Here is a 129,182-nt window from a genome sequence, read left to right on the forward strand (position 1 = left end):
AGCTCAACTGTGTGTAAGAGACTAAATGGGCACACTAGTCCAGGAGCAAAGACGAGAAGGCAGGAGGGGACAGGAAAGCTGGACAAATGAAAATGGGGAGCTCAAGGTCAAGTAGGAGAGAGTACTGACACATTGCGAGGTTGGCAACCAATATCACAAAACAATATGTGTGTTAACTGCTTAATGAGAAACTAATTTGCTCTGTAACCTTCACCTAAAAAGCACAATTAAAAAAAAAAGTGCATAATGCTCAAAGCCAACCTTTTTTACTGTTAAGCTAAACTATTGTTTGGTTTTAAGAAGACTTCAGGGGATATTTTTGGTTTAAGGTTTAAAGATTATCTCAGGGCAATAGTTTCAGGGGTTCCTCCACTCTCCAGGGATCCAGAAAGTCTGGAGTCCATGAAAATTTGAAATTCTGTTCTGCATTTTCCCCCTTTTCATCAGGATTCTTCTATGGAATCTTCGATTAAAATGTTCAGTAATAGTAGCCGGGCACCATCCAATTCTGCTCTCATGGCAAAAAAAAAAAAAAGGAGGCAGTTATTCGTGGAGATAATTAGCCTCACACTCCATATCCTCCTCCTAGTCCTGACTACCCCTCTTCCTCTGTTGTTATTCCAGGTGAATAGAGAGCAATTGTTATGCCTGGAACCGACGTTTGCAAGCTTTTAAGACCCCAGTCACTACACAACAAACTAGGAGATAGAACAGAAGCACTAAACATATTATTAGGCCAATTAACTGGGATATCCTATGAAACGATGACTCTAAACCTCCAAACCAAAGAACCAAATCCCATGAGGTGTTTGTTTGTATATAAACAGCCTCAGCAGTTACTCCTTTTTTTCATCATTGTTGTAAATATATCTATCACACAACTTTTGCCAATTCAACTTTTTACAGGTGTACAACTTATTGACAGCTATTACAATAATCGACTGTGCAATCCTACCCTTAATCAATGCAGTTTTCCATCGCTGTTAGCCCCCCTCCCCCCTAATCTTGGTATATTGTCTGTATCTCTTAATTTCTATAATTCTATTATATCCAAGGTAAAGGCGGGGGGGAGGTGGAGAGCGAATTGCTATTTGTGTATGATAGCACTTTGTAACTAAAAGCCCTTTACAGGTATTATCAAAATTCTATATTAAAATTGTGTTTAAGGTCGGTCATATTTAGGGTCTAGGGTCACTATGAGTCAGAACTGACTCTACGGTAACGGTTTTGGTTTTTTCTGTTTCTTTTTTTTTTAATAGTTATACCATAGCTTTCACGATTAAATTTGCATTTAAAGCATTTAATAAAGTGGTAATCAGCAATGTCTTTATTTTCAGCATCAGGAAATGCTCATTAAATTCCGGTTCATTTTCAAAATTTGAGACCATAATTAGGCAATTTTTTATTTCAAGCTTTAAGCTCTTAAAAACCCATCATGCTATAATAAACATTGACTTGCTATTTCCTAGAAATAATCCCGACTTTTTCTGATTATTATTTTGTGACAGCATGCAAGACGACAGCCTAGAAGCTTCTACTTCCATATCTCAGCTTCTAAGGGAGAGCTATTTAGCTGAAACCAGACATCAGGGAAACAATGAGAGGAGTCGAGCAGAACCTTCCTCCAACCCTTTTCATTTTGGCAGTCCTTCTGGAGCTGCTGAAGGAGGAGGCCAAGATGACCTTCCAGATCTTTCTGCCTTTCTGAGCAAAGAAGAATTAGACGAAAGTGTCAATCTGGCGAGACTGGCCATCAATCATGACCCTTTGGAGAAAGCAGATGAATCTCAAGCTCGAAAACGTCTTTCTTCTGATCAGATGAAACACTCACCTAAATCAAGTTTTGACCCTAACTTCTGCCAGGATAACTCTCAAAGTTCTACCAGCTCTAAAGAGAGCCCCCAGGAAACAAAAAGGCCACAATATAGTTCTGAAACTCAGTCCAAAAAGGTGTTCTTAAATAAGGCTGCTGATTTCATTGAAGAGCTGTCCTCCCTTTTCAAAGCCCATAGCTCCAAAAGGATTAGACCTCGTGCCTGCAAAAACCACAAGAGCAAATTGGAATCTCAAAACAAAGCAATGCAGGAAAGCAGCTCCAGTTTCTCAGATCTGTCAGACAGACGAGAAAGATCTTCTGTTCCCATCCCCATCCCTGCAGATACAAGGGATAATGAAGTGAATCATGCTCTTGAACAGCAAGAAGCCAAGAGACGCGAAGCTGAGCAGGCTGCCAATGAAGCAGCTGGTGGAGACATTACCCCAGGGTCTTCACCTTCATCTTTGTACTATGAAGAACCTCTGGGGCAACCTCCTCGGTTCACTCAAAAGTTACGGAGCAGAGAAGTTCCAGAAGGAACCCGAGTACAGTTGGATTGCATAGTGGTAGGAATTCCACCACCTCAAGTAAGGTAAAAATGTCCAGTTGGTAGTGCTTGGTAATTGCTTTCCATCTACCATGATCTTCCTAAGTATTGTCTTTTGAGTATGTGGTTTCCAAAATTACATACTTCCTATGAGAAAAGCAGTTGTTTTAATTTAAAGCAGTACAGTCCAGAAATAAAACACTAGCCATAAATATCTTTAAAATTTTCTAGTTATTATTAGTTGCTGTCGAGTCAATTTCAACTCATGGGTAACCCATGTGTTACAGAGTAAAACTGTTCGGCAGGGTTTTCAGACTGTGACCTTTTGGAAGCAGATTTCCAAGCCTTTCTTTGAAAGCATCTCTGGATGGATTTGAACCGCAGGACTTTCAGTTAATAGTGCAGCGCTAAACCATTTGTGCCCCCGAGGGACTAAGAGCAACATTAAAAAGTAAATAAAAAGAATTAGATGACATTAATTTTAAATATATTTTATTTAAACAATATAATGAAGTATCATCATTTCAACATGTAAACCAAGTAAAAATTAATAAGATAGTTTTCATTCTTTTTGTCATAGTACCTAAGTCTTCGAAATCCTACACTTACAACTCATTTCAATTTGGATGCTAAATTTTTATTCGAAATACTCAATCTGTATTTGGATTTCATAAAATTTGTGGTTGAAAAAGTAGATAATATACCCAAATTGCTCCAAACATACCAAAAAATTTTTGCAATAACTGAATTGAGTATCAGTGTCAAAATTTAAATTAATTAAAATTAAATATAATTAAAACTTTAGTTCCTCAGTTGCACTAGCCACATTTCAAGTACCCAAGAACCACATGTGGCTACCATCTTGGATAGCACAGGCCTACAGCCTATAGCTTAAAAAAAGAAAGCATTTATGATCTGTACTCAATGAATGGAAATCCTGCTGGAGTAGCGGTTAAGTGCTATGGCTGCTAACCAAGAGGTCGGCAGTTCAAGTCCGCCAGGTGCTCCTTGGAAACTTTATGGGGCAGTTCTACTCTGTCCTCTAGGGTCACTGTGAGTCAGAATCAACTCGAGAGCAGTGGGTTTGGTTTACTCAATGAATATTTGTGGCACTGTTTGGATTTGAAAGAAAGCCACATAATAGCATAAAATCTGATAGACTTAGACTGTGGATAAGGTCAATTTCAAGATTCATTTTTCATGTATTACATTTATTATGAACTTTTTAATATCTGTTTAATGAACACTATTCTTCCTAATGCCCAAGTCTTTCCCTAATTTAACTGAAAGATAGAAAAGATATTCATCTTTTGTGTCCCTGCTGTAACCAACTTTTCCAAGAAGCTAATGAAGATTAGGAAACCCTGGTGGCATAGCGGTTAAGAGATATGGCTGCTAACCAAAAGCTTCATGGTTTGGACCCACCAGGCGCTCCCTGGAAACTCCATGGGGGCAGTTCTGCTCTGTCCTATAGACTTGCTATGAGTTGGAGTTGACCTGCTGTCAGTGGGTTTGGTTTGGTTTTTTTTAATGAAGATTAAGCTTCAGCACTCTTCAATTGCATAGGCCACTTCCAAGGCCTTCATTTTATTTTCTTAAAAGGCCCTCCTACATTGTATGAGCTTCAGGCCCCACAAAACCTGGATCCAGCCTTAGCCTGCAGAGTGACATTCACTGCCTTTAATGTTGTAATGTCCCTGAGTGATGCAAATGATTAATGCGCTTGGCTGCTGACTGAAAGGTTGGAGGCTTGAGTCCATCTGGAGGCTCCTTGGAAGAAACTCCTGGCAACCTACTTCCAAAAAGCCAGCCATTGAGAATCTCTGTTAGGCACAGTTCTGCACTGACACACATGGGGCTGCCATGAGTGGGAGTCAGCTGGTTAACCTTGCAATACTATGTGAATAATGTGGTTGTATATCACTTTTATAGAGAATTACTGATATTTAGAATCCTGCAAGAGTTGCTTTGCCTCCCTATTTAACATTTATTCTAAGTATATAAGTAGGGTCTTATCTTCTTACATAACATTCATGTTATAGGACAGTGATAATATTTGTATTAATAATAGTATTTTTAAATTATTATATATCTGAATTAATTTAATATACATATATAAATTCATGGGATTCTGGTCTGAAGACATCTTCATGTATTGAATTTTGCTTTTCAAAAGCAACATAAGGCAATATTAATATTATCTCTACGTGGCATATACATTTTACTATCATTTTATCCAATCAACCTCTTGACAGCACTGATTCTGTTGTTTTTGCCTTTTTATCCTGAGCACCAAGCACAGCTTTTGGTCCATAATAGTCACTCAGAAATGTTGAATGAACTAATGAATAGGAAAGCAAGAAATTCAACTTAGATTTAAATCAGGAGTGAGACAGTTAGCCTAATATACAGCAAAAGGGTGGAGCTGAAGAATACAGGGCAGTGTCTGCCGTTCTACTCTAAACCTGCCTGATGACACTCCCTAAGACTCTAATGCATAACACTGGGAAGATGTTATCACAGCATCACAATGGCTACTACTCAGTCTAAAGTAAGCAGGTGAGCACTCAAGTTATGGTATACACACAACACACTTAAGGGGATTTTATTTGAACCTTAAAAAGTCAAAAAGGCTCAAGTAGAAATTCATTTATTCATTCAACAAATACCCGTTTGGTTATTAAAGTGACTCTACTAGGTACTAAGGCCCCTCCCCCCCCAAAAAAATAGGTCCCTGACCTCAAATACCTCACAATCCAGTAAAGCAACCAGACAGACATGTAAAACAAACACTGTAATGTCGTGTAGTAAGGGCTATAACAGAAGTATGTATAGTATGTAATGGTGGCCCAGAGGAAGATGTGAGCTACATTGCCTGGAGGGCAGGATAAAGCACAAGTTAACACAGGAAGTGATGCTTTAACATGAGCAGACCCAGGGTGGAAGGGGAAAGCGAGTGCAAATGCTCAGGGGCAAATGTGTTCAGGAAACCGTAAGTCTTGTTTATGTCAAGAATATGGAGTTCCAGGTGAGGGAAGATGAGAGATAAGATTAAAGAGGTAGGCGGAAGGGATGGATCCTTTCAGGCTAGGACCAACTCATCTTGTTTACATGAAGGCACATGAAACTTAACAGCACAATAAAGCTTTTACATGACAGGGAGGAGACCAAGCTAACTGGTAACGAGAATGGAGACATGATTTTGAGGTGCCTTTTTGAAAGCAAAGCAGAATAGTTTACACTCGGTTTCAGAACAAACTGGAAACCATTTAAAGATGATTATGGAAATGTAGGGGCCCTGATGGCACAGTGGTTAAGAGCTTAGGGTCAGCAGTTCAAATCCACCAGTCACTCCTTGGAAACCCTATGGGGCAATTCTACTTTGTGCTATCGGACCGCTACATGTCGGAATTGACTCTGTGACAACAGGTTTGGTTTGGGTTTATGGAAGTATAACAAGATGAAAGGGAACATTTAAGGACAATTAGTCTGCAAGATTGGATTAGACCAGAAAAGAATGGAGCCTTGAGGCCACTTAGGAAACTATGGAAGGTGTTCCTGGCATCAGGCACTCTGGTTGGACTAGAGTGGGGACAGTGGGGATTTGAGGAGATGTCAATGTGAGATATTTAGAAAAAAAGATATCAAGCTGACCTTGGTGGCTAACTAGATAGGAAGGATGGGTAAAAAAGGTACTCCATAAGTTTCGTGTTGGGTACCTGAGAGAAAGATGGAGTCACTGGTAAAGACGGAGAGATCAATGAGGATTTGGGATATATGCACTGAGTCTGAGGGAACAGAGGGATCATATCCAATAGGCAGTTGGAAGTGTAGGACTGAAGGTCAAATGAAAGGGGAACAGAACTGAAATCATTCCAAACAGTCACCTGGACGCTGAAAGCTCTGACACAATACTTCTCTAATTACAGAGGCACTGTATATATACAAGTAACACTTGGAACCAACTTCCTTTCTTTTTTTTTAAATTTGTGTGTGTGTGTGCGTTAGGTGAACGTTTACAGAGCAAATTAGTTTCTCATTAAACAATTAATACACAAATTGTTTTGTGACATTGGTTGCCAATCCCACAATGTATCAACACTCTCCCCTTCCCCACCCCAGCTTCCCTGTTTCCAGTGGTCCAGTTTTCCTGTCCTTTCCTGCCTTCTCGTCTTTGTGGAACCAACTTCTAACAGTGATAGACTGAAGTAGGGTTTTTCATTCTTTTTTTTAGCAATAACTTCCCTCTATTCCCCCTTGCAGAGCCCTGGTGGTACAATGGTTAAGAGGTTGGCTGCTAACCAAAAGGTTGGCAGCTGAAATCCACCAGCCACTTCTTAGAAACCCTATGGGGCAGGGGGCAGTTCTACTCTGTTTTATAGAGTTGCTATGAGTTGGAATCGACTCAACAGCAGGCGGTTTGGTTTGATTTTATTCCCACCTGCAAAAAAAGAAAAGAACAAAAACCCTTACATGTTGCCCAGTACATGCATACGTGTGTGGTGTGAGTATGTTTAAACATAAAGTTAATACTGGGATTGAAGAGGGATGGGATGGAGGGAGACAGGAGTAAATCCTATCTGCTTCTCACCATTGAACTCCTGAGGCCCCTCCACAGGACCCAGGACTCTTGTAAAGCACAAATACTAATCCAGAGGAGTCCTTTAAAAATGCATCAAAAAAATAATGAGAAGTTTTGGTTTGCTGTATGGTAACACAACAGCCAGTAAGAATAGTATCAATGTGATATTTAGGAAAAAAAGAATAGTATCTTTTTTAGCAAGAAAACATAGTAAATATACTGGGCAACTGAAGTCTTACATTGTACCTATGTGCTCCGATATTTTACCTGTGTTCTTGTAAACCTAGTTTAGCAAGTTGAAATATTTTTGTGTGCATATTGTTGACATCAAAGCTAATTGGGTAGAATTTGTTTTACAAGTAGGAGTGGGATCCTATATCACTGAAGCAAGCATTTTCGAAAGTTTGTTAGTATTGCACATAACTTCATTGGAGGAGTTGTTTTAGGAAATGAAATACATTCATGCATTACCCACGGATGAAAGAGTCTGAAGGAATTCACAGCAAATGGCCATAATCCCTTTTTATATCCTGACTCCAAATTCTTTTCCCAGGAATGTACAGCTGGATCACACTGGGTATGTTTGCTTATACACAACCTCCTGAAGTAGCACACATAATTTACTTCTTATAGATGTCAATGCCTGCTATGGCTGTAAAGTTTTACTATTGCTAATTCTAGACAGTTAAGCGCCTGACTACAAGCTGAAAGGTTGGTGGTTCAAACCCACCCAGAGGCCCCTCAGAAGACAGCCCTGGTGATCTACTTCCAGAAGGTCACAGCCTTGAAAACCCTAGGAAGCAGTTCGACTCTGCCCACATGGAATCACCACCAGTCAAAACCAACTTGAGGGCAACTAACAACAACAGTATCCTGGGAAAAATAATATAGTTATAAAGAAATCTAAAATGATAAAGGGGTTTTCATATTATATTATTTAGGGTTTCTTCTTCCACCTTTTGGAAAAATTTAGACACTTTCATTCATTCATTTATTTCATCCAACAAATATTAAGTGCTTGCCATGTACCATAAGGAAACGCTGGCGGCATACTGGTTAAGTGCTATGGCTGCTAACAAAAGGGTCGGCAGTTCAAATCCGCCAGGCGCTCCTTGGAAACTCTACGGGGCAGTTTTACCCTGTCCTATAGGGTCGCTATGAGTCGGAATCGACTCGACGGCACAGGGTTTTTTTTTGGTTTTATGTACCGTATAGGTTGCTACGAATCAAAACTCCATTCGACGGCACACAACGGCAACAAAAAAGGGAGTACCTGGGTGGACTGGGGTTCCACTCTGCACACATGGGCTCGCCACGAGTCAGAATGGACTCCACAGCTGCTGGTTTGGTGGTTTTTTGTTTTTTGTTTTTGTATATGCTACATACTGTATTATAAGCATTTAGATTATAGCAGTGAAGAAGATAGACAAATCGCCTGCCTTCATGGAGCTTAGAGACTAGTAAGAGAAACAGACAATGAACGAAAATTCCACAAATGATCACGTAATTACAATTGTGATCAATGCTATAAAGGAGGGTACATACAGTAAAGGTACCAAACTTTGTGAGTAAGCTGGGGGAGATCTTCCTGAAAAGTGATACTTAAGCTGAGACATAAAGAATGAGTAGGAGTTAGCCAGGCAAATTGGAGTGTAGGGAAAAGTGTTCTGTTGTGGTGTTGTTAGCTTTCAACTCATGGCAACCCCATCCACAATGGAACAAATGCTGCCTGGTCCTACACCATACCCATGATTGGTTGCAGATGGAATCATTGTGGTCTGTAGGATTTTCATTGACTGGCTTTCTAAAGTGGATCCCCAGACCTTTCTTCCCAGTTGATCTTAGTCTGGAAGCTCCGCTGAAACCTGTTCAGCACCATAACTACACACCAGCCTCCACTGATAGGTAGTGGCTGTGAGCGAGCTGCACTGGCTGAGAGAATTGCCAGTTTAAAGCCCCTTAGGCAGCAAGACAATTGTTGAGTTTAGAAATTGAGGGAACTGATGCCACCAGAACATAAAGAATGAGGAGGAAATGATTTGAAGTGAGTCCAGAGAGGGAGCAGAGGCTGGACTGGGAGAACAAGGTACTCAGAGTGGGTCCCTGGACCAGCAGTGTCAGCAAAACCTAGGATTTTGATGGATGTGCAAATATCCTGGCATTATCTTGGACTCACTGAATCAGGAGGTCTGGGGGTGAGGCCCAGCAATTTGTGTTTTCACAAACTGCTGTTTGTTTCTGTGCTAAATACTTTTTCAGTTTCTTCAGAGAACCCTCCTCCCACTCCCCAGGACCTCCCACTGCTCGCATTCCTTGGCCCGAGTGTTGCAATCTCCTGCTAACGTTTTAACACTTGCACTAGTTTTTTTTTTTTTTTTCCTCAGATCTTACTCCAACAGTATATTCTGGACGACTCTCTATTGGAGTCACCTCACCCTGGAAGGTATTCCTCTGAGGTGGTGTCTCTTTGGAGATGACAAGCCAGGCTAATTTCTCTGATTTGAAACAGAAAACCACAACCCCTTGGCCTATGGGAAAACCCCCAAGTTTACTTTTGCAAACTCTGGAGATGTGGGACTACTCACACTGAAGTTTTTTATCCTTGTTCTTTCCTTCTTGGGCAACACTAAACACCCTTTCACCTTTAAAGTTTTTGAGTCAAAAGTTAGGTATAAGCTTCCAAACCCCACAGAAACTCCAGAGGATAAAGGTCAAGCTCTTCAAAGGGTTCAAGAGAAGTCCCTCTCACTTGCCTACAAACCTTACTACCAACCTTGTCCGATCAATCTCTCAGGCTCTTCATACCCTCTCACAAAGTGGACCAAGGATCGCCAGACTGAATCTGAATTGTTTCTCCTTTTTTTTTCCTTCAAAACTCATACCTGTATTTTAACTTCAGAATATGAATAAGACCTTAGGATGCAGAGTAAATTAAAATCATGAGATACAACTGTTAAAAATAAAAACTAGTAGTGCATTCAGATATTTTATGCTGTGGATATAGAACTTCAGGATAACTGAGAAGTTTTGTTTTTTTTTTTAATATTTGTGATTGCCATGGAAAATGCAAGCTTAGTGAAAAGCCCTCAATAAAGTCATTTTTAATGCCGATACTGATGACTCTTCTAATGAATGGACATTTGCAAAATAGTTCTTTGATACATAGGAATTAAGACAAACTAACAATATTCTTCTTTGGAAGTATATTCATTTTCTTTATTACTAGTTTTTCTGATTATAACCTAGTGTTTATATTGTTTTGTGAAAATACCAAAAAAAAAAAAAAACAGAGGCAATTACAATCATCTGTTATTTGATCACATCCCTTATCTCAATTCCACCTTTTTGATGATTTCCTCTTATGATTTTATCCATGAATTAAAATTTTTTTTTATTGTGTTAAAATGTATATAACAAAAAGCTTGCCATTTTAACCATTTTTAAGTGTACCATTCAGTGAAATTAAGTACATTTACCATGTTTTCTGGAAACCGTGGTGGCGTAGTGGTTAAGAGCTATGGCCGCTAACCAAAAGGTCAGCCTTTCAGTCCACCAGGCACTCCTTAGAAACCCTGTGGGGCAGTTCTAGTCTGTCCTATAGACTCGCTATGAGTCAGAATCCACTCGACGGCAACAGGACCATGTTTTATAAAGTACATTTTGAATAGATACTAAAGAATATTTGGAAAATATGTATATGGTATGGCCACAACAATGGGCTCAAGCACAATGATTGTGAGAACAGCACAGGACCAGACAGTGTTTCATTCTGTTGTACAAGGGGTCAGTATGAGTCAGAACTGACTCAACGGCACCTAACAACAACAACACAGTAGCACAAATATCCATGTGCCCATTACATTTGAAGTCTGGTATCTTCCTGATCCTGTTTCTTCCTCTCCCCTCAGAGCTAATCACTATCCAAAATCTTGTGTTTTCTCTTTATATTTTTTTCTTTATAGCTTTAAAACTTGCTTATGTCCCTAAACAATATTGGTACAGAGAAGTATTTATAGGTAAAAAAAAAAAAAAAAAAAAGGTGAATGACATAAAATACTGAATTTGTATGAAAATAACCCAAAGTGGGGAGAAGTGAGGACTATAAAAGAAACGCATTTGCCATTTGTGGATAATTTGTTGAGGGTGAGTGATGTGTGCATGGGGATTCATTATACTGATCTTACTACTTTTTTATGTTTGAAAGTTTCCATAATAGACAAGTTTTTAGAAAATAATATTGGTAAGTTTTACATGTTTTAAGTTTTTCTATTAATGAAACCTTAACATATATATACTTCTGCTACGTGAATTTTTCCCTTAAAAATTATATCCATGTTGTTGCATGAAACTCTTAATTCACTCATTTTCATTGCTATATAGTATTTTACTGTATGACCAGACTGTTATATTATGGACGTACATTTGGGTTGTTTCCAAGTTTTTTTTTTTTCCTAATGTGAACAATGTAATGATAAACATTGTAATATATTCTCCTGGTGCACAAGTTTTTCTTGGTACATGAGTGTGTCTAGGCATGAAATTGCTGGCAGAGTATGTACAGCTTCAACTATATAATACCAAATTGTTTTCTGAAGGAATTGTTTCAGTTTACATTTCCACCAACATTGTATAAAAGTTCTGTTTGTTCTACATCATTGCCCTATGCTGATATTACCAGACTTTTTCATTTTTGCCAATCTGCTGGGTATGAGTGCTATCTCATTGTGGTTTTAGTCGTCATTTCCATAATTACTAATGAGGTTGAGGACTTTTTCATACGTTTATTGACCATTTTCTGTGGAGGACCTTTTCTATGAAGGGGCTGTTTTATATCTTTTGCTCATTTTTCTGCTGATTTGTTTGTTTTTTTCCTTATTGATTGGTAGGATTTTAAAAAATATCCTGGATGATAATCATATGCCAGATGTGTTATGAAAACATCCTCTCCCTTGATTGGTCTTTTTATTTTCTCCTTGGTGCCTTTTGATGATTAGATATCCTTAGTTTTAGTGTAAAATGTGTTAATTTTCTCTTTATTGTTTGTGTTTAAGAAATTCTTTCTGGCCTAAAAGTAATATAGTCTCACGTTGTCTTCTAAAAGTTTTATAATTTTTTTTTCTTTCATTTAAGTTTTAATCCACTTAAAGTTGACTTTTGTGTATGGCATGAGACTGGAAACCCATTTCAATTTATTTTAGCTTGGATAACCAATTGTTCCAGAATCATTTATTGAAAAGTACTTCTTTTCTCCACTGACCTGTAAGGTCACCTTCATCATAAATCAAAATTCCTTGTATGTATCTAGTTCTGAGTTTTCGATTCTTTTCCTGTGGTTTATTTATCTCATTACAACAGATTTTTCATAGTTCTCTATTTCCAAATTTTTCATTTTAAGGATTTTTTTTTTACTATTCTTGGCCTTTTTCCCTACAATATAAATTTTGGAATCATCTTGTCAAAGTCTATAAAAGCTTTAAAAATCTATTAAGATTTTTGGAATTGCATTAACCTGTATCAGTTTGGGAAGAATTTAACATCTTTAAAATATTGAGGCTTCATATTCAGGGGCCTGATATACTTCTCCATTTATTTAGGTATTCTTGTATGTATTTCAAAAAAGATTCATAATTTTTTTCTATGGGTCTCGCAAATTTTTTCTTAGATTTATTCATTAGTACCTCATTTTTGTACTATTATAAATGGTACCTTTTTAAAAAATTATATTCTCTGTTACACATATGGAGGTGTATTTGACTTCTGTATATTTGTTTTCAAACTAATAACCTTGCTAAATTCATGAGCATTTATCTATAGATTTTTGGGGCACTCTTCTATTCTAATCTTGGATCTTGTATTTCATTTTCTTGATTTGTTGAGCTAGCTAAGCCCTCCAGTACAATCTTGAATAGAAGCGGTGACAGTCAGCACTCTAGTCTTATTTCTGGTCTTAAAGGGAATGCTTTCCATTTTTGAGCCTTAAGAAGGATGTTTGTTGTCAGTTTCTTTACTACATACAGAAGGTTAAGATTTTTAAAAATCATGAACATATGCTGAATTTCATCAAACATTTTTTCTGCATCTACTGAGATAATCATATGATTTTTTTCCCCTATTACTCTGTTAATATGAAGAATTATATTGATTTTATATTGTTAAGACAACCTTTTATTCTTGGGATAAACACAACTTAGTCACAACCTATTATCTTTTTATTTCTTGCTGGGTTTGCCTTGCTAATATTTTGTTTAGAATTTTTGCATTTTTGTTCAAGTATGAAATTGGCCTGTAATTTTTTCATACTTTTACGAGAAGAGAATTGGGCACAAGAAGACCCAAGGGTGATATTTAGTTAGTACAACTGGTATAGTCCTGGATGCTGTTTGTGGTTTATATCTCTCTGATTGGTTGTAGTATCCATTCTGACTCAGTTGTTAATTATTTTGAGTATCATTCCTTTCCAGACCATGTTGCTAAGGAATTCCAACATTTTAAGTTTGGGTATATGAGGAAAACCCCCCAAAGAAGACTGGGAAGGTGCATCCAAATGGTAATAGGTGGAAAATGAGGACCATTGTAAAAAAGAAGAGTTGCTTCAAGAAAGAATAGTCAACTACATTGAATGCTAATTAGAGGTCAGCAGTACCATAGAAGAAAGGCCTGGAGATCTGCTTCCATAAAAATTACAGCCAAAAAGAACCTCCTAGAGATAGATCTCAGTTCTACTCTGTAAGACATGGGGTTGCCATGAGTCAGAGTTGGCTTGATGGCAACGGGTTTGGGTTTTTTGGAAGATGAAAAATGTCATTTGATTTAATAACATGGAGACCATTGGTGACCTCAGGAAGAGCAGTGTTGAGAGGGCGATGTGTGCAGAAACCAGACTAGAGGTGATTTAACAGTGAATAAGAACATCATATCAAGATGGTAGACTGAGCACCTGGGCCTACTACCTTCCCTCCCAACACTCTGAAATCTAACTGAAAAACAACATAGAATGTCATCTGTAGACCTGAAATTTTTAGAAGTTCCCCAAAGAGAGAAATCATATGTAGGAGATAGATCCAAGTTTTGTGGGTCCTGCGGCGTGTACAATTTGGGGCGGGGGGGGAGGCCATCTTTAAAATAAAGAATACAAAATTTTGAAAGGTACAGGGCTTTGGAAAGGGGCCATGCAAGGGAGGAAACCTGAAGCTTCATTAGCTTCATGGTTAATCTGCCTCTAAGCAGATGGAATCTGATTGGCAAGGAAATCCAAAACCCAAGCTTTATTCCAGAGAGGACTGCTATGCAGCTAGGAACCCTCTGGGCGTGCTCCAGGCTCAGAGGCAAAAGATGCAATAAGTAGGAGGGGGCCCAGGGACAATCAGGGTGATTATCTGGGGTAAATGTAATCTGGGAACTACATTCAGGGCGGCTGTGTAGGTCTATGCTTCCTCCTTCACCTGTTCGGGATGCACAACAAGCGCAGCTATTGACACAGAAGCCAGAGCAGCAAATGTGTGCTAGAGAGACAGGGCAATGTCCCAGAAAGCTAGCAATATCCAGGGGGAGTGGGGAGCTACTGGTACATAGTATACAGTCTAGCCTACAATCATATTTTCCCCTCCCTGACAATTGCCAGAAATAGCCTCCTGTAATCTGAGTCAACATCCATAAAAACAGTAAGATTTTCAAACCGTAAAGGAAAGTCAACGCCATGAAAAATGTTCCAAATTGAACAAATAGAAGAATTTATTCTGGAAAAAAGATTAGTATGGCAAACTGAAGGAAGAAAATAAATTATACCTTAAAATATGTAATGTTGGAAAGATTTACGTACATTGCATTGTCAACAACAACTAAAAAAAAAACTAAAAAATTCAATCATTCATTCATTCACTTACCCAATAACAACTCATCCTGCACCCACAATGCATGAGGCACTATTCCAGGGGGTTGGAACTCAGCAGTAAGGAAAGTTTTCTGCCATATTACATTGTAGATGAGGTGGGAGAAAACAGACAATGAACAATTAACTTAATGGACAAGTAATTTTGTAGTAATTTGGTAATACCAAAAACTAAACTAAACCCATTGCCATCGAGTCCAACTCATAATGACCCTATAGGACATGGTAGAACTGCCCCATAGGGTTCCCAAGGGGAAGCTGGTAGATTTGAACTGCCAAACTTTTGATTAAGCAGCCAAGTTCTTAAACACTGTGCCACCAGGGCTCCAGTTTGGTAATAAGTACTATAAGAAAAAGGAGCACTTGGCTGCTAACGGAAAGTTTGGCAGTTCAAACCCACCAAGCAACTGCATGGGAGAAAGACCTCTGTCTACTTCCATAAAGATTACAGCCTAGAAAACCCTATGGAACAGTTCTACTCTGTCACATTGGGTTGCTAGGAGTCAAAATTGACTTGAGGCACCTAACAACAACAACCATAAGAAAAAGAAAAAATGGAAGTTCTAGAAGAAGACAATAAAAACTCCTGGTCAGCCCTGACCAAAATTGTTTCATACTGTATTAGTCTTTTCAAAAATTATTTTACTAATTGTTTTCATCTTCACATTTATTCATCTTCTCTTTTGTTCTAAAACTGGCTATGTGGTAAAGGGGTGGTCTTGATATTAGCCAACTGTATTTATGCTTTTTTTAAATTATCAAGAAATTTACACCTGGAAGAATCCAATAAATTTTCTAAAGCTTAAAGTGTAAACATATTGTTCCCACTTATACCCCTACACTGCCATGAGTGGAATATAGCCATTGGACCTGAAAACTAAATTTTTTTTACTTAGCCAAAACCCACTGCCGTCAAGTCGATTCCGACTCACAGGGACCCTACTTAGGAGTCAGTCACAAATCCAGCATAACTATGAGTGCTGTTATAAAATATCTATTATCTTACTGCCCAATATACTCCGGAAACCCTGGTGGCATAGTGGTTGAGTGCTACGGCTGCAAACCAAAGGGTTGGCAGTTCAAATCCGCCAGGCGCTCCTTGGAAACTCTATGGGGCAGTTCTATTCTGTCCTATAGGGTCGCTATGAATCGGAATCGACTCGACGGCGCTGGGTTTGGTTTTGGTTTGGAATATACTCCAATATAACTCTGTTTCTGAAGAGTTACTCTCATGCATGGAGAAAGTTGACAATGTCATTAAGTAAATACATTATGTGTTTCAGGGTTTACACTCTTCAGTTAAGAAATCAAGACATTGTTTAACGAAGCTTGTTAAAGACAATTCAAGAAAGTTCTTTTCTAGCTCCTAAGCCTTCTTGCTTTTTCATTAACGTGTTGCCTTTCTGTACATGGACCCCTGGTGGCACAGTGGTTAGGAGCTTGGCTGCTAACCAAGAGGTTGGCAGTTTGACTCCACCAGCTACTCTTTTGAAACCCCATGGGGGCAGCTCTACCCTGTCCTATAGGGTTGCTATGAGCTGGAATCAACTCGGTGGCGAGAGTTTTTTTTTTTTTTTCTGTAAATGTGAAGAAAAATACTTGAGGCTACAATGATCCTAATTTGAATTCCTTCATTCAACAGATATTTTTTTGAGCAGCTATGATGTATGGTACACTGTGCTAGGTGCTAGATAAACAAGTAAACAAAACAAATGTGATAAGCCCTGCTGTCGTAGTGCTTATTGTCTGGTAAGAGAAAGACATTAAACAAATAAATATATAATTGTAAATGATATGTAGGTTACATGAAGGAAAATAATAGGGTATTGGAAGAGGAAGTAAGAGGAGGTAGGTTAAGAACATTGGAAGGGCTGGGGCAGGGTTAAAGAAAGACTCTGAGTAATCATTCTTTTAACGAGCATCATAATTGGTGAGTCAGAATAACACATCCAAATTACACCTAGAAGTTGCTAATGTGCTAAAACAATGAGTCATAATATTTACCCAAGCCATATTTCACATGAAATAGTAACCTAATAGCAGAATGGTGATATGCAGCCAAAGAGTCCAGTTAAATCTGAAAAATACGTCTCTTCTGTGTCTTCCTTCAGTGGGCTTTGTAGCTAACCAAATTAGCAGATCTGGTAAGCTCTCCCAGTGTGTAAAGGTGGGTCCTTCTTTATCATTTGAGGTGCCCTATTCCCCCAGATAGTTGACTCATTTCTGTTGGGCCATGAATCACATCTGGCATCCACTGCCATTCTGTAAGTGTCATGAGGATTTGGCATTCTAAAAGCACATAGCTGGTCAGGGCATTTCTATGAAAGCATTCCCTTACATGGGCAGACGTTTGAGGAAAGTCTTCGGGGTAGCTGGGTAAACGCTAATACCATTTCATAAGGCAGCCTGGGCCATGTGTTATTTCTGAGTGGGTCATGGTGCTAAAGCCAGAGCGGCGGTTACTGATTGTTCTTTGGGCCTGGCTGAAGCCAACCTGGCCATCTGAGTAAGGACAGAAATGCTCCTGACAGAGAGTTTGGGCATTTGAATCATTCCACTTATCTCCTTCTGGCTATCCAATTGCTCATAGATGTTTCCACTCTCATTTTGGTAATGGTAAGGATGAGAAACGTTATCGAAAGAATTGGGATAATACTTTTTTGTGTAAGGGAAGGTTTATTCACTTAAAAATAGCTATTTATATTTATTTTATCAAATGAATACAGCTCTTACTTTTAAAAAGTCAAGTATTAAAGAACAGACCACATTCAATTCTTTTATTTTCCTCAATTCTTTTTATTTCTAGAGACAAATTCTTACGTATTTCCTTCTAGATTTCTAACTAAATATGCCTACTATCCTAAAACTTTTTGTTTCCAGGACCCCTTTACCGTCTTAAAAATTATCGAGAACCCAAGAGTTTTTATATCTGAGTTATATCTATAAATATTTAGACATAAGAAACTTTATCAAGAATTAAATTAAATTAGAAATTTTAATCTGAGAATTTTAAAATAATCATTATTTATTTATAAATAATAATAAATATGTTAACATTAATAAATAATTTTATGAACAATGACAATATCTTCCAAAACAATTATTTCCGAAACTAATTTCCAAAATTAGTAAGACAAGTAGCATTGCTTTACATTTTTTCAAATCTCTTTAATAATATTTGGCTTAATAGAAGACAGATGGATTCTCATATCCCCTGCATTCAGTTTGTTGCAATATGTTGTTTGGGTTGAAGTAAATGAAAAAAAAATCCGGCCTCACACAAATATGTAGTTGGAAATAGGAGGCTGTTTTGTTTGATTAAATACCACATTAAAATTCAACTAGCAGTAGTTGCTTAAAGGTTAGTTGCAATATGAAATCTGAAACCGTATCAATGAATTTTAGTACTCTGTTATATTAAAATTCATTGGTCTGTCTTGAACTTTGAGTGGATAGCATCACACATTGGTCATTTTGAAAATGAGTAATGAAGAGCTTCCAAATAGTGACACATTTTATTACATAATGTCAAAAATCACATTTCTTAATGTCATCACTGATTTTGTCAAAAAGTCTTTAAGTCTTGGGAAGCCCTAAATCCACTGTGAGGAAAAGTAAGTTTTCCAAAATTCTAATTTTCCTTTGAAAGCTCAAACTTTTTCATCGGCAATAAATACCGTCAGTTATTTTTACTGGAAGTGACAGGCTTCGTTCCTTCATTTTTGACAAAATGCTGAATACCCAAGACTGAATAACCAGAGTTTCTTCAGCAGTCGTTCTTACGAGTTAAAACATCATGAACTAAGCTGCTAGTTTAACTCCCAACTGAAACAATCACACAAGTACATATGGATGCAGCTGAAATACTTTATGCTACTTCGCATTTCCCCACGCAGAATAATTCAAAGACGAGGACTCCAGGTTGAGACTTAATAAAATTAATGATTTTCACTGCTTCAATGAGGGCATTCTTAAGTGGAACTGGCATTTTTTGAACTGTGAGTGTGGTGGTGAAGAACACAATGGCCACTAGTCAGTTTTGTGTTGGTGTCTTGATTCGTGCTATTAAAACGCCAGTAATTTTACCCAGCATAACTTTTGCACCATCAGTGTAATTGTCAACACATTGAAAAGACAAATAATATCTTAGTATTATATGAAAATAGTTCTGTGTTCTTGGAAAGTGAACTGCATTTTGAAAACCTCTGTAACATGTTGATACTACTTTTTCTGGGTATGTTGATGTTAGCTATTTTCTATTAACTTCCTGTTCTGGAAGATAGGGCTTTAGCACCCACACTGTCTTAGTCATCTAGTGCTGCTATAACAGAAATACCACAAGTGGATGGCTTTAACAAACAGAAGTTTATTCTCTCACAGTCCAGGAGGCTGGAAGTCCAATTCAAGGCATGAGTTCTAGGGGAAGGCTTTCTCTGTTGGCTCTGGAGGAAGGTCCTTGTCATCAGTCTTCCTCTGAACTAGGAGCTTCTCAGCACAGGGACCCCAGTCCAAAGGATGCGCTCTTCTCCTGGCTCTTGTTTCTTGGTGGTATGAGGTCTGCCTGTCTCTCTGCTCACTTCTGTCTTTTATATCTCAAAAGAGAGATGCTCAAGACACAATCCAATCTTATAGATTGAGTCCTGCTTCATTAAAATAACTGCTGCCTATCCTACCTCATTAACATCGTATAGATAGAATTTACAAACATAGGAAAACTACGTCGGATGACAAAATGGTGGACAATCATACAATACTGGGAATCATGGCCTAGCCAAATTGATGCACATACTTTTGGGGGACACAATTCAATCCATGACACGACTAAACCAGGAGCCCTCGTGGCATAGTGGTTAAGACCTATGGCTGCTAACCGAAAAACCCTATGTGGCAGTTCTATTCTGTCCTATAGAGTTGCTGTGAGTTGGAATTGACTCGACAGCAACAGGGTATGCTAATTCAGCACCCCCATTTTCCCTTCCTTCAACCTCTCAATGTAATCATATCACACTTGTTGCCTAAAAGAATATTTAATGTTTACCTTATTACTAAGGAGATCTGGTGGCACAACGGTTAAGTGCTCGGCTGCTAACCCAAAGGTTGGTGGTTCAAATCCAGCCAACGGCTTCGTGAAAGACCTGGCGATCTGCTTCCGTAAAGATTATAGCCTAGAAAACCCCATGGGGCAGTTCTACTCTTGTCACCTGAGGTCACTATGAGTCAAAATCGACTCAACGGCACCTACCAACAACAACAAACTTATTACTACTACACAAATATTGTTCACTGCTGAGCCTATTGTTGTTGTTAGGTGCTGTTGACTTGATTCTGACTCATAGCGACCCTATAAAACAAAGTAGACCTACTCCAAAATGTTCCCAAGGAGAGGTTGAGTGGCTGACCTTTTGGTTAACAGCCGAGTTCTTAACCACTGTGCCACATATTGTTCATTGCCGAGCCTAGTAGGGTAAAATGAATATGTTTTCTCCTACAACTTTTTCCTCTCTGGTGTTAATCACTGTCTTGTTTTTTCATGTGCTTACTTTTGTGGTCCTAATACAAATTTGAAGTTTGTCTTAATTCTCCAATAAATTTGTTAAACTTCTCCTGGATATCCTGTTCCACACAGTTAGACACCTCAGGGAATCAACCAGGTCCACTCGTTTTCCCCTGGAGAAATCCCCTGTTAAACCATACTTCCTCCTGTTCTGAGGTGGAGCAGTTACTCGCTCCGCCTGCAACTCAGCCTTCATCCTGGGACATCCCCTGACTGCTCAGAAGAGGGGACACGACCTGACGTGAGAGGTCTAAAGTCTCATTTTCCAAACTTTTAACCATTTCCCCTGTTATAAGCTCAGAGTCTTCTCCCCTGTCATTAGCAACTGTGTGTCTCCAAAACCCGAACCTTCCTGGGGGTTCTGCGCAGACTGGCCACTCCTCTCACTGACATCCCCAAGTAAGCATTTGGTTCTCAGATTTCTCAGCTCTCCTTCCTCCTCAACCGGCCTTCCATTTTACAAAAAAATTTTGAGGTCTCACATATGCTGTTATCTCCTCTCCTATTCTTTTCATCTTTATAGTTTTATGCCTTGGAAAAATTCCTTTATTCTCATTTTAGGGATCATTTCAAGAAGTAAGTAAAGATAAACGTAGGTGCTCAATATGCCGTGTTTAACTGGAAGCCTAGTATTTGTATTTGGAACTACACAGCTTTGGGAGTTTGTTCATACAGGCCTATAGGTGTCTTGTTGAGATTTATGCTTTGGGAGCTTTCTGAACCCATCTGGCAGGTACACATATTTCTGCCATCAAACAGAAATTAATGACTGGCATAGAATTTGATGAAGCAAATAACAAATGGAAACCTGGTGGCATAGTGGTTGAGAACTTGGCTGCTAACCAAAAGATCGGCAGTTTGAATCCACCAGGCACTCCTTGGAGACCCTACGGGGCAGTTCTACTCTGTCCTGTAGGGTCGCTATGAGTCAGAGCTGACTTAATGGCAACGGGTTTGTTTGTTTAATAGCAAATACTTACAAAATATTAACTATTAGACTTTTCCATTATTCAGTCTTTCAATAAATCCATTAAACGTATTTGCTGAGTATCTACCATGTGCCATGGACACTAATTTAGGTTCTAGGATTATTGGGGTGAATAAGACTGACAAGGTCCTCTCATAGACTTTACAATCCAGTGTAGGAAACAAACAGTAGCAAAGTAAGCAAATACATAAGATGATCTCAGATAGTTATAAGAAAATGATAATAATAATAAGATAATAAAGCAGAGTATAGGATAGAGTAATTAAGGGGAAGGGGGCTACATTAGGAAGAGGGTCAGGGAAAGTGACATTTGAGCAAAGGCATGACTGATGAGAAAGATCTGTCTTGGTAAAGATCTGGACGTAAGATTTCAGGAAGTACAAAGACCCTAAGTTGGGGAAAAGCTTAATGTATCCACAGAATAGAAAGAAGACCAATGTGATTGGAACACAGTGAGTGAAGGAAGGAGTGATGGAAGATGGAGTCCAGAAGTCAGGGCTACAAGTGTAGATTTGAATGTTATCCCAAATAGAAGCGATAGTATAAAATCTGAGATAAGTTTGGGGTAAGATAAGATGGCTAAGGGAGAGAGTATACGGAGAGCTGTACCAGACACTGTGGATGCTACAAGAGTATTTTAGGAGCAGTCCCTACCTTCAAAGAATTTAGTCTAGTTGGTGAGACAAGGTAAATTTTCAAAATAGAGAATAATACAAAACTGTATAATCAAGTCCTGCATGATGTTGTACGAGTTTAAAAAAAAAAAGTGAAGTTAGAAAATATAACAATCCTTGAGAATTGGTGGTAAAAGGCAGCTTTTGGATGAGGTGAATCTGAGCCAAACTTTGATGGATGAGTTACACTTGCAGCGGCTGAAAGGCAGAGGGGGAGAATCTCAGATAGAGAGGAAAATATGAGCAGAGACTTGGATGTGGGCGTGAACATGACATATTTATGGAAGAGTAGAGAACAGCTTGACTGTTAGGAAGTAGTTGAATAGGTGAGTGGGTTTTCTTAAATGTGCTTTAGAATCTTGCTTTCTAAACGGTGGGGGTGGGTGGTTAAACCACTGAGCAATTAGATCTGAAATTATAGTAAAAATAGCATCTGCCAGGACTCCTCAATTTTTGAAATTGAATAGTGGTTATACCTCCCCATTTAATTACTTTTTCTCATGACATTAATAATAATTATTTCAAAAAATGAAAACAATATAAAAAGGGGTATGTGGAGATATCTCATTTCTATCCTGTCTTTATCCATCTTACTTTGCTCACCTCTAATAGATACAGTTGCATTAGTTTGTCATTTATTTTCTAGTTTTCTTCATGCAGATGCAAGCAACTTGAATATATTCTCTTATTTCTTGCCATGAAAGCTAGCACCCTATGCCATGGGTTGAATAATGTCCCCAAAAAATATGTGTCAACTTGGCTAGGCAGTGATTCCCAGTATTGTGTGGTCGTCCTCCCTTTTGTGATCTGATGTAATTTTCCTGTGTGTTGTAAATCCTAACTTCTATGATGTTAATGAGGCAGTTATGTTAACGAGGCAGGACACAATCTACAGGATTAGGTTGTATCTTGAGTCAATCTGTTTTGAGATATAAAAGAAATAAGTGAATAGACAGGAGAGGGACCTCATTACTACCACAAAAGAGCCAGGAGCAAAACACATCCTTTAGTCCCAGGGTCCCTGTGCTGAGAAGCTCCTAGACCAGGGGAAGATTGATGACAGGGACCTTTCCCTAGAGCTGACCCAGAAAAAGGCTTCTCCTGGAGCTGGAACCCTGAATTTGGACTTCTAGCCTCCTAAACTGTGAAAGAATAAATTTCTATTTGTTAAAGCCATCCACTTATGGCATTTCTGTTATAGCAGCACTGGATAACTAAGATAGCCTATATGCACTATTCTGTGCCTTGCTGTTTAAAATTTAGCTATGTTTCTTGGGGTTCTTCTCACATCAGTGCATGCAATCTTTCTCATTCTCTTTTTAGTTCTGCATAGTGTTTTATCGTGTGGCTGTATCATAGTTTATTTCATCAGTCCCTTCATGATGGGCACTTGGATTTTTTCTAATCTTTTATTATTTCAAACAATGAAACAATGAGTAATCTTGTGCGTTTGTCATTTTTTATGTATTCAGTTATATCTGTAGGATAGAGTCCCAGAAATGAGATTGCTAAATCAAAGGATAAATGCAACTGTAACTTTGGCAGATATTACCAGATTCCTTTCATAGGGGTTGTACTATTTTAAATTCCCACTAGCAGTGTATGAGTAGGGTCAAACTTTTAGACTTTTGCCAGTCTTTAAGGTGAGAAATGGCATTTCCATGTAGCTTTAATATGCATTTCTTTTATTATGGATTTCTGCATTTTAAACATTATTTTATGCATTGTTTAGTGTAATCTTTTGGCTAAAAAAAATCTATGTTGTAATAAAAATTTCTAGCTTCAAGTATATGGAATTAAAATAAAATACCATAACCTATAGGGACACATTTAACTTAGGTTATTTGCCAGAGTGGGGCCACTTCTGGAACAGTATGACCCGTCCTCCTTATTCCATGACTCAAGTAACAGAACAAATTAATTTTCACTTAACTAGGTCAGATGCAATTTAGTAGTAGGAAATAAATGTACTCTGCTTCACAACCCTTTAATATTGCTTAGATTCTCTCCAAATAAACTAAAGTAGTGCTTACTTAATACATATTGTAGAGACCTGTATGTCATTTGAGAAGCAAAGTTTCCCATGAAAGACCCTGTTCTTCCTGGTTAGTTGTATTTGCTTCCCCACCCATCTTCTCTCAGTTATATCATTCTTAATAGGAGCCACTTTATAACTTCCTGAATAAATTGTCAGTGTGGTTTGAATACTGCCAACTCTTCTTATTGTTACACTCGAATAATACCATAATAACCTATTGTTTAACGTTCTGATTGCAGATTAAGTTTGCCAGAGTTTTCTTCAAAGGGAACATTTGGAGCCATCTGTATTATTAATTCTCACATTTTTGGTCATGCCCAACAGCCATATTCTCTTCCTTACAGGTGGTACTGTGAAGGTAAGGAGCTCGAAAATTCCCCAGACATTCAAATCGTCCAGGCAGGAAATCTGCACTCACTGACCATTGCTGAAGCCTTTGAAGAGGACACGGGACGCTATTCCTGCTTTGCTTCTAACATCTATGGGACAGATTCAACTTCTGCTGAGATTTATATAGAAGGTAAACAAGAAACTCTTTGAGCACGGCAATGACTAGTAAGACATAGAATTATAGTAAATCTTTATTGGGGGCCTACTAGGCCACATACTTGTTTAGCCATTGGAGATACACCAGTGAACCAAACAGACAACAGCCCCTAGGCTATGGACTTATGGAATTTACATAGTAAATGGAAAGACAGGATGCAAATGACATAAGTAAAAATATTTCTAAGTAAAATATAGATAAATATATAATATGATGGGTATTTATAAGCACTGTAGAAGGAAAATGGATATGAAGTGTGTATATGGGATGTGTGTGACAGTATGTGTGTGATTGTGCATGTGGGACTGTGTATATGTGAATGTGTGTGCTTCTGTGTGTGTGTGTGTGTGCGCTGGAGTATGTGCATACATGACTTTGTGTATGTGTGTGCATGTGCATGACTGGTGTGCGTATATGTGACTGCATATATATGTGAGTATGTATACATATGTGTTGCAATTTTAGGTCGGGTGGCCAGGAAAGGCCTTACTGAATAGGTGACATTTGAATGAAGACCTAGAGGAAGTGAGGGAGTGAGCCACAAGGCTTTTTGCAGGAAAAACACTCTAGGCAGAGAAACAAATAAGAGCAGTGGGATGGGAGTGTGCTTAAGGTACAGAGATAAACCAGTGTGGCTGGAGTGGAGGGAGTCAGGAAGTAAATAACAGGAGATGATGTTAGAAGTTCAAGATCAGGGTGGGAGGAAGGCAGGTAAGTAGATCATATAGGTTGCTTGTAGGTCATTACAAGGACTTCAGCTTTTAGGCTCAGGGAGACAGGAAGCTCTGGGGAATTCTGAGCAGAGCCATGACATGATCTGACTTAGTTTCTAACAGGATCACTCTGGCTGATGGTTAAGAATATACTTCAGGGCCCCCGGACACACTTTTAACTCAGTACTGAAGTCACTCCCTGAGGTTCACCCTTCAGCCAAAGATTAGACAGACCCGTAAAACACCAAGACTAAATGGGCACACCAACCCAGGGGCAAGGACTAGAAGGCAGGAGGAGATAGGAAACCTGGTAATAGGGAACCCAAGGTCAAGAAGGGGAGAATGTTGATCCATTCATTGTAGGGTTGGTAACCAATGTCATAAAACAATATGTGTATTAATAGTTTAATGAGAAACTAATTTGCTCTGTAAACCTTCATCTAAAGCACAATAAAGAAAGAAAAAATATATGTATGTATATACTGCAGGGAGTCAAAGGTGGAAGCAAGACCAGTTGCGAACCTTGAAAAGGCATTTACACAGGCACCAAATTCATTTAACTACTTAGAGGGAAGAAATCAATTTATGTTCCTTACATGTCCATCTAATTTTTGTTCCTTTTTATCTCATCCTCTGAGTTTTTTGAGAGCATCTTTAGCACCTTTATCACTGATAATACCTTGTTATTAACATTGTGTTGCTATAGTGTACATGCCTATTTACCAACGAGATTGTAGAGCCAGGACTATCTCATTCTTCTTTGTACCTCCAATACATGGTACGAAGCACATAGTGGGTATTCAGTAAACATTGATTGAATAAATGCATAAATAGAAGCATGTTGGTATGTTTTTAATCCTCAAATTTTTGGAGTACAATAAATACTTCCAAATTTAGCTCTGTTATATCTTCCTGGAATTCACTATCTTGAGAATTAAATCCAGGTTCAAAGCTTTACTAACAGCACTGAGATTGGATTGCTAATTTTTTTTTTTTTTCCTCTGTGGCAACAGTGCTTCAGTCACCCCCATTGCCAAGATGAAGTGCAACTTGTTAATATTAGGGCTGGACGGAAGAGCATCCACCTACATCTACAGTACTTGGAATCCAACTTAATCCCTTCTTTTGTTCAGTCTGTATAGGCCAAGAGGATCTGCGGCCACCAGAAAATGTCTGTAAAGATGTCCTCTGTTAGTCCAAAGGCATCAGCAGGTGTTTTACATACAAGAATACTTGGAAGTCGAACCAGTAAATTTGAACTCTGTCACTAAAGAGCCATGTGACCCAAAGCCAATTGTGACTAAATAGTCAATTTCTTAGAGTCTGTTTCATTATCTGTGAAAATGGGTATTAGAGTAGGGAATCACTGAGTTCATTTCTAGGTCTAAGACTCTATAAATCTTCAAATGCCTGGGAACCAGTTTAAGAAATTATCATCTTAAAAATTTCATGTCTTGTTTTTATTTCTCCAGGGGTTTCTTCTTCTGACTCAGAAGGGGACCCTAACAAAGAAGAGATGAATCGGTAATTCTAATTTTCTATCTAATAGACAACAAACCTCTTTTTTAGCATCCTCAGATCCCGAGAAAGCTACTAAGTGGCTATTAGAACTTGAAATCTGCACAAGAGGGTGGCTGCAGGGTATGAACTCAAAAGAAAAGTTTGAGTAGATTTGGAGAATACTTCCTTCCTAGCAGATATTTTTTAATATTCCCAATATTTTTAAATGAGGTATCACCTATGAAATGTCATAATACTTACATCTACAGAGTAAAAAAAAAAAAAACCCAGCGGTTTAAAAAATTCAAGAACACAGTATCTGGTGATCTTAAATTAATTATATATATCAACTCATGGTGACTCCATGTGTTAGAGAAGAACTGCTCCATAAGGCTTCCTTGGAAGCACATTGCCAGGCCTTTCTTCCATGGTTCTGCAGTTTCTTCTGAACTGACAACCTCTAGGTTATATATACATATAGAGAGAGAGCACTGTTGGCACAGTGGTTAAGAGATCGGCTGCTAACCAAAAGGTTAATAGTTTGAATCCACCAGCCACTCCTTGGAAGCCCTATGGGGCAGTTCTGTCTATCCTATAGAGTCACTATGAGTCAGAATTGACTCCATGGCAATGGGTTTGGTTTAATGTATGTGTGTGTGTGTGTGTATATATATATATATATATATATATATAATGATCTGGGCAAGTCATAGCCTTTCTGGAGCTAATGTCCTCTTTATATTAAACAATTGCACTGAATACTAAACAAAGTCGCATCCATCCATTCATTCATTTCTACAAACATTAGCTGAGCGCCTACTCTATACCAGGCACTATACTAGCTACAACAGATACAAAGAAAAATCAGATGTTTCTTGCCTACAAGTGATTCATTGTCTAGTAGAAAGAAATATATACCAAGTTAAAAAAAAAAAAAAAAGATGTGTAACACACATATAGCCATTAAGAATAATATAGTGTAGTAGATTCCATGATATAACCGTGTATGGGGTATACAGAACTTAGCACAAAGGAGTATTTATTGCTTGATGAGTGAAGAGCGAGATCAGGAAAGGCTTCATAGAGTTGGTGTCTCTGAGCTGAGTCTTAAAAGACTAGTAGGTGGACACCCCAAAACAAGGGGGGAAAGGGCATCTCAGACAGAGAAAGCTGTGGATGGAAGGCATGGAAACTGGAAGCAGACACAGTGGCCATTCCTTGAGATTACCTGAAACAACTGCAATATTACAAGACTGACTGAAGCCTTGTTAACTGTGTTGCATGCTCTGTTCTCTTCTATGGCAGGTAAACTCCTTAAGGGCAGAAGCCATGTCTTAATCTGTAAAATCTTGTGCATGTATTTATCTTAGAGTGGTTTAAGCTTTTGTGCAGAAATGAAAATTCATGACCAGTGTAAACACTTGCCCTCTTGTCTTTTTCACGGCTTCGGCTCAGGCCTTTATTCTCTCCTGCCTGTTTTATGCCATTCACCTCCTTAGCAGTCTTCCTGTCTACTCCAGAATTTTTCTCTCCTTACAGCAACCAAAATACAGCCAGTTATTTTCTAAAGGATCATTCTAATCCTATCATTTTCCTGACCTGGAAAAGATACTGAGGGCATCAACAAAATAAATCTCAAAAATTATCTTCTGCACATCCTTGTCTTGAATGTCAATTAGTTGTTAATATATTTGGCTCCCCGGCTACTCTGAGAACAACTAACTCAGGGATAGGAATGGTGTCTGTCTTAGTCATCTAGTGCTGCTATAACAAACATACCACAAGTGGGTGGCTTTAACAAACAGAAATTTATTTTCTCACAGTTTAGGAGGTTAGAAGTCCGAATTCAGGGCACCTGCTCTAGGGGAAGGCTGTCTATGTCCGCTCTGGGAGAAGATCCTTGTCTCTTTTCAGCTTCTATTCCTAGGTTCCTTGGTAATCATGTGGCATACATCTTCCCCTTCATTTGTGCTTGCTTGATTAATCTGCTCTTTTTTATCTCAACCGAGATTGATTTAAGACACACCCTACACTAGTACTGCCTCTTTAACATAACAAAGAAAACCCATTCCTAAGTGGGATTATAACCACAGGTATAACCCATTGCCGTTAAGTCCAACTCATAGCGACCCTATAGGACAGAGTAGAACTGCCCCATAGGGTTTCCAAGGAGCACCTGGTGGATTTGAACTGCTGACCTTTTAGTTAGCAGCCGGACTCTTAATCACTGCTCCACCAGGGCTCCAACCACAGGTATAGGGGTTAGGATTTGCAACACATATTTTTGGGCAACACATTCAATCCATAACAATGCCTCATTCATCTTATTCATCACTGTCTAACAAAGTGTGTAGCAAAGAAGCCCCCAGTAACTGTTTGTGGAATATCGTTGAGTAAAGGTTTTTATTACATCCAAATGTATGCAGGGATGGCGTTTCGTAGATCTGCTGAAAGAATTGTCGCAAGAATAGGTCTGTTTTATAATCTATATTTTAATAATTTCTCAGAATCCAGAAGCCAAATGAGCTGTCACCCCCTCCTACAACCTCTGCAGCCATTCCTCCTGTGGCACCACCAGCCCAGCCTTTGGTGGCCCAGCCCCGTGTGTCAACCATCCAGCAGGTATGAGAATCTAAGTGAAACCAAGTGCCATGGACAGTGACAGGCAGATGCTATGACCACAACCATCTATGTGACATGATCATGCCACTTCCTGAAAAATAATCTTCATTTGTTGTAACTTCATAATGATGTTGGGCAACACACTTCCATGACCACAATAATCACTGTGTACTTCTCATGTCTAAAGCCAGTGGTTCCTCTTGCTTTGGGAACATATCCCCCCAGCTTCGTAGGCAAATTTCACAGGAAACTAAACTCTTGCAAACGAGTATCTCTGACATTCCAGCTTTATGAAGGGCACTAATCACATGTACTATAAGCTGCCATCTCACACACTGGCCCAGGAGAAACACTCCACACCATGAAACTCAGCTTTATGGAGCTGCAAAGAATTCTACTTTCTAAGGTGGAGCAACTGTGCATATTAAAGTTTTCATCCTTCAAATTGATCATAACAATAATACATGCTTATTGTAAAAACGTTCAGAAAGTACAGAAGTATATTAAGTAAAAACTTAGTAAAGGTTCTACTCTTGGGCCCCCACTCCTTGGAGGCACCTCCTAGTAACAGTTTCCAGCACACACTTCCAGGCATTTTCTCTGCATGTGTAAGACTATGTATGTATGCATATACTTTAAAACATGAAATCATGCTATCTAAATATATTGATATTGTCTTTGCAATATATTATTGATTGATAAGTAAACATATTTAAATATATTGATCTACAACCTTTTTTAAAAAATTTAAACAGAATTACTTATCTAGACCTTTTAATAATGCAGAAGGGTAAAATTTTATTCTAATCCAGTGGTTTTCAAGCTGTGACCTGTGGAGCCCCAGGGGTTCTGTGGAAGACCTTCAGGACTAATTACATAGATCTTTATGTACAGGGGGGATGGAAGGCATATATTTTACAGTCACCATGACCTAAATTTGAAGTCTGTGAGTCATAGACTTAGGATATTTCATTTTTTTTGTCTGAAGTTAATTTCATATATCAAATTCTATAAATTCATTGTCTCTATCTATCTGTATGTCTGTCTCTCTATTTATCTGTGTGTCCGTCTGTCTAATCATCTTAATGACTCTTGTTGGTTCCCTTCTAACAGTGTCAGAGCCCTACCAACTATTTGCAAGGATTGGATGGAAAACCTATCATTGCAGCTCCTGTGTTTACAAAGGTAATCAAAATATTTCTGTCATGGCTTTAAACACACTCCAGCATTCAAACAAAGCTGTAGGAGTGCAGGAGCCAAGATTTACTAATTCTATCTCAGGATTTGGGACTCTCATAAGTGCAGCGTAGGTTTTGGTATTTTTTTCTTTTTCGGCTTTGGGTTTTTTTTGGTAGTTGTTACAATATCGCTTCAAGTCCCAGATTTCTAGCAACATTTGTTTGTAATGAGAGAAGTACCTTCCCCCCTCACCACATTGATCTCTATGGTCATAGTATTGTTGTTAAACACAACAGCCACACCTCAACATCAGGTGATAAATTTCTAGCCACTTACTACTCTGGTGGGGTGTCTAGACTTTCAAAAGAAGTGGGTTGCACATACATGTCTTTGGTGCACCAGGAGACAGAGTTAAATGCGCTCAGGGGGCTTAATGGAAAACCTAACTCCAGGACAAAGAGCTTTCTTTTTCTGTTCCGTGGTATTAACCATTGTGGTGGCAACATAATCTGAGTCTCACAGTCTCTGTATTTAGAACTGGAAATTTTAGTCAGACTCCTTCATTTACAAACGAAAAAAAATCAAGGAAGCGTCAGAGAGATTAAGAGATCTTAATCTCTTAATCAAAGTCACCAAAGCAAAAAAACCAAACCTCTATGATCGAGTTGATTCCCACTTATAGGGGCCTTACAGGACAGAGTAGAACTGCCTCATCGTGTTTCAAGGCTGTAAGTTTTTACAGAGCGGTCTGCCACATCTTTCTCCCAAGGATCGGCTGGTGAGTTTGAACCGCCAACCAGTTGCTTAACCACTGCACCACCAGGGCTCCCTTCAAAAGTTGTAGTTAATGGCAGAGTCAGGAGTAGAAACAATTTCCCCCAATTCTCAGCTCATTATTCATTCCCTTACATAACATAGACTCTGTTTACATGTTGCCCAAGACAATAAATTGAAAGGTGAAAAATTGAGTTGCATTAGATTTTTTGGTATTATGAAGACCAAATGGAGGTGGAATCTATGACTGGGTTTACCATTTATTGTTTATATGGACAGCAAATTTAGATTCAATAAGTTTTTAACCTTCTCTTGAGATATGTTTTGGTTTAGAGCAGTGGTTCTCGATCAGAGTTCATTTTGCTCCCCTGCCCACCCCCACCCCCCGACATTTGGCAATGTCTGAAGACATTTTTGGTTGTCACAAATTGGGGGTTGCTCTACTGGCATTTAGTAGCTAGAAGCCAGGGATGCTGCTAAATGTTATACAATGCATAGGGTACAGTGCCCCCCACAACAAAGAACTATCCAGCCCAAAACATCAATAGAGCTAAGGTTGAGAAACCCTAAGGTTGAAAGCAAAGCTGCACAAACGGTGTTTGTTTTCCAAGAGTGCTGATCCTTAAAGGAAAAACCAAATCCACAGCATCCATAGAAGCCTCCATTTCAGGGAAATTCTGCAGTATCAGCTCATCCAGATGGTTTCCCCAAAATCAAGCATGGAGCCTACAGTGAGTTAGGCAAACATGTCCATATCAGTTAGGCAAACATGCAAAACAAGATCCTTCCCATTTTTCAGGTTCATTTCTTATAACCTGACCCGCATTTTAGCTTTCAGCCTTGCTATTTTCAAAAGCTGGACCTGTGTGTGTTTGTGTGTGTAGCTGATAGAGATACCTCTTATTGTCTTTTATTTTCACCATTAAGTCACCTATCGTTAAAACAATGGTTTAAGTGGCCCAGACACCAGCACACTTAATTTAATTTGTCCTGCCCGTTTGTCACACCTTAGAGACAGTGTTGACTTTTCGAGGCAAATAAACCACAGAATAACTTATACCCAGTCTGGGCTAAAGTCTCCTCCACCCTTCCCTTCCTCACCACCATCTGTCTAGGCAGGCAACAGAGAGGCACCCTTACCTCCACTCAATTTTGAGTCTTCATAGGGGCCACATTTTCCCTGCACCTGTGCCACCTGATGCATACCTCGGGTACAATATTTACGACAATAATAAAGCTGTTTACTTTCTATCTCTCCCAAGCACCTTGAAGGCAGGGACTGTTCTTTTCCATTACTATCTGTTATATCTACGTAGCCATTCATAAAAGTAGCAATAGGTCCTAAGCTCTTGTATGATTTCAGAAATTCCAACAGGACTTATCCATTTATCCCTTACATTTCATTTTCATGGGCTGATTAGAACACCAGGTTCAGCTGCTTTTGTGTGGTGACTCTGATTACCTCCAGTTAGATGCTCTGATTAGCAGATAGGTATGCTCTGATAAATATAAATGGGAAATATATATATATATAAATTAGCATATGTTGTTTGGTAGATAAAATTTATGAAAGTATTAGATCCATGGTGGGAAGACAGTCCTTAGTACGAAGACCCAAACTCTGATGAGGTTTCCTCAGCCCTTTGGATGTGTACTTTGCCTTCATAAATGGGCAGTAGGATAGGCAGTGGCTCAAATTCCAGAGGGACTTATCAGCAAGGGTGTGCCTGCGTTAGTTTCCGTCACAGGACAAGACTGAGGTCATAGTCACTACCAGTGTCGTTAGAAAATTTCTGAGTCAGACCCACTGATCATGGTAGTCACATGGCTATGAGCCATAATAACCGATCATTCGTATATGTTTGTTTGGGTTACTCCTGCTCTATTTACTTCTTTGGGGACTTCTGGTGTTCCAACCCCTATGGCTCACTTTTCTATACTGTCCAACAAAGCATTTCTTTACCAATAATAAGAAGCCATTGTATTTTATTTTTGTATTCTTTTTTAGCAACAATTAGAGAGTAGAGTTTTCTATAAGCACTATTTTATTTAACTTGTTTTGCCTCCTTTTTAGAGGGGATAGTCGAGATTGAAAATGAAAACCAGCAGCAGAGTTTGAGAAAAGACCACAGGATTCCATATGCTAGCTCACTGCTCTACTCATAGGCAATATCTATGTTTCTTAACACTGTTTAACTGTGGACAGAGAGAGACTATCCTCCATCCTTCACACAGTGAGTGGGGAAAACAGGGCTCACACTTCTCGAATGTGAAGAGAGGTAGATGATCAAATTAGAATCTTACTCCTGTCGCTGTTTCCACACCAGCAGCAGCTGCTTTGGCAGCCGTCAAGGCTGCAGCAGCCCTGGCTCCAGCTGCTTCAGCAGTAATTTGAAGAGCGCAAGGGGGCAGGGGAAGCGAGAATGTGAAGAAGAGCAAGTTCATTATGTAATAGCAGAGGCAGGAAACCCTGAAATAACTGAGTTAATGGCCGGATCTAGATTTCTGAAGATTACGTAGACCCCTCTTCCCAAGCCAACAATTCCAGAGACTTTCCTGACTCAACTGGTGCACTGGGTACCCCGGACAAGCAAGGGGCAAACAAACCTTAAATCAAACAGTTTTTATCAGTAAAAACTAGTTTAAAAAAAAAAAACACTCTAGCCTAAAGCATTACATGCATTTACTTGCAGCATCCTTCAAGGTTACTGGACAAAAAAAAGAGTAAAATGACGATATGAACCTTGAAGCTGACATCTTTTAACCAACAAGGGAGGCACCCTTTCTCAAGGATGTTTACATTATATTTCTGAGTCTAGATCTACTAAGTAGGAACTGTGTCCTTTCAACTCAAATCTCTACACCTGGCACAGTGCTTACAAAGCACGCAGTTGGTGATATTTATTCTGTGGTAAATAACTTCCATTTCCACTAAGGAACAATTATTGTTTTCATTGCTTTGGGCTACTGAGAGTCTTTTCAAGTCATCCTACAAAGAATGCTCAGTCTGGTGATGTACAAAACAGATGTACACCTTGGGTACTGTTTACCTCAGGAGGGTGTATACCTTCGGTTATAGTCACTTCCGTCCAGATCCATAATTTCTAGTAAAGGCTAATTTAATCTTTGCTAGTTGTGGATTGTTTCATCTATTTTATCTGTCTTCATTAAAGCCAAGATGAATGTGATCAACTCACATCTGTACAAATCATGCCATTAGTAACAATGTAAGACCTACTGCAGTTAAACATGGCATTATCTACACCATATTGTAATAGTGTGACTGGTTTGGACCTTGATGTACAGCAATGTGAGCCAGTTCTTTCCCTTCCAGCTTTGTAGAAAAGCAACATTTTCAGCAATAACAATTATTATTCTAAATTTTCCAAAAATATGACTTTCAACAACTTTTTGAAGTGGCTTGTAAGATGACCCTTGGCCCTACTTTCCTGAGTTTTGATGTGCCACAACTAGAATGAGCTCCCATCTCACAACACAGATACTTAGAGGGCCTATTTCATACACTGTAGCATCTCAGTATCTTGGCTGGACACTCAAATAGAATATAGCTCTTGGCCTTCAGTGTCAAATAATGACAACTAACTAAGGTTGGTCTAAGGATCCTGGTGGCATAGTGGTTAAGTGCTTAGCTGCTAACTGGAAGGTCGGTGGTTTGAACCTACCAACCTCTCCTCAGGAGAAAGATGTGGCAGTCCATAAAGATTTACAGCCTTGGAAACCCTATGGGGCAGTTCTACTCTCCTAAAAGGCTGCTATGACTTGATGGCACACAATAACAATGCTGGTCTAAATTGTGAACAAATGGTCTCTCAAGGAGGTCCTTTTGCAAGCAGACCTTTGGTGTAACAGCTGCAGATTGAAAACTGGCTCATATGAGCTGAACTGAACTGCAACCCATGTCAGAATATATAGGTTGACTCCATTCTTCTTATATCCGTTTTATAAACGTACCATATTTCATTTATGCAATCATTTCCTGCCACCCATTTTTTGGTTTTGTTTTCTAACGTTTGCCTCAAGAAGGAATGAAAATCTCATTCTATATGAATCCCAGAGAGCTCTCTGGCTTCCACTGAAGTTTTTAATAGGCCTCCATTTGGCATTTTAGCCCAGAATTTGCTCAGATGTCAGGGTGGAGGCCGTATGCCCTAACTTTCTAGCAGTAGCCAAGATTGGATTGACACTCTTGTTTTTGTTAAAGAAGACCTGGTGGTCACAGTGGTTAAGCCCTGGACTGCTAATTGTAAAGGTTAGTGGTTGGAACCCAGCAGCCACTCCACAGAAGAAAGATGTCTGTAAAGATTTACAGCCTGTGGGGCAGTTCTACTCTGTCCTGTAGGGTCGCTATCAGACAGAATCGATTGGACAGTAATAGTTGGTTTGTTTTGTTTTATTTTTTGTTAAGAGCATTACGTCTATGTCACCAGATGTTATTTTGCGTGGACAAGGAAGAAACAGATTTTTCAGTCAAACACCTGTTGCCGTCTAGTCGATTCTGACTGACAGCGACCCTATAGGACAGAGTAGAACTGCCGCATATGGTTTCCAAGGAGCCGCTGGTGGATTCAAGCTGCCGACCTTCTGGTTAGCAACCGAGCTCTTAACCACTGCGCCACCAGGAATCCTTCAGTCAAAAGCTGTTTGTTAATTCAGAAACCATTCTTCATTAATCCCATCCTGAACTACTTCAACACGTTTGGGAACACCAAGGGAATAAAACATTAACGTTGAACTGCAGCGCCCCCTGGCCGTCACAATACCAACTTACACACACTTCGGAGGTGGTGAAGAACGGCTGCTAATCAAAAGGTCGGCCGTTCGAATCCACCAGCCGCTCCTTGGAAACCTCATGGGACAGTTCTGCTCTGTCCTGTAGGGTCGCTGAGTCGGAATCGACTCCACGGCAAGGGATTTTTATAGCTAAAGCCACATGGTTATCCTAACCCTTATATTGCTTAGGGAAAGGAGCCCTGGTGGTGCAGTGGTTAAAGTGCTTGGCTACTAGCCAAAAAACCTCGGCGGTTCGAGCCCACCAGAGGCTCTGTGGGAGAAAGATGTGACCATCTGTGGCAGTCTGCTTCCATAAAGATTTACAGCCTGGGAAACCTTGTGGGACAGTTTTACTGTCTTATAGGCTCACTATGCATGGGAATCAACTCCACGGCAATGGGCTTGGGCTTGTTTGGTTTTATATTCCTTAAGCAGATGCCATAATTATCATGGGAGTCATGCATAAAATAGTGTAAGTTATTCAGATAAGACTTGTAAACAATCACGAAATATTTATAAGATATTTATATAAGGAAATACTGACAAAAGCCAGTATTTCCTCAGAAGGAAGAGCCAGTATTTCCTAAATGCAGGTCCCAAAATTGAAATAATAGAAAGCTTTGCAGCATTTGGTACTTCTAGAATTTGTGGAGGAAGCTTAATCATAACCTTTCCATGTTTACAGTCTTTGGGCCAAAATTAAATACAAAACTATGCCCACATAGGTGGCAAGGACACATTTATTTCACCACCAAATGAAGTACCAACTATAGAAATGAATGTATGCCTTTTAGCTCCCAAATCATGATGGATGTAAGAATACTTGTGGAAGGAAAATGCGAGTTCCATCCTCCTGTAGAGTCTATCGTAGAATACACTAATATTTTACAACTCAAGGTGTTTCTTGAAAACCTTTCTTCACAAAAGTGTGGAAAAGCATTTAATGATTCCTCCACAAAATTACAACATACCTTACAACTACGTAAGATTTTACATGTGACTATAATTTTATAAGGATTGTCATTATTTCCCTCTCAACAAATCAGAAAAGCTGTGCCACAAAGACCCCATAAAGAAAACAAAACTGCCAAACACCAATTTCCAGGAGAGCACAGTGTAAACAAGGCAAAGCCAGGAAGACAGTCAGTTGTTTGGGCCACAGAGCACCTCCACATGATTAAAAAACAAACAAGCAAAAAAAAAAAAACAGTTGCCTAGAGTCGATTCCGACTCCTAGCGACTCCATGTGTGTCAGAGTAGGACTGCAGCTCCATAGGGTTTTCAATGACTGCTTTTTCAGAAGTAGATCACCATGCCTTTCTTATAAGGTGCCTCTGGGTGGACTCGAACTTCCAACCTTTTGGTGTGCAGCTGAGTGTATTAACTGCACCACTCAGGGGCTTTGTTCCACGCTGGGGACAGCCATAAGCTTTTGTGGGATAATACATTACTCCCAAGCTGAATATACCCAGTCGATACTCACTGCAGATTTATTACTATTATTATTGTTATTTCTGGGAACCAAACTCCACTCGGCCACTCAAGAGCAGAGATCCTTTACTAAAAAGTAGTAGTTTTGCAAACCCTCATAATGCAAAAATGAGGGAAACCAAATCATATGGATTGATAAAACAGTCACAACTCAAAACATGCCAACGATCACGAAGATGGCACAGGACTAGGCAACATTTCATCTGTTATACAAAGGTATAGGATGACTCTCAGGCAACTAACAACGATAGGCTTACCTGGCACTGAAGCAGAAAGGCCAAGGAAAAAGATAATAAGGAAAAAGCTCTTTGTGGGCCCAGGTGATTCAGTCTTCAAAAATGCATAGACTCCATGTACGTCCACAGAATTGAAGCTGCTGGAGATGTGGAGGGCTTGGAGAAAATTCAAATATTGTTGTCTTTTTTTTCTAATTCAGCACTGGAAATAGATTCCAAGAATGTGTACATTTTGGTTCTCACAATATTCTTCTCATTAACAGATGCTACAAAATTTATCGGCCTCTGAGGGTCAGCTGGTTGTCTTTGAATGCAGAGTAAAAGGAGCACCTTCTCCTAAAGTTGAGTGGTATAGAGAAGGGACCTTGATAGAAGATTCCCCAGATTTTAGGATTTTACAGAAAAGTAAGTTGATGTTCTAAACTGATTTTTCTGATAATTTATTCTCTTTTTTTCATTGTGATAATTATATATGTAACAAAACATTTGCTATTTCTGCAATCTTGGCACGTACAATTCAGTGACAATATTATGTTCATCATGTTGTTCAACTATCACCATTAATAGTTCCTGAATTTTTGATAATTTGTTCTTATCAATTTACTTTATACATTTACTCTTAACACTATTTAACAACTAACTAAAAAATGCAAATGATCAAAAAGAATAAAATAAAAATGACCATAATCATGCTCCCCCAAACTCACAAATAGTGTTCATATTTCGGTGTAAATTCTACCAGAATTTTTCCACCCATATGTTTTTAAAATAAAATCATACTCTCCTTGGTAAATTCTTTTTTTCACTCAGCATTTTATGAACATCTTTCCATGTTAATTAATATAGATCTTTCCTACTTTTTAAAATAAATCAGTAACATTCCATTTCATGTTTGTTTAATCTAATGTTGAACATTTAGATTGTACACAAGTTTTTACTATTTATTAGAAGCTGTGTGTCAATGCATGTTCACAGAACACATTTTTGTGAATATCTGTAGTTATAGGCTTGGAATACATTTCTAGGACTGACATTGCTAATGTAAATTCACATTGTTTATGTTTTTAATATATTCCAAAATGCCATCCCGAAGTTTGAGCTATATTTAGGATGATCACCAATTGATCATCCAAACTGGGACACTTTTTAGAGTGAAAGAGGATGATATTAATAATTATTCAGGGATGCCATGCATAAACTATGTCTGTCCCAGTTAAACTGGGACACATGTTGTCCTAGCTGTGTTGTACTATAGCCAGCAATTTATTCCCATAAATAGCTTTTGCCTCACACCTTCACCAACAATGGGTCTTAACCCTTTTCTTTATTTTAACCTTCACCAATTTTATAGGCCAAAATTGGGACCACATGTTTTAATTTTCCTTTCCCTAGTGGCGCAGTGGTTAAGCATTTAGCTGCTAACTAAAAGGTCAGCAGTTCAAATCTACCAGTCACTCCTTGGAAGTCCTATGGGGCAGTTCTACTCTGCCCTACAGGGTCGCTGTGAGTTGGAATTGACTCAACAGCACTCGGTTTTCATTAATTAGGTGTGGGATGGAACTTTTTTTCATATTTTACTAGGTCTTTGTATTTCTTTATTTGAAATTGCCTGTTCATATCCTTTGCTCATTTTTATATTTGATTTTTGTTCTTTTTCTTATTCACTTATAAAGAATTATTTATATATTCAAGTGGTTAATTTTTTATTTCTTGTCATGTATATTTTATGCAGTGCTTTCACCTTGACCCATCTCTGCCATAAAAATAAGTTGAAATTTATTTGCTGCTTTGTTAGTTTCTGCCTATCACAAAATAGTAGTACTTGGATTAATATGTGAATCAGAACTACTATCGGGCTTTAGCAGCGGTAGCAGCAACAATAATATACTCTGAAAACCATTTAAACTGAGAAGAAAAAAAAAACTTCAACAGATTTATCAGTGTACTTTGTATCTAAGTTCAACAAATACTTATTGAGTGCCTGCAATTCAATAAACATTAATCAAACATCTGAAGTCAGTACTGTGCTGGGCACGTTCAGGAATACCAAAGAATTTTAAGATAAAGAACCTGCTCTCAAGGAACCTATCTTGAGGCTCAGGATGTTAGAAACCTCAAAGGAGAAGGTATATTTTACATTATATTAGGACGGAAAAACCTGAAGCCAGGAATGGCCTCTCTATCCTCACAAGCCCGTGTTTGTCTGGTTATTGTGATTTACGTGTTTACAGACCAAATTAGTTTCTCATTAAACAATTAATACACATATTGTTTTGTGACATTAGTTGTCAACCCCATGATGTGTCAACACTCTCCCCTTCTCAGCCTTGGGTTCGCCATTTCCATTCGTCCAGATTTCCTGTCCCCTCCTGCTGTCTCGTCCTTGTCTCTGGGCTGGTGTGCCCATTTAGTCCCATATACATGGTTGAGCTACATTTGTTATTGTTTGTTTTATGGGCCTGTCTAATTGTTTGTTTTATGGGCCTGTCTAATTGTTGGCTGGAGAGTGACTTCGGTACTCTTGAAAGTGTGTCTGGGGGGCCATTACTCTCGGGGTTTCTCCAGTCTCTGTCAGACCAGTAAGTTTGGTCCTTTTTCGTGAGCTAGAATTTTTTCTACATTTTTCTCCAGCTCTGTCTGGGACCCTCTGTGGTGATCTCTGTCAGAGCAGTCAGTGCTGGTAGCCGGGCACAGTTTAGTTGTGTTGGACTCAGTCTGGTGGAGGCTGTGGTAGCTGTGGTCCATTAGTTTCACAAACCCTTTTTCAGGTAAGGCTGATTGAGTACTAATAAAAGCCAGTTGTATCTGAATCCCAGCTAGCACAGTAAGCTTTCCCCACCTAAGGTTTACATACCCCAAGTGGAACTCAAGTGTGTCCCCACGTGTGACAATATCATTGCTTTAGCAGCTCTCTTGTTGCCATACTGTGGTACCCATCCTGTCCCTGTTGCTTAGATCATTTTACTTAACAATTACAGATGAACCTTATCAAATCTCTCCTGAGTATGCCAGACTATAAAGCTCTATAAGAAGCTTCTGATCAATATATAGCCTCTCAGTAAAATAGATGCTCAGAATCCTCTAATTTTTTTTTTTTCCTTTCAGAACCTCGGTCCATGGCAGAGCCAGGTAAAATGATTATTTCCATTTTAATTCATTAGTATGTATTCAGTGATTTGATGAATATAGAAAAGCAAATTGGAATTATTCCTTTGTCAAGAACAAAGAGAAAAATTAAGTTTTAGGGAAAAAAATCAAATCTAGCTATCACTGTAGGGAAAGGGAAAGATGGGAACATGTGCAAATTTAGAATACTGTACATATATTCAGTACCGAATATGACTAACCCTAATATGACTAGCTATTGGCTATTGAGGAGTGTTTCTTAGGAATATTTTCCCTCTGTGCTTAGACCCTACTCGTGATTTCCCAAACTGGGCAGAGCAGTTGTGATCATGTTAAACCCGTTGCCGTCAAGTTGATTCCAACTAATAGTGACTCTATAGGACAGAGTAGAACAGCCCCATATGGTTTCCAAGGAGCACCTGGTGGATTTGAACTGCCGACTTTTTGGTTAGCAGCCATAGCTCTTAACCACTACGCCACCAGGGTTTCCTCCACGATGTTGGGTAATTCTAATTCTACAGCATATGTATCTCAAAACCTGCACATCAAACTTTGAAATTTGCAGAGATTCAATAAAATGTCCGTGGTGTTATTAGATTTGGTTGGGAGGATACTAAAGATGAGACAGAAGTAGCATCTACTAGGTGAAGGTCTTACCTCTAAAAAATGCAAGTCACTAGCAAACCATGTATAAACATCTAAATGCCATCTCTGGTGACCGTCCTGAGAAATCAGATTGTCTCTGTAGCCCTGGGTAAGAATTTCATTATTATAATTCTCTCCTTTGACAACTGAATGGAAGGGCACTCCAGACGTAGACCCTGGACATCCATGTTGCATATGTGACCCTCGGGGATACAAAGTAAAGACCAGAAGTAGTCTCTACTCTTGCATGGCTTGTAGTGGAGTAGTATTTTTTCCCTTGAAAATACTTCAGGCCTTTGACACTTTTATCCCAAACTGGCTTTTTCATTATGCAGTTCCATACACAAAATGATTTCAGAGTCCCCCGAAAGAGGTCCCTACTCAATACAAGTCCAGCTCCATGATTCCTAAAGTTTCACAGAGAGTTCTTCCTTCCACCTTATATAAGTAAATACCCTTTAAAAATAGGATACTTTATCTTATCAGGCAGATATATAGTGTAGTGAGAATGAATTTATCAGATCATTTTCTGAGAGCAGGTTGCTGAAAGACAGAGTATGAATGTTTGGGCAGGGGAACAGAGAAAAGGAAGCACAGGCCAAGGACTCAGAAAAAGGGCAGAGAAGCACCAAAAGCAAACTTTGCCTCTCCATCATTTAAAATTCTTTGGGCAGAAAATAAAGAAGACCTAACTTAAAGAGGCTTAAACAATAAGAAAAAAATGTATTTTCTCACATAACAAGAAGCCCTAAGAAATGGCAGTCCTGGGCTGGTTAGCGTAGCAGCTCAGTGACCTCCAGGGGCTAAACCTTTTTTTATTTTCCATTCTGCCATCTCCAGAGTGTCTTCTTAGGCTGGCTCTACTCGTGGACCCAAGTTTGCTGCCACAGTTCCAGGCACCACATCAAATGACAACATCCAGAGACAAAAATAGGGAATAACACTATCTTTTGTCCCTCTTAAAGAACAAGGAAAACTTACCCAGAAGCTCAGCACCAGACTTTTCCTCACATCTCATTGACCAACATTGTGTGCCATGTGCCACCACTTAGCCAGGATAGAGTTAATGACTGGCTGGTACCAATTGTTGAAACTCTAGTGGTGTAGTGGTTAAGAGCTACCTCTGCTAACCAAACCGTTGGCAGTTTGAGTCCACCAGGTGCTCCTTGGAAACTCTATGGGGCAGTTCTACTCTGTCCTATAGGGTCCCTATGAGTCGCAATCAACTTATCGGCAACGGTGTTTTTTGGTTTTTTGTACCAACTGCAATTCACCACTTGAGGCTGAGAGAGGCCAGCTTACCTCAAAGCACATGGCATTTCCCAGGAGGGTGGGGAATACCAGGATATCATTAAAAAGGAAGAAGAAGGATGAGGGGCTATTGAGTAGTAACTCAATACTACCTGCAACAGCCTCCTGTCCAGTTCTCCTACAGGTGGTCCAGCTAATTCCATACCATAAAGCACGGAGATGCTAAGCCTCTCCTAATACAACTTATATTTTAATCATTTTGTTTTTAATGTAGAGCTTCAAACCAGTTCAGTCATGGCCTACAAAGTGAAATTGGAGTCGACCAGAATTTTAAAATTTGAGTGAAGTGGGACAATAAGTGGAACGAGAAAAATTAAGGGTCTAAGCTCTGGAATGGGAAAGCCGGAAGAGGCATCATGAGCCCTTTCAGGAGCCTGATGCAAGAGACTGGATTACTACCAAGACTATGGAGAACTGCACGCATCCAGAGCGGCACGGTTGGCTGCCATCTTTAAGCAGAGAACTGCTGTTTCCAACTCTGACGGTCAAGAGATTTGGTTGCTATGCGACATGCACGCTGCCCTTTTTTTTCTAAGAGGGAGATTAAGTTTCTAGCAGGGTCTAGACCCATGATTCTCCTCATTCCACTTATCATTTCGCTTCACTCACATTTTAAAAATTCGAATCTGTTCGAGTTTCGCTTCATCCGCGTGACTGAACCAGATAGAACTGGTTTGAAGCTCTGTGTTAATGTCTGGTGTATTGAGTGATATCTGAAGGTTTATGCTTCTGTCTCATATTTCCTCTTCCTTAGCTATCAAGGAATATGTAATTGTAATAACTTTAGGCTTCAGTGGTATGGCTCTCTCTGTGTAATTATTGACAGGGGCTCATACTGTGTATCGGAATAATCTATAAAGAATTACCATAGTATTACCAAGGAAGATAAGCATTCCACTCTTCTTTCACCCAAAATTTCAAGTTATTCTATCAGCTAATTACTATTAGTTCCTTTTCTAAAAGTAGGATGCCAATCCCTCTGAAGCTAAGCAAAATATGTATTTATTGTCCAGTTTTAAATTGTGGCTTTTGTTTAGAATTGCCTTACTGCAAGTGGAAATAGAGGCCTGGGTTTAGAAATGTTTGGTTAATTTGTTAATTTGGTTAATTTGTTTTTGTGCTTTTTTACATTTATTGTTACTCCATTCTATTTTCTGTCATCTGGACTCGATATAAAAATAAAAGATAATCTGATAATTCATTATATTTAATTTGCTATGTTATTACATAATCCCCTTTTCAATACTGGTCTGTTTGCATGGAGTTATTGGGTCTATACCCTTTGATTCATTTCACCTGCTAATCAATCAATTCAATTAAATAATTGTTTTGGCTAATTATTTTCGAGAAATTAATATAGCCAGCTTCTTATACTGACTTTTGTTAAATCATTATCTGATATTGGTAAATTTCGTTTCCGTAGTTAAGTCAGTAACCATTCTATTTTACTGGCATGTAGAGGAAATCTGTACTTTGGTCATTGCTGAGGTATTTGCAGAGGACTCTGGGTGCTTCACGTGTACTGCAAGCAACAAATACGGCACCGTGTCAAGCATTGCACAACTAGATGTGCGAGGTAAGGGCTCCCTAAATGCCATCATAATTTACACTATGACCTTGATATGAACACAGAGAGTTTGTGTAACCTTTCCTTGCTGTTTTCATACGAAGCTAACTTGGCTTTCCTAAAAATATTTAAATTATTGAGGAAAATAACCTTCAACAATATTCAATTTTCATAGCCTTTTCTTATTGTATTTAGAATCACCACCATCACCACCACCACAGTTATACCTGCTGTTGTCTGTTATACCCATTGCCATTGTGTCAATTCCGACTCATAGGGCAGAGTAGAACTGTCCCACAGGGCTACCAAGGTTGTAATCTTTGCAGAAGTAGACCGCCACATCTTTCTCCCATGGAGCAGCTGGTTGGTTTGTACCGCCGACCTTTCGGTTAGCAGCTGAATGCTTAAGCGCTGCACCACCAGGGCTCCTATAGACTCCCTTAAAAAAGTTTCTTTGGTCTAAAATTCCTCCCCAAATAATATTTAGATTTTTTTGTTTAGTTTTTTCCCCTCCCTGCATCCTCTTCATTCTTTAATGCCCAGGTTATGTTCTCTGGTTTTGAGAAACATTTTCCCGTTAGTATACTCCCCTGGTTTAAATATTTTTCCATTTGTACACGTGCCCAACTCAGGTATTTCAGTCTTTTTGGGTAAGGCTTACAACTCAGGTTCTGTGATTGTCCCTTTAGGAAATGAAGACCTGAGCAATAACGGGTCTCTTCACTCAGCCAGCTCTACCAACAACCTGAATATTATTGAACATCAGCCATCCCCACCCAACCCGGAGCCCCCTTCTGTGGAACAACCCCCCAAACCCAAACTGGAAGGGGTTCTGGTGAACCACAACGAGCCCCGGTCCAGCTCAAGGATTGGCCTCCGTGTGCACTTTAATCTGCCTGAAGATGACAATAGAAGCGAAGTATCTTCTGAGGGTGGGATGCCTACTGCCAGCCAGCCCAGGCCCCATTCTTTCCAGGAGAGGTTCAATGGACAGGCAGCGAAAACCTCTGAGCCTTCTTCACCCATCAAAGAGCCCCCTCCAGTCCTGGCTAAACCCAAACTGTAAGTAAAAATTAGAATGGATAACCAAGAGCACCTGTAAGCTTCTCTTGAGTCTGTCCTTCTTAAAAATGGTGGATCTTTCAAAAGGGAATTACTAAATGGAAAAATACATATTAAATGCTTTGCAAATAGTATATCCTTACATCAATTGATGTGTACTATCACTATCATGCTTGTCATTAATATTCTACCTCCCAGCAATACCACCCCTAAACTAGCTCAGAAAGACATCCAACATCAGAGGCCTCCAGGCAAAGCATTTCTACCCTCTTCTTATAAAGCATATTCTTGTGTTTAATAATCCTGATAGTCTATAGTTGCATCCTTGTATTTCCCATTTCTGCTTTAACCTAAGCTTTTCTTTGTGATTATTAAAAAGCTACTTAGTATTTTTTTAAAATAGTTCTTTGCTATTGATGGATACACTGTAGTAACATCAGTAGGTTTTGTATAAACATAATAGGATGAAAGACGGAGTAATGATTTGCAAACTCACCTCAGGACTCTGCTGTCTCACCATAACACTTTAAAGCCTCTGTCAGAACCATGTTGCAATGTTTCATGTTCGTCCTTAAAAAAACCTAGTGCCGTCGAGTCAATTCCGACTCATAGCAACCCTATAAGACAGAGTAGAACTGCCCCATAGAATTTCCAAGGAGCACCTGGTAGATTTGAACTGCCGACCCCTTGGTTAGCAGCAGTAGCACTTAACCACTACGCCACCAGGGTGTCCAAACAGCAAAGCAAATACAGAACATGATGATACTATTATGTTCTGTTTCATCCACATATCAAAATGATATACGTTATGTTTAGAATTACATAGACCTTTAAGTGTCAGCTTTCAAATCTACAGCCACAGTGCCCCCATTGTGTGTTTCTCAGTGAGGACCACGAGATGTTCATCGGAGGCAGTTGTTCAGTTTTATATTTCATTTTATAATCTTCTTACACTACATTAGGCAAAATTCTGGGCTTCAGGTTAAATGTTACAAAACAGGCCTCTTAGCAAGTCACATCCAAAGTTGTCTCTGTCCAGTCAAAGTTCTGTTGCTCACAATAAACAGGAATCCACTTAAAGTAAAACGAGAGGAACAGGTCATTGAGGGGATATAAGATGGGACCAGAAACAAACTCAGCAAGGCCCTGCATGGAGAAGGAGAACTAGAGTGGGGAGCTAGGCCAGCACGCCTGTCACTCAGGGGTCTCATGATCAACCCGTTCTCTGTCCACACCACCAGGCTGTCTGAGTACTTCCTTGTTTCCTCTATGCATATCTGCTCCGTTCTTCTTTCTTTGTAGACTCATCAATTCATACCTTCACTCTACATCAGCATCTGTTAAGTTCCACAACTAACAAAATCTTTCTTGTCCACCCAATACCAAATTCCAATTGGCCTAGCCTGGTCAGGTGACACACACCCCCTCCCTTCCCAGCCCCCAGTCCACTCAGCTATGCAGAGGATTTATGTTGGGAAAGAAGAGTCACATGGATCAGATCAGAAACTGGGTGGGGGCTGTTGTCAGAGGAAGGAGCTATGGGAAACAGGTAACCAAAACAACCTTCTGGGTAGAGCCTCCTCTTACCCAGGAGCTGTTTTGGGGATTATTAAGGATGTCGGTCAGGATTAGTTTTAGCTACATGTTACAGAAAACCTAAACTAACAGTGAGTTAAACACATGAGGGTTTATTTTCTTTCACGTAAAGGAATTAGGTGGGCAGTCTGGGACTGTTACGGTGGCTCCCTAATCGTTAAGAGCCAAGCCTCCTATCTTCTGCTCCATCATCTTCAGCACTGGCTTCTGCTCCAGGTCCCTTCATGGTCCAAGATGGCTGACAGTGACCTAGTCCTCACATCTGCATTTCAGGCAGCAGGAAGGGTAAATGGGCAGAAATGCATGGTCCTGATGGCAGAACCCCTTTTAAGGTCTTTCTTAGCAGTCTCACCCAAAGTCTTCTGCTTACATGACCTTCAGCTAGCACTTAGTCACATGGTATACTGGCTGCCAAGAAGCCCAGGAAGTGTAGTCTTTTGCTAGACAAATTGCTACTGTGAATAAAATCAGGTTCCTTTACAAAAAGGAGACTTGAGTGGACATCTAACTAGCAGTGCCTGCTACATGAGGCTTCCAATCAATGTCAGAATTCTTTCCGCGAAATTATATAGCAATACCCTTTAAAATTCCAGTCCTCAGCACTGTATGTATTTTTTGCTCACATTAAACTTTCTCTTAATTGTGTATATATATGTTTGTATTAGCATAGTTTTAAATATACATGCACACATACAACCCCCCCCCCACACACACACATCCTTTGTTGATCCACATGCCTTCAACCTTTTTTTGCTCCTTTTAACCTCACTGCTTTTAGCCTCACAGGTTTTAAGTTAAAATATTGATTCTCTGAATAATCTTGAGGATACAATTTTAAGCTTGTACTTTCAATTTGCCATTCATACAGAAAATAGAAATAACACTCATAGATCTTAAAAGTGCCACAGAAAGGGAGGCTGTGATGTCTAAATATTTTATCATCAAAGCCTACATATTTGAGACTTCGAAATCTTAAACTTGAACATCAAGCTGTCTAGAGCAATGATTCTCAATCCTTCTACACTCTAGAATTAAAAAAAAAAATTGCCATCAAGCTGATTCCAACTCATAGCAAACCTATAGGACAGAATAGAGCTGCCCCCATAGGGTTTCCAAGGCTATAAATCTTTTACAAAAGCAGACTGCCACATCTTTCTCTCACAGAGCAGCTGGTAGGTTCAAACCACCAACCTTTTGTTAGCAGCCAAACACTTAGCCACTGAGCCACCAGGGCTCCTCCCTAGAATAAAAGGTGGAACTTTTAAAAACTATGTATGCCCTCTATCACTATTCAATCAGAACCCCTCCACAGATCATTTTACTGTGCAGCTGGTTTGAAAATCATGGGCCTAGAGTTAGACAAATAAACGGTTTCAGTTCTTTCTGCTCCCTCTCCCCACCTCCACACCCGGGAAAAAATGATAACATATAATGTGAGAAAAATGTCAGAAAAAATAATCACAATGTATGGAGAAAGCTTATGCTTTGAGGACAAGTATTTCTTCTAAAATGGTGGTTCTTAGTCCTGAATGCATTTAAGAATCACCTAGGGCCTTGCAGCTCAAAGTGTGGTAGGTGAACCAACAGGATCACCTGGGAGCTTGATAGAAATACAAACCCTCAGGCCCCACCCCATACCTGTGGAATCAGAAACCCTAGGGGTGGGGCTCAGAAATCTGTTTTAGCAAGCCCTTCAGGGAATTCTTATATAGGGTCACTATAAGTCAGAATTCACTCCTCCACAACAGACTCAGGGGCTTCTGATGCAAGCTAAAGTTTAAGACCTACTGGCCTAAATTTAAAAAGATAGTAATAACTGCGCCTGGATTCCATTCCAGGCCAGTTGAGTCTCTGGGCAATAGTGCCCAGGAATCAGTGAGGGTTATTTGTTTTCTTTTAAGCCGTGCTGGAAAATTTATAACAACTGGTCGGGGTGAGGAAGCCCTGATTTGTAGCACTTGCCAGTTTTCATGGTGTAAATACTCCAGCCATGGCCAATTTTAAGCTACTAACAGCATGTTCCTTGGAAGCGAGGATGGTGAGACTTGTCTCATGTACTTTGGACATGTTATCAGGAGTGACCAGTCCCTGGAGAAGGACATCATGCTTGGTAGAGGGCTAGCGAAAAAAGACCATCTAGGAGATGGATTGACACGGTGGCTGCAACAATGGGCTCAAACAAAGCAATATATGTGAGGATGGCGCAGGATGGGGCAGTGTTTCATTCTGTTGTACGTAGGGTTGCTATGAGTTGGAACTGACTTGACGGCACTAACAGCAACACCAATGGCATTGGTGGTTCTGTAGGAGAATTGTCTCCTTCCATACAGGACAACTGGGTTTGATTCCCGGCCAATGCACCTCATAGACTGCGACCATCCGTCAGTGGAGGTTTGCATGTTGCTATAGGGTCGCTATGAGTTGGAATCGACTTGACGGCACTGGGTTTGGTTTTTTTTTTTTATTATGCTAAACGGAAACCATGGTGGCGTAGTGGTTAAGTGCTACAGCTGCTAACCAAAAGGTCAGCAGCTCAAATCCACCAGGCGCTCCTTGGAAACCCTGAGTGGGGCAGTTCTGCTCTGTCCTGTAGGGTCTCTATGAGTCAGAATTGACTCGAAGGCAGTGGGTTTGGTTTTTGGTATTATGCTAAATAGGTTGCAGTGTAGCTTCCGGACTAAGACAGACTATGAAGAAAGGCCTGGTTATTTACCTTAAAAAGCAGCCGATTAAAACCTTATAGATCACAATGGTCTGATCTAATCCACAGCCAATTGTGAGGATGGTGCAGGACCGGACAGCGTTTCGTTCAGGTGGTCATGTGGTCCCCATGAGGCAGGGGCCAACTCCACAGCATCTAACAACAAGCGAAGGTCATTGAACATGAAGTTGAGATGAAATGTGTACAATCTGCTCTAGAGAGCCAGTGAGATCACATGCTGCCTGAGACTTTTGCCAAAAATGCTTTCGAAATACTCGATACTATATTCCAAGTTTGTTTTGTTGTGTTTGCCACTAAGCGTTGACATTTTATTTTGACAGTTCAAAATTCTTAAGAAATTCCTTTGTATTCCAGAAACCTCAACAAGAAGCATCTTTAAAATCCTGAAACTCTGCCTTTCATTCTTACAAATCTTGAAATAGATTTTTGTAGTTCAGGAACTAAAAAATACAAGAGCCACATTTATTGAGCACTCGTATGTGTCAGGTGCTTTTTCATATTTTCTTATCAATCCTCGCAACAGTCTTAAGAGGTATTATTTATTCCTCTTTTCCCTATGAGGAAAAGGAAGTCAGAAGAGTTAAGAAACTATCTAAAGCCACACAGGTGATAAATGGCAGAGCCAGGATCAGGGCCTAGATTTGTCTACAGAGCTTGTGTTCTTAACCATATGGTTAAGTGGTGGCAAAAGGGAAGATGTTTTAAGGTAACCAGGGGGAGCTGACAGATCTTCAGAAAGAAAACCTAAATATAAAATCCTGATTTCATAAATCCTCATAGCAAAAAAAATAAGTAGGCAGTGAGCAGCTGAGCCTATAGCAATTTATGACAGTTGTTAAGGGGTTACTCGGGCTTTCAGAACTGGTGTGCTTTGTAGTTAATCTTCCTTTATTCTTTCTTTGCACTTTGTACCTTCGTTAGTAAATGCTAAGTCAGCTCCACATATTATTTACAAATAACCAGTGGTTATTTGTGTTATATGTATGTATGCCCTACTAGGTTTTTGAACCCTTAACAGTTCATACTATCTCAGACATATTGGTATCTCCTACAGATCCTAGCAAAGTAGACACATAGAAGACTCCAGAAAAGGTCACTGAATAAAGGAATTAACATCTGGCCCTGATGTAATGAATCTACTAATCCAAACAGTTGTTTTCAGTTCTTTCTGAAACGAGATAGAGTTTAAGGAAATAAAATAAAACTTGCCCAAACAAAAAGATGTTATTGTCAAATGAATTCTCCCAGAATCTTAGATAGGCAAAATAATTTGACACTGTATCTTCTATGCTTTTTTGTTTAAGGTTGGTAATTCTCTGTAATCCAGTATACTGCATTGAAAGGTAAAAACTAACATGCTATTTAAAGCCTTACTTAAAAGAGAAAACCGGTCCTTAACGTTTGTTCGATGAGAGCCAAAAATAAGAACCATTCAACACGGTCCAAAAAAAAAAAAAAGCGAACCTGTTGCCATCGAGTCGATTCCGACCCGTAACTACTGTCCTGGTCCCTCTTTATTTTCCTTTTATTTCTAAAATTACTTACTTTTTAATTTCCATAACGGTAATAAAACATTTCTGCAGCATCATCAGATTACTGTTTACCCAGACTACAAGATAAGCATGTTCTGAAGACCACATAATACTATCTTTTTGCTATAGCAGCACAGAATGTGACCCACCAAATATGAGATCCATTAAAAATTTAAAAAGGAAAGTTAACATCAGCAGAAACAAAGTTAACTGTATATATTTTTCTAAGGAAAATCCAACAAATATATTTCTGCTTCTCTTGATTGCAGATCTTTCATCTACTATGAAATTCAAAAGACTGGTTAAAATTGTATTATTTTATTCATTCAGCTTACTCACTTCTAAAAAGGGGAGGGGGAGCTTACTATGCCAAATGGCTGGTTCTCCTAAATTCTTAGTTTAATTCAAGATAAGAGTTTTTATGGATGAACGAAGGATTGCACAGCATGTAGCATTCGTCAACAGTAACAGAAACAGAAATGAGCCTCTATTTTTACTTTTTTTATATATATACCCAAACCAAAACCAAACCCAGTGCCATCCAGTCAATTCTGACTCATAGCAACCCTATAGGACAGAGTAGAACTGCCCCATAGAGTTTCCAAGGAGCGCCTGGCGGGTTTGAACTGCCAACCCTTGGGTTAGCAGCCGTAGCACTTAACCACTATGCCACCAGGGTTTCAGCGTATCAAATATTAATGAAGGGGAGAAAAAAGGTCTTAAATTCTAAGAATTAAGAAAAAATCAAGATTTGGAGAGCCTTCTGGTTCAACTTTGTTGCTGTTGGTATTGACTTTGCTGATGTAATGAAAATATAGAATGTTGACATTTTAATAGATCTCGTATTGAGCAGATCACCTTCTATGTTCCAGAAGCAATATATACTGTAAAGTCTGCGAAAGCCGGAACCTGTGTAAGGTGGAAACCTGACAGAGATGGAAAACTCAAATATTTTCCACTAAAATGAGTGATAGAGAAGTGGTAGACTGCACCCTGAAAAAGGCAGAAAACTTTCAAGATCTGGAAACAAAAGGCAGTACTGGCTGACACAGGTTTAGGAACTCTTGTTTAGGACCAAGACAGTTCCGGCTTTCACAGGTTTCACTGTACAGTAGTCCCCAACTTACTACTGGGTTCCATCCCGACGACTCCATGATAAGTTGGTTCTGACATAAGTCAAATAAATACCTTTTTTCAGTTTTCATTATTATTGAGTTTTATTATCAGAATCTTTATAAATTTGATCTTTATTTGCCTTTGGCAGTTTTTGTTGTTGTTAGGTGCTGTCAAGTCAGTTCTGACTCATAGCGACCCAATGTACAACAGAACGAAACACTGTCCGGTCCTGCCCATTCTCACAATTGTTATGCTTGAGCCCATTGTTGCAGCCACTGTGTCAATCCATCTTGTGGAGGGTCTTCCTCTTTTCTGCTGATCCTCTACCAAGCATGACATCCTTCTTCAAGGACTGATTCCCTCCTGATAACATGTCCAAAGTATGTGAAATGTAGTCTCACCATCCTTGCTTCTGTGGAACATTCTGGTTGTACTTCATCCAAGACAGATTTGTTCGTTCTTTTGGCAGTCCATGGTATATTCAATATTCTTTGCCAACACCACAATTCAAAGGCATCAATTCTTCCCCGATCTTCCTTACTTGTCATCCAGCTTGTGCATGCAGATGAGGCGATTGAAAACACCATGGCTTGGATCAGGCGCATCTTAGTCCTCAAAGTGATATCTTTGTTTTTTGACACTTTAAAGAGGTCTTTTGCAGCAGATTTGCACAATGCGGTAAGTCTTTTGATTTCTTGACTGCTGCTTCCATGGATGTTGATTGTGGATCCAAGTAAAATGAAATCCTTGACAACTTCAGTCTTTTCTCCATTTATCATGATGTTGCTTATTGTTCCACTTGTGAGGATTCTCATGTTCTTTATGTTGAGGTGTAATCCATACTGAAGGCTGTGGTCTTTGATCTTCATCAATAAGTGCTTCAAGTCTTCTTCACTTTTAGCAAGCAAGGTTGTGTCATCTGCATATTCCAGATTGCATCAGCAAATTACATGCTGCAACATTTTATATGGTGCAAAAAAAAAAATTTTTTTTATATTACTAACAATAACCAAAAAACCCAAACACACTGCCATCGAGTTGATTCCGACTCATAGCAACACAACAGGACAGACTAGAACTGCCCCATAGGGTTTCCATGGCTGTAATTCTTTAAGGAAGCAGATTGCCACATCTTTCTCCCACAGACAGACTGGTAGGTTCAAACGCCAGTCCTCCAATTAGCAGCCAAGCCCTTCAACCATTGTGCCACCAGGGCTCCCTACTAAAGATAAAAGATAAAGAAAAAAAGTACATTCCTAAGTGTGGTTTGGCATAACTTGAATGTGTCATAAGCCAGGGACCACCTGTATTTCAAAGACCATAAAACCTCAGTGGTCTTGAAGCACTTTCATCCCATGTGTGTGGTCTTCCGAGGGTCACACATGCAAAAGTAGATTCTCCTGAATGCCAAAGTTTGGCAGCCCTGACAGCTTTATACCTATATGGTTTTAAAATATTTTCCTTGGAAACCTTGGTGGCATAGTGGTTAAGTGCCACCGCTGCTAACCAAAGGGTCAACAGTTCGAATCCACCAGGCACTCCTTGGAAACCCTATGGGGCATTTCTACTCTGTCCTATAGGGTCGCTATGAGTCAGAATCGATTCGATGGCACTGGGTTTTGGGTTTTTCTTAAAACAACAATTAACTGTGCCTGTGAAGAGAAATTAAATAGCATTTGTGGAAAAACTAATCTCCTCTTTCTAGGGCAGAAATGTCTGTGGGACTTAACGTAAATCATGTAATGCCTCTGTGACTGAGGTTCCTATAAATGGAGAGACTGCTCCCAGCTTGATTTCCTTTCTCCTTTTAGGAACAAGAAAAGTCTAAGGCAGTGTTCATAATTACAATGACCATATAATTTATCATTCGAACAAGGACATTTATGAAAGCGAAAGTGAGCACTATTAATAATTGCACCAGGAAAGCAAGCATAAACTGGACTGACTTGGATGAATCAGGGCATATGATCATCTTATCAATAAAGCTTTGTTGCCAGGAGATGATGAGGAGCATTAAGACCCTTCCAGTTCTTTTTTAAGGTTTGCTTTCAAACCAGTGTGAGGGACAGCACAGTCTCTTGAAGAAATTCAGTTCCCTTCATTAAATCACATCACTGGGGCTCAGTGTCTTCTGTTTCAAGGTGGAAATACTTTCTGCTAGCAGGTCATCAAAACTTTGAGCACCGCCAGCAGGAGGAATATTGTTTCTATTTCTTTTTCGTTTTTCTAATTTATAAACATCCTAAATGAGGCTATTATGTGGCACAACTGCAAGAGGTGTAGCACACAGAATACAGTGTGAGTGACGCTCCCTGGAGCTGTACATCATGGTAGCCCATAAAAGAAACACAACAACAACAAAAACCCTAGCCTCCCCTCCCCCGCTACCATCAGGTCATTTTCAACTCCTGACGACCCCATGTGTTACAGAGTGGAACTACTCCATAGGGTTTTCAATGGCTATAATCTTATGTTAATAGATCCCCAGGACTTTCTTCCGCAGTGCCACTGGGTGGATTTGAACTGCCAACCTTTCGGTTAGTAGCCGAGAGCAATCCATCCATTTCATCCATTTCAGAAAATTTGGAAAACAGAGAAGAAAAGAAAAATCAACCTTAATTCCTCCACTCTAACCATGTGCTGTTACCACACTAGTGACTTTCATTCCAGTATTTTTTTAGTATATTTAGTATTTTTCTTTCTATCATAATAAGGACTGTGGTAGGAAGGATATGTTAATGCTTTTCCAGTTGTTTTAGTTTACTTCTAAGTTACTGGATTTAATTATATTTTAAGAGCTTTGCAAGTAATTACAAACATTTCTCTGATCCTTCATATCTTTAGAACAATGGAACTGTAGTAACAAAAAGAAAATTGAAGAAATATCACAGTGATGCATTAAGGGTTGGGTTTCCATTTCACTTCAAGTCTTGCCCATATCTCTTTTAGACCTGAACCTCACGTTTTCAGGCCTGGTCTTATGGACCCTGCTGATCATGAGCCGCGTATTTCATGATGGAGCACTGAGGTAAAGCTTATAAATACTATACATCACGTACCCAAAAGAGATTTCATTAATGCATTAGGGTTTCTATTAATAGTAGTCCGCGAATTGGATTGTATCGTCACAGTATTGTTAAAATGGGCTTCAGGAAATATGATCAGATTCTCCACGTTGCCAAATTGAGCTGGTCGGTCTCCTCTCCTCTTTTCTCTTCTCTCCTTTCTTCTTTTCTGTCTTCTCTCCTCTCTCTCTTTCAACAGCATTTGACATAGTTGGTCATTCCCTCCTTGTTGAAACACTTTCATCTCTAGGTTTCCGTAATGCTTCACTTCCCTGCTACTCCCTCTCAGGCTCCTTTGCTGGTTTCAGCTCCTTTACTCAACCCCAGGGCATAGCCCTGGGCTCTTCTCTATCCACAGTCTCCCCCTAGGTGATCACATCCAGTTCTATGGCTTTACAGGCCATCTACCAACTGAAGATTCTCTCGTTCCTATCTTCTGAGCCCCCTATTAGTATATTCAGCAGTCTTGCTTGACATTTTCACTTGGATGTCCCACAGGCATTTCAACTTAGCACATTCAAAAAGAACTCGTGGTAATCCTCCCCAAAACTATTTTTCACCTACTCTTCTTCGCAAAAGTGGTACCCTCATAAGCCTAGCTGCTCAAGTCAAGTCCCTAGGACTCATTCTTAATTTCTCCTTTTCATTATCCCCCATATCCAATCCATCACCAATTCTGTTGGCCTCCTTCTAAAAATACCTTGAATCTGTCCACTTCTCTCCATCTCTACTTCCATCATCCTGGTCCAGTCTGCCACCATTTCTTGCCTGATCCAGTGCAATCGGCCTCTCCATTTTCACTTTTGCCATACTGTATAGTCCATTCTCCAGTAACTGCCAAGTAATATACTTAAAATACGAATTAGTTTATTTTACTCATCTCCTTAAAATCCTCAAATTGCTTTCTGTTCGCTTAGAATAAATTCAGACTCTTTATCATGAACTACAGGTCCCTTCAGGATCTTCTCCTACCGAATAAACTACTAGGAAAAATATTTGCAACATGTACTGCCAAGAGTTGGTATCCTTAATATATAAAGAAAATTTATAAATTAATAAGAAAAAGATAAAGATTCTGAGAGGAAAAATGGACAAATGATATGTACAAGTAATGCACAAAATAATATGTAACTGGTAATATGCATAATAAAATATATTCAGTATCACTAGCAATAATCAGATATAAAATAATGGATTTTTTTTGCCACTAGATAAATGCCAAAATATTAAAGAGTTAATTGATAAGACTAAGGTATGGAGAAACAGGTACTCTCATACATTGCTTGTGGTAGTATAAACTGGTACAACCATTCTGAAGGGCATTTTGGCTAAATACATAAAAATGAGACTATATACCTTTAATCCAAAAATTCCATTTATATACATTTACATTAGAAAAATAATCAGACAAGAACACAAATAAGTGTTTACAACAAGCCTGTTAATTGCAGCATCATTTAGGAAAATTTAAAACTAAATGTTCCAAAATAAGGGATTGATATAGTACAGCCATAAAATGGATTATTAAATAGCCATGAAAACGATGACGCAGACTTATTAACTTAGAAAAATGTTCATATTAGATTAAGTGAAAAAGGCTGGTTTCAAAACCATACATAGAAAAGGATTCCACTTTTAAAAGAAAGTTTATCTCAGTATAGGTGCATATGTATGTTGTGTATACATATGAAAAAGGTCTGGAAGGATTTGCATCCAAATGTTAACAGCACGTTATTTCAGGGAGATGACAGTAAAGGCAATGTTTATCCTTCTCCTTATTCCTTTCTATACTTTTTTAAATTTCTTGAAAGAGCATTACTTTTATAACCAAAACCCATTGCCATCGAGTAGATTCCGACTCATAGCAAACTGAGAGGACAGAGTAGAACTGCTCCAGGTTTCCAAGGAGTGCCTGGTGGATTCGAACTGCCAACCTTTTGGTTAGCAGCTGAGCTCTTAACCACTGCACCACCAGAACTCCAAAACAACTACAGAGTTACTTGCTATTTCTAATTCAGCTACAATAGAAAGTCTAGTATCCCTTTTTTCCATCCTACTAGCAATAAAACAGACTTGGCAAGATGGAGAGATGCAAACGACTCACTAGCGACTAGCTCAGTTCTTGCCACTCTGATTAAGTTAATCAACATAAAGTCATAAGCAGCCTATCTGTACGTTTCAGGAGGATGAGGCCAATGATAACAGATTTCCCTTTTTTCTCCCCACTGTTATTTGTGTGCAGCGATTCCAGTCAGTTACAACAGCTTCACAAACAAGTCTTACTGGAACAGCAGCAGTTGCAAAGCCCAACTGCGTCATCTCCTAAGGAGTTTCCTTTCAACATGAGTGTTTTGAACTCAACTGCTTCCCCAGCAGTGACACTGTCCAGCAAGCCGGTGAAGACCCCGTCATCACAGACATTCAGCCTGGCCCGGCCGAAGCACTTCTTCCCCTCTACAAACACTACTGTGGCAAGCATGTCCCCCTCCAGCTCTCCGGTGTTCACCCTGAGCAGCACTCCTCAAACCATTCACAGAACTGTGAGCAAAGAAAGCCTCTTAGTTGTTCATCCCTCCATGCAAACCAAATCTCCAGGAGGAATTTCCACCCAAAGCGAGCCACCCCCTCCAGGTCCAACAGAGCCAGCACAACCACCTCTCACATTTTCCATCTCCAGCGGAAACCAGTTTCATCCCCGCTGTGTGTCCCCAGCCCCTGTCTCTCCCACTAGCCGAATCCAGAATCCAGTGGCTTTCCTCAGCTCTGTTCTGCCTTCTCTTCCTACCATCCCACCCACCAATGCCATGGGGCTGCCCAAAAGTGCACCTTCCATGTAAGTGTCATTGAGGCTTTTTGATGTAGGAGATGCCCATTGAGAGGGGACATATGCATAGAATAGGTTGGTCTGGGACAGGACTTGCATTTAGTGGATTCCTAAATACTCCTATCTCTTAGACACAAAATGGGTATTAAACACCTTAGGACAAAGGGCAGGACTACTTTAAATAATCAGATGAACATTGTTGTTAGTTGCCCTCAAATGGGCTCAGACTCATGGCCACCTTATTTGTGACAGAATGAAACATTGCTGGTCCTGAACCATCGTCATGATCTTTGGTATGTCTGAGTCCATTGTTGTAGCTATTGTGCCAATCCATCTCATTGATGGTTTGTCTCATTTTCACTGACTCTCTCTATTCGAGCATATTGTTATAATTTGAACATAGGTATATTGAAATCCCCTCTAAAAAACAGAAATTCCCTTAGAAGGTTGATCATGATGTCATCTGAACACCTTATAGAATTTAATTGCTTTCTTTCCAGGTTAAAAGTTGGTAATACTTTAAGAAGTATCTAGTTCCATATCCTGTTGCCATGTTTAAAAATTATTTGCTCTTAAAGAATATGTGCTTCTGCCTAAGTCATGACTGATTATCTTTCCAGACCTGCTATGAAATTATTTTAAAGGTTCAAAAATAACCTGTCCTCATTATACTTTCCATTCTTTTTAAATAAAGATTTTGAAGTATTTCTGGGAGAATTCTTAACCTTAGTACTTTGAGGTGTTCTCCCTCTCTCTTTTTTTTTTTTTTCCAGATTCTAATCACAAGTCTCTCCCTTTTTCTGTATTTATGGTTAAATTCCCACAAGGCATTGCAAATCACAGGAGAGAAATGTTTGCACTGTTTAAACAAGAGAGAGGTGCATTATGCCACGTAGTTATTTAGATTATGAGAAAATCTGTGATATGCTGTAAGTTATGGGCTGTAGTTATCTCTATGTTACATTGAATAAAAAGCATTTTAATAATATAAATATATGGATTTGGGGGTAGATTTATATTTTAAAATGAAGATATAGTATTTTATCTTATGGTTGTTTTTAAATTTATTAGTTCAAGGTTAAAATCTTATTGAATTTATACCAGGCAGCATTTGATCTTGTGGAACCTTCATTTATCCTGGAAACATACCATTTTAGCCAGGTGATTTCAGCATGTTTAAAAACTAAAGGTGATGGTAAATATAATGTATCCATATGGGTTTGTAGGATAAGATTGAGCCTTTATTGAGAGGACTGATAACTTGTTATAATTTTGAGTTTTAAGAATTACCATTTCGAATAATGTCTTTAAAAAAAAAAAGATTCCCTGTACAGTGCTCAACTTTTGCATACAAGATGCCCCCATAAACGCCTAATGAATGCTGGTGTCTGGTAGACATTTCAACCAGTTTGAGTTCTAAGTTTTGTATGCCAACCAGTGCTTTTCATGGGTGTGTCAGGTGTGAATTTCTTTTACAGGCCGTCACAGGGATTAATGAAGAAAAATACAAAGTCTCCTCAACCAGTAAACAACGATTACATTCTTGAAACTAAGAATACAGTGATTCTAGACTTGGGGAAAAAAATGAATTTCGGTGATGCCAGGTCAAACCAGCAGGTAAGATTGTTGGATTCAGATAGTTTATTGGTGTATTAGTCTATTGGTATCCTAGAGGACAAAACCAGTGAAGAGTATATAGATACATAGGGAGAAATTTACTTCAAGAAAATGGCTCCTGCAATTGTGAGGAAATGGTTCATGTAGTTGTGGGGCCTGGCCACGTCCTAAATCTGTGGTCAGACGACAGGCTGACAACGTCTGCTGGCTCATGTGGTTGTAAGGGATGACGAACTTGAAGCCTGCAGATCAGGTGGCAGGCTGGAGGTCTCTGCTGGCTTACCTCCCAAGAACTACAGGTCAGACACAGGGTTGTGAGAGAGACAGAGACAGAGAGAGAGCTTTTCCAGGACAACCATTTATATCCTGGATATAGGCCACACCCCCAAAGATACTCCTCTCCCAACTGATTGGCTGCTCAGATCAGATCAGAAAATGGGAGATGATTGCATAGTATCTGCCAAACCACTGAGAATTGTACCCTAGCCTAGTTGACACATAACATTAACCATCACAACTGATATTTTTATTTTTCAAACCTCCAGTAAGGAGTATTATTGTGTTTAATTATGCCCTTAGCTCCTAAGATTATCTCACCTCAGTCTTAGAAAGTAGACCACAGACTCATCATGGGTCATGAGAACTCATCCATGTGGACCTGCAGTTCGTGACTACTCCATTGGTTAATTCAGTTTACTTGTTTACTGACACACGTGTTTACCTAGAAGGTTGTTGTTGTTAGGTGCCGTTGAGTCAGTTCCAACTAATAGCCACCCTATAGAACAGAACAGAACTGCCCCATAGGGTTTCCAAGGAGGTGGATTCGAACTGCTGACCTTTTGGTTAGCAGCCATAGCTGTTAACCACTGCACCACCAAGGCTCCTTACCTAGACTAGACTATATTAAAGAAGAAGAGAAACCAAACAGTGTGTTGTCCATTCTGCCAATCCTCAGCTCGGTTTTGGCAAACCTTTACATCTTGGAGATATTTCAGTATCTGAACCTTGAGATAACCTAGAGTTTTAAGGAACTCTGGGGTTCTACGCTGTCATTTACTTGAAGTCCTTCAACCTATTGTCACTGGCTGGAGGTCTGCTTACCAGTTTGTCCCAATCTTTATGTTAGGTTGAATCATGTGAAACAGTCACTAGGCAATATCATGTGGCTCAGCCTGTACAACTCCTTGTTCTTTAGTAAGCATCTGCACTGAAGGAGAAAGGGGAACATCACACGTCAGTGTCGTTCAGGCAAAAGAAAGATAGACTGAGCATATTCTTATTTGAGCCACTTATTTTTGTCTTTGATAAGATGGTAATTTTTAAAATGCAGATTTACATTTTAATAATCTAACTCTTGGTTTATTTCCTGAGATGGGAACTGATAAAATCTATTTTGAAATCAAACATAAAGCTTCAGTCAAAACAAAATACTGTGCAATTTGTGACATAAGTGATCGCTGGGAAGAAGGCTCCAGATTTCCCTGGCGGTATGCTCCTTCCCTTAGCATTTCTGTCTCTCACTCCCAGTGCACCTGTGGACATGCAATATTTTGCAATCCTGTCATATGTCGGTCAATTTTGGCTGAGTGGATTCTTTTAACAGCATGATGTCTAAGGCCTTTTTGAATTTATTCAGATAGTTTGAATTAAAGCAGAATATTTAAACTTGCTGTAGCTGAGTATGCTTTTTCACATATCACCAAATTTATATATATTCCAACTGCCAACCTTTTGGTTAGCAGCCATAGCTCTTAACTACTAAGCCACTAAGGTTTCCATATCTATTTTTTTTTAATATATAAATAAAGGTATATTTATATATAGATATGGAAACCTTAGTGGCTTAGTGGTTAAGAACTATGGCTGCTAACCAAAAGGTCGGCAGTTGGAATCCACCAGGTGCTCCTTGGAAACTCTGCAGGTCAGTTCTACTCTGTCCTATAGGGTCACTATGAGTTGGAATTGACTTGACAGCAACGGTTAGATACATAAAATACCAAGGCAGCTTTTCCTGTCTTCCATCTTACAGATAGTGAAAGGAAGGCACAGCTGTCAGACCATCAATGGTGGAACTAGAACTAGAACCCTGGTCTCCAAGACACTTCCACATTTTCCCTGAAACTCCAGGGCCTTTTTCGATTTTATGGCAACGCTTACCTTCAAGCCCCATAGATGTTCTTCTAATCCAGTGCAGATTTGTTTTCCTATAACACTGCCAGCGCATCCGTTAACTCCATAAGTGCCAATGAAATCAGAGCTGTGTTCGGCCTGTCTTTTATAACACAGAGGGGGAGCAATTAGAACCCTGTAAAAATGATACTAGCTCAGCACACAAGCTTGGATTTTACTTTCATAATTACTCTGTAGGTAGATCCAGGCTTATCCATTGCCCAACTCAGGGAAAAATGGACTTTTTCTTTTAATTACCTGAAATGTGACTGCACATAAATGTGAACTTCCGTAGGTTGAGTGCCATAAACCCAGGTGAACTGTCTAAAACCTTCATCGTGAATTGACTTTGGGGCTAATCTCAGGAACTGGTAGCAGTCTCAAAAAGCCTCTGTGATATGTGTCAGTCTTCTGAGAATTACTATATTGGGTTAATTACAGAACTGGTCTTAGACTGCATCCTACAGAGTGGATAATGAAAGCCACACTTCAGAACTGAAATTCAGGAAACTAAGGAATGCTTGCATTAGGTTGGCCCATGTTGATTCTGAGGAAGTTTTGAGAAATGAAATGATGACTGTATTATTATATTGTTTTGTCCATTACTGCCTTAGGAAATGATAGAGAAAATGTCGTGAAGAATTGTCTAAAGTATGTAGTGGCCAGTTGATGAGGTTAAGAAGAAGAAAGTAGGTCTAGAAAGGTGTAGCTGGAGAATAAAAAAATTTAAAAAAAAAATTTTTTTTTATAACTGGAGAATAGACATAAAGAAATGCTTATCTATTGATAACCATCTATATCTGCAACCTGGGGACACAGAAATCAAAATAATCTGTTTTCCTGCTTCCCTGTTAGTCTACATGTGTGGAAGGAACCAAACGATTCCTTCTAAAGGGTATGCATTTGTTTTGCTTTATTTTGCTTTGAAAACTTTTAAATTGGACTCTCTTGGCCTGTTTTAGTTTTAAGCAAATGAAGAGTAGCAACCGTCCTGGAAAATTTGTTTGGTCTAGCATTACCACATTACATCGAGAATGGAAAGAAACCAGAGGTCCTTGAATGACGAATGTTACTGTCTAGAAACAATTCCCTACCCAGTATTCAAACTTAAAAATTGTGTTTTAGAAAATGAGTTTTCTTTGAAATATTTACCATTTTGTATTTCTCTGTTGTGACATTTCAATGTTTATCTTCTGAACATCATTCACAGATATTATATAACACTTTCTGTTAGCAATTAACATTTGTTGATTCTTAGAAATTTAAGAAATCCAAAGATGTCATCCTTTCAGATGTTATGTTTATTAAAATGTTTAGCTTCCTAAACTGAATGAAGTTTCGTTCGGTTAGGGCCAAACCAAGAGACAGATTTTAGGCTGTATCATTTTTTTTATTTTGAAGGGTGCCATTCACCACCAGTGGATCTTGATTGAACAATAAAACCTAAGTGGTTTAGGTTAGCAAGATGAATCTGAAAGGTCAAAAGAACCCAGGATTGTAAATGTAATGGAGCCCTCATGACCAATAATTCTGATTCACATATGACTTAGCATGTTCTGCACTCAATAAATATTTGTTGACTGCAATGCTGACTGCTGGAGCCCTGGTGGCACAGTGGTTAAGAGCTTGGCTGCTAACCAAAAGGTTGGCAGTTTGAATCCACCAGCTGCTCGTTGGAAACCCTATGGGGGAGTTCTACTCTGTCCTACAGGGTCGCTACGAGTCGGAATTGACTCCATGGCAGCGAGTTTGGTTTGTTATGTTGACTGTTTACTTCTAAACACTCCCCACTTCCATCTAATGTCTTTCCAACTTTCTTCCTTGACCTTGTTTCTCTGGAAACCTTCCCATCTCTTTATTCTGCTCCATTCTTTTTTTTTTTTTTTTTTTTAATACTTCTTTAAAACTCGGTCTGTAGTTCCCAGATATTACTGTGTATGACAGAGGGGGGAAAAAAAGTACTTGCTCTGCCATTTGTTCTTCTAATCTCCTTCCTCTGTAAACTGCTCAGTCATTTCCTCTATTTAAATCTTACCTCTTTCATCTCCTACCATGAATTCTTTATGAAAATCCTTTTTTTGTGAGCAAGTAGCCCTGTCATCCGTTCTTTTTCTAATAAGAATTCCAATAGCCATTTTCTTCTGTTGCCTGGCTTGGACATTGCAGGCGTTTGGTTGCTGGAATAATGAAGTACACTCCCCAGCCCATCCTCTGCCCTTCCTATGGGCTGACCCGGGAGGCACCAGCTACAGGCTCCCTGGGGGCTGGGATGGAAGGGTGCCTCGTTCACTGCTATATCTCTGTTGTGCCTAGCACAGAGTAGGTGCTCAGTGAATATTTGCCAAATCAACTCACGAACTATGCAATTAACATTAGTTTTGGTTAGGATAATGAAACTTTTAACCGAACAGAAAATTTTGGCTATGCTGCATATCCGTGGAAAATATATCTCACTTGGCTATGTAGATTCTGCTTATACCTAACTGTGGACACTACCTGCTTATGACAGCAATCCATTTTTTTTTCTTTTTTTAATTTTTACTGTGCTTTAAATCAAGTCAGTCTCTCATACAAAAATTTATGTACACCTTACCATATACTCCTAGTTGTTCTCTCCCTGTGAGACAGCACACTCCTTCCCTCCACTCTCTATTTCCGTATCCATTCAGCCAGCTTTGTCTCCCTCTGCCTTCTCATCTCCCTCCAGACAGGAGCTGCCCACATAGTCTCATATGTCTACTTGATCCAAGAAGCTCACTCCTCACCAGCATCATTTTCTATCCTATAGTCCAGTCCAATCCCTGTCTGAAGAGTTGGCTTTGGGAATGGTTCCTGTCTTGGGATAACGGAAGGTCTGGGGACCATGACCTCTGGGGTCTTTCTAGTCTCAGTCAGACCATTAAGTCTGATGTTTTTATGAGAATTTGAGGTCTGCATCCCACTGTTCTCCTGCTCCCTCAGGGGTTCTCTGTAGTGTTTCCTGTCAGGGCAGCCATTGGTTGTTGTAGCCGGGCACCATCTAGTTCTTCTGGCCTCAGGATGATGTAGTCTCTGATTTATGTGGCCCTTTCTGTCTCTTGGGCACATAATTACCTTGTGTCGTTGTGTTCTTCATTCTCCTTTGCTCCAGGTGGGTTGAGACCATTTGATGCATCTTAGATGGCCTCTTGCTAGCATTTATGACCCCAGAAGCCACGCTCCAAAGTGGGATGCAGAATGTTTTCTTACTATTTTATTATGCCAGTTGACCTAGATGTCCCCTGAAACCATGGTCCCCAGACTCCCACCCCTGCTACTCTGGCCTTCGAAGCATTCAGTTTATTCAGGAAACTTCTTTGCTTTTGGTTTAATCCAGTTATGCTGACCTCTTCTGTATTGTGTATTGTCTTTCCCTTCACCTAAAATAGTTCTTGTCTACTATCTAATTAGTGAATACCCCCTCCCTTCCTCCCTCCCTGCTCTCGTAGCAATCAAAGAATATTTTCTTCTCTGTTTAAACTATTTCTTGAGTTCTTATACTAGTGGTCTCATACAATATTTGTCCTTTTCAACTGACTGATTTCACTCAGCATAATGCCTTCTATATTCCTCCATGTTATGAAATGTTTCATGGATTCATCATTGTTCATGGATTTATCGATGTGTAGTATTCCATTGTGTGAATATACCATAATTTATTTATCCATTCATCCATTGATGGGCACCTTGGTTGCGTCCATCTTTTTGCTATTGTAGACTGTGCTGCAGTGAACATGGGTGTGAATATATCTGTTCGTGTAAGGTCTCATTTCTCTTGGATATTTTATAAGGAGTGGAATTGCTGGATCATATGGTAGTTCTATTTCTAGCTTTTCTCTTTCTTTCTTTTTTTAATTTTTATCGTGCTTTAAGTGAAAGTTTACAAATCAAGTCAGTCTCTCATATAAAAATTTAAATACACCTTGCTATATACTCCTAGTTGCTCTCCCCTGAATGAGACAGCACACTCCTTCCCTCCACTCTCTCTTTTCGTCTCCATTCAGCCAGCTTCTGACCCCCTCTGCCCTCTCATCTCCCCTCCAAACAGGAGCTGCCCACATAGTCTCATGTGTCTACTTGATCCAAGAAGCTCACTCTTCACCAGTGTCATTTTCTATCCCATAGTCCAGTCCAATCCCCATCTGAAGAGTTGGCTTTGAAAATGGTTCCTGTCTTGGGCTAACGGAAGGTCTGGGGACCATGACCACGGTCTATTTCTAGCCTTTTAAGAAAGTGCCAAATCGATTTCCAAAGTGGTTGTACCATTTTACATTCTCACCAGCAGTGTCTAAGTGTTCCAGTCTCTCCACAACCTCTCCAATATTTATTATTTTGTGTTTTTTGGATTAATGCCAGCCTTGTTGGAGTAAGATGGAACCTCATTGTAGTTTTAATTTGCATTTCTCTAATGGCTAATGATCGAGAGCATTTCCTCACATATCTGTTAGCTACCTGAATGTCTTCTTTAGTGAAGTGCCTGCTCATATCCTTTGCCCATTTTTTAACTGGGTTATTTGTCTTTTTGTTGTTGAGTTTCTGCAGTATCATGTAGATTTTAGAGATTGGAAATGTCATAGCTAAAAACTTTTTCCCAATCTGTAGGTAATCTTTTTACTCTTTTGGTGAAGTCTTTGGTTGAGCATAGGTGTTTGATTTTTAGGAGCTTCCGGTTACCTAATTTCTCTTCTGGCATTTGTGCTTTGTTAGTAATGTTTTGTATACTGTTTATGCCCTGTACTAGGGCTCCTAGCGTTGTCCCTATTTTTTCTTCCATGGTCTGTATCATTTTAGATTTTATGTTCAGGTATTTGATCCATTTTGAGTTCATTTTTGTGCATGGTGTGAGGTATGGGTCTTGTTTCATTTTTTTGCAGATGGATATCTAGTTATGCCAGCACCATTTGTTAAACAACCTGCCTTTTCCCCATTTAGCTGACTTTGTTTCTTTGTCAAATATCAGCTGCTCATATGTGGATGGAGTTATGTCTGGATTTTAAATTCTGTTCCATTGGTCTTTGTATCTGTTGTTGTACCAGTACCAGGCTGTTTTAATTACTGTGGCAGTATAATAGGTTCTAAAATCAGGTAGTGTGAGGCCTCCCACTTTGTTCTTCTTTTTCAGCAATGCTTTACTTACCTCTTTCCCTTCCATATGAAGTTGGTGATTTGTTTCTCCACCTCATTAAAAATGTCATTGGAATTTGGGTCGGAATTGCATTGTATCTATAGATTGCTTTTGGTAGAATAGACATTTTTACAATGTTGAGTCTTCCTATCCATGAGCAAGGTATATTTTACCACTTATGTAGGTCTCTCCTGGTTTCTTGCAGTAGTGTCTTGTAGTTTTCTTTGTAAAGGTCTTTTACGTCTCTGGTAAGATTTATTCCTAAGTATTTTATCTTTTTGGGGGCTGCTGTAAATGGTGTTGATTTGGTGATTTCCTCTTCAATGTTCCTTTTTTTGGTGTAGAGGAATCCAACTAATTTTTATATGTTTATCTTGTATCCTGATACTCTGCTGAACTCTTCTATTAGTTTCAGTAGTTTTCTTGAGGATTCTTTAGGGTTTTCTGTGTATAAGATCATGTCATCAGCAAATAGAGATACTTTTACTTCTTCCTTACCCATCTGGATGTCCTCTATTTCTTCATCTAGCCTAATTGCTCTGGCTAGGACCTCCAGCACAATGTTGAATAAGAGTGGTAACAAAGGGCATCCTTGTCTGGTTCCCGTTCTCAAGGGGACGATAGCAATCCATTTTAATCAACTGAGTAAAAAGATGAAAGCTTTTTAAAACACGCTGAAATTAAGCAAAGCTCTGGTGTTAATTGGGCATTTAAGTATAAAGTTATAAAGTAAATCTGTGCACCTCTTAGTAATTATTTACTCCTAAAATGAAACTGGGATTAAAAGTATTTTTATGCAACCTTTTTGAGGATAAAGTCTACATTTTATAGAATGTTGCATCCTCAGTGCCTGTCACAGTATTTAGCACATAATAGGTGTGTCTTGGGAGCCGTGGTGGCGCAGTGGTTCAAGCGCTTGGCTGCTAACCAAAAAGGTCAGTGGTTTGAACCTCTAAGGGAGTCTGCTTCCATCGTAAAGATTACAGCCTTGGAAACCCTGTGGGGCAGTTCTACTCTGTCCTATAGGGTCTTATGAGTCAGAATTGACTCAACAGCAGTGGATATGGTTTGGTTTTGAGGTGTGTCTTAGTTTCCTAGCGTTGCTGTAACAGAAATACCACAAGTGGGTGGCTTTAAAGAGAAGAAATTAATTTTCTCACAGTTCTGGAGGTTAAAAATTCAAACTGGGGTCTTGGCTGTGGATTTCTTCCTTATCGGAAGCCTCAGGACTTCCTTGGCTCCTGGTGATCCTCACATGGCACCTGTCTTCACTTGTCTATGTGTCCGATCTGCAGTTTTTATAACTCAGAAGTGATTAGGTTTAGGGCACACCCCACACTAGTACAGCCTCATTAACATAACACTAGATTGCATTGTGGAAAATGATTATATTACCACCTTACATCCACAAGTACAGGGGTTAGGGTTCCAACATATATTTTAAAAGAGGGCCACAATTCAGTCCATAACAAGGTACTTACTAAGAATTTGGCAGCGGGAACAGGGAGTAAATTATGGAGCCTGGCTATTTCTACTGAAGGCAGCATGTGATTATTAGATAAATAGTAAAAGAAGACACACTCTATGTATGTTAACCACCAAGTTTATCTAGGAGTCTTTTATCTGCTGTCTCCAAACTCTAGCTGTTCTTGGAATGAAAAGAGAACACTTCCTCTAACATATAAAACTTTCTTTAAGGAACTTTGTACCCAGAGTCAGTTCGGAGTACTTTGAGCAAGCTCTTCCAGCTGATTTGATCTTCTTTGATTATTTGTCCCCGAAGCCCAGACCTGGAACCCAGAGTAGAGAAGCCAGCAGTGAGCTCAGGGCAGGGAGTGTCAGGATGTTGGCCACATTTTGGAAATCCAGAGCTTTGGCAATGTCATGTCTGAGTGAGGTTATATTGTGGTTCTCAGCAGAAGAAAAGCACTCTCCACCACTCTACCAATTTGCAGAAACTTTCTCCAGATGTGTTCCAGAAATCAAAAGGTTGGGGTTGTCAAATTTTCAGCCTCAAGAAGATTATCTTAAAAGGGGGGAGGGAGGTATATTTTTAAGTGGTATATTCTTCTGAAATAATTTTTTTTTTTTAGCTTTTCATTTTCTTTCATAAAGCAAGTAGAATTCTGCACAGTTCATTTTCACTTAACGTCTTTAACTTGAGCCTAGAAAGGATGGATCATATGTCTTTGATTTGATTTCCATGCAGACCAGCTTTACACAGAAAAATGGTCTCTCTGTTGAGCATAGATGTCACCTATAAGTTGCTAACAGAAACTGCTGCTTTTTACTCACAAAGGGCACCAGGCAAGGGAAAATGGAGAACACAGCATAAATCCAGCCCTTCCACTGGCAATAGATGGGTAGTGCAAACTCTGTGCAGAACAGTGCAGAAAGCACGTTTAAATTTAACTTAAACATATTGCTTGTGTTTGCAAATTTTCTTATGAAATATGAGCCCCGTCAGTCATAACTTGGAATGACAATCTTGATTTATGTGTAATGGGTAGTATCTCTGGGATAAGCCAACTCTTAGCTTAAGCACTGCAATAAAAAACATCAATTTCTGTTTTGAGAAGATATGCATCTTTGTTAGCATCTCAGATGTAAAGGTTCAGTCCTTTAGTAACAGGCGCCAAACCTCTGCCATTTTTATCTTGCAGTTGCGTAGTTTCCTTATTCCTAAGACTCAACTTCCCAAATATTTTATAAAATCTGTCATGGAAATTCCTTGGCGTACAGTATTCTTATTTTGTTGCTCATCTGCATTTTATAAATTATATCATATAACTGTGTATTAAACAAGTGTGTTACAAAAGCAATTTTATTTTTGTCCCCCGTGAGTCCTTTGAATTTATCCTATAGGGCTAATTCTTCTCCTGCTTCTGGATGAAATGCCAGGCAGTCTTCAAACGTTTTTGGCCACTTTTGGTTAATATAAAGGTTTGTGGTTACTTTGTTGCAAAATACCATCGTGATTCAGTAATATAAAATTCCCAGTCCTCGTAGTACCCAACACTCTAATCCTCATTCGAAAATGAGACTGCCTCCCTCCCCCATCCTCCCTCCCTCGCCTTCCCCCTTCCACATCCATCCCTATCCCTTGCCCCAGGGACGGTTGCAAATGGCAAACCTAAACCCAGCAAGGAAAGTGTGGTCAGCCTCTCTCTTTTTTGCTCCCTTCTCGCCCACTTCACTAACTGCTGCTCCTGACCCTTCCCTTTCCCAAACCTGAAGGGACCTAAGCCCCTCCACAGGGACAACAGGACTGTCACAGATCCTTTGCCCTGACACCGCCTAGGAGTACGGGCCCCTCAATGCAGCCTTCAGCTTGTCCAGCAACAAAAAGCCAGCTGACTCCTTACTCTTTAGATTTCTCAGGCAGGAATCAGACACGAATCCACTGAGTCTTCCCAACTGTAGAAGATATGGCAAGCTTTCCAAGTGGTTTCATTTAATTCCTTTTCACTATACTTGAAGCGAAAGGCAGCCCCCTGGGGCTGGGGGTGGCAGTAGGAGATGCACAAACTTTAATAACTAGCTGTCTCCAAAAGTTCTCTTGCTGGATCTTCTCCCTTCTACTCCTTTGTATCTCTGGTGGAGGGGTAAGGTTTAAATCACCTAACCTGTTCTTAACCACCTGCTTTGAAATTTCCAGAGGATAGTCTGTCTTGTAACTCACTTGTTTTCTGATATCTAGCCCATCTTAGTACCTCAGCAGAAACTTCCAATTAAGATCTGATTAAAATTGTACCCTTACTAGATAGATAGATTGCTGCCATCTAGGCAACCCTGATGCATGGTGACCCTAGGTACAACAGAATGAAACATTGCCTAGTCCTGTGTCATCCTCAACAATCACTAGCACGTTCAAGTCCATCATTGTGGCTGTTGTGCCAATCCATCTCAACAAGGGCCTTCCCTGCTGTTGTTGGTCCTGTCCTTCACCAACCATGATGTCTTCTTCATCCTTCTCTTCACCAAACATGATGTCTTTCTCTACAAATTGACCTCTCCTGATGACATTTCCAAAGCAAGCTAGTTGAACAGTGTTGTGTTGTGTTCCATCAGGTTTTCATTGGCTAATTTTCATAAGTAGGTCACCAGGCCTTTCTTCCTAGTCTTAGTCTGCACCACTGAAACCTATCCGCTATGGACAACCCTGCCGTTCTTTGAAATGCCGGTGGCATAGCTTCCAGCATCACATCAACATGCAAACCACCACAGTACAACAAGCTGACAGATTGGTGGTGGATATCCTGACTACTTAATTACAAATCTAAACCTGTTACCATCAGGTTGATTCCAACTCATAGCAACCCTATAGGACAGAGTAGAACTGCCCCATTGAGCTTCCAAGGCTATAACTCATTGAATGTTCTTTTTCTATCACTTCCAAATTTGTAGTTTTGGTAAGGTACGTACCAAGAAATGTGTATGTTTATCATAAAACAGAATGTTCATATTTTCATCATACTGATTCTGTAGTTTCTTTGGTTAAACCAGTTCAGACATTTATAAATTCTGTAATGTCAAGCCCCAACGTAAAATCAAGTTCCTAAAATTAGTTGTTTGAAACCCATAGAGACAAAGTAGTATTTACAGTCTCAGCAGGCACTTGAAGGCTGTGGTCCTGAAGTATAGGTATAATTATAACTTAGCACCATGTACAATAATATTTCTTTGGGAAAATCAGTTCCTAATTTCAGTATAGAATTTCAGGAGTACATGTCCCCCTAGACTAACTCTGACAGCGTAGTTCTCCAGGAACTTAAACCAGCCCTCACCCGTCAGGCAGCAGGGTGCAACTTAAGCTGCAGAGAAGATTCTTTAGCGTGGAACAAGGACTGTGTTAGAAGAGGGGCTAGAGGTGGTATGAAATGGACTGCAAATTTGGAGACTTCAATGAAACAAGGTGAGAAGCTCTAAGAGTTCTGAGACATCTTGCCGATTGAAAACCCTAGAAATACTTCTTTTTTGTTACTCCCTTTATTTTATTCTATAGGCCTCAGTGACTGTTCTTCCTGCTTCTTTTTATCCTTCAAGTTCTTCTTTTTTCCTGGGGCTTTGGATTCAGATATGTAATATTCTGATCTGAAGCAAGCAAAGCCTTTGCAAACCTTTTCAGGAATAACTGGAAACAGACAACTGGAGAATAAAAAGAGCCTTGTATCTCACTCCCCTGTTCCCTTTTCTTTATGCTTTCCTGTAAGGAACAAGGGCCATTCATAAAGGGGTGGTAAAAGGATTGGATCCAGGAAGGACCCACATAAGATTTGTCTTTAGTCTAGAGTAAACCCAGACTCATTGTTGGCTATTTGGGGCATTTTTTCAAGGCACTAGGGCAGGGTCCTTGAGGTGAGATAGAAGCAAAAATAGGAGCGGGTTGAAGGTGGGCTGCAGACACACTGAGGGCTGGGTCTGGGAAATAACTGCAGCCCATTGTCAGGGAGGGGATGAGTTGGGAAACAAAACCTTGGAGGTTTCCCTTCTTGCCCTTGACCTTGCCAGGCTAGCCCTGCACGGGTCCTGGGAGGAAAGAGGACAATCCCTGATGGTAGAGAAGGGAGTTACTGAAGCCATCTAGTCTCCCCATAACTGCTAACAGACAGACTCAAGTTGGTGTGGTCCAAATTGGGACTTGTATTTGCTCTAATCTTGTTTCTGAAATATTAACAGAAAATATGAGAAGCACACTCAAAACTGGATATTTTCGTTAAGCACTGACGTAAGTTTAGGGAACGAGATTTTCTGTCTGATTCAAACACAGCAGGCATCCCAGGTGGTTCTCTGGGGAGCTTCCAAGATAGGTGCTGCCTGCAACCCTCACCACCATCACCACCTCCCAAATACAGGCTCAGTCAGCACCTGTAGGTACTCTTTTCCCCAAAAGCACAGGCACCCAGCCTCATGTCCCTTTCTCCACCAATGATCATAAAGCTTCAGAGAAATGGAGATCAGCCAGCCTCACAGAAAGCCTGGAGTTTCCTGAACTCTAGGATGTCTATGTGAGGTGAGAATTATGTTAATTATTCTTTTTGAATGTGATTTAAAAAATAATAAAGCTACCGTTTAGCACCTACCTCACCTGGTAAGGAGCCCTGGTGGCATAGTGGTTAAGAGCTCAGCTGCTCACCAAGAGGTCAGCGGTTTGAATCCACCAGCTGTTCCCTGGAAACCCTATGGGGCAATTCTACTCTGTCTTATAGGGTTGCTAGGAGTCTGAATCAACTTGATGGCAACAGGTTTGACTTTTTTTGTTACACAAGGTAAGAGGATAAAATGAATTGTTGGTTTTACTCCTAAGCATCCTAGAAAATAAACAAAACCCCAAATAATACCAATTTAGAAGTGTTGAGTCCAAAAACCAAATCTACTGCCAATCAGTTGATTCCAACTCATAGCAACCCTGAAGGACAGAGTAGAACTGCTCCAGAGGGTTTCCAAGGCTATAAATCTTTACCAGAGCAGACTGCCAGATCTTCCTCTCAAAGAGTGGCTGGTGGGTTCGAACCACGGACCTTTTGGTTAGCAGCTGAGTGCTTAACCACTGCACCACCAATGCTCCTCTGAAGTTTGAGTACAATTCAATAAAGAAGAAAAATATATTCCTGGGATGATTGTAAACTGGCAAGACTAGAAAATATTTCAAATTTGTGGGATTGTTTAATATATTCATGGGAAAATATAGTCATTGTGAAGTGTTAGGTTGAGTCCTGTGAAAGTGCTGATATTCTACCATTTTTGACCTACAAAAATGGCAATTTCATATAGTCCAACTGAATAGATGGATAGTTGGTTGCGCTAATTAACTTTTTTTTTTTTAACTTCCATAGTGTGGAAGATGTTCTTAATACTTTTAAACTGAATTAGGTGCAAGAATTCAGTGACATTATTGGAGGTGAACAATCCTTTGCTTTGACTGGTTTGAATTATCTGATTAAAAATTAATAAGCTGTACTAGAGAGTCATCATTTTTTTCCACCCTAAAAGACCTGAGGACTTACTTTGCTTACCAAGAATGAGATGTGGCTCTAGGGGTGGGTTTAAAATTGGTTCCAAGAAATTGAAGCCCAGAAACACTTGGTTTTCGTGTTTCCTGTTGCCATTCCACTCCTATTAAGATGAGAGTATGTGTAAGACAATAGCTAGAGAAAGTGAGTAATGTGATTTAATAGCTTGGAAACACATCTATGAATCCCAAACCCAGTTACTCTGCCGGTGATTGGGCAGGTACATATCATCCACATGCTTCTAAATTCTATTTCAGGAGTATCCCAGTACCCGCTCCATGGAGCCCACCTAGGTTATACAATCATGGTTGACTAGAGCCACATGTTTAACTAAAGATCTCACCTCACCCCAAGCGCATGGCTGCACATTCCTCAGAGATGTGGTAGTGTGGGAACAAGTGATTGCCTCCATGTCATTCATGTATTTACTCATCCTTCTCAGGCTTACTGTGCAGGCACCATTCCAGGTGTTTTTTATATAGTGGAAAGCAACACAAACAAAGTCCCTGCTTTTGTGGAGCTGACATTCTAATGATTAGAGATAATCATTCAATCAATAAGCAAATAACAAAAATCTGAGAGAGCAGCCAGTGCTAGTTAGAGGTTTAGAATAGGGAGTTACTTTAGATGATGAAGTGGCCTGGGGAAGCCACTTTGGGGAGGTGACTCTTACGCTGAGATTTGAAGAAGAAGAAGCCAGCTATGGGAAGCACTCCAGGCTGGCATGAAGGTCTTGGGGCTAGAGCTGGCTCAGTGTGCTCAAGAATTAACAAAAGGACACAATGGCTGGAGTATAGACACAAGGCGAAGTCCAAGAGTTTGGCATAATCCCAGATGTTCAGGGCTTTATCAGTCAGAGTAAAGAGTTGTACTTTCTTGTATGTACGTCGGGAAGCCGTTGGAGTTAAAGCAGAACAATTTTTAAAAGATTGACCTGGTTACAGAGTAGAATTGATTTCAAGGGAGGCAGGGTGGAAGCAGGGAGATATTCTAAGAGGAAACTGCAGTAGTTCAGATGAAATTGATACTACCTTGAACTAAGGTGGCAGAGATGAAGGTGAAGGCTTTGGAATATATTTTGAGGGTACAGTTGACGGTATTTGCTGATGGATAGAATATGGCGGGAAGAGGGAGTGAGAGGAATCCAGGATAATTCCCAGACTTAGGACTTAATGCACTGGAAGTATGGTCCACAGACCTGTGCCAGTCTGCGAACTGTTACCACTTCACCTTGAGATAAGAATAGAAAGTGACAATAATCATTTAGAAATTTTTATGGCAATTAGATGGAGAAATTTTTGACTGTTAACAGAGCTTATATTTTTATTTCATTTTTATAGTAATTCCTTTTTTTTTTTTCTATCTTATAAAAGTACCAGTTAGAGTGTTTTTAAAACCTGGCTTTTTTACCATAGATAGTGTGAGACAGACTGGCTTAACCAAGTGGATGAACAGTGGTGCCATTCCTGATATGGGAAGGAACAGCATAGGAGCACCTTTGGGGAGAGAAATCAAATGTATTATTTGGCCATGCTAAGTTCAAGGTGCCCATTGGGTACCCAAGCCATGAGGTGGAGTTGTCGTTGTTGTTGTTATTGTTAGTTGCTGTCAAGGCAACCCCATGGGTGCAGAGTAGAACTGCTCCATAGAGTTTTCAAGGTTATGATCTTTAGGAAGCAGGTTGCAGGGCTTTCTTCCAAGGTGCCTCTAGGTGGGTTCAAACCACCAACCTTTCAGCTAGTAGTCAAGTGCTTAAACATTTGCAACACCCAGGGACTTGATGGAAAGTAGATCATTGGATATATGATTCTGGAATTTGAGGAGAGATTAGGCTTGGAGATTGAATAAGTATGCTGAAAGGATGCAACCCTGACACACACCTTTCTTGACGTTAAACCACGCAGTATCCCCTTGCTCTGTTTGAACAACTGCCTGTTGGTCTATGTACAGGTTCCTCATGAGCACAATTAAATGTTCTGGAATTCCCATTCTTCACAATGTCATCCATAATGTGTTATGATCCACACAGTCAAATGCCTTTGCGTAGAATATAAAACACAGGTAAACAACTTTCTGTTATTCTCTGCTTTCAGCCAGAATCCATTTTACATCAGCAATGATACCCCTTGATCCATGTCCTCTTCTGAATCCAGCTTGAATTTCTGACAGTTTCCTGTTGATTATACTGCTGCAACTGCTTTTGAATGATCTTCAGCAAAATTTTACTTGTGTGTAATATTAATGACGTTGCTCAATAATTTCCGCATTCTGTTGGATCACCTTTCTTTGGAATGGGCACAGATATGAATCTCTTCTAGTCAGTTGGCCAGGTAGTGAGTGGTCTTCCAAATTTCATAGCATAGATGATGAGCACTTCAGCGCTGCATCCATTTTTTGAAACATCTCAGCTGGTATTCTGTCAATTCTTGGAGCTTTGTTTTTTGCCAATGCCTTCAGTGCAGCTTGGACCTCTTCCTTCAGTACCATCAGTTCTTGACCATATGCTGCCTCCTCAAATGGCTGAACGTTGGCCAGTTCTTTTTGGTACAGTGACTCTGTGTATTCGTTTCATCTTCTTTTGATGCTTCCTGCATCATTTAGTATTTTCCCCCACAGAATCCTTCAATATTGCAACTCAAAACTTGAATTTTTTCTTCAGTTCTTCAGCTTGAGAAATGCGGGTGAGTTCTTCTCTTTTGGTTTTCTATCTCCAGCTCTTTGCACATGTCATTATAATAGTTCATCTTCTTGAGCCACCCTATGAAATCTGTTCAACTCTTTTCCTTCATCATTTCTTCCTTTTGCTTTAGCTACTCTACATTCAAGAATAAATTTCAGAGCCTTTTCTGACATCCATTTTGGTCTTTTCTTTCTTTCCTGTTTTTTTAATGATCTTTTGCATTCTTCACATATGATGTCCTTGATGTCATTCCACAACTCATCTGGTCTTCCGGTTATTAGTGTTCAATGTGTCAATTCTATATACTCAAGTTTTTACTATGGCTCTTGTGGATTTGTTCTAATTTTCTTCAACTTCAGCTTGCAGATAAGCAGTTGTTGGTCTGTTCCACAGTGGGCCCTGGTCTTGTTCCAACTGATGATATGGAGCTTTTAATCGTCTCTTTCCATGGATGTAGTCGATTTGATTTCTGTGTATTCCATCTTGTGAGGTCCATGTATATAGTCGCTGTTTATGTTGGTGAAAAAAGTATTTGCAATGAAGAAGTTGCTGGTCTTGCAGAATTCTATCATGCTATCTCCAGTGTCGTTTCTATCACCAACGCCATATTTTCCAACTGCCAGTCCTTCTTCTTTGTTTCCAATTTTTACATTCCAGTTGAGAATACCCAGTACCCAGTGCTGTCGAGTCGATTCCGACTCAAAGCAACCCTATATAGCCCTGTAAAATACTATATAGGAAGTTCTACATATTGAAGTGGACTTAATAGTATTATATTCCATCTTTATTCTATTTCCTACAGGATTGCACTAGTGCTTCATGCTCAAGGTGAGGAATCAGGGTTCATTAAGGCAGTTTGAGATTATAGTAGAGACACTTAAATCTACTTTAGTGCTCCATGGTGAGGAACTCAAAATGAAACATGCCTGGTTTATTGGGGTTCCAACTTAAAGAATTGCATCTCCAGATTATACTTGTGGACAAATTCTTCCTCATCCACAGAAACTGAAATTGAAACATGTTTGTCATTTTGACAGGAATACAAAATTTCAAGCTTTGAGCAGAGGCTGATGAATGAGATAGAGTTTCGCTTGGAACGTACCCCAGTTGATGAATCAGATGATGAAATCCAACATGATGAGATCCCCACGGGCAAGTGTATTGCTCCCATCTTTGACAAAAGACTCAAGCACTTCCGGGTCACAGAAGGCTCTCCGGTCACATTCACCTGCAAAATTGTTGGAATACCTGTTCCAAAGGTAGGGGAAAATGATAAGTCAGTTGGCCAACCAACAGCCCAGACTCTTGAGTGCCTTCAAGAAAGTCTTACCAGACTCTAGTTAAGCATCTACAGAGGGAGTAAAAACCAATACCAGAAAATTAGCAAAGCTCAGACAATTTGACTAAAAGAAGACCGTCAGGAATAAACAAAAAAAACAAAACAAACCCACTGCCGCTGAGTCAATTCTGACTCATAGCGACCCTGTAGGACAGAGTAGAACTGCCCCATAGAGTTTCTAAGGAGCGCCTAGCGGATTCAAACTGCTGAACTCTTGGTTAGCAGCCATAGCACTTAACCACTACACCACTAGGGTATCCTCATCAGGAATAGAATTGTTAAATAGGCCAAAAAGAAATCTGACTGTGGGCAAGTGAGAATTTTAATAAAAATGTAAGATAAATTTCTTAGCAATGATTCCATATTTTGGGCTATTAATTCTCTCAGTCATCAAATTTTCCAAACTGATATTTTTCCATTTACTATTTATTGAACGTCCACAGAGTACCTGTTGTACTCAGTGAACTATATTTGTACCATGACTATTAGATCAGTAAATTCCAAAAATGTCATATCATTATTGCAGTCTGCTGAAAAATCTTCTGAGTCACCAGGTTTTTTGGCAGCCAGCTGAGAAAAGGATTTACACCCAGTGTGGGCTGTGGCAGGGCATCTCTCCACTCTGTTTTCACAAACATTAGCATGGCGTTATCATGTATAGTTAGGTAACCAGGAGACATAGAGGAGGGCAGCTGCGACCAGTACTTTATCCCCCTGGTCTTTGAGAGATCTTGACACATGCAGAACTTAACATGAAAAAATAACATTTAAATTTTAGCTCCATGAAAAATTTAGTGAGTTAATTCTACAAGATATAATGAAACCTACTACCCTTTCAAGGAAGGTGAGCTCTTCTAGACCCTGGGATTTGCAACTACAGGAGACTCGAGCTTATAAATAGGGTAGTGGGAAAAGATCCAGGTTCCTGGTTTTCATTATTTTGCCTCTGAGGAAACATCAACGTGGCTTTTTAATTAATCATTAAAAAAAAAAAAATTTTTTTTTTAATCATTATTAAGTACCATAAAAAAAAAAAGTCAAAAACTTTCATCTAAATTATATTGGACTTCTGGCTTACATATTGCATATGTACGAGTAAAGAGATATTATAATGTCTTTTCAAATAAGATTTACAATTTTTTAAGTGCGTCATAAGGGTCACTGGTTGTAGAGATGGCAATTTGCCCATGCCTCACTCTGCTCCCTACTTCATTGTCCTCTAAAGATGTATAAAACAGGGTATATTCTTCTTGATTATCTTTCATTTCAGGTTTACTGGTTCAAAGATGGAAAGCAGATTTCTAAGAGAAATGGGCAGTGCAAAATGAGGAGAGAAGGAGATGGGACGTGTTCTCTGCACATTGAGTCCACCACCAGTGACGACGATGGCAACTACACCATCATGGCTGCCAACCCCCAGGTGGAGAGGCAGGGTTCCGCGCTGTGCAACACTCTGAGGAAAGAGCAGTTGATGTCATTGTGAATGAAACCTTGAGATGTGCGAGTTATTAAGGATTGCTGAGGAGAATTAATGAGCAGCGTTGTGACCGTGTGTAACCAGAGCACAGTGTCACAAATTAAAAGACCAGTTAGCCATTAACGAGTCACTCACCCTTCAACCTTTGTCAGTAGACATTGGTAGTACCCATTCACTACGTGCACCTCCCAGACCTGTGGGGCTAAATCTTGTATTTATCAGTTCATTGACTCTTTTGAAGAATATATTTTCTATCAAAGAATGGTTTGCTGTTTTTGTTTTTTAGAGACAAGGCAAATTATTTCACAAAGACTGTGACTGTCCCTCAAACTCATAACATCCTTTTTTTTTTTTTTAATTGTGTTGGAAAGCCATAATTTCACTTTCCTTTTCTGAATGAGGCCAAGACTTAAAATTCTTCTGAAAGATATGGCAGAGTAAATGTCTTCAACAATTATTAGGACAGGAAGTGCAGAACTGTAATTCCTACTCTCATCCACTCGTCATATCGCAGGGTTAGTTTTGAAGATAATTTCTGTTGAGCAAAAAATAAAATGCTTGGCCGGTCTCTCTCTGCCTGTGACTGCAAATAACGTTAACTGCACGATAATTCAATTTTTTTTTTTTTTTTTTTACATTTTTCCTTTGTTCTTTTCTCAGCTTAAAAGGAAAGGTCATCACAATATTCTTTAACGGTGACTTTAAGGGGTCACATTTTATCACTTTCATTAAAAAAAAAAAAACTCGTAATAATTAACCAAAAGATTCATAATATTCTGGTTCAGAAAAAATTTATATAATTTTTTTTTAATGTGGGATTCTTCTCATTTTAATCTTCTTGTCTGTTTTCGGTTCCTCAGGGGAGAATCAGTTGTTCTGGCCACTTAATGGTACAGAGTTTGCCCATTCGTTGTCGACTAACTACTGCTGGTCAGTCTCACAGGTAAAGTCGATTAGAATCCCCTTCCCTAGCACCTTCCACCACAATCGGCACCAAAGTAGAACATCTACAAATTGTTACTCAATATGTGGCCCTCTAACTTACTCAACATGTGGCCCTCTGCCAGCATTAGCATCATCTGGGAGCTTGTTAGAAATGCAGAGTCCCAGGCCCCAACCCAGATCTACTGGACCAGAATTCGCATTTTAATAACATCCTCAGGTGTTTCATAAGCACATTAAGTTTGAGAATCATTGGCCTACAGCACACTTTCAGTGTTTCGGAATATTTGTAACCATGTGCACACAACATATAAATAAAATAGTTTAATTTATATGGGCTTAAATTACCAGCATCTTTAATAAAACAAAAGTGATTTATATTAATAATGTTAAAATATATATATATTTTTTTTTTGCTTGATAGCCCACGTGTCTCCAGTATAACAGCTGGTTTTCTTCCTTTCTGACTTTACTAACCACTAAGAAGAAAGAGGAGCCCTGGTTAAGAGCTTGGCTGCTAACCAAAAAGTCAGCAGTTCGAATCCACCAGGCACTCCTTGGAAACCCCATGGGGCAGTTGCACTCTGTCCTGTAGGGTCACTGTGAGTCAGAATCAACTCAACAGCAACGGGTTTGTTTTGTCTGTTTAGTTTTTTTGTTTTGGGGGGATTTAAGAAAAAAGAGCCTGGCTTCCTCTTGAGTCTCCTGGTGCCGCAAAGCCTTAGCAAAACGTTCCATAGTTGCTGACGTGGATGAATTAAATGCGACTTACCAAAGGAACAAAAATAGTGACCCATGTTTCAGATACAGTATTTCACCACCGTTGCAACTATAACTTCTTTTTTTTTAAAGAACAGCTGTTACTGTTGATCAGTCTTAATCCAGTTTAAGTTCATAGTCATCTTTAATAATTTATAGTCAGGTTAAATTTTATTACTCAGAGACATGGGGATTGCAGCTGCCTTGTTCTGAGTAATAAACAGGACTTCTCTTTTGGCTCCCATTTCAAGTTCGGATTAAATACTGATGTATTTGTTTATTTTGAAGACTTTTGAACAACTGGTCAAACCCATGGAGAGGGGAGCTGAACCATTTAACCCAGAATGACTTCAGAGAGAAAGACGCTAAAGCCTGTTTATTTGATTATAGAGCTCACAAGATAATCCTACAGTATATGAGATACTTACCACTTTGTTTTTTTATACCAGCTCCACACCATTATCTTTACTATTTGCAATAACCTCTCCTCACCACACACAAAAAAAACTGTTCTCCAGACCCCATCCGAAATCCAAACCAGTAGCCATCGAGTCAGTTCTGATTCATGGTGACTCCATGTGTGTCAGAGTAGAACTGTGTTCTTTAGGGTTTTCAGTGGCTGGTTTTTCAGTAGCAGATTGCCAGGCCTTTCTTCTGAGGTGTTTCTGGGTGTATTTGAACCACTAATCTTTCAATTAGCAGCCCAGCTCATTAACAGTTTGCACCACCCAGGGACTCCCCAGGCCCCATAAGCCAAAAAAAAAAAAAAAAAAAGCCCATTGCCGTGGAGTCAATTCCAACTCATAGCAACCCTACAGGATGGAGTAGAACTGTTCCCTAAGGTTTCCAATAACCATGCGTAACTGCCTATTGTCATAAATTTGTAAATTGGTTTCTATGTTTAATGCCTGAACGTGCTGCTTGTTACAGGGGAAGGTCCCGAGTGCAAGAAAGAGACAAAGAGCCCCTACAAGAACGTTTTTTCCGACCACATTTCCTACAGGCTCCTGGGGATATGGTAGCTCACGAGGGACGCCTCTGTCGGCTGGACTGTAAGGTAGACTCTAGTACCTATCTTTGATTCCAGATCTGTTTATATTTTACATTTGTTTGTTTGCATTTTTTCTTTTAATTTATTTTGTGGTATTTTTTCAGGGAATGGGGAGATAGGGAAGGGAGGGAATTTTTTTTCATAAAGCTGTTTGGAATATTTAGTATTTATTTTTTAACCAAATGACAATATTTCATGAAATTTTTTATCTGTCTCTATATGGCACAAACAGTTAAGCATTTGACTACTAGCCAAAGGGTTGGCCATTCAAACTCACCCAGAGGTGCTCACAAGATAGGCCTGTCAATCTGCTTCTGAGAGGTCACAGCCTTTGAAATTTCTAAGGAACAGTTTTACTCTGATACACATAAAGTCACCATGAATCAGAATCAACTTGATGGCAGGCAACTAATAACATCAAAATCTTAATAAAAATTACATAAGTACCATATCAAGTTAACTCTGTATTTTTAAAAGATAACCAAAGAGGTGACATTATTCAGGCATTTTCCACATGGTGCCTGTGAAGTCTTTTTACTATAAAGCTAAAAGTGTGATTTTGCATCCTTGGAGTGAATTGTTATATGTCAGGGTTGTATCCTTTCACCATACTTATTCAATCTGTATGCTGAGCAAATAACCTGAGAAGCGGGGCTATATGAAGGAGAATGTGGCATCAGGAATGAAGAAGACTCAATAACGACCTACAATATGCAGATGACACAACCTTGCTTGCTAGAAGTGAAGAGGCCTTGAAGCAATTACTGATAAAGATCAAAGACAATAGGCTTTGAGGACGGTGCAGGACCAGGCAGTGTTTTTTTCTTTTGTACATGGGGTCACTATGAGTCTAAACCAACTCAACGGAACCTAACAACAACAGCCTTTGAAAGAATTATATAAAGATGTCTCCAGAGCAAGTTATGAAAACAGAAGTTGGTTTTTCATACTAACCAATGTCCATCACCTTTAGCTATTCTACATTCTAATTCTTCCACCAGAAAGTAGGCCCCCAGTTGAGCAGAATGGATAGCTGTCAGTATGAAGGGAAACTTAAATCATATCTTCTGCCCCAGACAAAGATGCAGAATGCTTTGGAAATTTTTGGTGTGAATTAGTGAAGGCTTGAGGTTAAGCATTCATAACGAGTCCACTTCTATTGGTAGCCCTTGTTCTTCCGATGGCTGCTTGAATAATATCCAGGATTGTTACTTTCACCACCCTAAACTCTAAAAGATACAGATGCCTGAGTCCTAGCCCTAGAGATTCAGATTTGATAAGTGGGTAATGGGAGTTTTAAAAGCTCTCCAGGGATTATAATATGCAGCAAAGTTTGAGGCCACTGGTTTAATATCTCTCCTTTCTCTTGGCTACATCATTGCTTATTAGGTATGTAAGCAATAATAGTCTCTGAAATTAATGTTGCAAACCTATTTTATTATTTATTTAGCTTTTTAATTTTTATTTGTTGTAATGTAGGATAACATTTCACCACTTATCTGTCAGTTTGGGGAAGGAATGGGAATCCCAGAATACTTCATTGTGCTCATACAGAACCTGTACATAGACCAAGAAGCAGTCACTCGAACATAACAAGGGGATACCGTGTGGTTTAAAATCAGGAAAGGTATGTGTCAGGGTTGTACCTTTTCACCATATCTGGTCAATCTGTATGCTGAGTAAATAATCCAAGAAGCTGGACTGTACAAAGAAGAGCAGGGCATCAGAATTGGAAAAAGACTCGTTAGCAACCTGAGATATCCAGATGACACAACCTTGCTTGCTGAAAGTGAAGAGGACTTGAAGCACTAACTGATGAAGATCAAAGACTACAGCCTTCAGTATGGATTACTCCTCAACATAAGGAAAACAAAAATCCTCACAGCTGGACCAATGAGCAACATCATGATAAAGGGAGAAAAGACTGAAGTTGTCAAGGATTTCATTTTACTTGGATTCACAATCAACACCCATGGAAGCAGCAGTCAAGAAATCAAACAACATATTACATTGGGCAAATCTGCAGCAAAAGACTTCTTTAAAGAGTTAAAAAGGAAAGATGTCACTTTGAGAACTAAGATGTGCTTGACCCAAGCCATGGTATTTTCAGTCGCCTCATATGTATGAAAAGTTGGACAATGAATAAGGAAGACTGGAGAAGAATTGATGCATTTGAACTATGGTGTTGGAGAATAATATTGGATATACCATGGAATGCCAGAAGAATGAACAAATCTGTCTTGGAAGAAGTCAGCTAGAATGCTCCTTAGAAGTGAGGATGGCAAGACTTCTTCTCACGTACTTTGGACATACTATCAGGAGGGACCAGACCCTGGAGGGATATCATGTGTGGTAAAGCGGAGGGTCTGAAAAAGAGGAAGACTCTTGATGAGATGGATTGACACAGTGGCTATAACAATGGGCTGAAATATAACAAGGACTGTGAGGCTGGTGCAAGACTGGGCAATGTTTCATTCTGTTACACATAGGGTCGCTATGAGTCAGAACCAGCTCGACAGCATCTAACAACAACAGAATAAAATTAGATTAATTATGACTTGAATTGGAATCCAAATACCATACAGTTTAAATTCAGGCAGTATGAATGGATAAGCAAAATGTGATATATGCATAGAAAGGAATATTACTCAGCCATAAAGAGGAATGAAGTCCTGATGCCTGCCACAATATGGATGAACCCTGAGGACATTATGCTGAGCAAAATACGTCAGACACAAAAGGACAAATACTGTATGCTGTTATATGAAATAAGCAAATATGTGGAAGCCAAAAGTAATTATTGGTTACCAGGGGCAGGAAGGAGGGGGAAGCAGGGGGTTTTAGCTTGGAACATTGTAGCTATGTTAATGGTGGTGGAATAGTTTGGAAAAAGAGATTGAAAATCAGTGAGCAACTTGAAGAATGTAATCACTATCACCAAAGTGTACAAGTAGAAATTGATAAAGTGTCGTTATGTGTAGATTATAATAAAAAAAAATTCATGCAGCAATAAATATATAAAATATACTAAGTGAAATAACTGTGTAGTCAATTTTGACTGCGCCTCAGTTGTATTTATAGCTCAAAGATAAAGCATGACATATATGGAATATATGTTGTTGTTTGGTGCTGTCAAGTTAATTGTGACTCAGTGTCCCCATGTGACAGAGTAGAACTGCTCCATAGGGTTTCCTAGGCTATAATCTTTACAGGAAGAGATTGCCAGGTGTTTTCTCCCACAGAGCCACTGAGTGGGTTTGAACTGCTAACCTTTCAGTTAATAGCTGAGTGCTTAACCATTGCACCACCAGAGCTTCTTATGGAATACATAAAACCAAAAAAACCAAACCCATTGCCATTGAGTCCATTCCGACTCATAGCGACCCTGTAGGACAGAGTAGAACCGCCCCATAGAGTTTCCAAGGAGCCCCTGGTGGATTTGAACTGCTGATGTTTTGGTTAGCAGCTGTAGCACTTAACCACTGCACCACCAGGGTTTCCATGGAATACATAGTAAACCCTTAAACCGGTTCCCTTTCCTCATTTCCTGGCTGATACCGGCAGGACTCTGGCTGCAGACAGGTATCTGCTACTCTGGCTTTGTAGTGGTAAGGAGTCCCCTAGCCTTCCTCAGTTGGAAGAATGGCTGCCAGACCCAGCCCTCTAGGCCCCTCTTCTCCTGCTGCCCCTGTGGAGAGGTTTCTAACCATCCCATGTTTCTCTATTTGGTGCCAGAGAAGGATGAAAAATTCAGCCACCAAATAAATCTGTCTGTCATCAGTCTGTCATTTGTCTTAGCTGTCCTGTTGTTTATTAGGTGAGTGGCTTGCCGACCCCAGAGCTGACATGGCTGCTCAATGGCCAACCTGTGCTTCCAGACGCCTCACACAAGATGCTGGTCAGGGAAACTGGAGTCCACTCTCTGCTCATTGACCCGCTCACTCAGCGGGATGCAGGGACCTACACGTGTGTTGCTACCAACAAAACCGGGCAGAATTCCTTTAGTCTGGAGCTCACTGTAGTAGGTAAGTTTTGCTGCTGGGACCCCTAAACATAACTCTCTCCAAAGTTATTGCCCACATACACAGAGCCTTTGACAGAATACCAAACCCAATCTCGGTTACCCTTTTGCTGCAGTCAGGGCTAATACTTCTTACATTGTTTTCAAACTCATATTGATAAGCTAAAAACTTAATGGGGTTCCTTGTACATATTATGCATGCAATAAGTGGGAGCCATTATAAGTCGATGAACTGATTGACTAATTAATTGACTGCCACTAAATTTAGGTTACTGGGTTTGCCCTACCTACAGTCCATCATTGCTGGAACACACCAGACTTGTTTTTTACCTAAGCTTCCATGCCTTTGCATCAGTGGTCCTTTTTCCTGGAATGCCCTGCTCTGCTTGGTAACCTCCTACTCATTCTCTAAGGCCTAACTCAAATGCTGCCACCAGGCCACAGTGGATCCAGCAGGTGCAGCTACTACTTCCCATCCTCCTCTATGTTTCCATAGCACTGGGAAAAGAAGAGCACTTTGTTTCTCTACCCCCTGGAGGAGGCTATGAGCTTCTGAGGACAGAGACTCTAGCTTGTTCTTCTGTGTATTCCAGCATCTGATTCAGTGCCTGGAATAGGGAAGGTACTCAACAAATGCGGAAGTAATAACTAAACAAATGAACCATGACCCTAGAAGATGATGTGAACAAAACACTGTAACGCCTGCAGAGAAGGAGAGCAAGGCACTGTCACCTGGGAAGGGCCAGCCCCACAGGGCAAGAGTCCAGCCAGAATTAGATTTTAGAACATAGGAATTCTAATGTTGGGCTTTCTCCTACTGTCTCACAAGTGTGACCCCTTAAGAAACCAGGGTGGCTTCAGCATGACAGTTCTCTCAGCTAGTTGCCATTTCCACAGGATATCTTTTCCCCCCCTTTTCTCACTCTTAATTTATTCTGACTAACAGAGTAGGATGCATTGATTGTAGGCTTTTACCTTTTTCAATTGTTTTGCTAAAATATTGACCCTAGAACCCTGAGATATGAGGTAAAAAAAAAAAAAAAAAAAAACTAGTGTGAGATATGAGGTATCTTTGCTTTAACTAGTACTGGCCAAAAAGAAAAAAAAAAATTCTTAAGAAGCATAACTTTGTGTTTTTTTTTAAATAGTATGATTCTTTCAACTCTTCTGTAAATATGGAATTTTTCAAAATAAAAAGTTGGGGGGATTAATATATCTTCTACAAAATAAACTCATCTAAAAAAAGATCTATTTTAGTAATTTCAAAAACACTGTTTCTTGAAATTTACTGTTGAACAATAAAAAATATATATTTTAATTACATACACACCATTTGCATCCCATGTGAGTAATGGAGTTCTTGATTGTTGTCCCTTATAGGATAGGATAGGCAGTCATTTTTTAATCATTTATGGAACTTTTATCAAGGCAGTAATCCTCACTAAGAGGTGTGAAAGGTGTTTTGAGAAGATAAGTTTGGTGCATGCTCACTCTGCTAAATTCCAGAATTGTAGCGAGTTTGAGACATGAACTTCAAGGTACTCATGATTCAAACAAGAATGGCCCTTCTCCCCTTCAGCCAAAGAAGTGAAGAAAGCTCCTGTGATCCTGGAGAAACTGCAGAACTGCGGTGTTCCAGAAGGCCACCCGGTGAGACTGGAGTGCCGAGTGATAGGCATGCCCCCGCCCGTGTTCTACTGGAAGAAAGACAATGAGACCATCCCATTCACCAGAGAGAGGATCAGGTACAGAACCCACCCACATTCAGAGGGACTTCCAAGCTCAGTGGGTTTGTTTGACCACCCAGGCCAGTCTAGCCTTTTGATTCCGGCTTCTTTTACTTAGCATCCTGCACTTGAGATTCATCCATGTTATTGTATTATTCCTTTTTATTGCTGAGTGGTAGTCCTTTGTATGGATATCCACGGTTTTAAAAATCTTCAAGTTTAAAAATGTAGAGGAATTTATGAAAATCCTACATATTTTTTGTCATGTGTCTTCAGTCATATTGTTGTTGTTAGGTGCCGTCGAGTCAGCTGTGACTCATAGAGACCTTACGTCTAACTGAGCAAAATTCCCTTCTTCGCCAACTTCGCAGTCATTGCTATGTTTAAGCCTACGGTTGCAGCAACTTTGTCAATCCATCTCATTGAGGGTCTTCCCCTTTTCTGCTGACCCTCTACTTTACCAAGCATAATGTCCTTCTCCAGCTATTGATCTTTCCTGATGACATGTCCAAAGCAAGGGAGAGAAAGTCTCACCATCCTTGCTTCTAAGCAGCATTCTGGCTGTACTCCCTCCAGGTCAGATTTGTTCATTCTTCTGGCAGTCAATGGCATATTCAATATTCTTTGCCAACACAATTCAAATGCACCAATTTTTCTTCGGTCTTCCTTTTTCATTGTCCAGCTGTAGCATGCATTTGAGGCAGTGGAAAAAGACCATGGCTTGGGTTAGGTGCACCTTAGTCATCAAAGTGACATCTTTGGTTTTTAACACTTTAATGAGTCATATTAGTACCCAAAATGCCTCTTTGACAGTAAAAAGCTTTTTAAAGAAAAGATAAAACCTTAAGTAGGTTATATTCTTTCTCCATCCATCACTACATGTTTTTAGGAATCTTAAGTGGGTGCCTTGCTTTATTTTATCCTAACCAACCTTATTTCTTGGCCATTTTGCCTTTACACCTCAAGGGGGCAGACAAACAAGCAAAGGTATCTTGTGTACAAAAATTTCTACTGAGAATGATTTCTTCACAGTAAACTGCATCTGCCCCAGAAGATACCATAGCTATAGATTCTTTACATAGAATCTAAGAATCTTATATAAAGATCAGGATTTTTCTCTGGTAGAACTAAAGCAAGAACAGAGAATATTCTTTCCTAAACACTTCAGCCTGAATTAACATAAACCAAAAAGCCAAACCCAGTAGTCGAGTCGATTCCGACTCATAGTGACCCTATAGGACAGAGTAGAACTGCCCCATAGGGTTTCCAAGGAGCGCCTGGTGGATTTGAACTGGCGACCCTTTGGTTCGCAGCCGTAGCACTTAACCACTACACCACCAGGGTTTCCTGAATTAACGTAGCATGTTAAAATTAGATTGAATATATTATATTATGTAAAATGACTCTTGTGTTTAAACTGAAGGTCTAAAACTTATTAAAGAACTTCTAATGGGGTTTTATTGGGCAAAAACTCAATGCCTGGAAAGCAGGTTCCCAATCAGGGCTGGGGGCTGGGGGCTGGGGTGATGGCTCAGGCTCTGGGCTCAGGGAGCCAACCCAGCTTAGCCACCACTGCCCCAAAAGGCAGCCTGGGAGATGGGGAAAGCTTAAGACCCGAGACAACTCAGAATCTTCCAAAGGGAAACAACATCCTCTTGCCTTTGGTGGAAATTTTATCTGTCATTTTGCCATAAGAAAAGGGAATCCAGATATTTTAAAGCTATAGTTATTGGTTTCTGGAAAGCCACATACCTGACAGCACCTGAATGCTGAATGGCCCTAAATATATACATATATGTATATATGTACGTGTATTTGTATGTATGTATATATGTATGTATGTATGACTCACTGTGATTATAACTATGTTGTATTTATGGTTTTAATGGCCCCTCCTTTCCCTCACCTCATGTCTCTGCTCCTGACATTCCTTCTTTAGGAACTGTCTTCCTTGCATCTCTCCCCGCCTACCTTTATCCCTCCCTAATATTTGTTATCTTTGAAGACTCAGCTCCAACATCGCCTGCACAAGGAAGAGGCTCCTTCTTCCTTCTCATCCTCTGTCCTTGGCTGAGTACTCTTCTGCGGCACACTATTGCATATCATATTTTTTAATATTGTTGGTTTAACTATTTCTCTCCCCAGCTGGATTGTGAGTAGCTTTAGCACAGGAACCTCATCTTGTTCTTCTCTGTATGTCCTGACTCACAACAGCTCTCCCTGCCTTCCTTCCCCGCCCACCACCTGCAGGTCCCCCATAGGCCCGCTCCCCGCCGTGAAGAACATGCTGCCGTTTCTCCCACACCAGCAAGCCTTGAGCAGGCTATTCTCACCATCTGAAACACCCTTGAACCCACTCCCTTGGGGCGTTCCTACTCAACCTTTTAGACTCAGCTTAAGCACATCTGGGAAGCTTTCCCATAAATGAATTAGATTATATTTTAGATGTTAAGAGGTAGGTTTTTAAACTAACCTCGTCCTAGCTCCTAACCTCAGGTCTTTTGTACAGTCTTATGTCTACTGTAGCTTGGCCTCCTACCTAGAGCAGAGTTTATATATACTTGTACTTCTGAGCATCCAGCATCTTCAGGCCACCTCCTTGCTGCCTGGGGCCTCTCAGACTCGCCTTCGCTCTGTGTTTCCAGAGCACCATTCCTAAATCTCCATTCTAGCCTTTATTGCGTTCTGTTTATCTCCCTCTAAACTAAGGATTCCTCTATTGTTGTTGTTGTTGTTGGTTACCCTCAGGTCAGTTTTGATACATGACACAGTAGAACTGCTCCATAGGGTTTTCCAAGGTGGCGACCTTTCGGCAGTAGATCGCCAGGCATTTCTTCCAAGGCACTTCTGGGCGGGTTCAAACTGACAACCTATTTTTGGTTGTTTGTTTCTTTTTGTTTTTGCTTGTTTTTGATTATACTTTAGATGAAGGTTTACAGAGCAAACAAGTTTCTCATTAAACAATTAACACACACGTTGTTGTGTGATATTGGTTGCCGACACTATGACATGTCAACACTCTCCCCTTCCCGACCTTGGGTTCTCCATTACCACCTTTCCTCTCTCCTCCTGCCTTCTCATCCTTGCCCATGGGCTGGTGTGCCTGCTTAGTCTCGTTTTGTTTTATGGGCCTGCCTAATTTTGGGCTGAAGAGTGAACCTCAGGAGTGACTTCAGTACCGAATGAAAAGGGTGTCCGAACCCATATTCCTGAGGTTTCTTCAGTCTCTGTCAAACCAGTAAGTCTGGTCTTCTTTGTGTGTGTGTGTATTAGAATTTTGTTCTACATCTTTCTCCAGCTTTGTCCAGGACCCTCTATTGTGATCCCTGTAAGGGCAGTCAGTGGTGGTAGCCAGGCACTATCTAGTTGTGCTGGGCTCAGTCTGGTGGAGGATGTAAACCGACAACCTTTCGGCTAATAGCTGAGCGCTTAGCCATTTGCGCCACCCAGGGACTTCAAAGAATTCTCTAGGGAAGGGATTTTTGTCATATTCATCTTTGTATCTGATCACTAGCATAGTAGCGCCAGCTTTTTGCCCAGCACAGTAGATATTCAATAAAGGTTTACTAAACAAATGCACCAAAGGATGAATGAATCAATCAGGAAGTGAAGGCAAAAAATTTCTTGATTCTGGTGGTACTTAGGGGAGTGTGCATATTTGTCAGAACTCATCAGACTGTATACTTAAAATGGATATAACTTATTGTTGTAAATTATATCTTAATGAAGCTGATTTTAAAAGAAATTGAAGGTAGCCAATATGTTAGAGTGGTGAGAAGGTGATGGATTTATTGCTTTATTTATTCTTGTTAAGTGTGGACTTGTAATAACTTTCAGTGGTAGGGAAACATTTGTTCGTCCTTTGAGTTTAGGAAGTCATCACTGTTATGTCTACTCTGAAAATGAGCTGAGGCCACCTCAGAAGGGCACTTAGAATTATGATCATAACCAGGCCAACAAGAGAGGTGGTGTGGACCAGAGGTCCTCAGTCCTGGTTGATAATGGAATCATCTGGGGAGCCTCTGAAAATCCTCATACCTGGGCCCCAGCCTGAGATTTGAATGGAATTGGTCTGGGGTGTGGCCTGAGATTCCCGTGTGCAGCCAAGGCTGAGAACCACCGATGTAGAGAAAACAGAAGGAAAGAGCAGGCTCGTTTCCTTCTTAACCACATTAAGCTAAATGCTGCCCATGCCCTTAGGCTATACCAGCTACCTGCTGTTAGCTTCTCTGTCCCTAGGCCCTCGTTTTCATCTACTTTTCCATAGCTTCCTAACAAAAGTACTTGTTGAAATTTCCAACCTGGTTTGGAAAAGAGGTTTTTCCAAACTTTGCTTTTGGAAAGTGGGAGTATATCCCGGTGGAAAATAGAGCTCCAGTGGAGCTGGAGCAGCAGAGAGGGCAAGAACAGGTCTCAGCCATGGCTGCTGACCTTCATCTTCACATTTTAGGTTAATTGCTGCTCTTTTGTGACTTCTTTCCACCTTCAAATTTGCCTTCAATGTTTACCTTAAGCCGAGTCCCCCCCTTCCCTGCTCCTAGGGACAGGAGGGGAAAGGAAACCCAGCACAGCTCAACTGGCTCTAGGAGGTCACTGAGCCCTAAACCTGACAAGGACCTTTCTGTCCCTAATTGGCTGTCTTCTTTCTTTTCTCCAGTATGCACCAGGACACAACAGGATATGTCTGCCTCCTCATCCAGCCAGCCAAGAAATCAGACGCTGGATGGTACACGTTGTCAGCCAAGAACGAAGCCGGCATTGTGTCGTGCACTGCTAGGTTGGATATATATGGTGGGTGTAACATTATGCAGTGAACATCTATCTGTGTGAGGGGCAGTTTAATATATTATTATATATATATATATATGCATAGGAATAGGTATAGGATTTTTTCCTACATGAATTGGTTAGATTACATTTTAGTGTTTAAGAGATGGATTTTTAAGTAATCTCAGGCTAATCTCCTCAAGTCTTTTGTACAGTTTTACATTTCACTCACTATGTGCTTGGCCTTCTACCTACAGCAGAGCTTCATATGCATCCAACACCTTCATGTCACCACTTTGCTGCCCGGGGCCACCCACTCAAGCCTGCCATCCCCCCAGTATCTCCACCTGAATGAATTTTCTGAATCCCATTCATTTTTTATTCATTCCACAAATATTTATTGCCCAGCCCCCAATCAGACTTCCCTAATAATAGAAATCTGTCCTAATTATACTATCAAATGACAGCCATCCAGTGGCTTGTAACTTAGAAAGTGTTATCCCTGGATCCTCTCCAACCAGTGGGATTATTCTAATTGTTTACCCATTGCTATTGATTCCGATTCAGCGACCCTATAGGACAGAGTAGAACCACCCCATAGGGATTGTAATTGTTACCCTCATTTAAATGCTGAAGAAACTGAGACTCAGAGAGATTAAGTAACTAACATCTGGGATGCAAACCCAGGTCTTTGCATGGTTCTTTTGAGCAATTTTCAAAAAGATTTAATAAAGTTCATCTTTGTTAATGTGCTCTGCTCCTCTCCCCTGTAATTTTTGACATGCACTCTCGTGGTATTTTTGGAGCCATATTTGCTATATGAGTCAGAATCAACTCAACAGTAACGAGTTTGGGGTCTTTTGGGGGGGGTTCATTCCTTAACCCAAAAGAGTGATTCTTTTTTTTTTTCCTTCTTCTTCTTCCTTTTTTTATTTTTTAAAATAATTGTTTAGATCAATGCGTTTCTCATTTGTTACTGGGTTAACATGGTTAACTAGAATAACAAGTAAGAGCAACTCTGCCTAGAACCTGCTGTCACTGCTATTTATAGGGCTACACCTGGTACCTCTCCCCCTTTATTTAGTGCCAAACAGGAGGTGTTTTGGCCTGCTATTTTCCCTAGGTCCAATTTTTGGAGCAAGTAAAATTTTGCTGAACATAATTCAAAAATGGTTGCAACAGTACAACAACAGGGAACTGCCAGAAGCTCAAGCCAGATTCAGAAGAGGACACAGAACCAGTGATATCATTGCTGATGTCAGGTGGATCTTGGCTAAAAACAGAGAATAACAGAAAGATGTTTGCCTGTGTTTTATTGACTATGCAAAGGCATTCAACTGTATGGATCATAACAAATTATGGATAACATTGTGAAGAACGGAAATTCCAGAATGCTTAATTGCACTTATGAAGAACTTGTACTTAGACCAGGAGGCAGCCATTTGAACAGAACAAGCTGATAATGTGCAGTTTAAAATCAAGAAAGCTGTGCATCAGGGTTGTATCCTTTCACCATACTTATTCAATCTGTATGCTGAGCAAATACTCTGAGAAACTGGACTATATGAAGAAGAAGGCAGTATCAGGATCGAATGGAGACTCAACAACCTGCATTACACAGATGACACAACCTTGCTTGCTGAAATCAAAGAGGACTTGAAGCACTTACTGATGAAGATCAAAGACCAAAGATCAAAGACAGCCTTCAGTATGGATTATACCTCAACATAAAGAAAACAAAAATCCTCACAAGTGGACCAATAAGCAACATCATGATAAATGGAGGAAATAGTGAAGTAGCCAAGGATTTCATTTTACTTGGATCCACAATCAACACCCATGGAAGCAGCAGTCAAGAAGTCAAATGACATATTGCACTGGGCAACTGTGCTGTAAAAGACCTCTTTAAAGTGTTGAAAGGCAAAAATGTCACTTTGAGGACTAAGGTGTGTCTGACCCAAGCCATGTTATTTTCAATGATTCATATGCATGTGAAAACTGGTTAATGAATAAAGAAGACTGAAGGAGAATTGATGCCTTTAAATTATGGTGTTGGTGAAGAAGTCCCTTATCTTCTCCCACACTTCACCATGTCAGAAGCAAGTAGGTCTCCTCCCAAAAAACTTAGTACCAGTAACCCTGAAATTGATGTCTGCTCTAGCTTCCTCCCTCGCATCCAGATCCTGCCCTCCAGTAGCTGAGACCCCAGGTCAGTTTGTCCTGGCTCACCCCTCCCCAAGTTCCCCTCTTGATTCCAGGGCACCAACAATAGGAGGCGCTGTTTCCTCAGTTGGGAAGGGGGTTGTGCTAGAGGAGGGAATGGAGGACTTGGGCTGCTTCTATGCTCCCCCACCTTCTGCCTATCTAAGGAATGGGGACAGTAGGCTCCCTTCTCTCTTCCAAAGGAGGGCTGCCAGATTGACCCTTTTAAATTTATGAAACAACCTTCTTTATCTCTAGTAATGCTTCTTGTCTTAAAGCATTATTATTATTGTTGTTGTTAGTTGTTGTTTGTTGCAGTCAAGTCAATTCTGACTCATGGTGGTCCCACGTGTGCAAAGTAGAACTGCTCCATGGGGTTTTCAAGGCTGGGACCTTTCAGAAGCAGATTGCCAAGCTTGTCTTCTGAGGCGCTTCAGGGTGGGTTCGAACTGCCAGTCTTTCAGCTGATTGTCAAGCACTTAACCATTTGCACCCCCAGGAACACCTTCAAAGGAGGGCTTCCAATACAGGGAATTATAGTAGGTAGTCCAGGTAAGATATCAGAGAGAGAGATGGAGAGATGGAAGAACTAGGAATAGAGAGAGGATCATGACCCTTCACTGTTCAGGACGGGCCTTATAGAACCAAGTGCCTGCTCCTTAGTGGAATCACTGTAGGTTGTGTCCTCAGTTTTATAGCTTCAGGTGTTTGATTTCATCCATTCACTCAAGGTGTTTAGACTCTGAAAAACTGATTCAAAATAATGAAATCGACCAAGGTAACTTCATACTAGGGACCCTAGCATTCTAGGACCCAGAGCACCAATTTTCCCCACCTGGTACAGCCCCTTCTCTGCGTCAGGGTACCCAGGAAACCTGATCAGAAGATTGCTTGGTAATTTCCAAATCAGGGACAATGGGGACTCTGTGATTGGCATGGGGTATTTCATTCAGGCCACGTTCAAGCCTAAAGATCAAGTGTGCTGAAATCAGGGTCTCCTTTGCACAGTGCTTGGTGAACACGGAAACACTAATAAATTTTCTTTTGTCCCTGAACCATGGTTCATTGCATTTTTCAGTCTCCTTGATGTAACTCATCAGAACCTGGTGAGAGTGGTGGGCAGGGTAGGTTCTGGCCAATTAGGTGGTTAGGGCCTGGGGTAGGTACTTCTGCAGAGGGCTAAGCCCATCTTTTGGCTTCCATTTCAGCAGTTTCCTTGTCTCAGCCTCCTGAGGTCCCCTTCCTTGAGATCCTGCAACCCTCTAGACACTGACCACAGCAGACCCTATGCTGGATCAGTGAGAGGGGATAATCCCGAGAATTCACCCTAGTCACCCATGTTTCCTTCTTGTATGCCTGGCTCTTCCTAAATTAGAAGCATAGGTTTTGGAATTGGAAGGGGCTTAAGAGATCACTAGCCCAATTTCCCTATTCCTGGCAGAGATTTTATTGCTCTGTTTTACAAATGAGGCAATTTAGATCCAAACAAACAAACAAAAAAAAAACTTGTTGCCGTCGAGTCGATTCCGACTCATAGCAACTGTATAGGACAGAGTAGAGCTGCCACATAGAGTTTCCAAGGAGCACCTGGTGGATTCGAACTGCCAGCCTTTTGATTAGCAGCCATAGCGCTTAACCACTATGCCACCAGGGTTTCCAACTTAGATCCAGATAGATTTAAATGCTTTACCAAGGTCCCGCAAGAAGTGTCAGAGTAAGAACAGAATGCACCTCTGCAGGGTGCCTGCCAATCCAGTTGCATCAAGTCAGTTCCGTCTCATGGCGACCCATGTGTGTCAGAGTAGAACTGTGCTCCCTGAGGTTTTCAAAGGCTGATTTTTCAGAAGTAGATCTCCAGGCTTTTCTTCCGAGGTGCCTCTGGGGGGACTCAAACCTCCAACCTTTCCCTTAGCAGCCAAGCACATTAACCATTTGCAGCACCCGGGGACTCCAGAGTACCTACTAGACTGTATTGATTTGATCATAACATATTATTTGGTCTATTTCCAGCTCAGTGGCACCAGCAGATCCCACCACCCATTTCCATCCGGCCCAGTGGCAGTCGCTATGGATCTCTCACCAGTAAAGGACTTGACATTTTTTCTGCCTTTTCCTCCATGGAAAGCTCAATGGTGTTTTCCTCCTCTTCTCGGAGTGTAGTGGAGAGTGATGAACTTTAAGCCTCTGGGTGCCTGCTGTGTAAGGGGGCGGACTGTGGAGGGGGATGGAGGACAAGCCAAGTCACTGACGGTTTCCAGGCAACTGGATTTGAGTAAGTGACCATGCTGCTGGACCTGTGACAAGGAGAGTTTTGAATAAGTCGGTTGGGGACTTTTGCAGTCTTGGCTGAGGAAGAGAAGTAGGGCTGTGCCTCACAAAGATTCTAGCAAAAATATGAGAAGACAATGCAGATGAAGAAAGATATGTCATACAGCTGCCATCCACTACTTTGGGGAAAAGCTGGCATGCTCCCCTGCCCCCTGTTGTCTTGCGGATGCTTTGGCCTGACTAGAAGCAATTAGGAGCCACGAGCCTGGGCTGATGAGAGTTAGACAATGGTGACCTTAGAGTATCACCAACTCACCCACAATGCAAAGGAAAAAGGTTGGGGGGTCCCCATCACCTTTCATGGACCGCACCATAGTAGGAGTTTTGGCGAATTCATTCAATCAGCTTCAGTTAGCGTTAGGAGGCCATGCCACGCAGCTCACATATGTAGAGAAGTGCATTTGATTTGTGTATCCTGGTTGTACTGATCCTAGAAGATGCCAAAATGTGCTCAGGATACAAAAAATTCACTGAGATACTCAATATAGCACAGTGCACTTGTTCTATGGCCACAACAGGGCCCCATCAGCCTGTTTGCCCCATTTTCTTTTGAATACCATGGGGGCTGGTTTTTCTTCTTTCTGACTTTGTATATCCCTAGACTGTAGAATAACAGGGTTGTTAATAAAGCCATCAGAAAGAAATCTTCTGCAGGGTCACTTTATAAACTACGAGCTTCAGTTGCCACTTCTAAAATATGCACGTGTCATCATCATTTGCCCATAAGATATGAACGTTTTGTGGAAGGAGGGCTCCTTTAATAGGGTTGTGCTGCTTTGAGATCCTTGATCAGATTGCATTTTCCAAGTAGAAAATATTCTGCTAACTGGGAAGATAGGAGAATCTGTATCTTTATTCTAATCCACCAATTCAAAACCTGCCTCTCAATTTAAGAAACATTTAGGCTTAAATTATCCACAGTGTTTAGAAGCATCTAGCACAAAGGAGACATTCAATAAATATGTGTTGATTGAATGAATCTTATATTAGACAGAGGAATCTACAGTTCACACAGCAGTCCCCCAAAATGGCCCTGGCAACGATCATTACAGTACAGTTTGCTCTAGGCTTACCAGGGAAATGAATTGGAGGTGTCCATTACCACCTCCTTGTGCCCACATTGCCAGGGGTCCCTGAGGCAGGTACCCTGAACTGGCATCGTAGTCAAGTGAACAAATAGCTCAGAAAGACTTGAAACTTTCTTCACTTCAAGGCAAGGACTTCCAGTATGAAAAAGTTCATTCACTCAAAAACCATTTCTGTGTCTACTCTGTGTAAGGTGCTATGCCAGATGTTGTGGGGAGATACAAAAATATGAATGCGACCCAGTCCCTGGCCTCAGGAAGCTTACCATCTAGTAAACTCATTGCTGTTGAGTCAATTCCGACTCACAGCGACCCTATAGAACAGAGTAGAACTGCTCCGTAGGATTTCCAGGGAGCAGCTGGTGGATTCAAACTGCTGATCTTTTGGTTAGCAGCCTAGCTCTGAACTACTGGGCCACCATGGCCCCAGCCATCCAGTAGGGAGGCGTAGGATATAAGGCATGTGGAATCCTACTTCTTAGGGCGAAAACCTTTTCTTTCTAGTTTCTGTTACTACTCTTGTATTTTTTTCATAACTCTAAAATCATCTTAAGTATGTTTCTTCTTAATTTATTAAGGAAACAAAATGCCATGAGTTCGATCCTTAAGAAATAAAGTCTTCAGTTAGTTACCCAGCAGAATTATTAGATATCATTTCCTTTTTTTTTTCTTTTATGCAGGAACAATAGTAAAATATAGAATACTTGAATGCAATATAATGCATTCCATACAGAATGCGTTCTCTCAAAAGTCCTGTTGACTTGTGTTATGAAATCTCTTATAGCCAGAGAGCACTTTCTAACTCCAGGATTTCTTCTCCACGGTTGTACACCTGACCTCCCCACCACATCTGTGTACATAAACCCTACACAGCTCTCCCATGGAAGGGTAGTCCTTATCTCTGTATGTCTTGGCTCTCTGAATAATTTTTGTTTTCTTTTAGTGTTCAAGAGAACTTAGGTAAATATTATACTTGGCCATCAGGTGTCGCTGTCTAACTTAAGCCTAAAACTTCCTGTAATTTGTGCTATTTGATTATATTTAAGGCAGGGTTTCTTAACCTCAATGTTATCAATAATTCTTTATTGCAGAGAGCTGCCTTGGGTATTGTAGGATGTTTAGCAGCATCCCTGGCCTCTACCCACTAGATGCCAGTACCACTTCTTCCCCCAGCTGTGGCACCCAAAAAGGTCTCTAAACCCCGTTGCCATCGAGTCGGTTCCGACTCATAGCGAGCGACACTATAGTGCAGGGTCTCTACCCAAAACCCAGTGCCGTCAACTAGGCATTGCCAAATGTTCCTTGGGAGGCAGAATCCCCCTCAGTTGAAAACTACTATGTAAAAGGAATCCGTTGCCATCGAGTCGGTTCCGACTCATAGCGAGCGACACTATAGTGCAGGGTCTCTACCCAAAACCCAGTGCCGTCAACTAGGCATTGCCAAATGTTCCCTGGGAGGCAGAATCCCCCTCAGTTGAAAACTACTATGTAAAAGGAATCTCCGGCCGCTCTGCGGGAGAAAGGCATGGCAGTCTGCTTCCGTAAAGACTCTTAGACTAATAGCGACCCTATATATAGGACAGAGTAGAACTGCCCCATACAGCTTCTGAGGAGAGCCTGGTAGATTCGAACTGCCGACCCTTTGGCTAGCAGCCATAGCACTTAACCACTAAGCCACTAGGGTTTCCACAGGGTTGGTATGAGTTGGAATTGACTTGAGAGCAACGGATTTAAATGGAAGCCCTGCCCTACTTTAAAAATCCTATTAGAATTCATTACAATAAGGAATACTTATATTAGAAATTTTAGTTCTGCTTGATGTGCTTGGACTCAGCACGTCCAAAATCGGATTCATCATCTTCCCTTTTATAAACCATTCCTCAACCTAGCTTAATGATTTCTAGTAATGGCACCATCGCATTCCTCATAATCCAAATAAAAAATATCCAAGTCATTTTTTGCTTCCTCCATTCAGTCAGTCACTAAAAACCAGTTGCCATGGAGTTGATTCCAACTCACGGTGGCTGCACGCGGGTCAGAGGAGAGCTGTGCTCCACAGGATTTTCAGTAGCTGTAATCTTTCAGAAGTAGATCACCAGGCCTCTCTTCCAAGGCACCTCTGGATGAACTTGAACCTCCAGCCTTTCAGGGACAACATGATCAATCAACAAGTACTGTTAATTCTAACTCTGTTTTTCCTCTTACATTCAGACCTTCCTTTCATCCCTCTGTGATCCCCCAGTTCAGACTTTCATTACTTTCTTAATGTCCAGGAGCACTTCTGACGTCAGCCATAGTAAGAGACTTCTAGCTGGTCTTGCTGCGTCTAGTCCTGCTGCTTCTCCCTACTCAGAGCCTTCCCAGATCTCATTCTCCATGAAGTACTGCTTCAAAAGTGCCCAGTTTTCAAGCTCTCAGTGACCACTCAGAGCAAACTCAGGCGCCAGCTGCTCCACTGTATAGTATTCAAGACTCACCCCAGTATGATCACAAAGCTTTTCCTCAGAAAACTCTTCCACCAGGGCAGCAAAGTTAACACAGGTGGTGCTCTTCCAGGCATATACCACTCTGTTCCTCTACCTGGAAGGACCTCTTCTTCTACCTGTGCAGACCTTATCAGTTCCTTAAAGTTTGTCCGTAATGCCACCACCTCCATGAAATATTTTCTGATCCCCCTACACCCGTTCCAAATATAATTCTACTTTCTTTGAAAACTTGTAGCATATTTCTCGAGTCTGGAGGAAGAGATTACTTTGTAATAAAACACAGTCTCTGTGTACCTGCCTGTCCCCTCCCCTTGCACTAGCCCACTCTGGCCTGCACTAGATTTTAGCAACCTATTGATATGGACTCTGCCTGACATTTTGGTATAGTGCCTTACACAGAGGAGGCACTCCATAAATACTTATTGACCTAAATTAAACTTTAAAATTCTGTGTAAGTCAACGTGTTTCTATATAAAGTGAAATGAGTCTACAGCAGTGATTTTTAACCTTGGTGGCATATTAGAATCATCTGGGGAGCTTTTAAAAATCCCAACGCCTGGGGCCACAACCCCAAATCAATGAAATCATAACCCCTGGGGTTGTGACACAAGCATCAGAATTTTTTTTTTAATTTCCCAAGTGATTCCAACGAGCAGCCAAGGTTGAGAGGAATCCTTTGACTACCATAATTGGATCAAAGAACTTAACTCAGAAAGGTCCAGAATGGGGCATAAGGCTGGGGATGAAGAATGACATGAGGCTTCGGTATTAGCATCAGTGAAGAATGTCATCCCTCCTTGTTGCACGTGAAGTGCATGCCTGGAAAGTAGAAATAAACACACACATTGGCCTTATTACCAGTTGCCAGCAAGTCAGTTGATTCATGGTGACCCATGTGTGTTAGAGTAGAACTATATTCCATAGGGTTTTCAATGGCTAGTTTTTTTGGAAGTAGGCCACCAGGCCTTTCTTCTGAGGGGCCTCTAGGTAGACTCCAACCTACAACCTTTCAGTTAGCGGCAAAATGCATTAACCCTTTGCACCACTCAGGGAGCCCTTGGCCTTGTTAGACTCTGCTATTCTGCGCTACAGCCATTAGGCATGTAGCATCGATAAAGCCCCCAGTGGAAGCTCAGAAATGTACAGAAATAGACCAGGGAAAGAGAGAAATTTGATGCAATTTGCCTGGCCCTTTATTTCCAAAAGCTGTACAGATCCCAAAACCATCCTTCTCTGCAAACATGAAGGGCTTTTCGTAACTTGGCCAGTCATGGAAGCGGGGGTTAGAGAGAATACGGAAGAAGAAAGTGCACAGTTAAAACCAAGCCACCTTTTTGAACCATAGCACCCTGTTGCCAAAATAAGGTATGGGTCAGAATTGTCAAATGGTAGGACGGGCTAAAGAGCATCCTTCTCTTTTTATTCCTCACTTACCTTTTGTAGGTATCCAAGGGAGAATCCAGTGGTCAAGAGACAAGCGATGGGTTGAGCTAGGGATTTGACTGACACATACTGTGGAAAATAATTCCCAGGGGCATCTAAAACTAACTTTTGTAGGGAGGGATAGATTCATTTGGATAATCCTCAAATGATAAAGGGGTTGCCCTCCAAAAGTTCATTTGTAAATTGTTCTTTTAAAACTCAAACTATATTTTCTGACCCCATGCTAGGCTTCCAAGTGAAGCCCAGAAAAGCCCATTTAATTCATGACTGAATTATAGTATCTATAACACTAGATTGGGTCATGACCCGGAGAAGAGGAATCCAGGCAGAGCAGGCAATGAAAGGAGAGGTAAGACTACTTCCTTCTCCTTTTTTATGTCAACGCTAAATACTAGCTATGGTCCTTTCTGCACCTATCCCCAGTTCTGTGTCTTTCTCCCCAGATGCTCTGTGGCCCATGTTCTGTAATCCCCACTACTGTACCCTGACCCATCTTACACCCGTCCCACGCTGCCAGCGTGCTTCATGTTCCAAAACAACCTAACTTCAGTTCCGTGCGTCTTGGCTTGGCGGTTGAGGGGGCGGGGGAGCAGCCCATTGGACATATTCTGAATGCCTGAGAGTCTTGAAATTTCACAAAGGTGCCACACGTTTAAAAGCAGTTGCTTTCCCACTTCCATCAACTTCTAATGGATCAACTTGTTGGAAAAGTAAAAAATATTCAGGCCATGAGAGGAGGTCTAGGAAACTTCCGCTGGTACGCCATCCTAAGTCGTGGTTGTTGATCACAGCTGCTTCCTTTCCTCCTCTTCCCCACACACCCCCAAAACACCTTCCAAGCTGGGATTCTGGCCTAAATCTGTTTGTATATGGGCTATTTATAAGTTTGTTGTAAACTCAAAGCTGCCAGAGAAGCTATAAATGTAGGCAAATCTATTCATAACGGCCTTTTTTCAACGTCCTTTCCAGGATTCTTGGGTAACTTGGACTCAAAGCATTTCCACTTATGGTTGAGTTGAAAAGCCACGTGCCTTACCAGTAAGGTCCACATTTACTTAGATTGCGATGGAGCTTGTAGTCCTTTTCACCACTAATTGCCTTTTCTTGTTTTAAGTGGATCAACATTAAGAAAGCTAATTACTGCAACATTGCTTGAAGAAGGCAAAGTATCTTCTAAGCTTTGACAGTGCAGTGGTCATCAGTATGCTAAAAAACTTGCTAATACCATGTGTTTAAAAATCCATGCGGTGCAAAAAAAACTGCATATTTGTTAAAAATATGTTTGCTTTTATTTCTGTTTAATTACATTAGTTAGCATACTTGGTATTACAGAACCATAAACTTTGCCTTTTGTAATATGTAAATAACGGCCACTTCAAACTCCAAACAGCGATGGCCTTGAAATTACAAGAAATAGAGAAAGAACACATCTTCCAGTCCTCTGAGAATTGTGCCATAATGCTGAGAGTAAGCATAAAGAAAGTGGCTATGTTGTAGAGGCATATAAACACTAATTTGCTAGATTTTAAAATAGATATGAACAGAAAATAATTCCCTAATAATGAAAATTAAACTATTTCCATATCCTTTAGCAATAAACAATTTAAAGCTGAAATAAATGTACATTTTTCTCTAAAATTCAGAATATAATTCTAGTTTCCAGGTTTAAAGATTACTTTTTAATGATGAGTGAACCAATTTTTAAATGAACAAATATATTTGATATTTTAAAGTGCTTTTTATAAGTTATTCTTATTCAAATTATATAAATTACTACATGGGTTATAACCTGGTTAAAATATATCTGGAGTCAACAGAAAGATAGCTGGGTTTTAATCTTCTTAAAATGCCCAGCAAAACCAGTAGACTTCTCATAGAATGTTCTCTAACTTTCTAAGATAAAAATTTATTCAGCCTCCTAACTGAAAAAAGGGATATATCGAAATAGGATTTAAAGATGAGGGTGAGCAGTGTAAACTGGAAATATATGAAGATACAAGTATAGTTTTGTTATAATAAGACACAAGAAACATGAGTCATTTTCATAAAGTGTGGTTAGAGTGAATTACTTAATGTTCCAAACTCCAGAGAACCTGATGGTTCTACTCAGAGAGTTATCTGCAAATAAAGCCAGATTCTGGGAATTCCCCCATAATTAGTAGTGTAAGGATCCAACAAGCCATATGCTAGCGCTGACTGTCTACCAAAAGATTAATAAATGTACATGTATACGCAGCATCAAATATTTTACTGTGTATTGTAAGGAGAGTGAAACCTTGAAATAACTCAGATGAAACAATTTGAAATCAACTGTATTTTTTAACACAATGTTAAAATTTGTGTTACATAAAATTAAAAAATTAAGCTTTATTTTTCCAGTATTTTGATTTCAGAGCTAACTTCTTTTCTGATTAATTTTTATTTAGTTTCTGCAACTTCCAGCTTTAAGTTTCTTGTCCTGCCCTTCTCCCTTCATTACCTCTGTATCGCGATAAAAATCTGTAAAATATTTCAAAGCATTAGGAAAACCAACCAAAACAAAACCCATTGCCACCGAGTTGATTCCGACTCACAGTGACCCTATAGAACAGAGTAGAACTGCCATATAGAGTTTCCAAGGAGCGCTTGGAGAATTTGAACTGCTGACCTTTTGGTTAGTAGCCGTAGCACTTAACCACTAAGCCACCGGGGTTTCCAAAGCGTTAGTAAAGCTCCTTATTTCTAGGAATTCTTAGGTGAATCCTTTGGGGGGGGGGGGTGGTTAATAATTCAGATGAATTCCCAACACATTCTCTGTCTTTCTATAACTCTAGGGTCTCTGTTTCTTTACCTGTAAAATAAGCAAAATACTTGAGCCTTTCCCAGGATGGAGGGCAGGATAAATAAATGCTTACAAAGAGTTTATTTTAGAGACCCCAAAGAAAAGGGGTAGCAGTTTTGTTTTTATTCCAGAGAAAATGTTAAAAATATTTTTCTCCAAAATAAATAGTTCGTTTGTTTTAAAAGTTCACATTTCCTTTCTGCCTCACTACTTCAGTTTTCCTTAGAAGGGTAGTAGTACACCATGGTGACATTGCTTCTTCCAAGGCTTTATGCACTAAAAAAAATTTGGAGAACAATCTAATGAATTCAAGAAATGTCCTGTCTGCTCTTGGCAGGCAGATCGGAGAGAAATTAATTTCAGCATAGGCATAATAAAACCCAAAATCTTGCTGCCATCAAGTCAATTCCAACTCATAGTAACCTATCGGACAGAGCAGAACTGCCCCATATGATTTCCAAGGCTGTAGAGTAGAATTGCCTCATATGATTTCCCAGGCTGTAGAGTAGAATTGCCTCATAGGGTTTCCAAGGCTCTAATTTTTCTCCCACAGAGCTGCTGGTAGGCTCAAATTGCCAACTTTTTGGTAAGCAGCCAAGTGCTTTAACCATTGTACCACCAGGGCTCCTTATAGGCAGAATAGCCTAGGGGAATTCTGACTCCCGCTTCTGTGCTTGAAGCTGGTGGAACTGATGATTCCTTAGGGCACAGAGAAATAGCAAAGAGGTTCCTGTATTTCTTTCTGGCATAAGCAGTTCAGGACAACTCCACTGAACTATCCTAGACCCTAATGAAGAAGTGTTCCATGCCAGCATGTCAGTGGTCTTTCACTGAAATGAATCAGCTTTAGGGTAACAGAGAAATATGGATCCTCAAAACTAAGCATATTCTTTGGTCTCTGTTTTTGCATTCTGAATTTAATCCTGATGATTCATTTTATCCATAAGGACTGACAAACCATGCACATGTGCCCAACACTCACACACACACACACTTCAGGTAAGAAGTCCTGGAGTACCCATGGCAAACTTAATTCAATGAGAAGCAAGTGACAAAGCTTACGATTTTTCTTTCTCTCCCTGCATGAATTCTTTCCACTTGAACACACACCAGGCCCCGGAAGGCTCACCAACATGGTATGCTTCCATCTTAGGAAGCTTTCATCAACTTCTTTTCTAAAGTACTTTTTTGGTTATTAAACCTTAATGGAAAAGCCATTACTGTGGCCATTTTGAAATGCATGAATGACATAAACTGTATATTTCACCTCTGTTACTAGGAACCATTTACTGGATCTTGGCTTTTATTCCTGTTCCCTGCACTGTGCATGTTAGCTGTTCTGTTGAACTTAAAATCAGTGAGCACTTAGCCAAAATGTTTGTGAGCATAAACTGTATTCTTCCTCAGAAGGTACATGGTACTGTATTCTGATAGACTGCGTCATCCCCCTGCCACTGTTGCTGTTTCCTACTCATGCTTTCTTAAAGATTTGTTAGGGATTTGTGTTTTGTTTGGAAACTCTGCAATTAGAAAAAATGCGAAGAATTGAGAATAAGTGTTAAGTTCAACCTGGATGTTTTTAAAGGCATTTAGAGGATGTAATGGACTGTTTCTTTATTCATGAAATAAAATTTTATTTATTCTCAATTAAATGTTGAGTATTGTTTTGTTTTTTGGTCCTAGACTTATTATATGAGACGGAGAAGTTCTTGATCTCCGGTAGCTTTCTTCCAGCTCAGGTCTTTTTTGCAAACACTACCAGTTTGAAATAACAATCCACAAGTCTTGTATTAATTCAATAAAATATTTATTAAAGCTTATACCTACTAGTATTTTTATGACCAGAGAGGGGTGTGGATATGCACATAAGAAAGGTCATATATTTATTGTCTTTATATGCACTTCGAAATTTCTATCTCTGGTAGGTAGCAACAGGAAATATCTTCAGTGATACCTAGGCAGGGAGCAGCCCCTAGCCAAATTCAGTGCCCAAATGCATCCAAAAACCACGCTTTGCTGTTACTATAACATGGCAAAATTTAAATGAACTAAGCCTTAACTGTAGAAATCTACAGCTGTATTAATTACATCCCAAATATAACCCATCTGAGTCATATCTAGCAGAAATTTTAGATCTCCACTAATAAAAAGGTCACCTCGGTAAAAACTGATTTTATTGGATGTACGAAAAAGATAGCTTAGTCCTTCTGAAGATCTGCAGATACAAAGAGCGTTGTTGTTGTTAGGTGCCATCAAGTTCTGACTCATAGCAACCCTAGGTACGACAGAATGAAACACTGCCCAGTCCTGTGCCATCTTCACAATCATTGTTATGCTTGAGCCCATTGTTTCAGCCACTGTGTCAATCCATCTCGTTGAGGGCTGCCTCTTTTTTGCTGACCCTCTACTTTACCAAGCATGATGTCTTTCTGCAGGGACTGATCCTTCCTGATATCATGTCCAAAGAATGTGAGACATAGTCTCGCCATCCTTGCTCCTAAGGAACATTCTGGTTGTACTTCTTCCAAGACAGATTCATTCATCTTTTGGGCAGTCCATGGTATACTCAATATTCTTCGCCAGCACCACAATTCAAAGGCATCAGTTCTTCGGTCTTCCTTATTCATTGTCGAGCTTTTGCATGCATACGAGGTGATTGCAAATACCATGGCTTGGGTCAGGCGCACCTTTACCTTCAAGATGACATCTTTCCTTGTCAACACTTTAAAGAGGTCTTTTGCAGCAGATTTGCCCAATACAATGTGTCTTTTGATCTCTTGACTGCTGCTTCCATGGGCACTGATTGTGGATCCAAGTAAAATAAAATTCTTGATAACCTCAATCTTTTCTCCGCTTATCATGATGTTGCTTATCTGTCCAGTTATGAGGATTTTTGTTTTCTTTATGTTGAGGTGTAATCCATACTGAAGGCTATGATCTTTGATCTTTATCAGTAAGTGCTTCAAGTCCTCTTCACTTTCAGCAAGTAAGGTTGTGTCATCTGCATATCACAGATTGTTAATCAGTCTTCCTCCAATTCTGATGCTGAGTTCTTCATATAGTCCAGCTTTTCAGATTATTTGCTCAGCCTACAGATTGAATGGGTATGGCAAAAGGACACAATCCTGATGCACACCTTTCCTGACTTTAAATCACGCAAAATCCCTTTGTTCTGTTCAAACGACTGTTTCTTGATCTACGCACAGGTTCCTTACAAGCACAATTAAGTGTCTGGCATTCCCATTTGTCGCAATGTTACCCATAATTTGCTTTGATCCACACAGTCAAATGCCTTTCAGAGTCAATAAAACACAGGTAAACATCTTTCTGGTATTCTTTGCTTTCAGCCAGGATCCATCTGACATCAGCAATGATATCCCTGGTTTCACATCCGCTTCTGAATTCGGCTTGAATTTCTGGCAGTTCCCTGTCATATACTGCTGCAACTGCTTTTGAACGATCTTCAGCAAAATTTTACTTGTGGTGATTTTTAATGATATTGTTCAATAATTTCCACATTCGGTTGGATCACCTTTCTTGGGTATTGGCATAAATATGGATCTCTTCCAGTCAGTTGGCCAGGTAACTGTCTTGCAAATTTCTTGGCATAGATGGGTGAGCACTTCCAGCGCTGCATCCGTCTGTTGAAACATCTCAATTGATAGTCCGTCAATTCCTGGAGCCTTGTTTTTCACCAATGCCTTCAGTGCAGCTTGGACTTCTTCCTTCCTTACCATTGGTCCTGATCATATGCCACCTCCTGAAATGGTTGAATGTCAACCAATTCTTTTTGGAATAATGACTCTGTATATTACTGCCATCTTCTTTTGATGCTTACTGCTTCATTTAATATTTTCCCTGTAGAATCCTTCACTATTGCAACTCGAGGCTTGAATTTTTTCTTCAGTTCTTTCAACTTAAGAAATGCCCAGCATGTTCATCACTTTTGGTTTTCTATCTCCAGCTCTTTGCACGTGTCATTATAATACAAATAGAGGTCAATTTAACTGGCTTTTGGTAATCAGCTTAATGGTGTCATAGACGATATTGTTTAACTGTTTCTCGATACTTGTGGCACATTAGCATCATCGCCTGGGGGACACTTAAAACTATGCCCAGGCCCCGCTCCAGAGAGGTTAAATGAAATCTTGGGGTGGGGCCTAGGCTCTCATCACTGATCTGTCCTGTAAGCTCTCACCACTCACCTGGCAGTTTGTCGGACTGTGATGGCTTATGTGTTGCTATGATGCTGGAAGCTATGCCGCTGGTATTTCAAATACCACCAAGGTCACCCATGGTGGAGAGGTTTCAGTGGAGCTTCCAGACTAGGAAGACAGACCTGAAAATCTACTTCCAAAAATTAGCCAATGAAAACCCTGTGGATCACAACAGAATATTGCCCGAAATAGTGCTGGAAGATGAGTCCCCTAGGTTGGAAGGCACTCAAAATACCCAGTGGCCACACAGTGGACTTGAACATACCAACGATCATGAAAATGGCACAAGACTGGGTAATATTTCATCCTGTTGTACTTAGGATCACCATGATGACTTAAGGCAACTAACAACCACCACCACCAGGTGTGATTCTAATGAGTCAGGGTTGAGAACCACCAGCTTACGTGGACTTTTCCATCTTGATACTTATATTTACTTATATATGGTTCTTCAAGGCTCTAAGTTTGGGGTACAGAGTCTCAACCTCCAGCTGGCAGCTAGGGAGAGCCCACAATAATAGCTAGTCAAACTAAAACTCAGTAGAGGCCTTTTATTATTTAGTGCCCCCTCTTAGGAGCTCTTAAGGCACATATCACTGGTACCACGCTGCTGGAGCATCAGCTATACTGTTTGGGACAACTTATTGATTAGTTCATGTATGTTCTTCTTGGCTGCCTAGCTAAGTATGAGCTCCTCAAGGGTAAGGACAATGTTATATAAGCCTGAGCATGAGTGTTGCTGTTAGGTGCCATTGAGTCGATTCTGATTCATGACAATCCCATGTGACAGAGTAGAGCTACCCCACAGGGTTTTCTTGGCTGTAATCTTTATGGAAGCAAATCACCAGGTCTTTCTCCAGTGGAGTGGCTGGGTGGGTTCAAACTACCAGCCTTTCAATGAGCAGCTGAGTGCTTAACTATTGTTACCAGGACTCCTTGAGCATGAGTAGGTGCTTCACAATATTTATTGATTTATTGAGAAAAGGGAGCCAAAGCACAAAATTTTTGAATTTCAATATACCTTCTTATTAAACTAGAAAGAAAATGGATTTTCAAAAGCCAACAGTATAAAATACTATAGCAGCTTTTAGAGTGCTTGGTATATTATGTATAATAACATATAAATATTGACTTCAAAAAATTTTTAGTCACTTGCTTTTATCCAAGCTCCTAATTCATAAATGATGGTGATTTCCCAGCACACAGTGTGAGGAGTTTTATTAAAGATTGAATTTGATCACTGAAACCCATTTACTTTTTTCCTTCAAATGTCTTCCAGGAAAAAAAATCTTAGTACGTTCGGTGGGGCAGAAAGCTTAGGAATTTGGCACAAGCTAAGTTGCTTCCAGAAATTTCCAAAACGCAAAAGCAGGCAGCTAAAGGCATAATACTTAACAGAGTCCCATTCCTTTCTGAGGGTGTGGATGGGAAAAGAAAGGTATGGAATTAGAATCTCATCATTTCAATTAAGGAAGCTAATTTATTCCATCAAAAATGCGCTGTTAGTAACCAAACAAGAAATATGTATTGAGTGTTTATTCTGTACAAGGCCCTTTGCTAGAAGCCACGGAAATAACGTGAAAGGCATAGCTCCCTTTCACAAGGTATTTATGGTCCAGAGAGGGGGATGTGGCACCATTCCTGAAAAACGACTGTTGTTGTGGAGTTGATTCCAACTCATGGTGATTCCACGTGTGCCAGTAAGTAGAGCTGTGCCATAGGATTCTCAAGGCTGCGACCTTTCAGAAACTGATCTCCAGGCCTGTCTTCCTATGTGCCTCTGGGTCAGTTTAGACCACCAACCTCTCAGCTAGTAGTTGAGCACTTAACTGTTTGTACCATCCAGGGGCTCCTGAAAAAATGGCTAATGATACTTAATGTATTTTTGAGCCATTCTCTAATTAATGCAATGTTCTTTTTAACACTAATTTCATTCCTTCTCAAACTCTACAAACTTACTGGGGTTCTTAATGAAGCTTTTTAGGGAGCCTAAGGAGCCCTGAAGCTGAGCCCTGGTGGCACAGTGGTTAAGAGTTACAGCTGCCAAACAAAAGGTCAGCAGTTCGAGTCCACCAGCCGCTCCTTGGAAACCCTATAGGGCAGTTCTACTCTGTCCTACAGGGTCACTACCCAATTATGAGTCGGAATTCACTCGATGGCAACGGGTAAGGAGCCCTGGTGGTGAAGTAGCTAAGTGTTCAGCTGCTAACTGAAAGGTCGGTGGTTTGAACTCACCAGCTGTTCCTCAGGAGAAAGATGTGGCAGTCTGCTTTCGTAAAGATTTACAGCCTTAGAAGCCCTCTGGGCCAGTTCTATTCGTCCTACCGGGTCACTATGAGTCAGAATCGACTGGACAGCAGCAGGGTTTAAGTAAGTAGACCACTGTGCCCAAATAATGAGGAGCGCAGATCCCCAAAAGTCCTGCCATTAGCCCAAGCGCACGCTGCAGAGTGGAGTGTGACCAGGGGCAGGCCCCAGTATCATCCCATTTAGAGCAGCGGTGTTTGCCAGGCTACAGCCTCTTCTAAGAGTTTTTAGAGTCAAGAGGTTAAACATGTTACTCTAGTTTGCCCTGAAGAAGCAAAGCCCTGAACCCTCTGTTGCTTATTAACAGATAATCAGAAGGAAAGGGAAATTCCGCATAAGTCTCCCAATGTGTTTCTGGAGATACATTTGTGATTTTATCAGTTTATGGACTGAGGAAGACATTTTCCCTCAATACAAACCAAATGGATTTTCATTATTAGGGGTAACCAAGAAAATAATTTTGTTTTAATAGAGACCCTCCGTAGATTAATGGCAAATAAATTAATCTGAGGTTAGGCTTTGGAATCCATAATAAAAAGATAAAGAGAATGTCATCGTTTTTGCTGACCTGCAACAAATTTCACACACCAGATTACTTAGGGTCCTGCTTTTTCTAATTATGAACAAGACATTCCACCTAAACGGAAGCAGTGCTGTTGACCACCAGGTCACTTCACATCAAGTGCTTTGTTTATTCATCCAGTGGTGAAACAAATTGATAAAAGTAATCCAAACCAATACCATGTGTACTATTTTGCTCCCACCCACTCTGACTAGCTTTCAAAGGAGCGAAGGCTTTATTACTCAACTAGTAACGATTAAAAAGAAATCACTTATTTGGGGGGATTTCACTTGTACCTTTAGAACGAGAGAAAGCAAGCTAACAAGTCAAGTGCAGCTCCCTTTCACAAGGTAGGTACAGTCCGGAGAAGGGGCTGTGACACCACACCCAAAACATGATATTTTTTAGCCTTTCACCGATTAACACAATGTTCTTTTTTGCACTGATTTCATTCCTTCTCAAACTCTACAAATGCCACAAGTCATTTTCAATTATTTGGAAGGAATTAGTAATCCATAGTTGGTGTAATAAGGAAAACAAAGTACTGAGGACGTGTATATCTAGTTGAAAGTAAATATTATTTCAATTTAATCTTAAAAAAAAAAAAAAAACCCAAAGGAGCATGTCTGTATTTCAAAGTTGACAGAGAACACTTGCAAATTAATTACTGTACTCTCCTCAGCTGGTCTTGTTTGACGAGGTATTTAAAAACACGTCTGCCAACCGGCGGGATTAGATTTAAGCATTCTACATCTTTACTCGGGGAAGCTCGCAACATCATCACCCCCCAATCAAGCCTGTGGTGTCAATAAAAAAAAATTAGCAGGGTACTTGGGATGAAAAACAAATCCACGTTTTATTTACATTTTACAAAACCTCTATTTTAATGTGGACAAAGTTAAAAAAAAAAAAAAAAAAGCACTCATGCCCATGTACTCTACCCAAAAAAAAGTCTACGTCATGCACACAGGATGCACGAGGCAAAAACGCATTTACACAGAAATCGCTCTATTTTGAGCATACACAAAAAATGGATATTGCAACTTCACCTGAACAGGACAAACTTACAAAGTTTAAGAAACTGAGTATTTATTTCTCTGAGGACTAAAATGCCAGTATAGCCTCATTTTTTTTTTTTTTTCCTTAAGGTTGTCTTCCCTCAAAGTCAGTCCAGAAAGGGGGAGGGGAGGCATTATTTTCACAGCAATCAAAACCATTCATAAGATCCGTTAATGAAATCTACAAAATACACCTAAGAAGAAAAAAACAAGAGGCAATCCAATTATTGCCTCCATAGGACTACTGACACAAGCAACCTGCAAGCTTTCTAATTTTACTCGAAGACTGCACCCGGGGCCACCGCGAGCGCGGGCGGCTACTTCCGGGAGGGCTGCGTCCCGGCGGCCCCCGCGCCCGCGGCCCTAGTTGGCCATCGGGAAGGGCTCGGGCTGGAAGCCGAAGAGCCTCTGGCCGTAGGGCTCGCTCTCGCCCGCCAGCTTCGCGCCCGCGAACGGGAGGTAGTGGTCGCGGCCGAAGTGCTCACAGTGGAGGTTGATCCAGTCCCGCTCCGGGCCGAAGCGCTCGGACTCGGCCAGGATCCGGGTCAGAGCCATGATGTAGCTCAGCGCCATCTGCAGGGTCTCGTACTTGGACAGCTTTTTATCCTGACCCCACTGGGGAACCACGCGGCGCAGGCGGTCGAAAGCCGTGTTGAGCCCCTGCATCCGGCGCCGCTCGCGCGCGTTGGCCGCCAGGCGCCTGCGCGCCGCGCTCTCCAGCCGCTCGGGCCCGGCGCACGTGCCCGCGCACCCGGCGCCGCCCGCGCACGGGGGCGCGACGCGCGCTCCCGCCGCCGGGCCGCTGGGCTTGCAGGACTTCATGGTTGTCCTGCGAAGGGTAGCCCGGAGCTCACCGGCGCGCACAACACCTGTGTGTCGGCTTGTCTGCGGAACCGCTTCCTAACGTGGCTCTCCTTTAGCAAAAAAGTTATAGAGAAAGCAACTCACGTGGAATCAAATAGTTTACTGGGGGGAGTGCAGGGCTGGACGCTCTGTCCTACTGGATAACCAGGTTGGTATCTCTTAAGTTGCCCAGATGTAGAGCTAATTGAGGTACTGAAGAGAAAGTCATTTTCCCAAAGTGAAGTCGAAAAAGAGAAGGGAGCCTTCGTTCGGTTAGGTGTGGTCTGGCTGGTTCGGGGAAGGCCTTTCAAGTCCTCCGGGAAAGCCCTAGACTCCCTTTCAGGACGCAGCCTTTCCCGAAGCTTGGATGGGGAAGGAGCGCTTTTTCCGCAGTGGCTGTCGGAGGAGAGTGCTGGGTGAACCTTTGAGGAGGAGGCTTTATAGCCGAGGGCTGAACGAAGGAACAGGTGGTGGCAGGTGGGAGGGCGTCCCTCGGCTTCCATCTCAGCACCTTCCTACCCTGGGAACTGCGGGGGAGGGGGGCGACGCACAGCAAAGTCCTGACGTTACACCCTTCGTCTGTTGAAGTGTCTCTAAAGCTATGTCCGTCTAGCACTAGCTAACACCATCTGGAGTGGCCTGACTGTCCCCAAATGAATAACAAGGCGGGGGAAGGGAGGCCTTCATCTCTAGCTAATCTTTTCCCGTATCGCTGAACAGCTTACATATCAAAAACTTCATCAGGCTTTTTAAATTACTACAAATCTTACGTGTGAAGACGTTGCTCTTGGAATTATAAGTATCAGAATTTCAGTTCGAGAAAATTTAGGTTTTCAAGACGTGTGCAGGGGCGGATTATCCAATAGGCAAGGTAAGTACAGTGCTTACCTTGCTTACCAGATCATCTGTAGTGAACAATTTCACTTTTTTTCAGCACGTTAAAGATTCTGCTTCTAGGTATGGCTGGCATCTGTCTCTCTTCCAGGCCCATAGCACCTTCCTACAGAATCAAAGCCTGTTTTCAAATGTAGAGTGCCTGACACGGGTGGGTGAATGACCCAGTAAGCAAGGTAAGCAGCGAACAGAAATTGTTCAGTACAGATTAGTAAGCACAAGTAAACCCATGCTTTCCTTGCCTGTTGGATAATTTGACCCTGGATGTGTGTAATTTTGCATAATGTCGATCTGATATATTGACATTTTTCGTTTTAATTATTAAGTTGGGACACATTAGCAGGTCCTGATATTATTGCAGACCTGGAAATTTAGTACGCAGATATTTTGACTGTTTTCTGCAGAAAAATTTATTATAATGTATCAAAAGATATGAATGTGTATACCAAATAAATTTATATAATTCTAATTATACAATTGAATTTTGTAAGATCAGCTACTGAGGCAAATTAATTCAGTATCTATCCTCCATTTCCCCCAACACAGGTTCCTAAAGTTTACAGGACATAAGTTGAGGTGATAATTCATCACTTAATTATTTAATTTGGTATTTAAGTCTAATAAAATGGATCGTAATGCACGTATAAATGCAAAATGCAAACATCTAAGTAATTTGTGAGGTTTTCAAAAATAATTCCTAAAGGAAGATTTTCCCCACCTCATAAAGCTGTAAGTATTTCATGCTACTTGGATGTTCCAGTTGTGTCAGCTGTGCTCAGAAAAAAGGGAGAAGCATGATTTCCGTTATTGGCAATGATGATCTGATTTATACAAAGAAACCATAAACTTGATGCTCTCATCTCTGCTTGTTTCTAGCTCTTACGGAGGAGTGAAGGGGCAAAGACATCAGGCTTCAAATAAGTTCATATGTTTTCTGGATTCTTCAGGAAGAACAAATATGCTCTTTCTCCTTTTGAACTACGGATTATGTCATCATTAATCTCAGATATTTTTGTTTAATTAAATTATCAACAAGCTCTCACAAATTGGGAACCTTTTCACCACGACTTGTTTCCCCCTACCATTGCCTCAGACCGTAACCCCATTGTGGCTGCCCTGACTCCAAGCCCTGTCTTCCCATAAATAGTTGATGAATCCCCAGCTGAAGCAATGACAATGAAATGAAGTTGAATAACATGAAGACAATAGGATGCAATTGAGCATTAATGAACTCCAGCATGACAGATGTTGAACACAGACTTCTGCCTGGAGCCACTCGACTCTGTTACTCGGAGTCCTAACAGTCTTGGTTAGGAACAGCAGTCCTGTGACAGGAAAGACTGCGTTATTTAGTCATCAAAATGTCGAATACATTTTTTGAGTTTTCATGGAACTCTACCCTATTAATATCATTGTTTCTCATGTTCATTGATTTCATCGTTTTCACCAAGGAACCTACTCTGTGCTCCTCTTTGGAACAATTTTTCTGCAAAACAAACTGTGCCCTTGTTCTGGACACTATTGTCCAAATCACTAATTGTAGGCTAATTGCATGCTCTTGCAGGCTATGTATCCAGTGTTGGTGAGAGTATAACCTGGGCACATTTGGCATCAAAAGCATAACTTGAAGAGAAAAAAGAACCGTAACAGTATGCACATAACATACTACATTAGAACATAAACCAGCAGATAACTCTGAAGTAAAAATGAATCTGACAGTAGAGACTTTATTGTAATAAAGGGCCATCAATGGCATATAGTAAACATTTCCCAAATGCATTCTAAAGAACATCAGTCTTGCAAAGATGCTCCCGGGGAAAAGAGTTCCACTGTCAAGTAAATTTGGGAAACATGTCTGCCATCTCCCTCATGGGGAGTTGTGAAGAAAAAATGGCATATTAAACATTCTGAGAAGTCCTAGAGCAAAGAAATCTATTGAATTCAGCATTCCCTAGACCTTTCTGAACACACAACACTTTTTTTTAGAAATACGTATTAACAAAGTTCCCTGGGACACATTCTTTTGAACCTGCTTTAGTACCTTCTATTTATAGATAAGGAAACTGAGATTCAGAGACTAAACACTATGCTCAAAGACACTCAGCCAGTTAATGACCAAAATAAAACAAGAAATCTCTTAAGTCCTTTGATTTTGGAAACTTTAAGATTATGAAACCACTTAACACAGGCCCTTCATTTTACAACAAGGCAACTGAGATGCACCAGGGACTTCCCAAAGTCAGATAAGTTACTAGTAATGGTTGTAGGAGTAAAGTTACAAATTGTGTACTTAAAGGAATATCACTTACTTTATAACTCCAGTGCCTCGTACAGTGCCTAGAAAATAACAAGTACTAAATAAATGGCCCTGACCGAATGGCTGGAAAATAAATAAATAATAGATGCTGATTAGCATTAGCATCTTCCTAGGGAATAAACCATAAAATGATTTACATACCCTCACCTTGTAAAGAACACAAGTTAGCTCCTCATTTTGAATGCAGAGTGAACTCTTCCTTATCAAAAATTTGATCCAAAGCCACTTGGGCCAGAAGAACGTGCATGTTAGACTAATTTCCACAGTATTTCTCTCCTGAGGGTATGATCCTAACAGGTGAGTCGAAAGTTGCTGTATGTCTGGTAATCAGCTAGAAATCAAAACTGGCAGATGCAGGTGGAAGTAAGAAGAAGGAGCTTCTACATGTAGAAGGCGTAGGAAAAAAGGAGAAATATTTTAGAGGAAAAAGGTCAGTGGCTGGAAATTGTTACATGTGGAATCAGTTCAAGGGTAAACATTCCTTTGTTATCCAAAACTCTATTTAATTTTTAAGATGGAATATCTCAAAAGATACAATTGAAAGAGAAAAACACTCCTGAAAAATGTTCATTCTGAAATTTGCAGAGAAATAAGGAAAATGAAGGATGGGGCTTCCTTATGGAGGGGGTGAGGGTTAGGGGACTCTGGAAAATTAACTCCTCAAAAAGACTAAGGGGTGAGCCAGCAAAGGGCACAAGAATGACAAAGTTAAGCTCCCCTTATACTTCATTGAAGACTGAAAGTGCAAGATGTCAGGCATTCAATAGCTTTATAATACGCTATGTAGTTCCTTGGTAGTGGTGGTGGTGGTGTTAGTTGCTGGCGAGTCATTAATGGGGTGGGGGGAGCCTGCAAAAGGATTTATAATGCTCAGAGAAAGGAAGGGAAAGACAGAGTCTTGCATCTGCCCCCTGCCCCTCAAAGGTCCCTGGAAGACAAAACCCGGAAACCCAAACCAAACCCATTCCTGTAGAGTTGATTCCAACTCATAGTAACCCTGTAGGACAGAGTAGAACTGACCCATAGGGTTTCCAAAGCTGTAATCTTTACAGAAACAGACTGCCACATATTTTTCCCATGGGGTGACTGGTGGGTTCTAACCACCAACTTTTCAGTTAGCAGCCGAGTACTTAGCTACTGAGCCACCAGGGCTCCTCTGTAAAACCCAGAGGAGGGCAGAAACTAAAGGGGGACATGGACTAAGAATGGGTCCAAGAGAAAAATGAAAAAAATTGGGACCCCTGTCCCAGGACTCAAGTGACCACTCACCAGAAATTACAGGCTCATGGAAGGCCCAGGTGATTTTTCAACGCCTAGTCACTTTACACACCACTTAAGAATTCCAACTTGGCACTTTTTGATTTAGTTTCTTGGGGCCACAAACCAGATGGATTGGTGTGGTTTGGATTCTGCCTTCACTTCTCTAGCTCATGGCCCTTGTTTTTAAGCTGTTACTAGGCGCCGTCAAGTTGGTTCCGACTCATAGCAACCTTATATACAACAGAACGAAACACTGCCCAGTCTTGTGCCATCCTCACAATCGTAGCTGTGTTTGAGCCCATTGTTACAGCAACTGTGTCAGTCCATCTCATTGAGGGTCTTCCTCTTTTTCACTGACCCTCTACATTACCGAGCATGATGTCCTTCTCCAGGGACTGGAATCTCCTGATAACATGTCCAAAGTATGTGAGACAAAGCCTCACTGTCCTTGATACTAAGGAGCATTCTGGCTGTACTTCTTCCAAGATAGATTTGTTCGTTCTTCTGGCAGTCCATGGTTATATTCATAGCCTCCTCTTAAACGTGACTAAATATTGTCTTTGGAGCAAGTTTTGAATCTTGGATCTCCCATTAAGTAGCTGTGTGCTCTTGGGCAATTCACTTCTCGTATTTCCCTACCTGCAAAATGGGAATCATAATACCTCATAGAGTAGCGTTGTTGTTAGTTGCCATGATATTGATTCATGGTGATCCCACATGTGCAGAGTAGAACTGTTCCATAGAATTTTCAAGGATGTGACCTTTCAGAAGCAAATCGTCAGACCTGACTCCAGAGGAGCCTCTGAGTATATCTGAACCACCAACCTTTCAGCTGGTAGTTGAGTGCTTAAACATTTGTGCCACCCAGGGACTCCCATAAAACCAAACCCCAAACCCATTGCTGTCGAGTCAATTCTGACTCATAGTGGCCCTATAGGACAGAGTAGAACTGCCCCAAAGGGTTTCCAAGGAGCAGCTGGTGGATTCAAACTGCCAACATTTTGGTTAGCAGCCAAATGTTTAAGTAAGCAGTAAATGAGACTGTATCTGTAAAAGTCTGGTACTTAAGAAACTAACTCTTTAAATAACACTATTATTACATATTCTGGAGTCCCTGGTGAGGAGCCGTGGCTAAGCTGCTAACTGAAAGGCTAGTGGTTCCAACCCACCAACCGCTCCACTAGAGAAAAATGTGGCGGATTACTTCCATAAAGATTAGAGCCTTGGAAACCCTACGAGGTAGTTCTACTCTGTCCTATAATGTCACTATGAGTTGGAATCAACAGCAATGGATTTTTGGTTTTGGAGTCCCTCGTGGTGCAAACAGTTAAGTGCTCGGCTACTAACCAAAAGGCTGGTGGTTCGAGTTCACCCACAGGTGCCTTGGATGAAAGGCCTAGGGATCTACTTTTGAAATGTTAGCCATTGAAAACTCTATGGAGTGCAGTTCTACCCTGAAACACATGGGGTCGCCATGAGTCAGAATCAACTTGACAGCAACTGGGAAAAAATTTACATGTTCTGGATAGTTTTTACAAATGATAGTAAAAATGAACCCATCATCAGTCTCCGTAGCTTTTGAACTTACGAATGTTTATGGAGCCCTTTTCATGTGAAGCTACAGTAAAAGTCATGATGTGAGTCCCGGCTTTACCATTCACTAGCTCTGTGACCGACTACCACGTGTCAGTCACTTTGTCACACTGTGGTGGCTTATGAGTTGCTGTGATACTGGAAGCTTTGCAACCAGTATTTCAAATACCAGCAGGGTCACCCATGGTGGACAGTTTTCAGCAGAGTTTCCAAACCAAGACTAGGAAGGACCTGGCAGCCTACTTCTGAAAAAACTGGCCATAGAAAACCTTACGACTAGCAGTGAAACATTACCTGGTATAGTGCCAGAAAATGAGCCCTTCAGGTTGGAAGGCACTCAAAATACAACTGGAGAAGAGCTGCCCCCTCAGAGTCGACCTTCATGACGTGGATGGAGTCAGCCTCTCAGAACTCATTTGCTGGTATGGCAGGACTCAAAATGAGAAGAAACAGCTGCAAACATCCATTAATAATTGGAACATGGAAAGTACGAAGTACAAATCTATGAAAATTGGAAGTCATCAAAAATGAAATGGAACGCATTTGAAGCACTTACTGATGAAGATCAAAGACCACAGCCTTCAGTATGGATTACACCTCAACATAAAGAACACACAAATCCTCACAACTGGACCAATAAGCAACATCATGATAAATGGAGAAAATTTGAAGTTGTCAAGGATATCATTTTACTTGGATCCACAATCAATACCCACGGAAGCAGCAGTCAAGAAATCAAACGACGCATTTCATTGGGCAAACCTGCTGCAAAAGATCTCTTTAAAGTGTTAAAAAGCAAAAATGTCACTTTAAGGACTAAGGTGCGCCTGACCCAAGCCATGGTGTTTTTAATTGCCTCATATGCATTTGAAAGCTGAACAATGAATAAAGAAGACCGAAGAAGAATTGATGCCTTTGAATTACAGTGTTGGTGAAGAATATTGAATATACCACTGGTTGCCAGAAGAGCAAACAAATCTGTCTTGGAAGAAGTACAGCCAGAATGCTAATTAGAAGCAAGGATGGCAAAACTTCATCCCACATACTTTGGGCATGTTATCAGGAGTTACCAGTCCCTGGAGAAGGATATCATGCTTGGTAAAGTAGAAAAAAAAAAAAAAAAATTTTTTTAGTAGAGGGTCAGCAAAAAAGAGGAAGACCCTCAACAAGACAGGCTGACACAGTGACTGCAACAATGAGCTCAACCATAAGGATTATGAGGACTGGCACAGGCCCTGGCAGTGTTTTGTTCTGTTGTCCATGGGATCGCTATGAGTCGAAATCAACTTGATGGCACCTAACAAGAACAACAGATGTGTGACATAGGGCAACTTACTTAACCTCTCTGTGCCTCTTACCTTACTGTGAAATAGGGTTAATAACAGAACCTATCTCATAGAATTGGCGTGGGGATTAAATTAGTTACTACTTGTAAAATACTTAGATAATATGCCTGGCATACAATTTAAATGCAATATATGTGCTTGTTTAATAAAAATAACTTGTTACAATTATCTAGAATATAGGATAACCACTCCTCCTTCTGCTCATTTTTGCTTCATTTCCCCATTCTTCAATGCTCGTATCATAGGGTGAGCAGGAACAGGCATAGGAGGGCAAATTCGAAAGAGTTAATTTAGCCTTTGGCTAAATCTGAGCAATCTGAGTTTAAAATATCAGAGACAGAAGCCAAAAGGCTGCTCAGGGAAAGACTTTGTTGCTGTTGTTGTTGGTTGCCATCAACTCAATTCTGACTCAGGGCAACCCCACTGTGCAGAGCAGAACTGCTCCAAAGGGTTTTCAAGACTGTGATCTTTCAGAAGTAGATCACCAGGCCTGTCTTCCAAGGCACTACTGGGTGGACTCGAATCACCAACCTTTACAGTTAATAGTCAAGAGCTTAACCACTGGTGCCACCCAGGCAGTAATAAATTCACTGATTTCTGTGTAGATTGAGGTTCAATTTTACAGGTCCAGACATGCATTTAAAAATGTTACTTTTCAGGGTCTGATCTACTTTTCCAGTGACTGCAATATTTGCATTCACCGTCCAGGGCCCTCCCTTCCTGGTGTTTGAAAAGACAAATGAATAATCCTGATGCTGTTTCATGAGCATAGAGACAGAACAAAGGGCTATGTGTGAGTATACACTGATGCTCTTTCTATCGGATAGGAGTGTGTGATCAGAAAAGCTGATGACCACTGTCCTAGCTATGAGGCAACACACAACTAGTGCCAAAGAGTGAAGATAATCCTGAGAAAGTGCAGAGTGAGCTCTGGAGGAAGAGAGAAGGAGCCCTGGTGACACAACGGTTAAGCACTCAACTGCTAACCAAAAGGTTGAAGGTTCAAACCCACATAGCGGCTCCAAGGGAGAAAGAGCTGGTGATCTGCTTGCCTAAAGATTACAGCCTAGAAAACCCTAGTGGGCACTTCTACTCTGTCACATGGGATCGCTAAGAGTCAAAATCTACTCACAGCACCAAACAACAAGAGCAGAGGAAGAAGGATTTCAGCTGGTGATCCCACCTCCCTGACCTCACCTCTTACCGCCGCCCCCTCTCGAGGCTGCTGCTCCTCCTCCACTGTACAAGCTCACCCTCACCTGGGGGCTTCTTCAGTGGTTGCTCCCTCGGCCTAGAATGCAATGTCCCCAGATGGTCCCTTGCTAGTTCCATTGTGTTACTCAGCTCCTATTCCAGCTGGTTTTACTTCCTTGATTTGTTTGGAAACTCCAGGAATTCAAGGGCTTCCTCTATACTGTCCCTAGTTGTATCCCCAGCACCTAGAATTGTGTCTGGCACATAATAGATGCTCAAGAAATATTGGTTGAAAGAGAGAAAGGAAGAAAGGGATGAAAAGATGGGTGGAGAAGCCCCCACACAAGGAGAGATCAGACACTGCTCCCTGTCAGCACAGCTCTTTGGCCTCTGCTAATGAGCCCTTTTTGGGGAAATCATGTCCTCCAAAAGCAGTGGCAACGGACCTGCTGCTTTTGTGTCTGCTCTGAAATTGTGGTGTCTGCTGTTTTGTAGGGAGCAGGTGGCTCACTTCCCCAAACGGTGGCTTCCATTACAATCCAGGCTTCGGGCAGTACCTGAGTCAGCTCCAGGTAAAAGCCCAGAGGCCTCCCCAGCCCAGGCCAGCAGCTGCTGTTGACTCCCTGCACCCCCGGGAAGAGGTTTTCTCTTTATTTTAGTTGGTATTGCTTTTTTTGTTTCCTTGTGCAATTTCAGCACTGAGGCTGAACGAGTTATTCTAAATGTCCAAACACCCAGTTCTTTTGATTCTAAAGTTGTGTTCCTAACTCTCCTCACCACTATTTTTGATGCTTTCTCCCGTGGCTGTGCCCCAGCCCCCTACTGACCTCCACCGTAACCAACAAGTCGCCATCGAGTTAACTCCAACTGATGGCAACCCCATGTGTGTCAGAGTAGAACTGTGCTCCACAGGGTTTTCAGTAACTGATTTTTCACAGGAAGATTTCCAGGCCTTCTTCCAAGTCACCTCTGGATGGACCTGAACCTCCAGTTTTTTGGTTAGCAGCTGAGCACCGTAACCATTTGCACCACCCAGGGACTCTGACCTCCACTGGTGGGGAGCAAAAAGATATCATGGCTAGCTGATCCAGACATCTCTACCAATCAGATTCCCAGACTATCCGTAAGGAGAATTCAGAATTGGTGGTCATATGAGTATATAACCTCTTCTGTTAATTTGGCAACCGTATACCAACTTGTTTCATTGTTTCCAAGTGATTTTCATCCACTTATTCAACAAATGGAAACCCTGGTGGCCAATGGTTGAGCGCTGCAGCTGCTAACCAAAAGGTCAGTAGTTCAAATCCGCCAGGCGCTCCTTGGAAACTCCGTGGGGCAGTTCTACTCTGTCCTAGTCGCTATGAGTTGGAATCGACTCGATGGCAATGGGTTTTGTTTTTTTTATACATCAAATATTCATTGTAGTTATTATGTCTGTTGTTAGGTGCCATCGAGTCAGTTTTCGACTCATAATGACCCCATGTGACAGAGTAGAACTGTCCTCACAGGCTTTTCAAGGCTTATAATCTTCAGAAGAGCAGATCACACGGTCTTTCTCCCTCAGAGCCACTGGGTGAGTTTGAACCACCAACCTTTTGGTTAACAGCTGAATGCTTAACCATTGCCCCACCAGGGTGCCAGTTATTATGTCTAGGACCAGTCTTAGGCACCAGAGATAAAGCACCAAACATACTGCAAAAAAAACCCTTGTCCTTGTGAATATTTGAAACTTGTGTTGTTGGTATCATGAATTTATTTTCTGTTTCTCCAATTAGGTTGTAAGCTCTTTGAGGAAAGGAGCTAGTTTTAGACATCTGGGTCTTATTGCAGTGTTTAATAAATATGTATTTGCTCAGGCTGATCTTAAACCAAGGAAGTCAGTATTATCGCCATAAAAAAAAAATTAGCACCTTCAGGAAACACTTACCAAATACTTACCAGGTGTTAGTTACCTATCCTTACAACACCCTGTGAGTAGAGATTGTTATAATCTTCATTTTGTTGCCAAGAAAACAGAAAAAAACAGGCCCCAGTTAAAATGAGCTAAACAGCCAGCAACTACATTTGAACCTCAATTCCCTTTTTTCCCAGAGCCCATGCTCTGTGCTATTGTCTGGAAGAGCTTGCTGGCAGAGAAAGGCCTTATCCACCACTGGGCCGCTAGTGCATAGAACAATGCCTGGCACATAGTCGATGTTCGCTAAAAGTGCTGAGCCATGTAAGCAGCCTCTGTATGGGTCCCAGCCCACACCAGCCCTGCTAAGTTGTGGGCGCTGAGACCGGTAACCTGCAGGCATAGATTAGCCTAGTTCCATGAACCAAGTCTGAGGTTTCCTTGGAACCCCATCTCCCACTACCAAAACCAAAAACCAAATCCACTGCCATCGAGTCGATACCGACTCATAGTGACCCTATAGGACAGAGTAGAACTGCCCCATAGAGTTTCCAAGGAGCACCTGGCAGATTCAAAGTGCTGTCCCTTTGGTAAGCAGCTGTAGCACTTAACCACTGTGCCACCAGGGTTTCCCATCTTCCACTAGTGGTTTAGAATTAGTGTCTAGCTCTGAGCTCGGTATCTGAGGCTCCTGAGGACTTTTTGACCTCACCCTTTCTCTTTGGACCCCCCTCCCCTGCCAAAGTCTATGCCCTCCTCATCAGGTTCCTAAAAACCTGTCCTGAACCTAGCCTGGTTAGCACAGTCCTTCATTTACTGTTAGCTGTCTAGTCCTGTGTCAGGGGTCCCCAAGACCACCCTCAGGTTCAATGATTTGCTGGAAGGACTCACAGAACACAAAAAAAGCTGTTATACTTACAGTTACAGTTTATTACTGCTAAGGAACTAAAATTTGTAAAGGCACGTAGAGCACAGTCCAGGAGAGACCAGGCACAAGCTTCCAATTGTCCTCTCTGAGTGAAGTTGTACAGACAGTACTTAATTCTCCCAGCAATGACATGTGACAGTATACACAGAGTATCTCCATCCAGGGAAGCTCACCTGAGTTTTGGTGTTCAGGGTTTTTATTGGGGGTTGGTCACATGGACGTGGATGGAGCATCTGCAAGGCTAACCTTGGTTACTCAGTCGCCAGTTCCCTCAGAGGTCCAACTCATGGCAGTGTGGCTTAAGGTCCCCACCAAAATTCACATTGTTAGCAAAAATTATCTGGCATGGCCCTAGGTCCCAGGTATACATACCCATACTTATCAGGCAGAATATTCCAAGGTCTTAGATATTGTCTCCCAGGAGGTGGTCAAGAGCCAGACATTTCTTTGGAATGGGCAGAGTTTGGACACCCCAAGCTCACTGAGTTATCACTTTACTGCACATCTCCCAAGACCTGGACCCTTGCTCTTCTCTCAGAGAGGACTAGGGACCTGCTTCACCCTCCACACACCTCCCTAGCCCCAGGACCTACCACTTGATTATTTCCACATTATACCTAAAGCTTCCTGCTCCTGCATCTCTTCACAAAGTATCAGATGCTTGGAAGTTGCTACCAAAGGAAAGGGTCTAAGTTTGCAATACCCCTGCAACACTAAGCGTTTGACCATTTTCCTCACAGGCCAGTTCCACCAGTCAGCAATTCTAACCTCAATCTGCTATTGCTTGCACATTCACCTCACCGCAACTGCCTGCTCCTGAGGCCTCAGTGGACCAGGAGACTTAGCACCCCCCACTTTGGCAGTCATGTAAAACTGCTGACTGCAGTGCTCAGGTGACAAGTGCCACCCACAACCTCCTCTTTTCAGCATATTTGTCCTACTTCTCAGCAGCTACTGCCAGTTGCCATGTAATCTAGCACTGTAGGTGACCTGATTCACCTTAGCAAGCTTGCTCTGCTGCTAGCTGATGAGCCCTGAATTGGGGCCCAAGCAACACTGGTTACTTCCTGGTGTCCTGCAGGATGCAGATAAGTCATCTAGGATGGAAGCAAAGGCGTAGCAAGGGGGGCAAAGGTGGACACTTGCCCCTAGACTCAAGACCAAAGGGTTGCCAGATAGGGTCGCCAGAGGAGGTGCTGCAAATACAAAAGACATCTGACTGAGGCAGCCAGACAAGAGGGGGGAAGGCGTTTCTGCTGACCTGTCACTGCTATCAATGTCTATTCATCTTGAAATTGGGGGTGAGGAGGCAACTTAGAGATTGCCCCTGGGTGTTTGTTACCCTCACTATGCCCTTGGGTAGAAGTCAAATATTTGCTTAAATGTTTGACTACTTAAGGCCAAAAAACATGCCCGCTAGTTTCCTGCAGAAGCCCATTATAAAAACATCTTACCAATTCTATTCTCCAAGTGTCCCCAGGCTCAAGTGGGCCAGAAGACTCCAGAGTGCTGCCTCCAACCCCAACGTCCCACACTTCCTCCATCCCTCCCTTTACCCAGAAGATCAACTTTGTTGGTTCTCCAAAGTATGTTCTACAATTATTTCTCTCAAGGAAAAGAACATTCCGGGCTTAAAGTTACACAGGCTTTTTTTAACCTGTTGCCATCGAGTCAACTCCAACTCATAATGACCCCATGTATGTCCATAGAATTTTCCGTGGCTGATTTTCAGATGTAGATCACCAGACCTTTCTTCCAAGGCCTCTCCGGGTGGGCTTGAACCTCCAACCTTCTGGTTAGCAGCCAAGGACTCCACAGGTCTTTTTAACTACAGGGCTTTTCAGAACCGTTACTATGATGATGGTTCTACCCAGGGACTTTGTGTGGCCATGGAACCTCTTCATCTTAGGGGGTATCCAGAGAGCAAGGTCCACAGAAAACTTTTTTTTTTTTTTTGGAAAATGCAAGCTGAATCCATATCCTTACACTAAGGAAAAGGCTATCTTAAAACATTTTAGTGGTTAATTTTTATACCTTTATACTCAAAAGTCTTCTAACTTGCTATTTTGAAATTAAAGAACCAGCCCCCTCTCCCTGATTTTCTGGACATTCTTTTGAGTCCCAGAGTTTCTCTTCTAAAGTTACTTGTGAGTGTGCAAGTTCTTTAGGAGCCGCAGAGGGGAAGGTGGATGTGGTAGAAGAAGCATGCTGGGGCTGGGAGAACTTTCAGGAACAGAACCAGCCTTGAGGAGGATAGTCAGAGGCTCACAGCATGGTTGGCAGCCAGCCCAGAATTTGACTGTGTAGAAAGAGGCCTAGGAAAGGAAGGGTCAAGGTTATACGATAGCGAGTTAACTTTAAGCCTGGGGAGTTCGGTAGTAAGGTTGTTAAAATTCAAGATTTTTGGAACCAGCGCTGCTCATTCTAGTTTTCTGTTTCTGTCCCTATTCTAACATGCCCATCTGGTTGGCATTTGACTGGAATTGTCATTATCTTTGGGAGCCCTGGTGGTGTAGTGGTTAAGAGCTCCACTGCTAACCAGAAAGTCAGCAGTTTGAATCCACCAGTGGCTCTTTGGAAACTGCTGTGGGGCAGTTCTACTATGTCCTATAGGATCTCTATGAGTTGCCATCAACTTGATGGCAATGGATTTGAGGGATTTTTTGTTGTTGTTGTTTGTTTTGGTTACACAAAGCCTTTTCAACAAATTCATTGCATCCTCTTAGCAGCCCAGTGGGTGGATGCTATTATCCCTATTTTTTTTTTTTACACATCAGGAAAGTGAGGCCCAGAGAGGTTAAGAAACTTGTCCCAGGATTCTTCTGCTGGTGAATGGCAGAGCCTGGATTTTTCGGACTGCAAAGCAGAACCTCTTAACTACTGCTAAATGTTAGATCAGTCCAAGAAAAAACTGGCCTGCTTAATGTGGAGTTGGCATATTGCACATAAAGATTCAGTATTACCACATGCAGTGGAACTCTCAGACTGGAGACAATGAGATAAGTCTTGGGGGGGCTTACCCTTACCGCACGTTTAGCCAAGCCTCCAGGCCCTGGACAATAGCAGCTAAGCCAGGCTCCAACACTAGCCTCTTGTAAACAGACTCCTCAACTTATCGATGGGCTGCGGAGCTGTCACTCCACTGGAACAATCCTGGGAGCCTGCTCTGAGCTCTGCCCTGCCCGTTAGGGGC

At 40.6% G+C, this 129,182-nt stretch overlaps 2 protein-coding genes across 3 annotated transcripts; one reads left to right on the top strand and one right to left on the bottom strand.

Moving 5' to 3' along the window:
• The first annotated feature begins 1,010 nt into the window (after window positions 1-1,010).
• On the top strand, window positions 1,011-98,278 carry MYPN (myopalladin). Of its 2 annotated transcripts, none has more exons than XM_023546990.2 (19): window positions 1,011-2,408; window positions 24,432-24,607; window positions 26,820-26,871; window positions 29,355-29,469; window positions 30,583-30,654; window positions 38,204-38,345; window positions 41,046-41,069; window positions 44,482-44,598; window positions 45,279-45,651; window positions 57,925-58,515; window positions 59,985-60,123; window positions 78,166-78,387; window positions 79,738-79,887; window positions 80,805-80,887; window positions 82,576-82,702; window positions 86,514-86,721; window positions 88,297-88,462; window positions 93,102-93,235; window positions 97,424-98,278. In XM_023546990.2, exons 1-19 carry the CDS (start codon window positions 1,510-1,512, stop codon window positions 97,591-97,593), a joined length of 3,960 nt encoding a protein of 1,319 aa, XP_023402758.2. In that variant the 5' UTR covers window positions 1,011-1,509; the 3' UTR covers window positions 97,594-98,278. The 2 variants fall into 2 exon arrangements, with proteins under 2 accessions (XP_023402758.2, XP_010587468.2); XM_010589166.3 differs by lacking the exon at window positions 1,011-2,408 and adding an exon at window positions 17,424-17,443.
• Window positions 98,279-113,782: 15,504 nt separating this feature from the next.
• Window positions 113,783-114,542, bottom strand: ATOH7 (atonal bHLH transcription factor 7). The gene has a single exon (XM_003409292.3). It carries the CDS (start codon window positions 114,540-114,542, stop codon window positions 114,084-114,086), a length of 459 nt encoding a protein of 152 aa, XP_003409340.1. The 3' UTR covers window positions 113,783-114,083.
• Window positions 114,543-129,182: the final 14,640 nt, after the last annotated feature.

The sequence above is a fragment of the Loxodonta africana genome, chromosome 16 (genome assembly GCF_030014295.1).
Source record: "Loxodonta africana isolate mLoxAfr1 chromosome 16, mLoxAfr1.hap2, whole genome shotgun sequence".
Lineage (NCBI taxonomy): Eukaryota > Metazoa > Chordata > Mammalia > Proboscidea > Elephantidae > Loxodonta > Loxodonta africana.

What these genes read in the sequence shown, in the direction of transcription:
- MYPN (XM_023546990.2), top strand. Translation starts at nt 1,510, where the DNA reads ATGCAAGACGACAGCCTAGAAGCTTCTACTTCCATATCTCAGCTTCTA. An exon ending in ATTCCACCACCTCAAGTAAG is followed by an intron (nt 2,409 to 24,431) that starts GTAAAAATGTCC and finishes TCTTCCTTACAG; the next exon opens with GTGGTACTGTGAAGGTAAGG. An exon ending in TTTTAGGATTTTACAGAAAA is followed by an intron (nt 38,346 to 41,045) that starts GTAAGTTGATGT and finishes TTTTCCTTTCAG; the next exon opens with AACCTCGGTCCATGGCAGAG.
- ATOH7 (XM_003409292.3), bottom strand. Translation starts at nt 114,542, where the DNA reads ATGAAGTCCTGCAAGCCCAGCGGCCCGGCGGCGGGAGCGCGCGTCGCG.